Consider the following 144,179-nt stretch of genomic DNA (forward strand, 5'->3'; position numbering starts at 1 on the left):
AAAACCACCATTTTTCTGAGGTCTGGTCCTGATGTTTAGAACCTAGCATGGCCCTACCGCATGGTGCCCAATGAGGAGGAGCTGCTTGTTTGATCAAAACAATGGCATCTTCCATCTCCCCTCAAAACTAGGCAAACTTATAATTTACTCCAAGACAGTAGATACCATAAGAGATCTACAGTCTTCTAATTAATTTTTACATTAAACAGACTTGAATCTGCTTATTCCAACCACTCATTATTCTTTGTAACTATATTAAGAAGGCAGCTTTTTAAAAATGGAATTGCCTACTGACGTGATGCATTCATCTTGTAAAGAATGTGAAGGCATTTTGCCTTTCAATATATCTCCTCATTCTCGAAACTAGGATAGCCAAACACTGGTTAACAATAACTAAATCATTCACTTATGGAAATAACCAAGGTGATTATAAATATTCTTTTATTTGGGGGCCCTGTTTCTTTTTAGCAGCAAATAAATTGTTTTGTGATTGCTTTACATTACAGACTGTTGTGTTTCTGTGGGATTGAGGGGAGAAGGCACTCTGCAAAGAGTTATTAGTTGTATTCCCTAACCGAAGGCAACAGTGAGTTTCTTATTTACAAATAAGGAAATCTAGATGCAAATAACCATGAGTGAAACCAAAAGGCCTGAGGCCATTAACATAACAACAACAAAAATTCACAATGCTACAGAGAAAGACCCTAACAAAATAACTTTTTTAAAAAGTTGTCATTGTTTGGGATCACTGTTTCCAGGGGAAACACCAACAGTGTGGGGTTTTTTCCTGTGTGGAAGTATGATTCTAATTTGTATGACTGGGTAACCAAATAGTGGGCAGCCTTGACATTCTTCAGACTCAAAGTGACACAAATAAGAATAACTTACAACAATTTTCCAACTCTGAAGCTAGTCTCTCTTCCTGAGTCTTCTAAAGCTACTACTAACATTCTCTTGATAGGTTTAGGTTACCGAAGTACCAATTTGTATTACAACATGCAACAGTCTTTAAATGTGGTTTTCACAGATTCTTGTTAATAAAGCACTCTTTGGTGGAAGACAAGCAGCTTGGGTACTTAACAGAGTTAACATTACAACAGTATTACAAATATTAAAGTGAAGATGATTAAACCAAATAGTATCAAATCACAGAAAGTACCATTTCAGTAATGCTTGTTTTATCTTTATAAATTTTGACACAGGGTGAACAGCAAATAAATAAGTAAAAAACCTCCATCAGATCTTCAATTCTTCTGAAGGCCAGCAGCTAAAATGATTGCCATCACAGGGACATACGTGCACCACACAGACTAGTCAGCTCTCCTGATAACAGAGGGCTTTGATATTTACACCTGAGACTAATTTACAACAGCTTTTTGTGTTCAAGACATTTCTATAGGAGAGTTGGGCCCTCTTCAAGTCATTCACTTGCACCCAAGCTCATGTAGTTATTTAAATCCCAGTGGACATTTTCTTCATTGAATAAACTTGTTAGGTGGAAAGCAGCTAAGGCTTTTGCAAATTTTTTTTTTTCCCAAATAAATTGTGCTAAAGTCCTGTTGTAGTTTTCTGTTCCTAGAGTCTTCTTTCAGTTCTGGTCACAGGTTTTTACTTAACGCAAGACTGTTTTAGTCCTTGAAATGGAGGGACTACAGGGGAAAAAAAAAAGGATTTTACCATGAAGGCTTTTAAGTGTCCCATACGTAGTTATCAAAGACAAGGAAGGCAACATAATAAAAATATTGACATGCTAAAAAGTATACACTTGTATAATTCTTTAATGACAGATACTTTGGAAAGGACAGTACAATATCAACCATAAAGTAAAGACAAACAGGAGAGAAAAGGCAGAGCAGAAAAAGTTTCAGTTCTGCAAAAAATTAAAAAACAATAAACAACAATAAAAAAAGAAGGGAGGGCAAAAGCAGCCGAGCAATGAGAGTACCATAATGCCATTAAGGGCATTTGTTGCAAAGCATTCCTTTTCCTTCTTTCTCTCTGAGGAATCAGGCTGTGGGAAAAGTGGGAAAGAACGAAAAGATAAAGAAGTGTTACTTGATTATTTCCAAAGGCAGAATCTGGTTACAGAAAAAGCCGGGGCACTGCAAGCCATTTCCAGTTTAGCAGAGTGCAGCCGGCACCCCGCACCTGCTCCCGCCTTGCTCCACACCGCCGCACAGCTGCAAGGGGACAGCCGCCAACCCTTTTCTGTATGTGGGTCAACTGATCTATGTTGATCTTCACCCCACCTCCCTTCTTTCCTTCCCCAAGAGATCACTGTAACTTTCAACTAAACAGCGACTTTCAGAGGACGACTGAAGCAAAAGGAAAGAGAGAAACCAATTCCCGTCTGGAGGTGACCCTCACTTAGATGGTGATGAGGTTCTATCAGAGCAGCTCATCTGAATCAATCACTTAGTTTTCCGAGACCCCAAGAGAGTACTGAGTATAAAGGTCCAGGTCAGTTTGGGAAGCCAAGTGGGAAGATATCTGAAATTTCAAAGGAAGATTAATAATTTAAAAGAACAGAGGTAACCAGCAGGAAAGAATATTTAGATACAACATTCTGGGGCTCCCACAGTGATACAGTTTTTAAAGACAATGGCAGTAACAAAAAATTAAAGCCCAGAGGTGATGGAATAGACACCGAGATCTGAGACTCTAAGGACAAGAAGCATTGAAAGGCATGATGATGGCAAACTTCACAAACGAGACGACTTAAAAAGCCAAAGTCTGAAATGCAGCTACTCCCAACTGAAAGGCCTGTGAGGAGACTCATGGCTTCAGAGGCTGAGGAAAGAGTCTGAGTATTTACCTTCCTCCAAAATATAATTAGGCACAAAAAATAAGCAGAAAGTGATGGTTCCCAATGATGCAACTTAGAATAAAAAAGGCACTTGTACATGACAATTATCTTAGAAAACAAATGAAGTTATGATTTCTTTTAAAAAGGAAATGAACTAAAGACAGACCCAAAGAAACAACATATGCTTACAGAAACATGCACTCAATGGGTGAGCTGTGTAAAGACATGAACCAAACCGAATGACATCAAATGAGCTGGCTAAAGGTTCTCAATCAGAGGCTTGATGATGAAGTGTTTGAGATCCATTCTAAAAGAACTTTTCAGACAGTCCATACGAGAACACTGAAAAACAGGCCAATTCTATTTAGCTGGTTCTTCAGTGGATTTAGCTATTATTAAAAGAGAGATATTAAAATTGGTTTCTAGCTCTAACAGGAAGTGGGGGGTATAGAAGTCCATTAATTTACTTCTCTGGATTTAAGAAAGGGGATGAGGAAGGTGCCACACAGACTTCCCTTAGCACTCCATCTGCCGCCAGACACGCCAGTGTTTCCATGCCTGAACTGTCATGGTTGTGCCAGAGCAGAGCTTAACACTCATGATTTACGTTTAGATGTGGCCAGTGTTCAGTGGATACATGGGAGAATAATCACCTGCCATGAGACACACATGGTGGCAATTCTTCCCAACAACAAATATTTATGACATTCATAAGGATTTTTCAGTCTCCAAATGACTACTTTTTTAGCGTGTTTGTGCAGAAGTTCTTCAAAGAGGTACAGCCTCTCAATAAACTGTCAAAAGTCAAAAGAGCCAAATCAATAGAAAATGACTTTGGGTGAGGTGTTCATCCTGGAAGCCTCTAAGAGTAGAACAGAACACAGAAATGAAAGGTCAAGTTCTGTGGCACAATAGAGATGATAACACACAGACAACATCTCAACCTGCAAGAGAGAGGACCTCGCAAATGGGAGTAACAGCAGACGGTCAGCCCTGGTGCCTTGAAAGTGTTTATTAATGTACACGGAAATGGGGTACTATTTTATATGTGTATATATGTGTGTACTGCTGTTCCAAGAAAAGATTTCTATTCAATACTTTAAAATTAGTTAACCATCTTAGCTCATATTATTTTGTCCTGAATCAGTTATCCTCCAACCAAAAGCGAGTACTATCCTATAGGATAAAAGTACAGGCTACAGCTTGGGGGCCTGACACCCATTATTTCCTAGAAGCAAGAGTGGGACTGTACATAATGCATTTGCCTTTCTCTTCTGAGCTGCAAGCGGTCGCAGTTAAGGTGATGTCAAAACAGGCCAAAGCCAGGCAAGAGGCAAAGGAGATCTGGCATGGAGGGAGGGCGTGGTTAAAAGCACTATGAAACCCAGCTGACTCCTGTTGTTTTCCTTCTATGCCCCTCCAAATCTCTGAAAGTCCATTTCAGAATTTAAAAGAAGTCTTTGGTTTTCAGCACTATCCCAATTGCCTGAAAACTGCTTTGGGCCGTTTAAATACTCAAATTACTCAGTCTGAGCTCTACTTTAAAGTCCTCAAAGCAACAAGTCGAGGGACCTCAGGCAGATGCTCACTGCAATCAGGAACCACCTCTGCTGAAAAGCACAAGTTTAGATCACTAGACAAGACCTAGATGGAAAAATTGCCATCCGGCCACACCCTAAGAGGAGCGTGGTGAGGCCCGGCATGTACAGCCCCGGCTTCGGGACTCTAGTCATCTCATCTGAAACCTGGAGAGCACCATCCGGGAAAGCAGAAAGCAGAATTAAATGTGCAAAACACACCTGGCTGTGACGGAAGTCTGAAAAGAATATGTCCGTTCAAAATATGTCTAACTATCATCAGCAGCAGGCCTTTTACTTAAATTTTTAATAATTTACATAAAAGTGTCAAAGTTAAAAAAACTCCCATTTCCCCTCATTTATTGTAGAAAAGTTAGAAAAAAAGAAAATTATAAGAAAAAAAACTCCCCAACTGTTCTACCAACCAGAAGAACTGGTATTATAAGCATATTTTCCTTTTATCTTGGAGAAGAAAATAGCTACCCACTCCAGTATTCCTGTCTGGAGAATTCCATGGATAAAGGAACCTGGAGGGCTATAGTCTACGGGGTCCCAAAGAGTCGGACACAACTGAATGACTGACACACACACACACACACACACACACACACAAATATTTAGGTTTATAAATATGTATACACCTTTATACATATATAAAACACATTTTACATTTATAAAATTAAAGCAATATTTCGTAAGTTTTATGTGTAGCCCTTTTCACTTATTGCTCCATAAGCAGTTAACCCAGATCATTAACTTTTCTTTGAAAACATGACTCTCAGTTCATTTGGCAGAATTCATCAATCATTTCTTATTTCTTACTGTTATAAAAAAAATCCTGGTATTATGTTATAATGTACCTAAACTCTTGACTTTTTTGTCAGCATTTCTCTAATATTCTTCTCAATGGAATTAAAGAGTATTTGATACATTCCCTAATGAAAAGTTTTAAACCCTAAAATCATGAATCAATGCCCAATTCTCAAACACTTGTTTGGAGGCACTATCACATTCTTAGCTAAATAATGTAGTAAAAACTGTACAAAAGATTCCACAAAGAGAAACAGTGGCAGAACTGAACAATTCCTTAAAACAGCAAAACACACAGGGCTCTCAGATTGTTAGTAAGTCCCTTAGGACACAGGCTGCCGGGGGGCTGCACCAGAAACCACCTCAGCCCTGAAGGCCACGGCAGGCCCGAAGCCTCAAAGGTCTGAGAGCAGAGAAGTTAAAAAGTAGCAAGGAAAACTGTGGAGAACATTCCAAAGTCTGGGGCAGATGTGATCTCTGTAAGACAACACTTTCGTGCCTCATGGGTTGCCAGCTCTAGGCAAAGATACATAAACACAAAAAAGGTGCCTCCCTATCCATCCTGAGATGATGGGAAGTGGGCAATCTGCTCTCTCCTAAAAGGGAATCTGATTTTGGAATATGTTGAAATGTCTTGGATCATGATAAACATCCAAAGACAACGGTGAGTGATGGATTTGGTCACAGAACATGTCCATTTTCTTGTCAGAGTGTGTACTAATGAAGGAAGTGCAAGATGCTAGGCCAGAAAGGGAAAGAGCTACCCCTCTGGGGGTAGACTGTGACCAAGAGGACAGTTACTAGGTAAAGAAGGTTCCCAAACTCTCAAGAGTTCTCATTTCTCCACCACTTATGTGCAACTAATTCTCCAACAATTATGATGAGTCCGATATATAGACAGAAAGATTTCCTCTAAGTCCTAACAGAGAGCTTTGGAAGTTCTCAATTTAAGAACTCAGAAGGACACAACATTCTCAACTTTCCTGTATTATGACCCAGAGACCACATTTCCACTGTTAAGAATGACCTCTGAAAAACAAAACATAACCGTAAATTAAAATGGTCCAGATTTTCTCAGATGATGAACAAGTCAAACATTTTTGATTAATTTCCCATCACTGGGACTTTGCTTTCTCCTGTCTTCATTTCTATTTCCAGAAGATTAAACTGGAAAGCCAATATCTGAAACACTTCAGAAGAGTAGGGTTCTTTTCTCACCTTTTAAAACTGCTTTTTCTTGAAGCAGATCTGGTGGTTCTTTTAGTAATGCCTGCACTGCCAGAAATGTTAGGTTCAGATGTTTTACAGCTCTGAACACTGGACTGAAGAATTACTCTGAAAATAGTTGGAAAAAAAGAACATTATATTCACTGAAACAATTTGCAAATACTTGACAGAGGAGGGCATTTTTGCACTTTAGTGCAAATTACTTTCTTGAGAACTGATAGAATTTTCCATAAACAAATTTGTCAAAAAAAAAAAAAGAAAAATCTGAAACACACTCTTACATCAAGTTCTTTTGAAATAAAGTATCTCATTTCCCTATGAAGGTTTACACAAAGATAACCAGAAAACTTTGCTTTCAAAAATTAATCATCTGGCATGTCAAGCAATTTCCCAAAGAAATCAATCAGAAAGACAAATTTCTGTGCCCCAAAGTAAAATCAGATTCTCAGAATTCTAGTCATGAAACAAGAAATCATTTTAAAACCCTAATTCTAAAGACTATGAATATAAATATATACACAGTATTCACTCTTCAAAGATGGAAGAACAAGCAACAGTACTCAAGTCAACTTGAATCAAACTCAAGTCAAATTCATGTTTTTTATAACATTTCAAATTTTAAAAAGATGTTCAAAGCAAGTTTTTAAAATCTGGATTACAACTACCTACTAAGTCATCAACTACCATTAAAATGAAATTGTTTTAATTTTGTGAAACTTTATTTAATTAGACTCTAGACATCTCAAGGAACTGATACCTATGGGAGTAGACTGCTCAGGAGGCAAATCAGAAAGAACCCCTCAGATAAAGCCCACACAGAATACCTGCTCAGAAGTACAGGGTGTTTTAAATTTCCCCATTGAACTGTCATAGGGACAACAGCAGAAAACACCAAAAAAACTTACAAGCAATTGTTTTCTTCAAGAGATAATGACTAAAACACTGAACTTAATACATACACATTTATACATAGTCAACTTATAGTTATCTGTGAGAGAAAACACTATAAAAAGTTTTATCCTCATATATCCAAACATATAGGTGAGACAGTCAACAACAACTTCTGAGAACCCAGCTCCTGTGTAAGAAGAAACCTTTACAACTAACTAGCAGTCGGTCCTACCTCCTATGCCTGTGTTAACACCACATTAGTTAATAACCAAAGCCAGGTCCTTAAAATGTAGTAAATTCTTATAATTTTAGTATTACTCAAACCATAGAATAATTAGCATTTAGTAAAACGCTAACTTCTCATCATTGAAGAAACAATGGGGTTGCATTGCACTAGAGCAGAAGTCTGGAGGTCATTGGTTTTCAAGCCATTTGGGGGAGAGGAAGGGAGAGCTGAGGGTGGGGGACTGCTAGCCAGGCTGTTTCTCTTTAAATGAGAAGCATTTCTGAAAGCTTTATGAAGAAGCCTTCAATATCACTGAAGGAAACTGATCCTGGGTAAGTGAGTCAATGCTTGATTCAGGGTTTCTAATAGAGTTTTATCAGCCTATATGTTGCCTGTTACAGAAGATGTATATGCTGACATAGTTACATGATCAAAAAAGGCACCAACCGCTCCGGCATATAAATTTTATCATTGAAAACAAGGAGTTATTTTTAAATTCTTCCTCATTTTATAAAGTGAGAAGATATTTAGTTGTCTCTGCTAAGGCTGTGAATCTAGAATTTTTCATAGAGAAAAACAAAACAACAATTCCATTGCTATTACTGAAGCCCAGGCCCAGTGCTTCAGGCTGCCACTGTTGTCCTGAAGCCTCTCGTCCACTTAACAGGGCTCATGGTTTTTATCTCTATTTTTTATAAATGGAGAAAATGAGACTCTTGTTGGCTTTTCTGAAATACTATATCTACTTTTGAAATAATTTGAGGCTGCTGCTGCTGCTAAGTCGCTTCAGTCATGTCCGACTCTGTGCGACCCCATAGACGGCAGCCCACCAGGCTACCCCCTGTCCCTGGGATTCTCCAGGCAAGAGCACTGGAGTGGGTTGCCATTTCCTTCTCCAATGTATGAAAGTGAAAAGTGAAAGTGAAGTCAAGTATCAACTATTACACTGTAAAATCAGAAAAAAAAAACCAAGAGCCAATACACTACCTGCTGAGGAAATTTACCTACTGATTTCTTAAATTAACTATTATGCTTAAATATTATTCAAACAAGAAATTACTGCTAATTCGTATTTTAAGCTGATAGGAAACATCTTTTTAAAATTATTTACTTCTCTATAAAATTAGTGAGAACAATTCATGTGAAGTAATATTAGTAGCTGATAATTTATGTACAATTTTGAAAATAAGAGCATGACAGAAATTTGGAATGCATTAATCTCATCAATAAGATTCAGGTTATCAGTTATTTGCATTAAAAACAGACTAGTTATTTCATCTATAGGTTATATATCAATAAAGTGGGAAGAACACACAGCAACTAAACTTAGATATTACTTATATTACAAATAACACCATAAGGCGGGTTAAGCTAGCCAACAAGGGTGAAGTATTTACTCTGCCATGGGGATGCGGGAACTCAGTACCTCCAGCCTTGCACACCAAGCCAACCGCATAGCTTTGCAGGACAACATTCAGCACATGTCATTTCTCCTTTCCATCTTTTCCTCACAGAACCCTCAGTCCTACTTTCTATCTCTTGCCAATACTAGAATTCCTTTTCTTCTCTGCAATATCTTTTGAGGGCCAGGATTTTCAGATTTTGGATACAAAAATATCTTCAACTTGAGGCAACGCAAAAAAAAATGGAAAAGCCAGGTCTCCAATCAAGTCACAAAGTGCTCTGAAATAAATGTTCATTCCAAGAAGAGGCTCCATCATGCAACCATGCACTACACTGGCTGTCCACCAGTGATACTAAAAGAGCCTTCAAAATGACAGGCCTGAGGCCCTGCAACGTGCATTGGTCCCCTTCCCACTGTCTACGAGGTCCTTTGCAGCACGTGAAGTGCCATTATAGGCAAGCTCTCCAGGCATGCCAGGCAACAACCTATCAGGCAATGCTACATCATCAGCCAATAGAGGCGAACGTCGACAGCAGTGCCCTGGAGTAGTTACCTCTAAAGATAATTACAAGGATTATACCTGTTTACATCACTGTTACTGTTGAAACCTTTTGGTTTCCATTAATTGAAAATTAATCAGAGCAGGCAAATACTCTGATTTGGGTCTAGAAACACAGTGGCAAATATCAGTAATAAAAAAAAAACGTTATGTCCTGGCACAGAATACCAAAAAGAGCCTGATAGAGACTATTTTTAAACATACCTTGCAAAAAATAATATAAGCATGAAATGCCTAAATATTATCAGCAACGAGTCCACCTGTTCTAAAGGCCACTCAGAATAGTTTGAGAAGAATAAATCTATGCAGTGCATAATGTTCCCGAGTCAGAATGTGTGAAATCTAAGATCAATAAGAGAAGTAAAGAAACAAAACAAAACATTGTAAAGGGATAATTCTTATCAGAAATACTGCATATGTAATAATAAGCCTGGGCTTCCCAGGTGGTGCTAGTGGTAAAGAACCTGCCTGCCAATGCAGGAGATGTAAGAGAAGTGGGTTCAATCCCTGGGTTGGGAAAATCCCCTGGAGGAGGAAATGGCAAGCCCAAGTCCCACGGACAGAGGAACCTGGCAGGCTATAGTCCACAGGGTCACAAAGAGTCAGATACAACTGAAAAGACATAGCAAGCAAGCAAGCAAATAATAAGTCCATACCAATAAGATATTTTAAAAATATCATAAATAGGAACATGTTAAGCAGAGTTTCCTTAAATTTGAAAAGAAAAGCATCTGCTAGATTTTTTCATCTTTTCTAGCCATTTGAAGACATTCAATGAAAGCACAAACAACTGGAGCTGGTTGCAATGGAATTCTACTTTGGAGGAGATCCTAGAAGGCACTTTTGTATTCCTTTATAACTCCAAAGTCCAAGTCAGAACAGGACAAGAAATTCTTAAAATTTGAACTACAGAAAAAATTCGGAGAAAAAAGAATGCAGCCTGGATGTAAGAGGGTAGCAGGGAACCACAGTTTCACAAGATACATCCTCCTTTTCTGGGCTCTTGCTCTTAACTACATGATGTTCTCCAGTAAGCTTCTTGCCACATTCTTCTGCAGAAAAGGAGTCTCTCCACTGTTAAGGTATTCATTTAATGACAAAGAGTATCAGGAGAAAATTGACTATGCCTCGACTAGTCTAATAAAAACACTCTGATTACTTGTGGGAACGGAGGAAAGTGGGAGCACAAGGAACACAGTAATTGTCATATGGAAACACACAGACAAGAGACTCCAGTCTTCTCTGCTTTCCTACTTCCACTCAGCACCAAGTGCTGAAAACCATACTTAACTGTATGCCCTAAAGAGGAGGAAGTGAAACAAGGCAGAGGAGAAAATTTTGCTTACTTAAGGTACAAGACTGGGCCTGCTGAGAGAGCACTGTGTACAATGGCAGAATCAGAGGTGAAAAAGGATGCAATGCTCATGAGACCTCACGGCTACAAAATCACACCTTTCCTAACAGCAGAAAACCAGTGGGAAAACTCTTTTTGCTAGATTGGAAAGACTACATGAAAGATATCTACTCAAGAAAACCAGAGGAAAGCTGTACAGATGACTGACTGAAAGAAAAACCATCCGAATGATCCCAAACTAACTATATATTTTTGACAGAAAAAGAAACTACTTCATTGTCATCATAAATTGCTATTTCAAAAAAAATCTGTTAAGAGTAAGTGCATTTTAAAAACAAAGTGTGTTATTTTTAACGTCCCTTGTACGAAACTAACAGTGAAGACTTCCTTCCCTACCACCAACCCAGGAAGTGCAAAGATTCAGAATAAGAACCTTGGAAAAAAAGGCAAATCAAACAAAGCTAGAAGAGCTGATAGTGAGAAAAACATGCATCATGAGAAAAACACTGGACACCAGAGGTGAGCACTAGTAGAGAAATGGAATGGGACACTTACACAGCAGCTATCTGTCAAAGGTCCTGATGGCTACTGTGTTCTTAAACCATCGAGACAGAATAGCAGGATGGGGAGAATGTAGTCACAAACAATCCACCAGATGACAATACTACACAGTGCAGAGGTCAGCACAGCTAGGGAACATCTGGAAAGGGGCAAAGGGGAAAGAACAGATGTTCAAACTGAGAGGCCAATAAATAAATAAATAAAGCCACGTGTGAATTTCAGCTACCCTGCGCCGCAAAGGGGCAGGAAACAGGGATCAAACTTGGCTGTGTTAGGCTGGGGGAAAAAAGCTGTCTTCAGTTTTAAACAAATTTGCTATTTGGTAACAAAAGATTAGACCCAATCTCTAGTTGGATAACTACCCCATGTTAATTTAATTTGTATGATACAGAAATTAGAGTCACAGCTATGTGACTGAAATTCTTTAAAAAGCACAATAACCACACAGAAAACCAAATCACAAACAAAAATGAGGCAAAACCAACCAAAAAAAAAAAAAAAAAAAACCAAACCCCTGAACTGATAATTAATAACAATCTCATAGGAGGCACAATTAATTACAAGTGAACACAACACAGCATGTGTCTGCATTATAGATTTTCATTTGTTCCTCTAGTAAAGCTCATGGCAAGAGATTTATTTTCCAATAATGAAGCATATCTACTTACACTGTTAAGGGGGTTCTAAGGGATTATTCAAGGATAACTATATCTGTATCTTTACCTGCTCCCATAGGATGCACTTCCATGGATGAAGTTATAAAATCTACCGAATCAATTTTAGCAGAGACAATAACAGACTTGCCATTACGTTGGGTATCCCTCGAAGATCATCATGCTACATCACTGCCTGTCTTCATGGTAGTCAGGATCAGAGAAGTTCTCTGACAAAATCACTAGTTTCATAATTTCTAATACTTTAATTCTCCCCAAACATAGACTGTTTGTGAAACAGAAATCAATGACTGGATGTACGATATAACTTTCTTCTAAGAATCATCAGTACTCATCTATTTTTTCACTCACTTTCCCTCTTACAAGTATTTTCATTTGGCTAAGTACCAACATTTGAGCAAAATAACATGTCCACACTGACACATGGTAGAAACATTTCAGATTTTTAACCCAAGCTTCTGCTCAGATTTTTACTTCTAAAAGGGGACTTTTAACTTCTAAAACAACACAAAGACTTTGGAAGGAAAAGAAATCTCCAGTTGACCTTTTCTGGGGCCAAAGGAACTACAAAGAAGAGCAAAGAAGAGATTGTAACAGCCAAGAGGGTCGGAAAAAGCAGAGGGAATAAGGAAGAAGGATGGAAAATCTACTAATCTAAGATTAGTCATCTACTGTGACTAATCTTAAATTCTCCAGGGCTTTTACACATAATTAAGGGCTTAGAATTTCAGCATTTTGCTTTTTCCTTTAAAAGTCTGACTTAAAAGCTTATTAATTGTGTGCATGGGGAGAGGACAGTTTGGGACTATTCTATTGTTTTGGGGATTACAAATACAATTAAAGGGAATCAGCAGTGAAAGCTGAGGGCTGGGGTTCCATCACTGGTCAGGGAATTAAGATCCCACAAGCCATGAAGCATGGCTAAAAAAAAAAAAAAGATTTTTTAACATATGCCAAGAGTGCTTCACAAGGGGCCAGTAGTGCCTTTTACACCTTTTGGGATAAGGTGGGGTGTAACTAAGGAAATGGATAGCATAGAGGCTGGAATTTTCTTCATGGGTTGTTGCTAGTTACTATCGTTCAGCCATCCATCAAGTTCCGTCTCAGGGAACTGCACATACCAAGATAAATATCACAGCATCTCGTGTCGTCATCTGGTTTCCAACAATATTTCTAATTTTAGTCTACATTCATTGCTTTCTTTTATGTTACCACAAACCTTTGATCTATGGAAGAGACTTTCATAGTTTCATTTTTTTAGAAAGGAGCATCAAATGATTTGTACTCTATAAAACATATTCACAAGGTAGCAGACAGAGTTACTAAAGGAAATTTCCTTTAAGCGTTAGCAAACTCAAGAACCTTTGACTAAGCAGAATTCCCCATTCCCTGACTTGCAACTTGACTTCTCAACAGAAGGCAACAAGCTATTGAGAAATAAACTGATGCTGCAGATTTTTAAAAACAGAACAAAAAACATGGACATAACTAAAAGCAATCCCACAAAATCATCCATTTTACAGGGCTTGTGATTCCAAGTGTGGCCCCTGGACCAGCAGCATCTTTGACACCTAGGAGCTTGCCAGAAAAGAAATGCAGAATCAGATGGCATCCCAGACCCAGTGACCATTATCTGCATTTTAACAAGCTGCCCAGGAGACTCAAACGCACACTGAGGTTTGAACAGCACTGCCCTAGGGCGCTAGCTATTTCCTCCTGTATAAAACTGGCTTCAGAATGATTATTTGGAGGGACTATACTATTTTTAAATAAAAGGAACCATTAAATGAAGACTTGAAATTAAAAACAAAATGGCATTTGGAATTTTAAAAAATTATTTAAAATGCACCATTCTTACAGCATTCTAGTTGACTGCATGCACAACAGCAAAGAGAATGCTTAATTACTGCCTATAATCAATACTGATGCCTTTCACTCACATGGCACTTTATTATGGAAAACTCATTCCTTCCCTTTGGGTCTTTTAAGAATCTCCCAAGGCAGTGGCCCATGATGATACATCGTTTAGTGGAACTGAACTTTGGAATTTAAGATTATGAGAAGAAACTAGCGAAGGACCACTTTTAATTAAAGAGGCCTGTTCTTCAGACTTAGGGACACAGTGAAAGGAGGAGAGAGTGGGAAAAACCGAGAAGAGTACATTGAAACATATACATTACCCTGTGTAAAATAGATGGCTAATGGAAATTTGCTGTATAACACAGGGAGCTCAACCTGGTGCTCTGTGATGACCTAGAAGGGTAGGATGGAGGGGGCAGCTGGTGGGAGAAGAGGGAAGGGATATATGTATACTTATGGCTGATTCATGTTATATGGCAGAAACCAACACAACATTATAAAGCAATTATCCTCCAATTTGAAATAAATTTTCTTCCCCTCTAGCTCAGACAGTAAAGAATCTGCCTGCAATGCAGGAGACCTGGGTTCAATCCCTGGGTCAGGAAGATCCTCTGGAGAAGGGAATGGCAATCTACTCCAGAATTCTTGTCTGGAGAATCCTATGGACAGGGGAGCCTGGCGGGCTACAGTCCGTGGGGTCACAAAGAGTTGGACACGACTGAGCAACTAACACTACTCCTACTCCTATGTCATAGTTTCTTACCATTTTACAAGATGCTTATTGAATAATAAGATAACCTGTCTCCATCACCAGAAAGGCAGGGCGGGGGGTGCTGCAGAATTTGGTACCCACCCCACAATGAAAGGTACTAGAAGGAAGGAATCCAATGGCACAGTTGGGAGCATCTGCTAAAGAATATCTTGGGAAAAAAGTACAATGGCCAAGTTTTTCACTTTACCATCTTTCTAACAATCCTGGATGTTTCTAGAGATTGAATCTCAACTAACACTTACATGAGGAACTTTAAGAGGACACACACAGACAACCTAATAACTATAAAACTTGCGATCTCCACTTTAAATCTCCTTCTGTGACTTGAAAAGAATTCCTCCAACAAAAAGTTCATATAAAAATATAGTTTAATCAATTCATTGTTGACTTAAAATAACATGACATTAAGCCACCATGTCACCACTAATTAAATTCCACCATACCAAAACAAATTATGTGCAATATGGTAGTAAATTTAAATAAGTCTGCAATTTTAACAACTACAGACAAATCTGCAGTCATTCTATAGTTTACATCTGCTGTCACTCTCTTGAGGATGTAAAATGGTTATGAGAAATGAATACTGCATACCATATTAGTCAACAAAGAAATCAGCTATTGCAGCCGCCAGCCAAAGGTGAGCTGGTATGCTCTGAAGGAACTCAGAAAGGAGAAGAATACCTGGCATCTAGCAGCCGTCAGACTGCAGCCACTCCGCACGGCGAGCCTTGAGGAGACTGGGATATGAAAACACTGAATATTGGACCCAAACAGCTAAGGTGCTGATCAAAGGAGTGATTTCAGTGAGCCCAGACTCCTGCATCTTCCCACACATATTCCCATAAATTCCTTCACTTGAGATATCTAGCTTTCTTTTATTAATGGTGATCTTTCGACATTTAGACTATCTGCCCTTTGCTGCAAACTCCTATATATCACGGTGCCTCCCTCCACACCCCCATCACCTCTTCAGAGCAGTTCTCTCAGGGTTACTTGAAATGCTGCCTCCTAGGTTTCTAAGTCCTAAAAATTTTTAGTCGACACTTCCTATCCACAGAGAAATAGTTTTCTGTATTTTGCTTTTCTATCTATACAAGCTAGAAAGGTTACAACAGAAGCCAGAGATAAATAAAAGATACCTAAGTTTCTTAGGCAACACCCTTAGATTGTAAATAAAGTAGATACTCATTTCAAGGTGGCATAATGGTCATGCAACCATGGAGAAAATGTATAGAAAAAAATGCTCATGAACGAAGGACCTTATACACAAATTAAATAACAACAACCACACAAAGGAAATCAGACTCACGTGAGAGGAATAGCATTTGTTTTTGACTGTCTTCTGCTTTTCAGGGCCCGAAGTCTATCACCTTGTGTCACTCCATTGATTTCGTCGTCATCACTGTACTGTGTAAGTAGAGAAACACTGAGCTAATGACTTAAGCTGTACTTATTAATGCAGTGAAGCACAGCAGCTATATTTATCCATACAGATCACACACAGACACATACAAATATATTCATACTTTAACTTTCTGATGAACTCTAAAATATCTTGCTGCTGTCAAAATAAAGCTATAGGACACATTTCAGGACACCTTCACAAAGAACCCAATAGCACTCTTATTATAAAACATTTTGACAGTGAAGAGGCATAATGGGTTTTCAATATTGAAAACACTTTCTTTAAATTTTGCAATCTACTTACCACTACAAAACATATCTAGTATTGCTACCCCCTAAACTCTTGGTTCTTTAAGGTTCCCCATTTGCGAACAAGTGGTCTCCTAAATCAGCTATCATGAAATGGGAAAAAATAGGGAGAGGGGGTATCACTAGGTTGATATAAAGAGTTTACTTTACATACCTCTTTTTATCCCAGTGCCTTGTGAGTAAACAAAACATAAACTTTAGTTTTATGGACACATAACTTTAACTATTTTGACTAAAAAGTTCCTAGACAGGGCAATAAGTATAAAAAATATGTGACAATAATCCCTCAGAATGTGCTTTATTTATCTACAGTTTTCTCCACGCCCTAAAAACTTCTCAACAGCATTTAAAGCAATGACAACAGCATGACGGGGGTGGTTCGATTACCAGTTCAGGTTCTTGCTTGTCTTGGTTCTCGACCCCATTGATTGAAATGTCATCCACAGCCAAAAGGAGTTTTGAGACAGCTGCTCTGTGTTTTCCATTCTCCTGACCCCTCAACTTTTGACGAAAATAGTCACCTTCTATCCAGAGGCTTGCCTGTTTCCTACAGCATTTAAGTAACAATATCAAAATACAGCCTTCCAGAAAGAAACATAACAACTTTCTCCTACTGCTGTTACCAGGGACTAAGAAAAATTCTAATTCCCATCACCTTCCAGACCCATGAATTCCTGAGGAATTACTGATAGCGCAGTTCATAAAGAATTCGTCTGCATGCAGGAGACCCCAGTTCGATTCCTGGGTTGGGAAGATCCACTGGAAATGGGACAGGCTACCCACTCTAGAATTCATGGGCTTCCCTTGTGGCTCAGCTGGTAAAGAATCTGCCTGCAATGCGGAAGAGCTGAATTTGATCCCTGGGTTGGGAAGATCCCCTGGAAAATGGAAAGGCTACCCACTCCAGTATTCTGGCCTGGAGAATTCCATGGACTGTATAGTCCATGTGGTCACAAAGAGTCGGACACAGTTGAGTGACTTTCACTTTCACTTCCATCCACTTACATCATCAAAAATTGTTGCTGTGGTCCAATCACTGAGCCAGGCCTGCAGATTCTGACCCAAGCAATGGTCTCGGTTGCTGTCATCCTGTAATGCTTCATGATGTAGCAGGCTATCAAAGTGCCTGTTCGTCCAAGGCCAGCTTAGAAAAGAAACAAACCAATGAGACCTGGTCTCATCTGCTCCAAAATTTTGATGGGCAGGTAGAATTTTTTTTTAAAAGCTTCCCAGGGTTCTGCTCCCCTCAACAATGCTTCTTATGTTTTGATGTACAGTACAACCAACTAGAGAGCTTTAATTGGTATGTGATGCAGCCTAGAAACAGAGATTCCTAAAATCTCCCACGTGATTTTATGTTTAACCAAGACTGAAATCCACTTTCTAAGAGATAATTCTCAGTAACAGTGTTTTATACTCTGGGTTTTCAGTTAATAATACCATCATCTTTCTAAAAATATAAGCTTAAAATCTTGTACTTTCTCCCTCACCCAACATTTTTTTCTACTCTACTTTTATACATATTTGCACATGGACTTTCCCCCCCACTCTATTCCTGTTGCCCTTCTTTACCCTCATCTAGACTAGTATCATTACCTCCTGTGATGATTAAATCTAAGTGTCAATCTGGCAGGTGTAGTTGGATGAGATTGGTAGACTCTGAGTAAGCTGAGTGCCCTCCATACTGTGGGTAGGCCTCAGTCAATCAACTGAAAGTCTGAAAAGAACAAAAAATCCACCTCCCAAAGCAGAGACATTGCCAACAAAGGTCCATCTAGTCAAGGCTATGGTTTTTCCAGTAGTCATGTATGGATGTGAGAGTTGGACTATAAAAAAGGCTGAGTGCCAAAGAATTGATGCTTTTGAACTGTAGTGTTGGAGAAGACTCTTGAGAGTCCCCTGGCCTGCCAGGAGATCAAACCAGTCAATCTTAAAGGAAATCAACCCTTAGTATTCATTGGAAGGACTGATGCCGAAGCTGAGGCACAATACTTTGGCCACTTGATGTGAAGGGCTGATTCATTAGCAAAGACCCTGATGCTGGGAAAGATTGAAGGCAGGAGAAGAAGGGGGCAACACTGATTCAATGGACATGAGTTGGAGCAAGCTCCGGGAGATGGTGAAGGACAGGGAGGCCTGGCGTGCTGTAGTCCATGGGGTTGCAAAGAGTTGAACATGACTGAGCAACCGAACAACAAAGTTAGAGGGAATTTTCTACCAGACAGGCTTTGGACTTCAACTGCACCACTGGCTCTCCTGGGTCTCCAGTCTGTCAGTCCACACTGCAGCTTTTATACTCACCAGCCTATGTATTCCCATAAGCCAGTTCCTTATAATAAATCTCCTTCTCTATATGTACATATCCTACCAGTTCTATTTCTCTGGGAAACTAACACAGATTTTGGTACTGGAAAGTGGCATGCTACTCAAACACTATGCAAAAAATGTGGAAGTGACTTTGGCATTGGGACTATAAAGACCGGGAGAGTTTTAAGGCACATAACAGAAAAAACCTAGACTGCCTTGAAGAGACTACTGGTAGGAGGAATATGGACATTAATGGAGATTTCAGTGTAGACTCACGTGGAAACTGAAAGAAAAGCAACTCTTATTAGAAAGTGGCAAAATCCCCCCAGAAACCACCTGGCTGAATTGTGTTCTAGTGCTTTGTGGGAGACAGAACTTCTGAGGGATGCCCTTGGACATTTAACACAGAAGATTTAAATTCATAAGCAAAGTGCTGAAGGTCCAGCCTGGTTTCTCCTGACTGACATGAGGACAGAGAGATGAATTGAAGAAGTAATAGTTAAGCAAAAAGGAATGACAAACTAAACATTTAGAAAATTCTAGGCCTAGTCAATCTGAAAAAAGAGAGAAAGTATATTCTGGATACCAAGCGTAAGATTGAAAAATAAATTCCGTAACGATATTACCCATGGATTTAATCATGGGTAATTGAAAGCCATCTCAGCAGAAGCCAAAAACAATGACAGGATTACAGTAGAAGACACACTGACAGTTTGGACTAAAGAGGAGGATGAAAAAGGGCTAAATAGGGTGAAACAAAGGAAGGCTTTTTTTTTTAGGTTTCAGGGATTCCATAGGACTGGACAACGGATCTGGTTACAAATAAGGCCCATCCTTCAAGAGAAGGTTAGTATGACTCTAAGGGTGATGCAGAGGTCAGCCTGGCTGCCAATACAACCACAGGCCCAGAGGTCAAGGCTGTCTACTCCTAGGTTTTATAGGGCAGGGTCTCCTGTATAGTTTCAGCAAGCTAGGCTGCCCCTGCCCATAGCCACAGAGGCAGGGCTGCCACCTTGAGCCCAAGGGAGCTAAAGAGCCTAAAGATCCAATGGCATTTGCTTTGCTAGTCAAGGCTATGGTTTTTCCAGTGGTCATGTATGGATGTGAGAGTTGGACTATGAAGAAAGCTGAGTGCCGAAGAATCGATACTTTTGAACTGTGGTGTTGGAGAAGACTCTTGAGAGTCCCTTGGACTGCAAGGAGATCCAACCAGTCCATTCTGAAGGAGATCAGCTCTGGGATTTCTTTGGAGGGAATGATGCTAAAGCTCAAACTCCAGTACTTTGGCCACCTCATGCAAAGAGTTGACTCACTGGGAAAGATTCTAATGCTGGGAGGGATTGGGGGCAGGAGGAGAAGGGGATGACAAAGGATGAGATGGTTGGATGGCATCACTGACTCGATGGACATGAGTCTGAGTGAACTCCGGGAGTTGGTGATGGACAGGGAGGCCTGGCGTGCTGCAATTCATGGGGTCGCAAACAGTTGGACACGACTGAGCGACTGAACTGACTGAACTAATCGAACTTGCCTGGGGCCTGTCACTACTTTCTGATTTCTCTCGTTTGGAATAGGAATATCTATCCTATGCCCGTTACATTATTTTACTTTATAAGTACATAACTTGTCTGGTTTTAGAGGTTCACAGAGAGGAATTTGCCTCAGGATAAATCATACCTCAAGTGTCAACTATGATTCAGGAGATATTTAGATGAGACTTTACATGTGGAATTGATACTGTAATGGGTTAAGACTTTGGGGACTGTTGGGAAAGAGTGAATGCATTTTACCTCAAATGAATACTGGGTGCCCAGAGAACAGAAAGTTATGGACTAAACTGTGCCTCCCCAAATCCAGATGTTGAAATCCTTAACTCCCAATAAGACTGTTTCTGGAAAAAGGGCCTTTGCAGAGGAAATTAAAGTTAAATAAGGTCATGGAGTGAGAGGGGCACCTAATCCAACAAGACTTGTGTCCTGTCTTATAAGAGAGGAAGAGATACCAGGACTGACTATATAAAGAGGACAAAGAAAAGGCAGCTGGCTATAAGCCAGGAAGAAGGGCCTCACCAGAAATCAGCACTTTCATCTTCAACTTCTAGCCTCTAAACTGTGAGAAAGTGACTCTCATGCTCTACTGACTGACCTAGTTAGGCAACTCTCAAATTATAAGAAAACAACTTTTTTGCTGTTGACTATTCTGTTATAGTACTTAGAGTATACACTGCCCAATGAATCTTGCTTTTCCCTTGATAATCTAACCTTCATTCACACCATCATCACTTTTCTTCACCAAAGATCTTATCATATCAAATCCTCTTCAGATATTTAACTGGTCAGCAGTGAACTTCAGAGTTTCCCAACCTCAGCACTATTGACATTTGGAGTGACAGAATTCTTTATTGTGGTGGCTATCCTGTGCATTTCACCTGAAAATCACCTCAACTGCTTATTATAATTGGAAAAAAATGAAATAACCAAAGTTGGATTTAGTTTTATTTTTTAGATTCTGGCAAAATATGCCTAATATAAACTTTATCATGTGAACAGATTTTTGTTTATGAATCATTTTCCTGATTTCAATTACTTCTCTATGATTAGCTCACTGAGGTTTCTTTTGGGGTAGGTGATATGAAAATTTACTATCATGATTTCACCATCAAAACTTATGATCTTGGTCTTTCCTTTTACCCTTTTGTATAACACCAAAAGAGAGACATTGGCTACCTTGACAACCTTAAAGCAGATTCCAGGATTATCACCAACAGCATGACCTTTGCAACCAAATCCAGCAACCAGAACTTCATCATTTTCTTGGAAACATTCAAACGACAAAGGCTGTGAGTATTTTGTCTTTCTTGATTCGCTAAACCTGATACACTTCCTGATGGCAGAATTTGGCTGTCTGGCTTCAAACCCTACTTCTTCTGTCACAATTCCCTTTGCATGAGAAGTGCCTCCAAAAGGACTGGTCCTAATAGGCTTTCTTGGACTGTCTATCATGCCATTTGTGATGGCTATGGAGCTTCCCAGCAGTATGAAGACTGCAACACTTGTCCATCCCGCCAGCGCCACAGACCTAAGCGAAAGAGCTCATGGAGCATTTTTAAGACAGTCATTTTAAATTTTTTAATTCAAAGATCTATGTCTCTTTGGGGTCAGTTTCTGTTGAACATTGTAACCATTTTAAAATGCGGAGACAGCATCATTAACAAATTAACATTGCTGTGCAATCACTACTACTATGTCCCAAGTATACTTGAGACAAATTATATTCTATTGGTTGGTGGGCAAAGAGTTCTATATAAGTCTGTTAGATATAGATGGTTTGTTGAAAGAAACAAATATAGATGGTTTGTTGAATGAAATGGCAACCCACTCCAGTGTTCTTGCCTGGAGAATCCCTGGGATGGCGGAGCCTGGTGGGCTGCCATCTATGGCGGTTGCACAGGGTCAGACACGACTGAAGTGACTTAGCAGCAGCAGCAGCAGCAGCAGCCATTAATGCTTCAAATAATCTCCCTGCTTCTCTCTTGTCCCTTTGGGATTCCCAAAATCCATACACTGGCTTACTTCATGGTGTCTCAGAGTTCCCTTAGGCTTGGGTCCCATTTCAGTCTTTTTTTTTGTTCCTCAGACCTAGGGGCTTCCTTGGTGGCTCAGATGGTAAAGCATCCGCCTGCAATGCAGGAGACCCGGGTTTGATCCCTGGGTTGGGAATATTCCCTGGAGAAGGAAATGGCAACCCACTCCAGTATTCTTGCCTGGAGAATCCCATGGACAGAGGACCCTGATAGGCTACAGTCCATGGGGTTGCAAAGAGTCGGACACGACTGAGAGACTTCACTTTCACTTTCCTCAGACCTGATCATTTCAATTATTCTGTCTTTAAGTTTGCTGAATCTTCCTTCTGCCTGCTTATGTCTGCTTGTGAATCTCAGCAGTAAATTTTTCATTTCAGTTCCAGAATTTCCTTTTTCCTTTTAATGCTTAGTCTCTCCTGTTGATATTTTAATTTGATTCATGCATTGTTTTCTTGACTTTGTGCACATTTTCTTTTACCTCTTTGAGTACCTTTAAGACAGCTGTTTTAGGAGTTCTCTGGCAGTCCGCTGGTTAAGACTTCATGCTTCCACTGCAGGGGGCATAGGTTCAATCCCTGATCCGGGATACTCCCATGCCATGTGGCAACAACAAAAAAATACAGTTGTTTTAACACCTTTGTCTAATAAGTTCACCCTCTGGTCTTTCTTTGGGACAGTTTCCGTTGATTCATTTTTTTCCTTTGAATGAGCTATCCTTTCATGTTTCTTGGCAGTCCTTGAGATTTTTTGGTGAAAACTGAATTTTCAGTGAAAACTGAAAATTTGAATCTGATAATGTGGGAACTCCAGTAATTAGATTTCTTATATGCTCCAGGGTTTGCTGTTTAGTTTTTCTTTTCCCCAATGTTGGATTTTTCTTAACAAAAATATATTCCTTGTCTTCTTAGTTGAATAACCAAAAAAGAAAAGTTTAATAAATCCTGGTATATCCACATACTCATTCAATAAATACTTATTAAGTACCAGGCACTGTTCTAGTTACTGAAAATCTAGCAACTTGTTAGAAAACAAAGTCCAAAAGATACGTTCTTGGAGTTTGCTCTGCTCACTGACATATACCAGAACCTACCAAAGTAGGCACTGAATAGAAATTTATGAATAAATGCATGTGATAAGTCTTTGTAGGGTTACCTATGAATACAACTTAATTATTATACTTTCCATATGAAATTGGCGATTTAAAAGCATTCTTTGGGACTTCCCTGGTCGTCCAGTAGTTAAGAATCCACTTTCCAATGCAGGGTATGCGGGTTTGATCCCTGGTTGAAGAACTAAGATCCCACGTGTCACAGGGTAACGAAGTCCACAAGCCACAACTACTGGGCCTGTGAGCTCCATAGCCTGCACAACACAACTAGAGAACCCACACACAACTAGAGAACCCACACGCCACAACTAGAGAGAAGCCTGCACACTGCAACAAAGACCTAGAGCAGCCAAAATAAATAAATAAAGGCGTTCTTTATATGTACAGCTTTTTTATGCCAATACCTCAATAAAGTAGTTTTAAGAAAAAAAGCAAACCACAAAAGGAAAAAAAAGCACTCTTTAAAACAAAGCCATCTTCATGTGTCCTTGTATATAATCTAAATGAGTATGGTGTGTTTCTATACACACATATTCATGTCCACCACTCTTTAACCAACACTAGAAACATACCTTTACAGTGTACTGCAATGGCACCCTCTGCATTTTCACAAATATCCAGAAATTCTTTAACGATGGCATCAGTAGGGGTGCTGCCATCCGCAAAGAAAAGATCATAGTGATCGAAACCAGCATTTGTAAAGCGTTTGGCATCATACATCCTTTTATTCAGACGAATAACTGTAGTAACGTTGTGATTCTTAAAATATGGAATATAAGCCTCAGGAGAATGCTGATGGTAACCTACATGAAGAAATTCACCAGATGTTGTAAAATGCAGAAAGAAAACAATGGATAACAGTATCACTTGTAATTGAATGGAAACAGTATCTGGACTGGGGATTGAATACCAATTTGATTATAACTATGAAAAAAATAAAAAATTAAAATCCAGGCAGAATGATGAGATAAAATGTTCAAGAGTACACTTAATTAAGAGAGCAGAGCTTTGGCCTCTTTTAAAAGAAAATACCGGATGGATACTTTTAATAACAAAACTATACTAGTCTCATATTTTTGCATACCACTTTCAAGTCTGGTTCTTGAATGAGGTCCACAGAAGGCAAGAAATCGGTCTGGTATTATCCAATTTAAATCTCCATTTTCTGCTTTCTGCAAAGGGAAGATCAGAATTTATTTTTATATTTAATCTCCTCTCCATGTCCCTTTCAATAGTGAGTATCTTAAGGACTTCAAATCCATTTCCTTTAGCACAAAAGCTGTTTACAAATGACCATGAGACAGGAAACTAAAATTTATCCTGTTATGAATACTCCCAGGGAATAGTCAGCCCTCGATATCTGTGGGTTTTGCATCTGTGGATTTGGAAGGCTGACTATGAGACTTGAACCTCTGTGGATTCTGATACCAGCAGCGGGTCCTGGGACCAATCCCCCCTGGATACCAAGAGACAACTATAGTTAGTTAAACTTCTAGTCCTAATAACTTTCACTTAACAGCATTTTTTTTTCCCTACAATAATCAGCTTCTGGAAAATACAGCTGACTGCTGCTGTTATCCAGACTATGCCTAAATACTTTATTTCATCCAAGTTGCTGCTAATTAGTAAGAAAACCAAGTTTTCTATCATGAGGGATATGGAAACTTCCCTGTTTTCCTGAATTACTAATTGGCTTCCGATGTGAGCAATCGTGACTTCTTAAATAAGGAAGAAAAAAAAATGAATTTAAGGTCCTTGTTTCTCAATATTTACTTTTTATTTCTACAGAGGCACCTTTCCATCATTTTGCTGCCTACTTAATTAGAGAAATCAATGAAAATTTTTTACTAAAATTCCCCAGAAAACTTAAAATCACAAGAATACGGAGATCACATCTACACTGAAATTTAAAACACTTTACTTCCTGTTATTAAGTCTTTTGGATTGAATTACACAATTATTCTAAGACAAAGTTCAAATTTAATAACAATAGAGATGGCTACAAAAGGACTTAAGCAGAAAGTAGGAGACAGGTGATAGTGGGGAAGGAGAGAATATAAACACATCAGCTTTACAACTGGAGTATGTTTTCGTCTTCCTAAGAATAGGCAAGAAAAAAAATCAAGAGTTGTTTTAAGATCTATAGGTCAGGCAAGTAACCCTAAACGAATTTACCTGACTTAGTTATAAGTCAAGGGAACTGATGAGCCCATTTCATTTCAGGCTAAAAGATGTAAGTAAAAATGAGGACAAGCATTGCCAGATGTTCTGACTTTGAAGCAAAATCAGAGTCTTAAAATGAGAAATGTGTGATTAGATTTCATTGAATCACAGGTATCATATACTATAAGACGCATCCTGAATTCAGAAAAGTTAAAACAGGAAAAAAATGGGCATCATGGAATCAATGAAAACCACCAATCCAAAATTTCTAAATATAGAGACTAAGGGCTTCCCTCGTGGCTCAGCTGGTAAAGAATCAGCCTGCAATGCAGGAGACCTGGGTTCGATCCCTGGGTTGGGAAGATCCCCTGAAGAAGGGAATGGCTACCCACTCCAGTGGCCTGGAGAAGTCCATGGACTCACAGAGTCAGACATGACTGAGCGACTTTCACTTTCATAGAAACTAAACAAAGCTACCATTATGGTCTGTAGCTACTTAACAGTTCCCCGTTGTCTCAATGTAATTTCTAAGTAAATGACATTTGTTGGTGACCATACTACTCCACAGCAGTGCTGCAATTTCTGCATTGGTGAGAAGGAAGCTAATTAGCCCTTATAATTACTCCTTAGTAAAAAACAAGTAACACTGAGGGAACACTAACCGGTGTTTTTATTAGTTTTGCTTATCTAAAAAGAGAAAGTATATTTTATTTTAAATGTTTAATTCTGATAAAGTGAAAGTCACTCAATTTTCATAAGGGGAAGTATAAAAAATGGTGTTAATAATTCAACTATATTCAGTAATTAAGACGGTAAATGTATATTGTACTTTATAAACATATAGCTATTACAGAGAAGTAAAGGCAGAGCTGGCCTAATGAACCACACAATATGCTTTTACATCTTTGGTACATCACAATAACGATCAGCAGTACCTATTAAGCCAATTCATGAAGAAAATAGTTCAATTATACCTAGGGGTTTAAAATAATAGCTACTTTAGAAACTGTGAAAGAATAGTTATCTGAGGATTTAAGGTGCTGCTGAATAGAGTGTTGTCTGTGGATCACTCCATTATTAGTGAGATTGTCTGCTCAAGATAACTACAGCAGGATAGGAAAAAAAACAAAAAAACCAAGATTCCACAAGTAGTCTTGGCTGAAAAAGACATTTAGCATAACATCTTACTCATTATCTACTTGGAGGGTAGAATGGGAGAATCAAATTACTCTTTCTTAAAAAAAAATACACTACCTTAAAAAAACATAAAGGACATCTGTGGTTTTGCCTGTCTCTCTTCTCTCTGTGTACCACCCTTCTTTTTGGTCTGTATGATTTGATAGGGCTGACCCAATTTCAGCTCCTGGGATGACCAAAGTATTCTGCACCCACTCATCTGCTACCCTCACCAAAATCACAGCTTGGTTCAGGGGCAGAGACATGATGTAAGCCAAGCCAATGAGAGGAACTAGTGAGTCTTCCACTGGAGCTATGAACAACATTCTTTTCCAGTAAGCTAAGTAAATCAAAAGGGTAAATCAAGCTGTTGGCAGCCATCTTTATCCAAAGGACATTATAGTTAATTAACTTTTGGTCCTAATAACTTTCATTTAATAGCTTTTTGTGTGGAAGTGTCGGGGGGAGGTGGGCTACAATAGTCAGCCTTTGGAAAATGGAGCTGACTGCTGCTGCTATTCAAACTATACCTAAGTAATTCGGTTATTTTACCCAGGAAAAGTCTTATATAGTTGCTTCTTATAAATAAGAACTGGGGAGAACTGGCCTTGGAACAAAACTGGTTTCAGCTCAATTTCTGGTAAGTGTTTGAATACCTGAATCTGGTATGCATGAAGTTATCCTTGCTCCCGGACATTTTGTTTATGTAAACCAATAAATTTCCCCATTTTATTTAAGCCATTTGTGTTTACTTTTTGTAATCTGCATCCAAAAATGTCTTTACTTCATATAAACAAAAGGTTCTGACAAAAATACGTGTTTTACAGAGGTAATTAGATGTATACTGGCTATTCATTTCATCAGATCCTATGCTAAGGATTTCATAAACATTCTCTCATTTAATTCACTCTATAAAAGTCATCAATACTTACAAGAAATTTTTAACTAAAAATTAAAGAAAAATGCCTAGGAGCACACTCACTCACTCCAAAAGGATGTAACAAGTGCAAAATATCAATAAGAACTAGGACTGCAGAAACAGGAGTAAGAGAAAGATGACTTTAACTCTATACACATCTAACTTGTTCAATTAAAAAAAAATAAGAATATGACTTCTGGAAGTAAAACATATATAAAAAAGAGTTAAAAACAATATCCTTGAAAACTTACTTCATAGTATTCATATTCATCCAGGTTAAATGAGTTGAAATTAAAGAAGCCATACTGCATTGCCTAAAATCCAAAGGAAAGCTTTTAAGAATAAAGATGCAAATAAGGAAACAATTTTCAATACAAATTCTTAATAGTGAGTATCAGAAGGCACCCTTGAAAAGCATTGTATTTAGATTATGTTCCATGGAATAGCTTTCAAAGGAGGTGGACTATGTCTTTTAAATGCTTCTATCATCAGAAACATCAGTTACAACAATATATATTTTAATGAGATTTTCTTTTTCATTTTCCTTCATTAATCATCCTAACCATGCAAGGTCTAAATTATCAAGCCTTCAAAGTAATCAAGGCGATGGCATCCCACTTCAGTACTTTTGCCTGGAAAATCCCATGGACAGAGGAGCCTGGTGGGCTGCAGTCCATGGGGTCGCTAAGAGTCAGACACAACTGAGCAACTTCCCTTTCACTTTTCACTTCCATGCATTGGAGAAGGAAATGGTAGCCCACTCCAGTGTTCCTGCCTGGTGAGTCCTAGGGACGGGGGAGCCTGGTGGGCTGCAGTCTATGGACTCACACACAGTCGGACATGACTGAAGTGACTTAGCAACAACAGCAACACTAGTTCATTAGACGAACACCATTCAGGCTTCAAATATAATGCATAACCCAATGGTTGCTAAACAAATAACAACAATGGGAAGAAATCATGGGTTAGTTTATATCAAACAAATCTCACACTTTATACATATCTTCACTTTCCAATTCTTCTGAACAGTCTTGAATTAAAAGATTCGTATTTCCTATACTAAAGACAGCCCTGAGACAAACACTAAAATTCAATTTTTTTGAGGGAAAAAATTTTTTTCAATAAGGAAAAAATACATGAATTTTCCTTTCTGTAGCCTCACTCTGAGTTGCAGTAAGAAGAGTACACTAAGCAAAGAAAGCAAAGTAACTATTTTCTGGGACAAGGACAATCTGGTGGCTTCTGACAATCTTTCTCCCTGCTTACTAAGACCGACTGTATGTAAGTAAAAATTCTTGCTCAAAAAGTTATTCTTGGTTGAAAAGGGGTGATTTTGCAAAACCAGTCTGCAAAATATAAACTATTGAAATATAAATGAGAAATAAGGCTACAATACCAAACAACAACAAAAATATAGTTGTTTAAATCCTAATTCCAAGACCAAATCTAAGATGAATTTTCTTTTGAATATGAAACAATATCTATCATATTTGGACTAGAGTTGTTCCTAATACAATAAAAAGTTATCAGTCTGCAGGGGATTTCTAGTCTTTGAATCTCATAAGGAGATCTTATTAGAGTAGTATTTTTAAAAAGTAGCACTAAAATCAAGATATAATTATATTTATAAATATTTCAAACAATAATATTCAAAATCAGTCACAAATAAAAATCTTTAAATGGAAAAATCAGAAGCTGTTGTCTTCAAAAAAATTAAAATGCAATATGAAAAAAGCAATCTTTGATCTATAGTTACAGCTGATTAAACTTTGTATATAACATCTGATTAAAAAAAAAACACGAAGTCAATGTTATAGTAGATCATAGCCAAAGCCTTCATAAGTGTTTCTTCTTTTTTTTTCAAATATATAAGGTTGTGGGACTGGAGAGAAGGGAGTCCTAATATCCTAGGATCAAGGACAAGTATGCCTCCCTGCATTAGCAATTTCCTAGGGTCCAAATGGCAAGGTCTGTAACTGGGAGGGGTCATTTATACCTACTGTCTGTCCATCTCCTGATGGCATCCTCTGCCCATTAAGTGCCTAAATTGAGGCCTCATGGAACTATCTCAGAGTGTGCGGCAACCTCCATCAGCTCCTTATACCACAGTCGCTGGACTCAAATCCCCAAAATTAAGGTCCATCCTCACTGCCTTATTACAGGACAAAAGGTATACTAATTAACCTCTGAATCTGTATACTAACTAGGTCTCTCAGCTTAACCCATAAAATTTCTGTCAAAATTCTCAGAAAGCCACCATGTTTCATCATACAAGACAGTAAACTTGGGTTCCTTCTCCCTCTGAAAATACAAGTCACACAAAACTGTAAATGTTGTTGAAAGCCTATTTGATCCAAGGGCTACTGATTAACAATTCTAGTTTCCTGCACTGTCCTGATATTCAAAAACGACACTGGAGGGAGTCAGTGTTATAACCAGGGTCTGCTGTATCACCTGATTCCAGGAGACCCTGTTCATTTAGAATGTGATAGGAAGCTATCCCCTGAAGTCAAAGACAGCAAGCAGCCCTTGTCATAAAACACAGGAGTCATTTTTAAATAGCTTTGAGAAAGCAGTAATGACCTACTTAGTTTTTTATATAAAAGCTAGTAACAAATTAATGGGCTAGTCAAATACTTCTGTTGAACTGGAAATTGAATTCTTGAAGATACAAAAACAAAGTGTTTAACAGTGTGTTACAGAAATATCTGTTGTAAACAGAACTGGTGGCAATCAGACTCATAAAATACATAAATCAAAGAGAATTCAGAAACCAGTAATTTACTTTTTGTTTTTCTTTGACATCACAATGCATTCAAAACCAATTCTGAATTTAGAACCTAATTACATAACTGTTTCTTAATGTCCCCTCTGTTCAAGTGGCTTTTCACCCAACTCACACAGAGAAGCACTCAGATTCAGAATAATCTGTTTTCTAGTTGAGTGTCATTCTAATGTTGGTAGGGAAATGGGACACCTCTGACATCATATACATCTTAGAAGGTCTTTGGAGAAGGCCTGTCTTCCTTGCACTGTACTTAAATTCTCCAGCACAACACTAGGCTCATCCTATGAGGCACTTACCTTCTTTACTGCATAAAAACAGTCAAGAAGTGTAATGAAGAAATTGCAACTTCCATAGGCAGCGTCTCTGAAATTCCAAAAGTATTGAAGTACATAGCTCAGTTAACTTAATTTTCTGCTGAACACTTATCTCAAGACAAAGTTGACTAAAAATCAAACACATATTCAGTCTCAAAAGAAAAAAAAAAAGAATTCTTGCCTTTTGGTTTTTAATTAAAGGATAAGTCACTGTTACACATTTCATTGTACCTTCTACCTATTCCAGTAGATACTGTTTTATAGATGTGGATCAATAATGACCACATTCTAAATTTCAAATGATCTCTCTAGACTGTTCTTGGCTTTAATAGTTCAGCTTCAAAAGTTCCTTTTTGAGTTCAACTTCTCAATAGTATGTACTCCTCCTCTCAAAAAGAAAAGACATTTGAATTTGTTCTTCAAATACCATGTCAAATTGTTAGCAGGAAAGACTGCTTTTTGATTCTGTACATACATGTTGTGTGTGTGTGTATCTATACCCACGTAGCAAAAAATCTGGAGATCACGATAGTATTTGAAATAACAGGTGCAAGCTACACAGTATTTTGCTTCTCTCATTATGCTTTTATGACTTTTAACAATTTAACTGGATAATTATTTTCTGGTTCCAAGGACAAGAGTACCAATAAAACCACAGAAACTAATCAGTCAACTACTGTTACTAGAGTCACTCTACACTTGGGAAAAGTGCTTAAACGGTTAGGTAGATAGCCCCACTCAATACTATATCAATACCTATCAGTAATCTCACTACAAGATCAGTGACACAAGTCTCAGTATCAGTTAAGACTTTGTCCAGAAAAATAAGGTACTCCTCCATTCCCACCTGCTTCTCCCTTTTGTCTCCCCTGAGTCATTTCATTACAAAGTGAAAATTTTAAGAATTTTAAAAATTAATTATGATCATTCTAGGCATGCCAAACAATTATGCTTAATCAGAATGGTACTTATTTGGTCCTTATGTGGAACCAGGTTGCTACTGGAGCTATAATTAATTGCCTGCCTTGGTTGGGTTTTCACACAGTAATTTACTTACCTGAAAAATCAAACTGTACGTTTAAAATGTACAGACTTAGAGGATAAAGCGTCTGCCTGCAAAGCAGGAGACCTGGGTTCGATCCCTGGGTTGGGAAGATCCCCTGGAGAAGGAAATGGCAACCCACTCCAGTATTCTTGCCTGGAGAATTCTATGGACAGAGAAGCCTGGCGGGCTATAGTCCACAGGGTCGCAAAGAGTCGGACACGACTGAGCGACTTCACACACACACATACTAACATTAAAGAAAAGGGTATCCTTTTTAGCTAAGACAGCTTTAGACATTACTGTCTGAATTCATTAGAATTATTGCAGTATACATTAGCCTTCTTGAGGACTGGACACAAGGCCTCACAATATGCTATTTGTGTTCTATAAGCTTCTGATTTTAAAAGATGATCTTCCAGAAGCTAAAAGGTTTCAGTGTGACCAAGAAAATTATCTTCACCAATAGCTTACTGGTAACATGCAGGAAGGAGAAAAACAGAATGACCTGCAGCTTTAGTTCTCAGAGCGTGCTCCCTGGGCAAGCAGCAGCAACATCAACCTCAATTGTTAGAAATTTAATTCTCAATCTGTGAGTCAGAGTTCTAGGGGTGAGGCTGGGTCCTCCAGGAGTTTAAGAACCACTGATTTACATGATCACACATAATGTTCTGTACAAATAACTGTTTTATGGAATAAGGAATGTTTTTAAGATAGAGAAGCTAAGGTAGGAAAGTGAAGTTTAGTCTAAATCAAAATCAAAATTATCAGTAGAAAAACAATGAACTCTCAAATCACATCCCAATGTTTTTCGTCATTTTTTCTCAGTTAGCTATGATTGCTAAGTTACTGATAATTCTTTTCCAATCAAGTTAAAGGCATGTCGATTCAGTTTTTGTGACAATTTGAGCATTTATTCAACGCATAATTGTGAATAACCTCCTGTGGGCCAAGTCCTGCTGTAATTGAGCTTTGATCTGACCTTGGATAAAGTTCTGCCATTGCCATATTATGGGAATAGACAAGGCTCTTTCTTTATTCACTCATGTTTATTTCATTAACACTTCCAACTTTAAACACACCCACATCTCCTTCCTCCCACCCAAGCAATTAGACTTCTTCAAAATGGCATAATAGCAGCTATCAATCTGGATATAAGCCTTTGTGGGGTGAAAGCTTGTCATAGATAATTTAACAAACTTGGAAAAGCAGATGAGAATCAATAAAGGAATACTGCTTAGAAACAGCAAAACAATGTCAAATACTAGTTTAAAAAAATAACAATTTTCATAGCAGATTATACTCCTAATACCCAAAAACTGCAAATAATCGAAGTATCTGTCAAAAGGAAAATGGACAGATAAAATGTGGTATATTCATAGAATGGAAGGCTATAAAAGCAGTAAAAATAGGACAAACCACTAACACCTGCCACAACAAGGATAAACCTCACAGACAATATACATCTTAAAAACTAGATCCCAGTTCTCCAAAAATGTATACTCTATGATTTCCTTTACACAAAGTTCAAAAATAAGAAACACTTTTAGAAAGGGGATAAAAGGGAATCTTTATGGGGACTGACAACGTTCTGTATCTTGAAAGGATGGTACCTACATACACAAATGTAGAAGTTTACTGTGCTATACATATAAGAGTCATGGAATTTTTAATTGTGTCTAAGTTATACATGGATTTAAAAAGGAGAAAACATGAATGTTTAACAAATGTTAGCTAGGGCTCAGGCACCAAGTGTTTCATATGCAGGATGTTACTTAACCCTCATACTTCACTAGGATGATATTACTGTCATTCCCATTTATAGACTAAGAAACCAAGCCTTATATTTGTAAAGAACCACAGAGATATTAGTTGCAGAACTTAGAGTCAAACTCGTCTGTCTGAGGTCAATAGCCAAGCTATTAGCAGCTCTGCAATATTACCTCTCAAGAAAATAAAGAACAGAAACAAAAAAAAAAGTCAATTAAGAAGCAAGGAGTATTATAGGTAATACCAAAGAAGAGATGCACATACTCTTTATAACTATGATCAAAGGTTTTAAAAAAAATATTGAACTATATTTTATACTGTTTTTTTTATTTAGACAAGCAGAAAAATGTCTGATATCTAATATAATTAAGAGATTATATATATATATAATTTTTAAAATCTGTCAAAGGCTGATGCTTTTGTGAAAACAGCAGTACATACCAATGTTGGTATTACATACCAATGATTATGCAATAATTTTATTTTTGTAAATAAAACTGAATTATTAGAAAAATGAAAGGAAAAAACACATAAATACAAGTCTAAATTCTCCTATTATTAGATTCCATAGACACAGACATATTCTGTTAAATCATTAAAAAGTCTGTAAAATCCTACTCTCTATCCTCGTACTCATCACAAGCTGGTAACAAAAAGTTCACAGTCCACATCTGGAGAAACAATGCTTTAGATAAATCCAATGTATGATATCTATGAATGAAGAGATTAAAATTTCACAAACCTGAACTGATTTTGGTGAAGTCCTGTTTTTTAGAGAATTACTGATCTTTGTTCCTGGAACCAGAAGCAACTAACTACATTTCTTAATGCCAAACTTTAATAATTTTAAATACAGGTACAGCAGTAAACAGCATTTATTCTATTTTGACCCCTGTGTTTAAATTAATGTAAAACTTCCCTTACATCAATAATGTTTCATGGATCCTTACTTAAATTATGTGAAATGTGTAAGCTTATTCCTGTTTTAGGATCTTGTCATAAACTTTAAGAATGGCACAATAAAGGATTATTATTATAAAGAAAAGTTCTATACAACAAAATTATCACTGTATCAATGTATCTATGGTTCAGGAACCATAATCACTTCTTCTGAAGGAGGTACATGGTTGCTGTTATAAGTTGAGAAGAAATATGAGCACTCTTCAGTTTAGAAAATAACCTTCATCCCTTCCTACCCATCACAAAGAATACTCAAGATGACGTACAAGCTAAGAAGAAAGGCAGTGATACTGGGTCCAAAGCGATTCTTCTATTGGCTAAATCACTAACATACATATAGCCTTTAGAGCAATACACAACTGAACTCTGCAGACTATCCTAACAAAAATCTCTAATTCATGGAATAAATCCATGGATAGTCCTACAGAGTTATTTAAGGAGACAGATTCTGCCTAAGGTTCGGGACACTCACTCACAAACTTGTCCACAATTAAGTCAGGTTCATAATCTTACCCTTTAAAGGCGAAATTAGGCATTTGAGGTACATGCAGCAATCCTGAAAATATTAACTAATTTGCAGGTGGAAGAATGATGCAAAATTTGAAATTCTCAATACAGTACACAAAGAATAAAATTATTTCACACATTTATTATACATTAAGCACAAGTATTTAATTATAGAGCTAAATCAAGCATTTTGATAAACAAGTAGAAAAACTTTTGGAACTTCCTTTGATTTAAAGGGAAAAACACAGGTTTTTTTTTTTCTCTTTTTTCCTCAAAATATCTTCAACACAACCATCTGGTAACTTTGAGATAAGGATGAGGATATGTCATTAACTTACATAAAAACGTTACTTATCTCTTACCTTTATGACACAGGTGTTTTGTTTTTTTTAAGTAGCGGTACTATATTAGCAACCTCACCCTATTTCTGCTTGCTGTGTCCCAAGAAAAGGGGGTTCATTTCTGCCCCAGAAGTAACTTCTAATTATTGGGAAAACTTATTTCTTAACTCCTCAAGGCCAACACGTCTCAGAACTGGAAAATGGTAGTTTTGAAGACTATACCTCCAAGATTCTCATCTGATTACAAAGCACAAATTTTCAACAGTGGGAGTGGTTCTGATTTCTCATGTAGAAGCGATTTACCACCACCACCACAGACATCTGACAATGTCTGGAGACATTTTTGGTTTTCATAATTCACTTCCTGGGGTGAAGGCATTGCTGACATCTAGTGGTTTAACAGTGATGCTGTTAAACATCCTACAGTACATACAACAATCCCCCCGACCCCAACAAAACATCAGTAGCGTCACTGTTACTCAGCCTAGACCTATGCTGTTATTTGCACCCACCCCAAAATGATTATCAGGTTTTCCTTCTTCAGAAACAACCATACCACAGTATTTCTGGCAAGGGCCTGATTAAATGAATCTACCATAATGTTCTTATATTTACCTGAAAGGAATATAGGCCGCATCTCCAAACATTAATATTCTATATGCGTCTTCTGGAGTTTTCCCCAAATATATAACCTACATTTGAAGAGAGAAGAAAAAGGCAATTTACTTCTAAATAAAGATATGGTACTGTCACTGAGAACTAAGTTTTGTACAATTTTTAGCCAATCAGCTGAGCCTGGTTCTCTAGCTTTCCCAAGGATCCTACGAGTCACTCAGTATCCTCTCAGTGAATTTCTCTTTTGTTCAGATCTGCTGGCATAGCTGGTTTCTGTTGCTTGCGATAAGAGCCCTAACCAACAACTTTTTACAACCTTTTGTGGTGAGAAGTGTAGCATTAAAAAAAATTTTTTTTTTAATTTTTTGGCTGTGCTGGGTCTTCACTGCTGCGCTCGGGCTTTTTTCTAGTTCTGAAGACTGGGAGCTACTCTCTAGTTGCATTGTTGTGGGCTTCTTCTTGCGGTGACCTCTCGTTGTGGGGCACGGGCTCCAGGATGCGTAGGCTTCAGTATTTGCAGCATGTGGACTCAGTATTTGTGGCTCCCGGGCCCGAGCGCACAGGCTCAATAGTTGTGGCACACGGGTTTACTGGCTCCGCAGCATTTGGGATCTTCCTGGATCACGGGTTGAACCCATGTCTCCTGCATGGGCAAGTGGATTCTTCACCACTGAGCCATCAGGGAAGCCCAGAAGTAGCATTTTAAGAACAGATTTTATAAATCAAAATGTTAGACTAAGCACACGCTTTTACCCACCTCCCTTCTAAAATACTGAAACGATATTAAAGAAGTATGTGGGCGACGGCCCTAGAGGATGGACTGGGACTGCGAGGCGGATGAGAGGAACAAAGATGCTGATTAACTCCTTCCATTTAGATTTAACAACTTAGGATATTGTACAGGTTTCCTATGAAACTTCATTTGTTTACTATTGTCATTTGCTTCTTTTATCTTCAGAACTACGTCATGCTTCAGTTTTCAACTGGTAGAATACTTCAAGTAGATTTTTTAGCATTTGAGGGCCACAGTCGATGGACCTCTTTGCATTTCTAAAGTATCTGGTTTTCTGTCCTGACATTTATGGACCATATATATGATTTCAGGTCTGCAGTCCTTTTCTCTCAGTTTATAGCTGTTGCTCCATGCCTTTTCCAGTACTACAGAAGTATTTTACTAGCCTCATTCTCTCCTCCTCTTCCTCACCTGCTCCACTGGTATCCCTTTAAATAAGACACACCACAGCCCCAGGTAAACTTGCCTAGGACTTCTGACCCTCAATCTATCCAGAGGCACGTCTTTTTCCAACTCAGAATCTTCCAGCAGGGCATTTTCCACCCATATATAGAGACAAGGGGTGAGAGAGGCCACAAGAATCAGATGTGGCATACATTTTATCACCCAAATTCAACTCAATTTTAAAGCTTACTCTGGGATAAAATACACTTTGAATTTTGACTGGTAAAAATAAATCACAAAAGGATCTAACTACAAATTTTTTAAATCTTCATTACTTAGATTTATATAAATGAGCTGTTTCTTCTACCAAATTGTGAACGTTCTGAAGTGAGAATCCAAGTCTTACGTTACACTGTAACTCCCCATGCATAAATCATGTATGGACTCTGATTTGATGCTTAATTTGCTGAACTTAAATTCACTCATAATAGTTAGGAAACTTTAAAATAATTGATAAAACACATTGGTATAAATATAAAAACATCACTGGATTAAGAATAATTATAAAAATAAAAAATCCAGCAAGAATCTCTGAAACTTAGAGAAGGATGTATCTTAAAACTAGTCAGGTTCCAGATGGCATTTTATCAATTTTGTTTTAAGACTCATAAATGGAAATGTCTATCCTGTTTCTAAAAATGATTTTACCCCATTTACTCTAAAAATAATACAGAACTATGATCAACTACACAGAATCTTCTAACACGTATTTATCTATAGCAGCATGTAAACCCGCAAAGAACAATCAATCCCAAAAACAAAGGAATGCTTTCTTATCAAGTTTCAGACAAATCTTCAAGAACAGCAATACTGACTCATAGAAGGTTGCAAACTACCATGAATTAATCAAAATCATCTATAATCGCATTCAACATTTTATATTTATCTAATATATTACTTTAAGAAAAAAAGTCTTTTAAATCTTTTTTGGGGGGTCAGTGAGGGTAAGAACAAGATTTGATTCACTTATGTATTTGCATATATATACATTTCTAATACAACCTTCTCTCAAATTATATAAAATTTTCCTTAAGCACTGGTTAAAGATAATTCCTCCAACTCAAAACAGTAGTTCCTTGGTTTCTTTGGTTACTAAAATTGCAATGGTATTATTTCCTTCTAACTTTCAAAACAAAAACAGCCTCTAATACATTAAATAATTGTGAGTACAAATTCAGTTCAAGGAACCCAAAAACAATGTAACATTTTTTCCTATGGAAATAAAAAACGTAAATTGCTAGTGATGAAATTTTTAAACACAGACTTTAGGTACAACGAGATCAGCTGAAGGAAATTTACAGATTCAGAGTAAGTTTAAATGCTATCATCTGAATGTTTGTGTCCTATCTAAAATTCATGTTTAAAACCTAACTCCCCAAAAGTGATAGTAGTATTAGATGTGGCCTTTGAGATGGTCGAGTGAAGCCCTCAAGATTATAAAAGGGACTTCAGAGAGACCCCTAGGCCTTTCCACTATGTAAGAGCACTCATTGGACTATGCTGTCAGCCCTATCTTGGACTCTCAGCCTCCAAAACTGTAAGAAAGAAACTTCTGTTATTTATAAGCCTCCCCAGTCTCTGGTATTTTGTTATAGCAGCTCCAGAGGACTAAACATGTAACAATCAAAGAAATGTTTTCTAACAATCTATAATTCTTAATTCTATACCCACTTCCCTAGTCAAAAGCCCTTCCCAAATAAAATTATCATTAATTTGTTCTTGAGAAGAATCCTTAAAATGGCTCCTATATTAACCTAAATTCTCAAATTAGTAAACTCTAAATCAATCCAATTTTACGATGCATCACTGTATTCCCAGCAGTTTGGAAGCTATACGCTTATCAAATTCTTTCGGTGTATTTTCATGAAAAGCTATATACATAGAATGGTCACCCTAACTGCATGTTGCTATCCCAAAATAGAAAATATCAATATATTAAACAACTGTAATAGCTAACTTCCAAGACAGCCCCAACAATATTCACCTCCTGATATTTTCACCCTTAATGAACAGGTCACCACTCTGTAAACAGTGGCCGGCTTCCCTGGGGGCTCAGATGGATTTAACGCTAGAAGGTGACTTCTGAGGCTAGATCATAAAAATGGGGCTTTTACCGTGCTTTCTTTAGGACTCCTCATTCGAAGCAAATCAAGCTGTTATTTGTGAGGGCAGCCCACACGGCAAGGATCTGAGGACCTTCGGCAATAACCAGTGCTAGTTGCTGGGCATGTAAACCGGGTCATCTAAGCAGTGGGTCCTGTCTAACTCCAGTCATGCCTTCAGATGACTACAGCCCAGCTGAATCCAGAAGCAGACACACCCAGGTTAGCCACTTTCAAATACATTCCCCGCAGGAACCGTTAGAGAGAAGATCCCGTTGCTGTAAGCCACTAAGTGTTGGCACAGTCTGTACAGGACCAAGAGATAATACAGTAAGTAATGCAAAAAACTATTACCAACTGATCATTTCAGTTTGTTGAAAGTGGCTAAAATTTTTTTTTAATGTGGCAAGTACAGAAATGTACTGGTAAGGAAGCCCCATGGCTTAGGAAACGTAAGTAATGAAAACCTGTTCTCTCTCTCCAGGGTAAGCAATGTCTCTGAAGGAGCAAAAGGCAATCTCACCGGAGAAATAAAATGCTGGGGTAGAAAATACTTAGGAAGTCAGTAGTGCTTTTCATGATACATGAAAAGCATCGTTTTGTATACTGTGGGGGTTTTTTGGTTTATTTTTTGCTGAACAATACTGTAGCCATTTCTACGACTTTCACTGCCCCCATTTAAAAAATTACCATCTACCTAAACCAGCCTCTCTGAAAACTTCTGATTTTGGATTGCTGATCTATGTTTCAATACTGGGAGAGGCTCAAGTAGCAATGGGTAAATTAGTGGACTGAAAGAAAAAGATCATTTATAGTTTTAATTCTGACAGTTCAGGTCTCAAATAATAAAGCACAGTTGTTTAGACAGGTACTTCCCATTTCTATTTTCCTACAGAACATTTTTAAGTTTAGAGAAGCCTTATATATATACTTAGAGAAGCCTTTGGCAGAGTTTAAAAAACCCAAGTCATCTGAGTTAATCATAACAAAGGGTATTTAAATTCCAACAACAAATGTGGCAGCCCAATAAACCAGTAAACTATTTTCAACTATTTCTCACGGAGAAATGTCACAACGTTTCTTGTATTTAATTATTTCCACATCAGCCAGATGACACAGTCATTCCAATGCCAAGAACTTGATGATCTTTTTTTAAAAAAAATCACTATCCGGATTAACATACAATTTTCATAAATCAATGCAAACTGGAAACAGGTTTAAAGATTCAACTGCTGACTGAAAAAGTTGAACAAGGAAAAGATTATCTGCAACAAGCAATTTATGTGATTTTAAAAAGTAAATAACTGTCACAGTTCCTGCTAGTTAACAAATACTAGTTAAAAAAAGAAAATCCCAAATCACTCTAAAAAGAAAAAAATGGGATGGCCTTACATTTCAATAGTTTTAACCTCTCAAATTACTTTTATTTGTATGTACAGTAGGTTGGTATAATGATGTTCAATTTAAATAAAAGGAAACTGGAACTTTGGCGTAGCAAACACATCTCTACCATGGCCAGACAACTAACAAATATGCAGGAATTTGCCTTGGCTATAAGGGTAAATGGATATATTCTATGTGAGTAGCAGGTACTTTTTTTAAGACAAAGCAAAAATCCCAAATTTTTAAAATAAAAACACCTAAATTTTAAACATCAGCAAAAACAAACTACACATTATAAATACTCTGTGGGTTACCTAAAGCTGGCAAGCTATTACTTTTTAACCCCTGGTGTTAACTGCTCACCCTGGATCATACTCTTAATCCTTATTTTTAGATAAGAAACTGTGTAAAACAAGTACTAAAACAAGAATGGGGTCCAAAATTGTACAGAAGCCTCACAGATTTGCAAACACCATAAATGCTAGCCCCTAGCAAGTCTCACAGAGGGCAGAAATATCAGTTAGGCTCAGCAAGGTGGAAAGGGAAGTAAAGCTGTGATGAGCGATGGTGACGACAGCCAGCTTCCTCCACCACAGGGCCACGCTGGCCCCCTTCTGTGGCTCTGGTGCACCTCACACCCCCTCTGCCTGGCTGCTGTTTGCCCTGCCTTTCACAGATACCCAGGAAGAGTGCTTGCCCAGAGATAGGTGTTTACGAACACTTCGGCAGACCCACCTGGTTCTGTCTTCCAGTCTCTGTTACCCTGTCTAGACTGCTGTTTGTTGAGCTGAATTCACACACACTGCTTCCAGAGACTTTCCCCTCAGCTCGCCTTATTTTAAATTCTCGTTTAATCCCTTCACCTTGCAGCCACCTTAACCCAGCATTGAGTTTCTGAGTCCAAAATAATTAAATCATTAAGAAAAAATGGATGACAGGTTCAAAAGATCATCATTAAATAACAAATTAAGCCCCTGAGCTCTTATTACAACTGTTGAAGCAATCTCAAATTCAATGAAATTTAGAATTCCTCTCACAGATGGCTGAATTAATATATTCCTAGAATTTCATCAGTATCACAATTTTTGGTATAAATGTTTACAAGTAAACCATTCTGAAGGCTTAAAAATTGCTTAAAACAAAAATATAATAATAGACAGTGACATTTTGAACAGGGAATCTGTATGTTATCATAATTAGCTCTACAAAGTAATCTATTAAACATTACAAGAGGGCAATCTTGCAAATTATGTACCAACAGTTTGCTTGTGTCATTTATTTTATACTCAGGATGCTTTAACCACAGAAAATGTTAGAAACAACGGTTCATTTCCCAGGCAAGTTCTCAAAAGTACACTGAGCCTATGGAAGAGCTAAGTAGTGTATATGTGCATGAAAATATAAATGTTGAGACAGTAAGATATAACCAAAGCTGATGACCCATAAAATACAATGGTATCATTTTTGTTTTTTAATATAAAAAGCAGATTTAAGGTGTAATAATGGTAGGCAGAACCAAAAAAAGACAGAAAATTACATTTAGTACATGCTTAATTTGTGCCAGATGGTCTATCAGACTGAAATTAAAAGCTAGCTCAATTTGAACCTAAATCCTTCAACTTCTGAAATGAAATCCCTAAACCCTTTACAATGGCCTCTTCCAAACAGCTGTTTGCAACTGGAAATTAACGTTTATTCCTTCCAGTGTAATAATATACCACTATTATTATAAAGTATACATGTAAGAAACTAAATAGAAAAGGTGACATTTCTAAAATGAATCATTATATATTGTAATTATGTTAAAAACTGTGTTCACTAAAATATTAATAAATTTTAATGTGATTGATACACTTCAATTTTTTAAAATCTTGATTTAAAAGCCTAGGTGCAAGTTCAGCTATTTCAATTCTTGATATTAATGGCTATGGTAACTGAAAAAGATAGTCTTTAAAATTTGTTTCCCCACTCTTTGTATTTCTTGTGAACTGGAAGTTGTATCAATAGAAGGCTTGTGCATTAGTATATGTTGTATCACATCAGAAAAGAGACTGCCTAAATTACCACTACTGGTGCAAAAAATGGCCACTGGATTAGGTGCTAACCATCAAATCCCTAAAGGGCCTCTTGATGTAGGTGAAAGAGGAGAATGAAAAAGCTGGCTTAAAATTCAACATTCAAAAAAGTAAGATCATGGCATCCAAAATGGGGGAAAAAATGGAAACAGTGACAAACTGTTTTCCTGGGTTCCAAAATCACTGCAGATGCTGACTGCAGCCATGATATTAAAAGACACTTGCTCCTTGGAAGAAAAGCTATGACAAACAGCGTATTAAAAAGCAGAGAATCACTTTGCCGACAAATGTCCGTATAGTCAAACCTATGGTTTTTTTCAGTAGTCACATACAGACAGATGTGACAGTTGGACCATAAGAAGGCCAAGCACTAAAGAATTGATGTTTTCGAACTGCTGTGCTGGAGAAGACTCTTGAGAGTCCCTTGGACAGCAAGGAGATCAAGCCAGTCAATCCTAAAGGAAACCAACCCTGAATATTCAATGGAGGACTCGTATTGAAGCTGAAGCTCCAAACCTTTGGCCACCTGATGCGAAGAGCTGACTCACTGGAAAAGACTCTGATGCTGGGAAAGATTGAGGGCAGGAGGAGAAGGGGAGACAGAGGGTGAGTTAGATGGCATCACCAACTCAACAGACATGAGTCTGAGCAGACTCCGAGTTGGTGAAGAACAGGGAAGCCTGGAGTGCCGTAGTCCATGGATGGGGTGACAGAGTTGGACACAATTTAGTGACTGAACAACAACAATCAACTCCCTTTAATTTATCATTATATATCATTTACCATGATGTGTAAATGCAAGTGCAGGATTGATTACACTAGTTTTTTAATCCTGTTCAGCAATGATGTACATTTGGTTAGTAAATTTCCAATTTCCTAAATGCCAATCAACAGATGCTAGAATAGTGCTACACATTTTTCAAATATTTAGCAAATGAGTTAAAAATCTATTGAAATATTGTTAAAGCTGGTTTTAAAATTTTGTTTTGTGGCTATTAGTGTAATACTTTACTTCAAAAACTGGTTATTAAAGGGATCTGGCTATTCACTCTGCCTTCTTGGTAAGAAAATTGGTTTCAGGGTAACCAAAGAGTCCCAACTGAATGAGGGAAAGCTTAATTCCCATAAATGTAAGCCAGCTAATAAGTGAAAGAAGAATGAATAATTAGAAAAATGTTATACTGATACCCTAGTAAAATGATTGATTCAATCAAGCATATTTGATTGTTGATAGGGAAGACGCATGGTTGATAGGGAACTGAATATACAAACAGTTCCAAAATCAACCCACACAGAATGTTTAAATCATAAGGACAAAACAATATATTGAAGAGATTTGATGGTTAGCATTTAATCCAGTGGCCACAGCATCACTAATGGTAATGTAGGTATTCTATGTTTCTGATTGATATAACATATACTACTAATGCAAACCTACTGATACAACTTTCAGTTCACAAGAAATACAAATAATAGAGAAATAAGTTTAAAAAATACCACAAATAAAAGAAAAAGAACAACAACAACAACAACAACGAAAACCCCAAGAAGAAACCAGAGAAATTCAAAAGGTGGAACTTTCTACAAGAAACTAGGTCTGGTTTCTTAAAAAAAAAAAATCAATGTTAGCTAAAAAGGACCATGTGTGACAGAGATTTAAGTATACAACAACCATATGCAATATATGGTTCTGAATTAGATATTGGTGTAGACATTGTGGATTAATTGAGAAATACAAATATAATCTGGGTGTACAGATGATGCAACATGTACTGAAATGAAAGAACAGATCACTGACTAAAAAAAGTCACGTGATAAAATTATACTGGTGAACACACACTGCTTTTATAAAGATACAAGTATCTTTTAAAAGAAATTTTTCTAAGTTTCTCAAGGGGCCGAACATGGGATTTGTACACATTTTTTATAACAAAATGACAAAGTTTCAAACTTTTATTTTCGAAATGCTCTCACAAAAGTGAATTTGTTTTGAAAAGCATTTACTTTTCCACTTAGAATTTCATCCTTACTTGAAATGACAGGTTAAAGTACCACCACCCCAAAATCGGGCTAGGAAACAGCCACTGACTTATCACAACAGGGCAGCAAACTTATCATTTTGTAAAATGCTATGATTATTAAATTATCCTTTTCTCAAAAAAACAAAACAAAACAAAAAAACACACAAAACTCAGCTATCTTTTATGTCCCTCAACTCTTTTATCGTGACTGATACAGAAAGATTTTTAGTTTTACCGTAATTTGTTATCCAAGACTCTAATATTTCAGATAACTGGCAAATCCATTTACCAGGCCACATAAACTTAGAAACACAGTGAAAAGTCAAGCCGCTCTTCTTATTTCTTACACCACACATGGTGCCCGACCATCTGACAAAAAGACTAAATATAAGTACAGACATGTCAATCCTATTTTAAGTATTTGAGTATTTTAAGTATTTGTAAAGCCTAACTGCTTCTGTTGTTACGGTAAAAAAAATAAACAGAATTACTAACTTTATCCTTTCACTCTCTCCACACCCTCTATTAGGTCCTTTTGCATAGGATGAAAGGAGAATGGTTCCTTTCAGAGGCCCAGAGTTTAATAAAAAGACAGTCAGTCCTTTTAAACAGAATCAGTCCATTTGGAATACTTCTTCCTGACTATACTTCCTCCAGACTTTTTGCTTTTGTGTTAATATTACTACACCACCCTCTAAGTCAGTCATTAAAAAGCCTTATTATCTCCAAAATTCCTCAAACAACTTCAGAAAAGGTCATCAGACCTGAAGGTCAATTTTTAAGGAATTCTCACTCATCCCTATAAATCTTTAATCGGAGAACTCCATAGTCTTCAATCAGATCAAACCTATACCACTTACTTACTTATTTACTTGGGGTATCCACACTTATGTCTTGACACTGCCTTGCTACTATTAATAAATCTCCTTTTCTTAGAAGTTTTTCTCCTGTTTCCCCACCTAGCATCATTATAGCCCCAATCTCCTCCTTGAGCCAGCCAGTCATGGCTACAAAGCCATTTGCTACAGCCAAGAGCCATAAACCTCCTGCCAAGCTGGCTTCTGAACAGAGGAATGAACTCAAGTGTAATTGTTTACCTGGCATTTTCCCAACCAGTTAAATCAGTGCTAACCTGGGAGTGTAAAACCCTGGATGGATTTCTAAATCTAAAACATATTAGCTGTAGAAAAATAAACTTCTACATGCCAAAATACAACCATAAACAAAGTCAAAAGGCTAACACCAAACTGGGAACCAGTATGCCAACACATTGTCAATCAATAGGCCAATGGGTATTGATCCATAGCTAGTTTTTTCACTAGCTAAAAAAAAAAAAAAGCAGCAAATAATCTAAAAAGATTTCTTATTTATACAATTATGAAGTGTTTTATTTCCAAGACAACCCTTGGTTCCTACCATACCCACAGCTACCCTCTAAGGGATGAAGTTACCATATCTGGCTACTCAAGATCCCACCATTTTAGAGATCATCTCATCTGACCAGAGAGAGACGACTGGCTGACCCCGAAGTAGCCCTGGAGAGTGCTGTGTGTTCTGCTCAGGAGAACATTCTCTTAAATGAAACAACTTCAGCCATTCCAGATTTTTTTCCTGGGCAAGAAAGACTTTTACTGTTACACCAAAAGCCATTTCTTCAGGGTTCCCTTTAATACTTATGAACACCAAGAATTCAGGCTGTGTCCTTTTTCCTGGAAAGTTATCACAGTTTAATCTGTGGTGTTCCTCTCCCCAGTGATTAGCCAAGTAATGGGACCAAATACCCCACTTAAAACAGCTACCTTCTTCATTCTCTTTCTCTTGGGATCCTGCATAGCCCCCTACCAGCACTGACCCCTCAGGAGTTTTGCTGCTAAGTACAATAAACATCAGGAAAGATGACAAAAGCCAAAAAGTATAAGTCCTTATCTGGGTAAGCTTAAAAAAAAAAAAATTTTAAGAAACATAATCTACAACCTGTGTTTCATACATTCAGAGATGATAATAAAACTTAGTTATCTCAGAATCGCTTCTCTGATTACTTTTGTGAACATAAACAAACACAAACCCCAAAAAGGCCTTAGTCATTGTTGTTAACGATATACCATAAACATAGAAAAGAAAACTATCCAACTATTTTGAGGTGCAATTTCAACAAGTACCGTGAACTTTTTGGTCTAATCCCTGTAAATTCCAAATTTTCAAACTACACGTCAGAAAAATAGTTTTAAGTGAAAGCATTACAGAAGCATCCTGGGGGAAGAAACAACTTACCTCAAGAACTCCAGCACCAACCCTTTTTTTAATCTAGAATAAGTACTTGATATTTTTCCCCATTTAGTAGAGCAGCTAGGTTCCACACCGCCAAAAACATGAAGAACACCACTCCAGAAGGACCTCTTGGCTTATTTAGGAAAATCTGTCACTTAGGTACTCCTAGAGATGAATGAAAGCACTAAACAAAACCTGACTCTAAATAACCAAATACTTTCCATGATATTTACAAATAAATGAAACTCAGAAGTTATGAAATACTGGCTATTCCAAAATAGTCTTCCAAGGACCTAAACAGCCCACCCACTCAATGCTGTGTATAATCTACACAGTATGTTACCCATTCTCCTAGAATATTGACATGCCATGTCCTTCTGCTATATGCTTTGAGATGTTCAGAATCATACCTCAGTGGGGGAAATACTGCCTGTGCTCAGATTATAAAGAACTCTAACCACATGTGATACACTTTTTATGTATCTTGGTTTTGTTTTTATAAACCAATCGAAATCCTGACTCTATTTTCATAACTTTACTACATGTATCATGACTTAATAGAAACATAGCTTTGGGTCATTATTTTCTAAACTTAAGTGCCATAACACTTAAAAAGGTATTCACAGTAGTTGATCTTTTTTTTAAAATAGACTTTTTTAAAGGCAGTTTCAGGTTCAGAACAGCAAAACTGAGTAGAAGTTATAGATATCTCCCATATACCCCTTACCCTCTCCATAGACTTTCCCACTTGGTCAATTTTTATAAAGCCAAAGATGTTCTTTCTGGCAAGAAATCAAGATGTCTTAGAAAAAAGTAATATCAAAACGCCAACTACAAGTACCACTGTTGTACATGATTTCACTAATATATTAGAAAAGTAGTTAAATACTTACCATATAACATCCAACAAGGAAAGCAGCATTTGCTTGTTTTCTCTGATCAGGGCCAGTAAAATGTATAATTTTCTTCCTCATCATTGTAATGGACTGCATAAAGATAAACAGTTGCTAGTATTTCCTTTCTAATTTCAAGTTTTCAAAAACTTTATTTTGTGATTAAGATAAATTCGGGATCTCACAATGTTGAAACATTCAGAAAGACTTTTTAAATTGATACTCAAAAATACCATGTACATTCCCATAAAAGACATACTCTTGGAATAGAACAAATATACAATTAAAGAGTGGGGGAGGAAACACCTGAAACTAATATATCATAAATTAACCACACTTCAATCTTTTTAAAAGGAGGAGATACAAACAGATATACTTTGTAAGTATAGACTATCTCTGAAAGAACACATAAAAGCTGGAAAAGGCAGTGAAAGAGATAGTTTTTCCTTTCCCTATTGTCTGATTTTGTTGAAAAATCTATTCCTGAAAACTTTAAATTAAAAGAAAAGGGTACAAAAATAGGTAAAATAATTCATTCTGTTAGAAATCAGGATAGTGAATGGGGTAGGGAGGAGTGGAGTGAGGAGGGTGGTACAGAGATAACCAGGAGAGGGTAAACGGGCTGTTCCTGGGGTGTTGCTAGGATGCTCTGTTCTTGATTAAGTTAAAAATAAAAAGGATATAGAAAGTAAAATCAAAGGAACAACATGATTTGTTAATACTTCCTTACATGTACTGTACTAACTTGAGTTGAAATGTTTCAATTAAGAGTAAGAAATAGGACATATTCAGCTGAATAAGCACAGTATTCCTTCACTTCTGTGAGCCAGTGTTTGAGTATTTCAATGAATGTGTACATGATGAATTTTCCTTTAGTTGTTTACACAGAGTAAGAGATCCAAGTTGATTTAAAAAAACAATAACCCAACCAGCCCTCAAGCAATCTAAGCATAAGACACTCTTACTATAAATTCTCAACACATTTTTATCACTATTAATTGAACAGGAATCAAAGTTTCAATCAGGTTAGATGGTCAATACTCTACAAGTTGTTCTAGTAAATATTAATGATTTTTTAATTTTGAAAAAAGGATGAATATAATCTTCACTGACCCAAAGTATAAAAGTCCTTAGATGGCCAAGTATTTCTGATGTGTAATTTTAAGTCTGATGTTCAAGGGAGAAAACATCTGCCTTACTCACTAATTAATTTTCATGTAATATAATTTTTAGTTGACAATGAGTTTTATTTCTGTGTAGTAGTCTAATAAATAATCAACTGAATAAACTTGTTTTTAAAGAGTACCCAACCCTAAATCCAGTATTTCTACTTGAGAATTTACAGTGACTCTTGGAATTGATAGCAGTATATAAACTTCTTATTTTATAAAACTAATAATTAAAAGTTTTTAAAAAAATAGATGAATAAGGTCTAAGTTCAAACCAACAGTAACATGCTCTTATAATTTAGTGATAGAATCTTAAATATATGCTGTTTGCTCCTGTTTCCCTACTCCTTAATCATATGTGTAAAGGGTCAAGTAAAGAGTCACAAGTAGTAAAATATCATGAGAGATTCAAGGTATTAATAACTGATTTCAAGGTATAATAACAGATGACCTGATTTCTCTTAGTCCCCTAACATTCCCTATCACAGTGAAGGGAGAAAGAACCAAGACCAAAGGAAGGAAAGCTTCTCTTGTTAAGTTTCAGTTCTATTAGCTCAGCCACTAAGAGATTCACTTTATTAACAGCTTCCACTTTGGCTTTTCAAGTACCTAAACATCACCAATCCAAATCAGAATCAAATGACCCAAACTTAAACCATTCCATCAAAACTCTAGAAAAACAAATAGATACACTATGACTTCATAAAACAATAAACCACATGTATGTCCCAAACACCACTGTAGTGAAAAACATGGCATTGCCTTTTTAAAAATAGATTCCCCCTCCTCCCCACAAGATCAGGCTAATAATGATTACTTAAATGAAACCTCAGTAAAAAGTACTTTACCTTTAATTTCTTATTTATCTTGCAGCAGTATCTGTAAACCATTGCTAGATTGAGTGGCCCAAAATCTGCGTAGAAGCTGCAAAAATGAAACACAAAAATGTGTATGCATGTTCCAGATGCTCTGAATATAACTGCCTTTTTGTAGCTACGAGACCAAAACAAAGCAAGAAAGTACACACCAAATTATTATAGGTCATATAACGTAAACGTTATTGACTAATAGAAGAAATACTCTGGTAAAAGATGACTATTAAAAAACACGAAAAGGGCTACAACACCTTTAAATTTAACCTCAAATAATACATAAAAATACTTTCTGAATAAAAAAGGCTATTTTTCCACACATTTTTCCACTGGCAAAATCATCTAACTTAGTATACTAGTTTATATCTCATTATACTGTAAACTATTATAATTTCAAATGTAAATTGTTAAACTTAGGAGAATTCTTTCACTTTTTGATTTTTCCCCTCCTAAGGATGTTTTATTACCAAGGATTAAAATCATCATGCTGCAACTAACAATCAACAGATTTGCAATGTTCCAGTTTTATAAACATACCTTCAGATTTTTCAAAATAAACAAAAGTTACTAACAATCTTTTAAAAAGCAATACTTACTTTTCATATTCAAGTTCATTATCTATGCTGAAATAATGTACATTTGATGAACTCTTTGGTCTGCTGAAGAGAATGGCAAAACAAAGGCGATCTGAAACGGAAAAATTGTAATGTTCCTTCCTTCACATTATTAACAACGTTTCATATATCATGATGCAACTCTTTTCAGATGAAGTAAAAAAATTTCTTTTCCATGCATGTTTTACCTATGGTAAGGGTATCAGTGGGTAACTTCAAAATGTTCTATTTTGGTGGGTAATAATAAATAAGCAATTTTTAAAAAGGAGAAGTTGCTTTCAAATATTAGTTTCAAGAGCTGTAAGCGACTTTTCACATAGTGATACAACTCAATTTTTGGATGAATCTCTCATTGCAAAACATTAGCTCTTCTAGATTTAAAAATTTCAGCAAGGCAGCAGGCATTTCATGGCTAGACCACCAGCCTTGATGATTCTCCCTATGTTTTGCTATATTTTCAAGACATCCTAAAAAGTTATTTCAATAAGAAGCTATGTTTTCAGCAGAAAGACAACGCTCTCAAAATTGCTTCAAAATTAATCTTTACGGCTCCAGAACACAAAACAAATCCTGGTTATCCAGTGTTCTTGGGGGTCACTTTTTTTTTGATCCGGAACCACTACATCTGCAGTGATTTTTACAATCAGACAAATTACCATTATAACAGAGGCAATGAAAGTTTTCTGTATGATAAGTAAGAGATGAACCTGCATTGCATAAATGAAGTTAGGAGCTGCTATGAGGTTTAGCAAGAATGTTAACAGAGTAATGCTAGGAGGCTCCACCCTTCCTTTCCCACCCCACCCCAAAAAGAGTTGCCCCAAAATCCTTGGGGAAGCAGTATGCCGCAATAACTAGTAGTAGTAATACTAATAGTAGTGCTAGCAGACTACTTACATTCAAATTATGACAAAATCAAGCACAACCCTTAAAATAGTAAGAAACAACAGACGCCAGCTGGCATCCCTTTCCCAAACAGTAATTTAAGCAATTTTTGTCTACAATTCAGTGCACCCAATTGCTATATTTTTCTTGTGAATGCGTCAACTAAAACTTCTAGCAACCACAAACACTCAAACAGATGACGGAGCTTACTCCTTTCAACCACAAATGACCCTTGATCCCCATGCACAGCGACCAGGGATTTTGCTCCGAGGCGGAGAGCCTACGAGCCATGGTGTAAGGACACAAGGGTCCCAAGTGCACACGTCAATGCGGATTCACCCCCAAAGCAGGACCACGTCTGAGCACTAGGAGTCCCGGGAGGCCACCCACGCCCATGAGACAGCCTCGGCCCTGATTCCAAAGTTTAAAGGCGCGTCTTGAGCAGCAATGGGGGCTCCTCGACCCCTGGGCACTGCCCGATGCCCTCTAAATAGGGGGTGTCCCAGAGGCGCACCCTCCGCACTCACCTCTGATCACCTCGGCCACCAAAGGGGTCCCTGCACCCTCCCGGCTCATGACTCCACAGCATCTGGAAGGCGGGGCAGAGGGAAGTACTGGGCGGCCGGGGAGAGGAGGGCCGCGACCACACCCCCGAAGTTTAAAAAGCAAAAAAGTTTAAAGGGCCGCGCCCAAACACTCGGCACAGCGACGCCCCTCGGCCGGCCACCCCACCAAAAGCTCAGGAGAACCAACCCCGGAAGTTCAAAACTTCACAAACGCCCCAGACGGGGTGGTGAGGGACGGGTGCGGAAACCAGCCCCAGCCGCCCGGGCTGAGTTTCGCCCCGCCTCGGGGCCACTCGGCGGCCGGTCATCTGCAGAGCAGGCCCCTCCAGCGCCGCAAGTCTCTACTCAAAGTCCGGAGGTGCAGCAGAAGGTCACAGAGGCAAACGCGGGCCTGGTTAAGAAAGCGGCTCCCAAACCGATTAAAAGGATTTCTCGGAAGAGAAGGGCTTGGCAGTGGATCTGACCCCCAACCTTGTGCTCAGCCGTCCTCGCCGCCGCCACCAGGGGACGCTACAGCCAGGCCGCACGGAGACGTCGGAGCCTCGACAAACCCCGCGGGCTTGGAGCGCCCTCCGCCCTGGGGTGGAGACTCGCTGAGTGTCTCCCCTGAGTGCCGGTGTCTCCTTTTACAGGGGCCTTTTAAAGGTACGCCTAAAGCAGAGGTCATTCATTCCTTTAAAGGCCTTAGATTTCTCCTCAGAAAAGTGTTTGGATGGTTGAAAAACAGGAATTCTGACGCGATGCTAAACGACAATTTAAGAATTTTCTAAACCTGTGTTAGTCTCCAGTGAAAACAAAAGTAAGTTGCAGTATGAATACGGTCCTAATTTTGTTGTATATAATATGGCAGTGGGATTATGGGGGATTTTTACTTCCTTCTGTATTCTAGGATTCCTACAGAAAAGAGTTATTTTAATAATCCGTGAAAAATGTTTGCAATGACTCTCCCTTAAGACGAACCAGCAATACAGTAACTTCTCTTTCCCAAGAATTACACTCTTACTTGTCATCTCAATAGAATATACACGTTATATATCACAAAATATACATTTTTGCCTCAAAAGTAAACCTGCATTATCTCCTAACCTTATTCTAAACTTCCAGACAGACCAGATGTTTTTAAGTGTAAAAAACAAAACACTGAATTATTTTTTAATGAAGAATATCTTTCTAAATGAAAATATCTATAAGCTATGAGAATATCTTAAACTGGTAAACATTTAAAAAATAGTCTTCATGGCAATAAATACAAATTCACGACATAAACTAGAAAAATATTTTCAAGAACACACCCAACTTCAATTTTATCTTAGGGAGAAATAATAAAAATAAAATTTAAACTATATGGTGCTACTTTTCCTTCAGACTGGCAAAAATGGAAGGAGTTTGATAAGCACTGTGTTGGTGAGGTGGGGAAACAGGCACTCTCATAGTCTGTGGGTAAGAATGCAAACTGTGACAACCTCCATGAAGGGCAACAAAAGGCAATTTGGCAGAAATTTCCAAGGATGAAAATTGAACACTGGCAAGATTGCCAAGATGGACATCTTTACAGGTGTTTACAGGCTGAATGATTTATAGGTACATATTTAAAACACATGTATATGATTATATATGAAATCTTGCATATCTCTGGAAGGAAACACACAAAAAACCTGGTGTTTGTCTTTATAGGGGGAAACTATCTGTAATTAGAGAAGTTATGGTAAGAAAGATTTATTCATTTTTGTAACTTTTGAATTTTGTAGCACATATTACCTATTCAAAATTATAAAGCTTTTGAAAAGTAAAGTTGCCGGCTAAAAGTGTTCTTCCAAAGCTGACTTCATTAAGACACAAAGTATTCAGTAAACACAGGATAAGACAATCTAGAAAATGTCCTTTGCACACTTCTAAACAACAGAACTGGTTAGTGCTACCATCTCTTGAAATCCAGTTTCTTTTAACAAACCCAAATAAAACTGGAAGGAGCTACACAGAAATGGGGAGAGATTTTCCCCTCCAAGTCCAAACCTGAAATTCAGTTCCCAAAGGAAATATTTTATATATTACAGGGTGAGGAAGAATCACTGATTTTCTCATGTCCAATTACCTGTGCACAAGATATTCTCAAATTGTTATCCTAGAGTCATATTGTGATAAACTGCAATAGAGGCCAGAGTGCTGGGATGAGAGCTATTTATTAGAAAACTGGAGCTGGAAAATAGGTCTCTTTAAAACATTTTGATTAAAAGTTCATGATTAAACTTACTATCCTATTGTAAACCCATGTGTCCTCCCTTTAATGTGTTTGCAGTCAAAAACAAAACTGAAGTACTGAAGTGGTAAACTTTCTCGCCCTACACTCTGTCACACAGTTACCACTCCTGCTTCTTTGACAGAAAAGATACAGTAGAAGTATGTTAAATCTCATGGTTTTTAAATATTGACAAGAACATTCAAAATCCATCCTTGTGCCAAATTTGTCTACAGTTCTGATATAGCTTATGGGTCTCTAGTTTACTACCTCTTCCTTTAATAAGTATTTGTTACATTAACAACATTTTCCTACATAACAACTAGCTATTGGGATGAAAAGTGTTAGTTGCTCAGTCATGTCTGACTCTTTGCGACCCCTTGGACTGTAGCCCACCAGGCTCCTCAGTCCATGGAATTCTCCAGGCAAGAATACTGGACTGGGTAGCCATGCCCTCATTCAGGAGATCCTCCCAATCCAGGGATCAAACCCAGGTCTCCTGCATTGCAGGCAGATTCTTTACTGTCTGAGCTACCAGAGAAGCCCAGTTAATCATAAAATAGAGAGAGTTATATTCTAAACCAATTGAGAAATGTATGTAGTAGTCTGGTGGCAATGATAACACAGTATCTACTTTTTAGTAGAAATGATGAAAAGAACTCTAAACACAATAAGCCTCCCACTCATTCTGTTTTCCTCCTGGAACCAGACTGACTTCACAAGTCCTGGCAGAGGAACTGGAGAAGTGCAAGTCTTCCCTATGGGGTAGTGAAGTCTGCCCTCAGTGAGCTCACTGTCAGACAAGCAGAAGGGAAAATTCACATCTCCTGGGAATAAGAAAGAACAGGCCAAAGAACAGGCTCCACCTGAACAGTGACTGTCCTTCAGAGAGGGCTACTAGCCATCATTCTCATCTATCGTTAGTCCCTTGTTTCCTTGAGATGAGGAGTAACCAAGAGGAGCACAGGAAGAAATGTTCATAAAACAATGGCAACTAACAATTATTGAGAGTTTAGTGCCAGGTATTACATTAATAAGCTCATTAATATAAAGCAAATGCTACTACTACTATCAGTATTTTTCAGGAAAGGAAACCTAACCTAAAGAAGCAAAATAATGAACCTGAGCAAAGTCACAAACTTCTAAAGTAGCAGAATCAGGATCTTAACACAGGCTTTTTGCCTGAAGCCTGAAAGTTTTAAACTCCTGCCTCAGAGACGTGCCTTAAATATAAAGCAAGAGTAACTAAAACAGTAAGGTTTTAGCACAGCAACATAGAAACGTGAAAACCTAGTATATGAGAAAAATCAGTCACAAAGAAGGCCTTACTCAGTGATGGACAAATGTCTATAAGTATGAAAAGAAAACAAGGTACCTACCAATCTGACATATTATATAAAACAAGATCAAATGAAGTAAATTTTTAAAAGCTGTCAGATAACTACAAAAATTATACCAACTAATTTTATAATTTAAATGGGACTTTTAAGCATGACACAAAACTCAAGGTATAAAGAAAAAAAAAACCCAGAAACTTGCAGAAAATATAATCATCACAATGATAAAATCTGTAAAACAATATAAAAACCCAATAGAAAATAAAATTCTATAAAGGCTACAAACAAGAAAAGAAATACAAATAGCCAATAGCATATTAAATTTAATCTTACCAGTGGCTCAACATTAAAAAGTCCAACATCATGAACAGATTAGGGAAGAAACTCACAGAAGAAGTAATTAAAATCAACTCATTCCCAATTAACACTTTATACAATGGGACTAAAAGAGAATATTTTTAAACTGATCAAGGTTATCTTCCAGATACCTTGGGGAAATACCACAGTTCATGCCTTAATGTCTATCTCCCTAAAATGAAAACCAATATGAAAATTTCTACTGCCATGACTTCTGTTTAATAATGTAATCACTGGAAGTGCTCACTGATGCCAAGATAAAAAGAAATGAGGGAAGACTTAGAAACAAAACTGTACTTATTTATACAGGACTGTCTGCCTAGAAGATACAAAAGAATCTGTAGACAAACTATTAGAATAAATAAATAAACATTTGTAAACTTTCTGGATTTACATGATTAGGAGTTTTTAGAAAAAGTTTTTCTGTGTACTACTTGTAATAACTAATAAAAAATATAAGTGCATAGTCATTTATGATTATAGGAAAGATAAAAGCAGGTTTTTATTGGGAAGATTCACTGTCACAAAGATGGTAATTTCATTCAAACTAAATGCATTCTTATAAAAATCTCAAAGAACTTTTCACAAAATTTAACAAGCTGACCCTAAAATTAATCTACAAGACCATAGCGCCAAGAAGAACTGAGACCAATTTGAAAACAAACATAAAGGGGCCTTTGCCCTACCAAATATTAAAACTTGCAATAATTTAGGCATGTAGAATTGACACATATACTAGATCTCTATCTATTATATATAAGAGCTCAGTGAAAGTGAAAGGGAAGTCGCTCAGTCGTGTCCAACTCTCAGCGACCCCATGGACTGCAGCCTACCAGGCTCCTCCATCCATAGGATTTTCCAGGCAAGAGTACTGGAGTGGGGTGCCATTGCCTTCTCCAGAGCTCAGTAACAGACCCCATATACATAGAAACTTCACTTATGACACAGGTAGCATTGAAGATCAATAGTAACAGTGTGTGTACACTCAGTCACTGAGTCATGTCTGACTCTTTGTGACCCCATGGACTGTGTGGCCTGTCTCCTCTGTCCATGGAATTTTCCAGGCAAGAATACTAGAGTGGGTTGCCATTTCCTACTCCAGCGGATCTTCCCAACCCAGGGATCAAACCCAAGTATCTTGCATTGGCAGGCAGATTCTTTAGCACTGCACCACCTGAGAAGCCACGGTAAAAGTAAGAATGCTCAACACATGCTGTAGTGACAATTGGTTGTACATACTGTTAGAGTCACGAATCAAGGTAAACTGAATGTGGTCATACAGGAGATGGCAAGAGTGAACACTGAGATTTTAGGAATCAGTGAACTAAAATGGATGACGATGGGCAAATTTAATTCAGGTGACCATTATATGCATTACTCTGGGCAATAATCCCTTAGAAGAAATGGAGTAGCCCTCATAGTCAATAAAAAAAAGTCCAAAATGCAGTACTTGTTTGCAGTCTCAAAAATGACAGAATGATCTCATTTCATTTCCAATGCAAACCATTCAACATCACAGTAATCTGAGTTTATGCCCCAACCACTAATGCTGAAGAAACTGAAGCTGAACAACTCTATGAAGACCTAGGAGACCTCATAGAACTAACACTAAGAAAAGATGTCCTTTTCATCATAGGGGACTGGAATGCAAAACTAGGAAGTCAAGAGATACCTGGAATAATAGGCAAGTTTCATCTTGGAGTACAGAATGAAGCAGGGCAAATTCTAACAAAGTTTTGCCAAGAGAACACACTGGTCATAGCAAACACTCTCTTCCAATAACACCAGCAAAGACTCTACTTATGGACATCACCAGATAGTCAGTACCAAAATCAGATAGATTACAGTCTTTGCAGCTGAAGACGGAGAAGCTTTATACAGTTAGCAAAAACAATACCTGGAGCTGACTGTGCCTCAGATCATCAGCAAAATTCAGGCTCAAATTGAAGAAAGGAAAACCACTAGGCCATTTAGGCATGACCTAAATAAAATCCCTTAAGATTATACAGTGGAGGTGATGGAACAGATTCAAGGGATTAGATCTGGTAGACAGAGTGCCTGAAGAACTATGGATGGAGGCTTGTAACACTGTACAGGGGGTAGTGAACAAAACTATCCCCAAGAAAAAGAAATGCCAAAAGGCAAAGTGGTTGTCTGAGGAGGGCTTACAAATAGCTGAGAAAAGAAGAGAAGCAAAAGGCAAAGGAGAAAGGGCAAGATATTCTCAACTGAATGCAGAGTTCCAGAGAATAGCAAGGAGAGATAAGAAAGCCTTCTTAAAGTGAACAATACAAAGAAATAGAGGGAAAGACTAGAGATCTCCTCAAGGAAACTGGAGATACCAACGGAACAGTTCATGCAAAGATAGGCACAATAAAGGACAAAAATGGCAAGCTCCTCATAGAAGCAGAAGAGATTATGAAAAGGTGGCAAGAATACACAGAACTCTACAAAAAAGGTCTTAATGACCCAGATAACCACAATGGTGTGGTCACTCACCTAAAGCAAGATATCCTGTAGTGTGAAGTCAAGTGGGCCTTAGGAAGCATTACTATGAACAAAGCTATTGAAGGTGATGGAATTCTAGCTGAGATATTTCAAATCCTAAAAGATGATGCTGTTAAAGTGTTGCACGCATTATGCCAGCAAATTTGGAAAACTCAGCAGTGGCCAAACATAAAGGGGGACTGGAAAAGGTCAGTTTTCACTCCAATCCCAAAGAAAAGCAATACCAAAGAATGTTCAAATTACCATACAATTGCACTCATGCCATCAAGATTATGCTCAAAATCCTGCAAGCTAGGCTTCAGCAGTACGTGAACCAAGAACATCCATATGTACAAGCTGCATTTAGAAAAGGCAGAGGAACCAGAGATCAAACAGGCAACATCCACTGGATCACTGAAAAAGCAAGAGAGTTCCAAAGAAACATCTGCTTTATTGACTATGCTAAAGCCTTTGACTATGTGAATCACAACAAACTGTGGAATATTCTTAATGAGATGGGAATACCAGACCACCTTACCTGCCTCCTGAGAAACCTGTATGCAGGACAAGAAGCAACAGTTAGAACTGGACATGGAACAATGGACTGGTTCCAAATTGGGAAAGGAGTACGTCAAGGCTGTATATTGTCACCCTGCTTATTTAACTTCTATGCAGAGAATATCATGCAAAATGCCAGGCTGGATGAATCAAAAGCTGGAATCAAAATTACTGGAAGAAATATCAACAACCTCAGATATGCAGATACCACTTTAATGACAGAAAGAGAAGAGGAACTAAAAAGCCTCTTGAAAGTGAAAGAAGAGAGTGGAAAAAACTGGCTTAAAACTCAACATTCAAAACACTAATGTCATGGCATCCAGTCCTAACACTTCTTGGAAAAGATGAGGAAAATGTGGAAACAGTGTCAGATTTCATTTTCTTGGGCTCCAAAATCAATGCAGAAGATGTCTACAGCCATGAAATTAAAAGATCCTTGCTCCTTGGAATAGCTATGACAAACCTAAACAAAGTATTAAAAACCAAAGACATCACTTTGCTGACAAAGGTCTGTATTGTCAAAGCTATGGTTTTTCCAGTAGTCATGTATGGATGTGATAGTTGGACCATAATGAAGGCTGATGGCTGAAGAACTGATGGTTTTGAATTGTGGTACTGGAGAAAACTCTTTGAGAGTCCCTTGGACTGCAAGGAGATTGAATCAGTCAATCTAAAGGAATTCAGCCCTGAATATTCATTGGAAGGACTGGTGCTGAAGCTCCAAAACTTTGGCCACCTGATTCGAAGACCTGACTCATTGGAAAAGACCCTGATGCTGAGAAAGACTGAGGGGAGGAGGAGAAGTGGGCAACAGAGGATGAGATGGTTGGATGGCATCACCAACTCGATGGACATGAGTTTGAGCCAACTCTGAGAGATACTGAAGGACAGGGAAGCCAGGTGTGCTGCAGTTCATTGGGTCACAAAGTGTTGGACACGACTGAGCGACTTAACAACAACAACAAAATGCAGAGTACATCATGCTGGATGAATCACAAGCTGGAATCAGGATGGTAGGAGAAATATCAATAACCTTACATATGCAGATGATACCATCCTAAGGCCAGAAAGTGAAGAGGAACTAAAGAGCCTCTTGATGAAAGTGAAAGAGGAGAGTGAAAAAGCTGGCTTAAAACTCAACATTCAGAAAATGAAGATCATGGCCTCTGGTCCCATCACATCATGGCAAACAGACGGGGAAAAAAATGGAACTATGACAAGTTTTATTTTCTTGGGCTTCAAAATCACTGCAGACTGTGACTGCAGCCACAAAATTAAAAGATGCTTGTTCCTTGGAAGAAAAGCTATGACAAACCTAGACAGCATATTAAAAAGCAGGGATACTACTTTACTGACAAAGGTCCACAGTCAAAATTATGATTTTTTTCCAGTAGTCATGTACAGATGTGAGAGTTGAATCATAAAGAAAGCTGAGTATCAAAGAACTTGAGAAGACTTTTGAGAGTCCCTTGGACTGCAAGAAGATCAAACCAGTCAATCCTAAAGGATCAACCCTGAAAATTCACTGGAAGGACTAATGCTGAAGCCAAAGTTCCAATACTTTGGCTACCTGATGAGAAGAGCTGACTCATTGGAAAAGACCCTGATCTTGGGAAAGATTGAGGGCAGGAGAAGAAGGGGCCAACAGAGGATGAGATGGTTGGATGGCATTATTGATTCAATGGACATGAGTTTGAGCAAACTCCAGGATATAGTGAAGGACAGGGTAGCCTGGCGTGCTGCAGTCCATGGGCTTGCAAGAGACTGACTGGACTAGGGACTGAACCACAAGAGTAACATTGTCTAGGGTGGAAGGAGGGAGGAAATTCTATCTTTATCACACCACAGGCCACCACACACCAAAGAAGAAGAAGAAGAAGAAGAAAAAAAAAAGCCTGGCTAGGGACTTCCCTGGTGGTCCAGTGGCTAAGACTCTGTGCTCCCAATGCAGAGGGCTCAGGTTAGATCCGTGGTCTGGGAACTATATTCCACATGCCACAAGTAAGAGTTCTCATACCACAACTATGATCCAGAGCAGCCAAAGAAATACTAAGTAAAAATTTTTTGTAAAAGCCTAACTATAAGAAGAAAAGTTTTATAAGTCCTAGAAGAAAATATAGAAAAGTAACTCAAACAGTGGGGTAGAGATGGATTTAAAAAAATAAAAACAAAAAAAAAGTCTATAAAGCAAAAGATTGAGAAATTTGATTACATGAAGATTTAATGCTTCTGCTTTTAAGACCCCAAAAACAAAATTTAAAAAGGTAACTCACAGTCCAAGAAGACAGGTACAGTGCACAAAAGCAACAAAAGATTAGTATTCAGAATTTACAAAGAACTATAAATCAAAGACAAAAAGCTAACACTCCCAACAAACAAATGGGCAGAGGCTGGGACTAAGAAATTCACAAAAGAAGAAACCTCATTATCCTACCTTGCTCCTCTTTTTCTTACCTACCTACAGTGAGTATGCTTTTGGTCTGCTCTATGCCTTATAAGTTGACTTTATTAGTCAGAATAATGTAAGGCAACAAACAACTCTTAAATCTTTATGATTTACTTTACAAAAGAGGCTATTTCTTGCTGGTGCTGCATGTCCAGCCCAGATGCTGCAGTGGAGGAGGCTCTATTCTGCACAGTAACCCAAGGATTCAAGATGATGGAGGCTCCACCAATTTGCAGATGTATCATCTGGAATTTATCCCTGGGGCTGCCCAATATGCCAGTGACTGTGTAAGTAATTCCACTAGCTTACAGATATAAATGTACATAGGTATAAACCAAGCTCCATAATGTTATCAGTAATAAAGTTTACATTTAATTTTTTTTCTGTTTAACTCCTTATGTTCCTCAGTCAACTCCTCCAGAACAAAATGGGGAAGAGTAATCTTGTCTAAAGACGCTCCAGACATCCTCCCCCAATAATATGTAAGTCTCCATATTCACCTGTATTTCTAAAATATTTTATAAATAAATTTTTAAAAAGGGAGCCAACAGAAGAATTATAAAGTTTTCATACCTTTCAAATCACTGGAGCAAGTGAAAGAATAAAACTAAGAAAACATGATCAAGGCATCAAACACCAAGAAGAAACATTGCAATCAGAAAACAAAATAATTCCAAACATATCAGTAAGAATACAACATGCAAAATATTTAAATTCACCTATTAAAATTTTTTCAAATTGAATTTAAAAAATTCAACATAGAGACTTCCCTGGTGGTCCAGGGGTTAAGAATCCACCTTGCAACGCAGGGGACAAAGGTTGGATCCCTGTTTGCAGAACTAAGACCCTACATGCCACACAGCAAGTAAAAGCACTCGGCAACACAACTACTGGGCCTGTACCACAACTAGAGAACCTATGTGCTGCAACGAAAGATCCCGCATGACAGAGTGAAGATCTTGCATGCCACAACAATACCTGACTCAGCTAAATACATAAACAAATACAAATTCAGCCTATATATTAACAGAGACAATTAAAACAAAACCATACAGAAAGTGTTTTAAGGATAGAAAATGATACATTACACAGTTGCTAGGAAAAAGAGCAGGCAGAGCAATATCAACAACAGATGACAAAGAATTTACAGCAAAAAGCAATAAAGACAAAGATGCTTCACGATTACATAATCTACCAAGAGATTACAACAATCACACATCTTAAACATTTTAAATCTATAACACAAAACTAGTGAAAACAGTAATAATTAGTAAGGTCATGATAATAGGCTAACACCTCCAAAACATAAAATAAGGAATTAGAAGCTTGATCTAGTAAATAAAGAGAATCACTTTCAACAGGGAGCACAAAATTTTCAAAAAATAGGGTATTCACTGAAGTCATCACTTACTAGGTTACAAGGAAATCACAACAAATTCAGGAAAGCAAAGATCATACTTACAGATCATACAATTACTGCAGTTCAAGAAAATTTGAAGTTTATTGATGAAAATATAATAAAACAAGCAAAAATCTATCAACTTGAAAATATTTAAAACCTGTTTCTAAATAACTTGCAACAAAGGGAAATTAAAAGACAATTCAACACAAATTATGTAACAATCTCAATAAGAATTCATATTAAAATCTGTGGTATTTGCTTAAATAAAAATGTGAAGAAAATCATGTGCCTAAAAAAAGTCTCCCTCTGTTAAAACATTCACACATACACACACATCTACCTGGATTAAAAAGCTGAACATAATAGTTCTGGTTCCCAGTATCCCAGGCCATGGTAGGCTTGTCTTTACTCCTTTGAGATTAAATGAGCAGAGGTGAAATACATCACTTCTGGGTCAGTTCACTTAATTGATGGTACAAAAACCTCTATAGACCTCTCCTCTGACCAGCAGCTATCAAGATAATCCCAGAATACAACCATTTTAGAAAACTGGTATTTATAAGGAGTGAACATCACACATCTTCTGACTTGGGGCGGGGGGGGCAAAATTCCACTTCTAAGGATATATATAGCAAAAATGTATACACATGTTCACCAAGAAAGGGACAAACGGTGGTTCATAGAATCATTATTTGTAACAGCCAAAAACTGAACACAAACTAAACGTCCAGAAACCGTGGACTGAAACACTGTGGTGCTTTCTTACAATGGAATATTATATAACAAAAAGAATGAATGAATGAATGTGACCATGCACAATATCATGGATGATTCTCACAAATATACTGGTCAGTGAAAAAGGCCAAACAAGAGTACGTAAAGTACGATTACATTCATATAGATTTCAAAGCCAGACAAATCTTTGGCAATTAAAAATTACAGTGGTGTTTATCCTTGGAAGGGGAGTGATTAAGAAAGAGCTCAAAGGGGTAGATTCTGGGGTATGATGTTCTCTTTCTCAATCTATGTGCCGGTTATTTGTCCATGATGTACAAACCTGTCTATCAAGTTGTTCACTTTGTACAAATTTCTGTGTATGAATTACTACACATATTATAAATATGCATGCATGCATGCTAAGTCATTTCTAAGTTGGGTCTGACTCTTTGCAACCCTATGGACCACAGCCTGCCAGGCTCCTCTGTCCACAGGATTCTCAAGCAAGAATACTGGATTGCGTTGCCTTGCCCTACTCCATTATAGATATGTGTATATATTATAAGTGAAGTGAAGTCGCTCAGTCATGTCCGACTTTTAGCGACACCATGGACTGCAGCCCACCAGGCTCCTCCATCCATGGGATTTTCCAGGCAAGAGTACTGGAGTGGGGTGCCATCGCCTTCTCCGATGTATATATTATAAGGTGGCTCAAATGGTAAAGAATCTGCCTGCAATGCAGGAGACCAGGGTTCAATCTCTGGGTCAGGAAGATCCCCTGGAAAAAGGAATGGCTACCTACTCCAGTATTCTTACCTGGAGAATTCCATGAATAGAAGAGCCTGGTGGGCTACAGTCCATGGGGTCAGAAGAGTTGGACACAACTGAGTGACTAACACTTTCACTTTCATAAAATAAATTAAGACTTCATTATGATATTCTTCCCTAGTGGCTCAGACGGTAAAGTGTCTGCCTACAATGCAGGAGACTGGGTTCAATCCCTGGGTCAGAAAGATCCTCTGGAAAAGGAAATCGCAACCCACTCCAGTACTCTTGCCTGGAGAATCCTGTGGACAGAGGAGCCTGGTGGGCTATAGTCCCGGGGGATTGCAAAAAGCTTGACAAGAATAAGAGACTTCGCTTTCACTCTCATGTTATACTCAATAAAAAGCTGTATGTGTAGTAGCTGTGCTCTACCAGCCTGGGTCATAAAGTAAGAAGATTTATAACAGCTCTTACTAACCAATGACAGATATGCATCATGAACAAAAAATAAACCTTTACTCCTTCCATGACACTAAGATGTTGGGGTTGTCATCATAACATAACCTAGCCTTATCCTAAGTGACATATATCTTTAAGCCTTAAATGAAGACACAAAATGCAAAAGCTATAAGAAAAATGATTTGATAAATTTATAAAAGAAACCACTGAAACATTTTTAGAAGGGGGTGGGAGGAGAGTGGGATACAGGATTCAACCTGAAAAAACTCCTAACAGCCAAAGCTGAAAAATCTGAGCAATGAAGTACATAATACTGGATTATAACCTAAAGTATAAAATACATATACATGAATACAAGCTGATATAAAAGTTAATGAATAAAATGAAAGAGAGACAAATCTTCCTTACATAAGTATTCCAAATAATATACGTAGATACTTCCTTCTAAGAGTTAGAGCTTAACTCCCCCCATTTTTTTTGAGTATGGGTTGGACTTAGTGACTGGCTTCCAAAAAATATAGCATGGAAAGGGAAAATTAGCAACTTCACAGAGAAACCTGTCAACACTACTTTAACCAAGTGTTCATAATTCACCAATGATATCATGTGGATCTCATGTCCTCCTGCTATGATGTAACGAGAAGGGCACTTTTCCTCTACAGTATTGTATTCCAAAAATCCAGTCTAGTCATTAGAAAATACTGAGAGAGTCAATTCCTAGGTAAGCTGATAAGAAGTCCAGGGTCCCTGAGGAGGAGAAAGGGGTCTGGAGCCCTCAAGAAGAAGAAAGATGTCTGGGGCTCTCAAGGAGAAAAAGACAAACTTTTTTTCTACATTTCTTTGTTTTAGTCATTGTAACAATGTCTCTTGCTCCAGGACATGTTTCTCCTTAACAAGAATGTTTTCTGACTAATCTTGCTGTATTAAGATATATATATTGTGGGAGTGGGTCTGGTAAGACCTTTCTATTGTCAGTTCTAATCTTGTTAATTTAATATGTATCTTATGGGAGCAGGTCTGGTAAAAGTATACAAGGCCTTGATAAGACTAGTGAATGGGGGCACTCTCAGTACCCCTTCTGATGTCTAGTCAGAAGCTTTCTCTGTCCCTTTTTCACTTTAATAAAACTCTGCTACACAAAAGCTCTTGAGTGATCAAGCCTGGTCGCTGGTCCTGAAGCTAAATCTTCTTCTTTGGAGACCATGAATCTGACATCATTCCCCATAAGCTATCTTTATCACACAAAATTTGAGGGGCATTCTATAAAATACCTGCCCAGTACTCATCAAAACTGTCAATGTCATGTAAAAAAAACTGAGAAACTGCCATGGAGCTTAGGGGTGGCTAAGGAGATGACAACTAAATGCAATGTGGCATCCTAGATTAAATCCTAGAATAGAAAAAGGGCATTAATGGGAAAATTAGGGAAATGTGAATAAAGCCTAGACTATATGTAATCAGTTCAGTTCAGTTCAGTTCAGTCACTCAGTCATGTCCGACTCTTTGCGACCCCATGAATCACAGCACGCCAGGCCTCCCTGTCCATCACCAACTCCCGGAGTTCACTCAGACTCACGTCCATTGAGTCGGTGATGCCATCCAGCCATCTCATCCTCTGTCGTCCCCTTCTCCCCCTGCCCCCAATCCCTCCCAGCATCAAAGTCTTTTCCAATGAGTCAACTCTTCGCATGAGGTGGCCAAAGTACCCGAGTTTCAGCTTTAGCATCATTCCTTCCAAAGAAATCCCAGGGCTGATCTCCTTCAGAATGGACTGGTTGGATCTCCTTGTAGTCCAAGAGACTCTCAAGAGTCTTCTCCAACACCACAGTTCAAAAGCATCAATTCTTCGGTGCTCAGCTTTCTTCACAGTCCAACTCTCACATCCATACATGGCTACTGGAAAAACCATAGCCTTGACTAGATGGACCTTCGTTGGCAAAGTAATGTCTCTGCTTTTGAATATGCTATCTAGGTTTGTCATAACTTTTCTCCCAAGGAGTAAGCGTCTTTTAATTTCATGGCTGCAGTCACCATCTGCAGTGATTTTGGAGCCCCCCCAAATAAAGTCTGAGACTGTTTCCACTGTTTCCCCATCTATTTCCCATGAAGTGATGGGACCAGAGGCCATGATCTTTGTTCTCTGAATGTTGAGCTTTAAGCCAACTTCTTCACTCTCCTCTTTCACTTTCATCAAGAGGCTTTTTAGTTCCTCTTCACTTTCTGCCATAAGGGTGGTGTTATTTGCATATCTGAGGTTATTGATATTTCTCCCAGCAATCTTGATTCCAGCTTGTGTTTCTTCCAGCCCAGCATTTCTCATGATGTACTCTGCACATAAGACAAATAAGCAGGGTGACAATATACAGCCTTGACGAACTCCTTTTCCTATTTGGAACCAGTCTGTTGTTCCATGCCCAGTTCTAACTGTTGCTTCCTGACCTGCATACAGATTTCTCAAGAGGCAGGTCAGGTGGTCTGGTATTCCCATCTCTTTTAGAATTTTCCACAGTTTATTGTGATCCACAGAGTCAAAGGCTTTGGCATAGTCAATAAAGCATAAATAGATGTTTTTCTGGAACTCTCTTGCTTTTTTGATGATCCAGCGGATGTTGGCCATTTGATCTCTGGTTCCTCTGCCTTTTCTAAAACCAGCTTGAACATCTGGAAGTTCATGGTTCACGTATTGCTGAAGCCTGGCTTGGAGAATTTTGAATTTAGATATGTAATAGTATATCAATAACATATCAACCAGTATTGGTTTCTTAATGCCCCACAGTAATACAGCATGATGTTATGGACTAAATTGTGTTCCCTGCCTCAAATTCATGTGTTGAGGTCCTAGTCCTCAATATGCCTGTCTTTAGAGACAGGGCTTTTTAAGAGGGGTTAGTCACTCAATCCTGTCTGATTCTTTGCAACCCCATGGAGTGGAGCCCAGTGGGCTCCTCTGTCCATGGCATTCTCTAGGCAAGAATACTGGAGTGGGTTGCCATTCCCTTCTCCAGGGAATCGTCCCAACCTTGGGATCAAACCCAGGTCACTGGCACTGCATTCAGATTCTTTACCATCTGAGCCACCAGGAAAGCCCTTTTAAAGAGGTGAAAGTGAAAGTGAAGTCGCTCAGGCGTGTCCGACTCTTTGTGACCCATGGACTGTAGCCCACCAGGCTCCTCCGTCCATGGGATTCTCCAGGCAAGAATACTGGAGTGGGTTGCCATTTCCTTCTCCAGGGGATCTTCCCAACCCAGGGATTGAACCCAGGTCTCCTGCATTGCAGGCAGACTAACCTCTGAGCCACCAGGGAAGACTTTAAGTGGTAATTAAGGTTAAACGAGATTGTAAGGGTGGGGCCCTAATTCAATAGGACTGCCCTTATAAGAAGAGGAAAAGCCACCAGGAATGTACAGCACAGAGATAAGGCCACCTGAGGTCATAGCAAGAAGGCACCAGAAATGAATCTTGCTGGCACCTTGCTCTTGGAATTCCAACCTCTAGATCTGTGAGAAAATAATTTTCTGTTGTTTAAGCCAATGAATGCATATTTCTTATTATGGCAACCTGAGCAAATTAATTCCAATGATAATATTTAAGGAAACTAAAACTGGGTGAAGAGTATACAGGAACACCCTGTACTGTCTTTGCAATGTTTCTATAGATCTAAACGTTATTTGACCTAGAAGGAAATCGACACATTCTTAGTTAGGTACAATCTTCCAAGACTGAACCAGAAAGAAATAGAAAATACGAACAGATCAATCACAAGTGCTGAAATTGAAACTGGTTAAAAAACTTATAACAAACAAAAGTCCAGGACCAGAAGGCTCCACAAGCAAATTTTATCAAACATTTAGAGAAGAGTTAACACCTATCCTTCTGAAACTTTTCAAAATTGCTGAAGAAGGAACACTCCAAAACTCATTTTAGGAGGCCTGAAACCATTACCCTGAGACCAAAACAAGTCAAAGACACCACACAAAAAAGAGAAAATTACAGCCCAATATCACTGCTGTACACAAGTGCAAAAATTCTCAACAAAACACTAACAAACCAGATCAAACAACAGAATAAACGGTTTATATACCATGATCCAATGGGATTTATCCCAGGGATGCAAGGATTTTTCAATATCCTCAAATCAGTCAGTGCAATACACCATGTTAACAACTTGAAGTATAAAAACCGTATGATCATCTCAAGAGATACAGAAAAAGCTTCTACTAAAAATTCAACACCCTAATTTATGATAAAAACTCTCCATAAAGTGAGCATAGAGGGACCTAACTCAATGATAATAAGGCCATATACAACAAACCCACAGCTAACATCATACTCAATGGTGAAAATCTGAATGCATTTCCTGTAAGAGCAGGAACAAGACAAGGATGTCCACTCTTGCCACATTATTCAACATAGTTCTAGAACTACCAGCCATGGCCATCAGAGGGGGGAAAAAAATACATTAAGTCTGCTACATACAAACTTTTAAAGTTGTGAGCTTTCAAAGATGCAAATGTATTCACATGTCAAATCATGTAAGTTTGTTCACGTCTGGCATGCACTGTCACTGGCATGCATTCTCTACAAGTGGATGTGCTTTTGTGTACTTTATACTGCACAGTACTGTATACAGCACAGCAGTACAGTATCTTTACTTCAAGCCCAGGATATCTGGGAGTAAGCATAAAAGCAGCTTGTAATTGGTACTGTAAGAAGTGCCAAGCAATAATGATGGAAACAAAAGTGAAAATAATTGAGAGAGTGGAGCAAGGTGAAGAGATGGCAGACATTGCTTGTTCTTGTAACACGGAACTCCTTGCTGTACAACACAAGGAGCTTACTGATGGTGGAACTGGAGACCCAGAGAAAGGATGGAGAGACAAGAGGAAGAAGTAGTAACTGAAGAACCAAAGAGATTCATGATGCAAGGGGATTTTCTCTATTTGAGGAGGTACTGTCAGTTTTTGAGGCTCAGGACATAAACATAGAATGGTACATGAAAGACGCAGCAGCCATTCAAAATACAATCCAGTGCGACCGTGTCATCTGTGATGAGAAAAGACAGACATCATTGGATTCGTTTTTTTCAAGAGGGTAGACAGAATTGAATCCAGCAAGGAACCAGAACCTGTGCCACTAATGCCAAGTGTGAGTGAAACTGCATCTCCTGTTGCTGCTGATTCTTCAGTTCTGCATCTCCCACTCTCCATCCCCCCTCCACTCAGTAATTCTTCTTGCCTGTTCACTCAATGCCAGCCCCTGTATGCTAACTGTTGTACTGTACTACTGTGCTTTTCAAGGTTCTTTACTTTGAGAATAAAAATGTTTTCTTTATTTTTTGTTTTTTATATATTATTTGTGTGAAAAGTATTATAAACCTATTACAATACAGTACTATATAGCCAGTTGTATTAGTTGGGTATGTAGGCTAACTTCGTTGGGCTTACCAACAAACTGGATTTATTAACATGCTGTTGTAGTTCATATGTAGGGAATTTACTGTAAAAGAATTCAAACTGGAAAAGAAGTAAAACTGCCACTATTTGCAGATGACACGATACTATACAAATTAATTTAAAAAATCCTGAAAAGATGCTACCAGAAAGCTACTAGACTTCATCAATGAACTGGATAAGGTTAAAGGATATAAAATTAATACATAATCTCTTGAATTTCTAAATGCTAACAATGAAAGATCAGAAAGAAATATTAAGGAAACAATCCCTTTTGCCATCCTATCAAAGAGACTAAAATACTTAAGAATAAACCTACCTAAGGAGGCAAAAATGTGTACTCTGAAAAATTATAAGACCGTGATGAAAGAAACAGAAGACTACACAAACAGATGGAAAGATATACCCTGCTCTTGGATTGGAGGAATCACTGTTGTCCAAATGACTATAATACTCAAGGCAATCTACATATTCAATGCAATGTCTATCAAATTACCAAGAGTATTTTTCACAGAACTGGAAAAAAATTTTTTAAAACTTATATGAAAACACAAAAACCCTAATAACCAAAGCAATCCTAAGAAAGAAAAACGGAACTAGAGGAATCAGGCTCCCTGACTTTTAACTATACTATAAAGCTACAGTCATCAAAACAGTATGATACCAGCACCAAAATAAAAATGTAGATCACTGGAACAGGATAGAAAGCCCAGAGATAAACCCATGCACTTACAGTCAACTAATCTATGACAAATGAGGCAAGAACATACAATGGAGAAAAGACCATCTCTTCCAATAAGTGGTGTGGGAAGATGGGAGCGCTACATGTAAAAGAAAGAAATTAGAATATTCTCTAACACCATATACAAAAATGAACTCAAAATGGATTAAAAATGTAAATGTTAAGGCTGAAAACTAAAAAAAAAAAAAAGGCTGAAAACTTTTGAGGGAAAATTACAAAGAAGACTCCGACATAAATTGTAGCAAGTATCTTTTTGAATCCGCCTCTTAGAGTAATGAAAATAAAGACAAACAAACAGGACCTAATCAAACTTAAAAGCTCTTGCCTAACAAAGGAAACCAAAGCAAACAGACAATCCAGAAAATTTAGGAAAATATCTGCAGACAAAGCAACTTCAAGGGATTAATCTCCAAAGTATACAAACAGCAAATGCAGCTCAATATAAAAACAAACAAACTAATAGAAAAATGGGCAGAAACTCTAAACAGACATTTTTCCAAAGACAACATACAGCTGACCAAGAGACACATGAAAGGATGCTCAAAATCACGAATTAGTAAAGAAATGCACATCAAAACCACAATGAAGTATCACCTCACACTGGTCACATGGCCATCATTAAAAAGTCTACAAACAGTAAATGCTGGAGAGGGTGTGGAGAAAGGAAACCCTCCTATAGTGTTGGTGGGAATGTTAATTGGTACAACCACTATGGAGAATAATATAGAGGTTCCTTAAAAAACTAAGTATAGAACTACCATATGATCCAGCAATTCCACTCCTAGTCATATACCCTGAGAAACCCATAACTTGAAAAGATGCATGCACCCCAGGGTTCACTGCAGCACTATTTACAATAGCCAAGACATGGAAGCAACCTAAATGTCCATCAACAGAAAAAAGGGATAAAGAAGATGTTGCCCATATATATTATGTTGATACAAAAATAACTGTGGTTTCAGATGGTGAATTTAAAATCATTACAACTAAGCTCAAACATATCTTTATTAATCAAAACAGGAATCATTACAATTAACCCATTTTTGCCAATGAGAAATAAGTTGGTTTATTCCTATAGCAGTGGTGGATTCATGTTGATGTATGGCAAAACCAATATAATATTGTAAAGTAATTAACCTCCAATTAAAATAAATAAATTTATATTAAAAAAAAAACTGGAAATAGAACTGCCGTATGACCCAGCAATCCCACTGCTGGGCATACACACTGAGAAAACCAGAACTGAAAGAGATGCGTGTACCCCAGTGTTCATCGCAGCACTGTTTATAATAGCCAGGACATGGAAGCAACCTAGATGTCCATCAACAGATGAATGGATAACAAAGCTGTGGTACATATACACAAAGGAGTATTACTCAGCCATTAAAAAGAATACATTTGAGTCAGTTCTAATGAGGTGAATGAAACTGGAGCCGATTATACAGAGTGAAGTAAGCCAGAAAGAAAAACACCAATACAGTATACTAGAATCCCAGGGATGGGGGAGCCTGGTAGGCTTCCGTCTATGGGGTCGCACAGAGTCGGACACAACTGAAGTGACTTAGCAGTAGCAGTAGCAGTAGCAGTAGCAGTAGCAGTAGCAGTAGCAAGGCATATATATGGAATTTAGAAAGATGGTAACGACAACCCTGTATGTGAGACAGCAAAAGAGACACAGATGTATAGAACAGTCTTTTGGACTCTGTGGGAGAGGGAGAGGGTGGGATGATTTGGGAGAAAGGCATTGAAACATGTATAATATCATATATGAAACGAATCGCCAGTCCAGGTTCGATGCATGATACTGGATGCTTGGGGCTGATGCACTGGGACGACCCAGAGGGATGGTACGGGGAGGGAGGAGGGAGCGGGGTTCAGGATGGGGAACACATGTATACCTGTGGCAGACTCATGTTGATGTATGGCAAAACAATACAATATTGTAAAGTAATTAACCTCCAATTAAAATAAATCAATTTATATTTTAAAAAAATCTGTTCTTTGGGATTCAACTTGGAAATCATTTTGGAAATGCTCTTGGAAAGCATTTTCTGCCTCCTGCTGGTTGTGGAACCATTTTCCCTGCAAAAAGTTGTTGAGATGCTTGAAGAAGTGGTAATTGGTTGACGAGAGGGCAAGTGAATGTTGCGGATGAGACAAAACTTTGTAGCCCAATTTGGTCAACTTGTAAAGCATTGGTTGTACAACATGCAGTCAGGTGTTGTTGTGGAAAAGAACTGGGCCTTTTCTGTTGACGAATATCAGCTGCAGGTGTTACAGTTTTTGGTGCACCTCATCAATTTGTTGAGCATACTTCTCAGATGCAATGGTTTCTCCAGGATTCAGAAAGCTGTCATGGATGAGACACCATCAAACAGTGCCCAAGACCTTTTTTAGTGCAAGTTTGGCTTTGAAAAGAGCTTTGGAGCTTCTTCTTGGTCCATCCACTGAGTTGGTCATCACCAGTTGTTGTATAAAATCCACTTTTTGTCGCACGTCACAATCGAGAAATGGTTCATTGTTGTGGATAAGAAGAAAAGACAACACTTCAAAACGAGAATTTTTTTGATTTCTAGTCAGCTTCTGAGGCACCCACTTATTAAGCTTTTTCAACTTTCCAATTTGCTACAAATGCCCAAAGACCATAGAATCGCCAATGTTGAGTTCTTTGGAAACTTCTCGTGTAGTTTTAAGAGGATCAGCTTGATGATGGATCTCAATTGGTCACTGTCAACTTTCAATGGCTGGCCACTGTACTCCTCATCTTTATTTATTTTGATTTGTACTTTATTTTACTTTACAATACTGTATTGATTTTGCCATACATCAACATGAATCTGCCATGCGTGTACACGTGTTCCTCATCCTGAACACCCCTCCCACCTCCCTCCCCATACCATCCCTCTGGGTTATCCCAGTGCACCAGCCCCAAGCATCCAGTATCATGCATCGAACCTGGACTGGCAATTAGTTTCTTAGGTGATACCATACATGTTTCAATGCCTTTCTCCCAAATCATCCCACCCTCTCCCTCTCCCACAGAGTCCAAAAGACTGTTCTATACATCTGTGTCTCTTTTGCTGTCTCGCATACAGGGTTATTGTTACCATCTTTCTACATTCCATATATATGCCTTAGTATACTGTATTGGTGTTTTTCTTTCTGGCTTACTTCACTCTGTATAATCAGCTCCAGTTTCATCCACCTCGTTAGAACTGATTCAAATTTATTCTTTTTAATGGCTGAGTAATACTCCATTGTGTATATGTACCACAGCTTTCTTATCCATTCATCTGCTGATGGACATCTAGGTTGCTTCCATGTCCTGGCTATTATAAACAGTGCTGCAATGAACATTGTGTACTCCTCTTCTTTAAAACTCTCATCTCCTTGGCAAAACTTCTGGAACCATTGCTGCACTGTGTTCATTAGCAGTTCCTGGGCCAAATGTTCCGAGTTGTCTATCTCCATTCCTTTACAACCCATTTTGAAGTCAAAGAAGAAAATCGCTTGAATATGCTTTTTGTCTAACATCAATTTCATAGTCTAAAATAAACAGCATGTACTAAGTCATTAACAAAAAAACACGAAGCAAGAAATGCACATTAAAATGATATAACATAACCACATTTATTTAAGAATGTATTCAATATCAAATGGCAAATTTCAACACAAAAACTGCAATTACATTTGCACCAACCTAACACATAGACTAATTACAACCTAATTATATTTACCTAATACAACCTAGGAGACAGGGATCAAGACCATCCCCATGGAAAAGAAATGCAAAAAAGCAAAATGGCTGTCTGAGGAGGCCTTACAAATAGCTGTGAAAAGAAGAGAAGCAAAACGCAAAGGAGAATAGGACAGATACAAGCATCTGCATGCAGAGTTCCAAAGAATAGCAAGGAGAGATAAGAAAGCCTTCTTCAGCAATCAGTGCAAAGAAATAGAGGAAAAGAACAGAATGGGAAAGACTAGAGATCTCTTCAAGAAAATTACAGACACCAAGGGAACATTTCATGCAAAGATGGGCTCAATAAAGGACAGAAATGGTATGGACCTAACAGAAGCAGAAGATATTAAGAAAAGGTGGCAAGAACACACAGAACTGTACAAAAAAGATCTTCACAACCCGGATAATCACGATGGTGTGATCACTCATCTAGAGCCAGACATCCTGGAATGTGAAGTCCAGTGGGCCTTAGAAAGTATCACTATGAACAAAGCTAGTGGAGGTGATGGAAATCCAGTTGAGCTATTTCAAATCCTGAAAGATGATGCTGTGAAAGTGCTGCACTCAATATGCCAGCAAACTTGGAAAACTCAGCAGTGGCCACAGGACTGGAAAAGGTCAGTTTTCATTCCAATCCCAAAGAAAGGCAATGCCAAAGAATGCTCAAACTACTGCACAATTGCACTCATCTCACATGCTAGTAAAGCAATGCTCAAAATTCTCCAAGCCAGGCTTCAGCAATACGTGAACCGTGAATGTCCAGATGTTCAAGCTGGTTTTAGAAAAGGCAGAGGAACCAGAGATCAAATTGCCAATATCTGCTGGATCATGGAAAAAGCAAGAGAGTTCCAGAAAAACACCTATTTCTGCTTTGTTGACTATGCCAAAGCCTTTGACTGTGTGGATCACAATAAACTGTGGAAAATTCTGAGAGATGGGAATACCAGACCACCTGACCTGCCTCTTGAGAAATCTGTATGCAGGTCAGGAAGCAACAGTTAGAACTGGACATGGAACAACAGACTGGTTCCAAATAGGAAAAGGAGTCTGTCAAGGCTGTATATTGTCACCCTGCTTATTTAACTTGTATGCAGAATACATCATGAGAAACGCTGGACTGGAAGAAACACAAGCTGGAATCAAGATTGCCGGGAGAAATATCAATAACCTCAGATATGCAGATGACACCACCCTTATGGCAGAAAGTGAAAAGGAGCTAAAAAGCCTCTTGATGAAAGTGAAAGAGGAGAGTGAAAAAGTTGGCTTAAAGCTCAGCACTCAGAAAACTAAGATCATGGCATCTGGTCCCATCACTTCATGGGAAATAGATGGGGAAACAGTGGAAACAGTGTCAGACTATATTTTTGGGCTCCAAAATCACTGCAGATGGTGACTGCAGCCATGAAATTCAAAGATGCTTACTCCTTGGAAGAAAAGTTATGACCAACCTAGATAGCATACTCAAAAGCAGAGACATTACTTTGCCGACTAAGGTCCATCTAGTCAAGGCTATGGTTTTTCCAGTGGTCATGTATGGATGTGAGAGTTGGACTGTGAAGAAGGCTGAGCACCGAAGAATTGATGCTTTTGAACTGTGGTGTTGGAGAAGACTCTTGAGAGTCCCTTGACTGCAAGGAGATCCAACCAGTCCATTCTAAAAGAGATCAGTCCTGGGTGTTCTTTGGAAGGACTGATGCTGAGGCTGAAGCTCCAATACTTTGACCACTTCATGCGAAGAGTTGACTCATTGGAAAAGACTCTAATGCTGGGAGGTATTGGGGGTAAGAGGAGAAGGGATGAGATGGCTGGATGGCATCACTGACTTGATGGACGTGAGTTTGAATGAACTCTGGGAGTTGGTCATGGACAGGGAGGCCTGGCATGCTGCAATTCATGGGGTCGCAAAGAGACTGAACTGAACTGACTCTTAAATGGAAAGATGAGTTAATAACCCCAGGCAATTACCTTTCGCCATGCTTCCTTATCTTGGTCTATCCTTCATCCCTGGACAAGAGAGAGTTAACTTAGACAGGTTGACAAGGTGTCCAAGAAGGAGAAGGTAAACATTCTTTCTTTTTCACATTCTTTTGCCTTACTTAGATTAGTAGGCCTCACAGGCAGCAGTTTCTCTTGTTCAAGGACATGTCTTTTTTTGAGCTTTGGGTGAGTGCTATGGAAGAAGGCCTGGGTAAAACTTCCACAGCCTTGAGCTCTGGATTAACCTGTTCCTTCTAGCTAATCTTGTGCTGATGTCATCCCAGGATGCATGTTATGGGAAAGGGTCTAGGCGAAATTCTCACAGCCTTGAGGCATTTTGTATCTATTCCAGATAAAAAGACTAGAGATCTCTTCAAGAAAATTAGAGATACCAAGGGAACATTTCATGCAAAGATGGGCACAATAAAGGACAGAAAACAGTATGGACCTAACAGAGGCAGAAGATATTAAGAAGAGGTTGCAAGAATACACAGAAGAACTATACAAAAAAGATCTTACTGACCCAGATAACCATAACGGTGTGATTACTAACCTAGAGCCAGACATCCTGGAATGGGAAGTCAAGACTGTCTTAAGAAGCATCACTATGAACAAAGCTAGTGGAGGTGATGGAATTCCAGTTAAAAAGTGAAAGTCGCTCACTCATGTTCAATTCTTTGTGACCCCATGGACTATACAATCTATGGAATTTTCCAGGCCAGAATACTGGAGTGGGTAGCCCTTCCCTTCTCCAGGCAATCTTCTCAACCCAGGGATCGAACCCAGGTCTCCTGAATTGCAGGCGGATTCTTTACCAGCTGAGCCACAAAGGAAGCCCAAGAATACTGGAGGATGTAGCCTATCCCTTTTCTCCAGGGAGATGTTCTAGATTCACGGAACTCGGGGTCTCCTGCATTGCAGGTGGATTCTTTACCAACTGAGATATCAGGGAATTCCAGTTGAGTTATTTCAAATCCTAAAAGAAGATGCTGTGAAAGTGCTGCACTCAATATGCCAAAACATTTGGAAAATTCAGCAGTGGCTACAGGACTGGAAAAGGTCAGTTTTCATTCCAATCCCAAAGAAAGGCAATGCCAAAGACTGTTCAAACTACTGCGCAATTACACTCATCTCACACGCTAGCAAAGTAATGCTTTAAATTCTCCAAGTCAGGCTTCAACAGTACATGAACTGAGAACTTCCAGATGTTCAAGCTGGATTTAGAAAAGGCAAAAGAACCAGAGATCAAATTGCCAACATTGCTTAGATCATAGAAAAAGCAAGAGAGTTCCAGAAAAACACCTATTTCTGCTTTATTGACTATGCCAAAGCCTTTGACTGTGTGGATCACAACAAACTGTGGAAAATTCTTCAACAGATGGAAATACCAGACCACCTTACCTGCCTCCTGAGAAACCTGTATGCAGGTCAAGAAGCAACAGTTAGAACTGGACATGGAACAACAGACTGGTTCCAAATCGGGAAAGGAGTACTCCAAGGCTGTTTATGATCACCTTGCTTATTTAACTTATATAGAGAGTACAACATGAGAAATGCTGGGCTAGATGAAGCACATGCTGGAATCAAAATTACCGGGAGAAATATCAATAACCTCAGATATGCAGATCACACCACCCTATGGCAGAAAGTGAAGAGGAACTAAAGAGCCTCTTGAAGAAAGTGAAAGAGAATGAAAAAGTTGGCTTAAAACTCAACATTCAGAAAACTAAGATCATGGCATCTGGTCCCATCACTTCATGACAAATAGATGGGGAAACAGTGGAAACATTGACACTTTATTTTCTTGGGCTCCAAAATCACTGCAGATGGTGATTGCAGCCATGAAATTAAAAGACGCTTGCTCCTTGGAAGAAAAACTATGACCAACCTAGATAGTATATTAAAAAGCAGAGACATTATTTTACCAACAAAGGTCCATCTAGTCAAAGCTATGGTTTTTCCAGTAGTCATGTATGGATGTGAAAGTTGGACCATAAAGAAGGCTGAGCACCAGAGAATTGATGCTTTTGAACTGCAGTATTTAGAAGATTCTTGAGAGTCCATTGGACTGCAAGGAGATCAAATCAGTCAATCCTAAAGGAAATCAGTCCTGAATATTCATTGGAAGGATTGACTCTGAAGCTCCAATACTTTGGCCACCTGATGTGAAGACCTGACTCGTTGGAAAAGACCCTGATGCTGGGAAAGACTGAAGGCAAGAGGAGAAGGGGAGGACAGAGGATGAGATGGTTGGATGGCATCACCGACTTGATGGACATTTGTTTGAGCAAGGTCCATTAGATGGTGATGGACAGGGAAGCCTGGGGTGCTGCAGTCCTTGGAGTCAAAAGGGTCAGACATGGCTGAGTGACTGAACTGAACTGAGCAGATAGTTGAGAAGTATTATAAGGCCCCACTTGAGGTGGGTACTCTCCTTCTGATGTCTATGTCAGAAGTTTTTTCTGCCACTTTCACTTTAAATAAAATCTACACAAAGCTCTGAGTGACTGAGACTGTCTTTGGTCCCTGAGTTAAATCTTCTCCTTCGGAGACCACGAATCTGGCGGCACTGTTCACTGTAAGCTTGGGGGTCATCCAGGATCTTCAAGACAGGTAAGAATACTCAGAGTTGGGACTCTTGCTCTTCTACTGTAGAGTCTCTACTAACTCAAAAGCATACGGACCAAACTTCCTTTCTCGCTCACCTTTTCCTGGTCTCTTTGACCATTTCGTAACTGCCTGGGGAACTGAAACTACTAACCTAATCTGTTGAATCACAGACTTTCAAGGGACTTGCAACCCATTCTGTTACTGTGTACTATTACTTAGACCTCAAATTTGGATTGACAGTCGCAAAACACCTATTCTTGCTAGAAGCCAAAATTTACACCTGCGTTTTCTTTTCATGCACTGCAGACAGGAGCACATTTGGGAGCTGGGAAGAGCTCTGACTCCAGGAACACCTCTCAGGCTAGAGGTTGCTCTCTCAGCTGCCTGCCTCCGGGCCCATAACCTGAAAGTGAGTTCTTGTCACACCTGTTCCTCCAGTTTATATGAATGGAGGCACCGCTGGTGGCTATGAGACTTCTGAGGACACAGATCGGGAATCCTAGGATCTGGTCAGATTGGAAGTGCAGTGGGCTTTTCTTCCTTTGGTAATGCTGGCTGTTAGCAGACCAGAGGAGGCACTCTGGCGGCTTTTGTCTCAACTCCTTAAACATTCTTTCTGTAGAATCTGTGGAAATGAACTGGAAAGATTGGCCCTAATAGCTCAAGGACAAAAATCACTTTTTACTTGCTGGCCAGCCCTTCACCACCGCTTTTGCTATCACATACCACTCCGGGTGGCATCAGAGGAGGAGCAGAAATCAGGCAAAGGTTTTAATGGCAAGGAACCGTACATCAGTCTGGGATGCCATTAGGTCTACCCCTGGTGCATCTCCACCATGCCTCGGTGGTAGAACAGGGAGGGATGACAGTGAGACACCCATGTCAGTAAGAGACAGGTTAACTTTGGCCAGGGAAGGAAGCTTAGGGGGAAGACCAGTCTCCATCCCCATCTACAGCAAGGAGGGACGCCGCCAGTAAAAAAAAAGCTATGGCACTGGGCACCACTTTTTTCTCTCTTACAGATGGGAGCTAATATTTCCAGAACCATCCCCTTTGAACTGTACCTTGGAAAACCTGGGATAAGTTTGATCCCCAGAGCCTAAAAAGTCCCTTATATACAGGCTTTCTCTGCTTGAAGAGAAGACCTCACCTGCCTGGAGAGACAAGCCCTACTGGGAGAACATCTTATTAGACAGTCTGCCTCTGTCATCAGAGGCAATTTGAACACTCTTTGGTTTAAATTTGGTTAAAATTTAAAAGTCACAGTCATTTAAACTCTGACTACAAAAAGGAGAGAAGACATTTTTGACACTGAATGACCACGAAATTCTTCAGACTTGGGAGAAAACGCTTTAAATGAAATCTTTTTGAAATTGCAAAACTAGTTGTTTTTTTTTTGCACATGCAATTAAAAAAAAGCTGGCTTATTAAAACACTTTTTTTGGAGCTCCAACCCTGCCTGAGAAATAGAAACATGCCTGGGAAAAAAACCTGAAGTTAACTCTTATCATGTTCTTGAGATACACAGCCCACTCTGTCTGGGACTCCAGCCATGAGCAAACTGGTAGAACTTAAAGCCAAAGGGGAAAAAAAGGACAAAGAGATATTTTAAATTTCAAGTGGAAAACTGTGAGATCTCTGTCTGTCCAGATTTATTTGTGTCTCAGTGTGTCTCCGTACTTGGACAACACTGCTGAAGGCTAATTGGTCAATGAGCTCTATTTAATTGGCTTAAAGAAAAGTGCTTATATATCAAACAATTCTAAATTCAAGAAAATTAAACTAAAATGAATTGCAGGCTTGCGTGAACTGGGAAATACTCATTATTGAATTGATACCTGGTATTAATGTTTATTGATACTTTTACAAGTGGCATAGCTTGGGGTGATTTACGTTTGAAAGTGAAAGTTGCTCAGTTGTGTCTGACTCTTTGTGACCCCATGGACTATACAGTTCATGGAATTCCCCAGGCCAGAATACTGGAGTGGGTAGCCTTTCCCTTCTCTAAGGGCTCTTCCGAACCCAGGACTCTCACAATGCAGGTGGATTTTTTACCAGCTGAGCCACAAGGGAAGCCCCAATCTACAAAATGTTATATAAAGTATCATTCATGGTTGCTGAAGAAAAGCAGGATGTATATTTTCAATAAAAAGGTATAAGAAATGGAATTACATTCTACTAAGGAAAAAGAAAGTAAGTCTAAACTTACAGGTGGCTGTTCTCTAAATGCGCAAATGAGTGTAAAAAGATTTGTGACAAGTAAAAGAGTTTTGTGCATGATACAAGTTTCGTAAGACATCAAACTGCCTTTGAAATCTTTTATTGGTACTTTGACTAAGTGAATAGCTATTGTTTCACAGTGAATATAAGTTGGCACCGAAATGAAATTTGGTTTTCTCTCCCTGTTAAAAGAACAAAGTTTTCTTGGAATGTGGATTTTGATGGCAGACTGTGGCGCACATAGACAAAGCTCATTCTTCTTTTACAAAAATTAACCTCTCATCAGGGAATTTAAAATGGATAAACAATGCTTGTAAACCAAACAGTCAGAGCTATGGGAGTTCCAAGACAGAAACTTGGCTTTTCCTGGCTCCCTGACAAAGTTCACTTTTATTTGATAAGATAAAGACTTTTCTGGCTTCAGGGTTAATATCTCACAATGGAGAAAAAAAAATTGGTTAAAATGTATGTTCTACAATCTCCAGTGATTGGGGCACCCACTTTGCTGGACAGGCATTACAGACATTGGCAAAGAACTTCACGAGCTTCTTGGAGACTATCATTTTCACTGGCATCCCCAGTTGTTGGGCAGGGATGGCAGAACAAAGGGATCAGTTGCATGAGACTGCTAAATATGATTACAATTTTCATGACTTTTTGTCTGACATATTACTGGCTTCTAACCTTTGTTTTCAGATATAAAGAAGCTCTTCTCCTCAAGTTACTGATGCCTGAAAACAATTTAGTGATTTATACTTGTGGGTAAAATTAAAACCATTTTTCTTTTCTCTTTACCTTATCCCTCCAGAAATTGGAGATTTGGGTTCTGTACAGCCTCATCAAGGTAAAAAAGACTGTCTCTCGACATATACAGAAATCTCAAAGTATACTGGAGAGCTATAAAAGAAAAACCCACCCAACTGATGTCAGGCCTGTGGCATCTATTATGTTTCACTGAATATTAAGTTGCAGTTTTGCTAATTAAGGTCTGTATTTACTAAGACTCACTTCTGAGATAGTTCCTTGTGGTTATGTTACATTGCTAAGAGGTTTAATTAAGTTATTAAAAAGGACACTCTGAGTTTGTTTCTAAAGTTTATCTCAGTAATCAGTCTTTAAATAAAGATCAGATGTTTCAGGGTCTACAACCAGGAGATTACCAGCAGGCTATAATCATTTAACAAGCTAAGTCAGATGACCTGGAGATGTCACTGGGCTATACCTAATGGAAGTTCTTAAGTTCTTTCTTATGATTTTACTATTACTGCTAACTATATTGTTTTCTATATTGCCTGTTTCAAGAAGTGTTGTCCCTTACATAACCAAGTGTGCGACTGAGCCACTGATATAATGAGGGTACACAGTTCCTTATAAAATCCATAATTAAAATGGTGTGACTCTGTATATGAGAAGAAGCAACAAAAGGGAATATTTTCCTGGACCAAGAGACTAGTGAGACAGGTGTGGTCGACAGCCTTGCTGCACACAGGGCCTACCTAGTCCAGTAACAGCACCCTGAGTGGCCTATCAGTGAAATCTTTGACAGACCTGGGAATGAGCCTTCAGAGCACCATGGGACAAGTGAAAGTGAAGTTGCTCAGTCGTGTCCGACTCTTTGCGACCCCGTGGACTGTAGCCTACCAGGCTCCTCCGTCCATGGGATTCTCCAGGCAAGAGTACTGAAGTGGGTTGCCATTTCCTTCTCCAGGGGATCTTCCTAACCCAGGGATTGAACCCAGGTCTCCCGCATCGTGGGCAGACGCTTTAACCTCTGAGCCACCAAGGAAGCCCATGGGACAAGATGGTCACGAAATGCCCCAAATCATGGTCAAACTCATGGCCATAAAGGGGCCCTGCATGGCACTTGCTGTCTGCCTCTACAAAGATTAACTCATGGACACTATAGCTGCTGACCTTCAACATCCCTGAAAGGAGTTCAGGGCAAAAATCAGAAATTAGACACTCATCCTGTGCTCTGAAAAAATGGACAAAACAGGCCTTCGGATAGTTAGATATTTTCAGGTAAAGATTTTCTTGAGCACAAATTCTTGCATCTTCCCTAGAAAAACGCTAAAATTGTTAATGGTGACAGCTACCTTGGCTTATATATAACTAACACAATAAGAGGTTAAAGCCTACTTGGACAAACTTAGACAAGCGGCTACCTGGCTATAAGTCTCCCTAAAACAACTGTCTACATAGGGGTTCAGCCTCATTCTTCTAAAAAGCAATGGTAAGACTTATTTTGTCTATTAACGTTTAGGTTGTCACTCTTTCAACTACTTCTAACTGGGTTTGTTAAACCCATATTCAAGACGTATATGAACACGCCAAATGGCTCTATTCTAATAAACAGGCCAGCCAAAGTGTTGATTCTGTCTAGACCAGGACCAAAGTTACTACCAAATGTAACCTGATTCTTACTCTTGCTTGGATCACTGATTACAATAATTCTTTTACTGATTTTTGGTCTCTGCCTTTTAAACTACTTGTCTAGTTTGTTCTTTCTAAAGGATACAATGACTTCAAAGACAAAGTAATTGAGATACAAAGATTCTGGTCACCCTTCAAAATGGACTCCCTATATGTTCCACCCAGGTCACAGATACAATCGTGGTTTACAAGTTCTCCTTGATAGAAAAATATCTTGACTGTAATAATTGTAATCATCTTATTCTTGCTGTTTGCTCCTTCTATCTGTAATTGTATAACAAATTCTGTATCTAAGAGGCTTGAGGTTTTTTAAGTTACAAATGATTGTTCATGCTCCTACAACTTCTGCCTCCTCTAGCTATGACTTGGGGCCCTTGGATCAGAAACCCCGAATAAAAGGGTAAGGAGAGTATACTGCTTCAACAACTTAAGGTGGGTGCCCCTCACCCACAGGAAGCAGTTACTGACAGATTTCTCTGCCCCTTTCCCCTGAGCAACAATATTCTCCTAAAAGAAAAAGGGGGAAAAGAAAGAGTTAACTTCAGTTCTGTTCCGTTCAGTTGCTCAGTCGTGTCTGACTCTTTGCAACCCCATGGACCACAGCACGCCAGGCTTTCCTGTCCATCACCAACTCCCAGAGTTTCTTCAAACTCATGTCTATCATGTTGGAGATGCCAGCCAGCCATCTCATGCTCTGTCGTCTCCTTCTCCTCCTGCCTTCAGTCTTTCCCAGCATCAGGGTCTTTTCAAATGAGTCAGGTCTTCACATCAGGTAGCCAAAGTACTGGAGCTTCAGTTTCAGCACCACTCCTTTAGGATGGACTGGCTGGATCTCCTTGCAGTCCAAGGGACTCTTAAGAGTTTTCTCCAACACCACAGTTCAAAAGCATCAATTCTTCGGCGCTCAGTCTTCCTTATGGTCCAACTCTCACGTCCATACATGACCACTGGAAAAACCATAGCTTTGACTAGACGTATCTTTGTTGGCAAAGTTATGTCTCTGCTTCTTAATATGCTGCCTAAGTTGGTCATAGCTTTTCTTCCAAGTGGCAAATGTCTTTTAAATTTCATGGCTGCAGTCACCATCTGCAGTGATTTTGGAGCCCCCTAAAATAAAGTCTGTCACTGTTTCCATTGTTTCCCCATCTATTTGCCATTAACTGATGGGACCAGATGCCATGATCTTAATTTTCTGAACGCTGAGTTTTAAGCCAACTTTTTCACTCTCCCTTTTCACTTTCATCAAGAGGTTCTTTAGTTCTTCTTCACTTTCTGCCATAAGAGTGGTGTTATCTGCATATCTGAGGTTACTGATATTTCTCCCGGCAATCTTCATTCCAGCTTGTGCTTCATCCAGCCCAGCGTTTCTCATGATGTACTCTGCATATAAGTCAAATAAGCAGGGTGACAATATACAGCCTTCATGTACTCCTTTCCCAATTTGGAATCAGTCTGTTGTTCCATGTCCAGTTCTAACTGTTGCTTCCTGACCTGCATACAGATTTCTCAAGAGGCAGGGCAGGTGGTCTGGTATTCTCATCTCTTTCAGAATTGCCCACAGTCTGTTGTGATCCATACAGTCAAAGGCTTTGACATAGTCAATAAAGCATAAGTAGATATTTTTCTGGAACTCTCTTGCTTTTTTGATGATCCAAGGGATGTTGACAATTTGATCTCTGGTTCCTCTGCCAGAGTTAACTTAGGTAGGTTGATAAGGAGTTCAAGCCTAAGGCCCCTTTAAGGAGGAGGTAAACATTCTTTCTTTTTCACATTCTTTTGCCTTAGAATAGTAAGCCTCTTAGGCAGCAGTATCTCTTGTTCAAGGACATGTCATTTTATTGAGCTTTGGATGAATGCTATGGGAAAAGGCCTGGGTAAAACTTCCACAGCCTTGAGCTCTAGGTTAACCTGTTTCTTCTAGCTAATCTCATGCTGATGTCATCCCAGGATGCATGTTTCGGGAAAGGTTTTGGGTGAAATTCTCACAGCCTTGAAGTATTTTTTTTATCTATTCTCAGCTGCCAGTTGAGAGGTATATAAGGCCTGCATTCCAGGCAGACGCTTTAACCTCTCAGCCACCAGGGAAGCCCTGAACTAGTGAGGTGGGTACTCTCCTGCCCCCTTCTGATGTCTATGTCAGAAGCTTTTTCTGTCACTTTCACTTTAAATAAAACCTACACAAAGCTCTGAGTGACTGAGACTGTCTTTGGTCCCGGAGTTAAACCTTCTCCATCAGAGACCACAAATCCAGTAAGCTACCAGATTCAATGGTGCTTGACTCTCAATACACTGAGTACTCACTGTAAGAGTAATAACTGAGGCATGGCAATGGTAAGAAGGCTGAGTCAGCTCTTGGGCCATTCTCTTTAAAAACAAGAGGCCCTGAAACTTAAATCACTGGGGAAAATAATCTCTCTAGCCCCTTTGTTTCACATGCCCTCTGGTTATATGATGAAAAAACAAAAATAAGAATTTCAGACCCTAGGTTCCTTTGTCACTAAATATTATGTAATTCTCAGTTAACTACTTTTATTTAAGATTTTTAATGTATTTACTAACTAAATTTATTAGGAGGTAGAGTACATTAACCAGATGAATTCTTCTCTTCTTGTTTTAGATAATGAAAACTGAGTTGTTAGTTTACTTTCAAATGGCATGCAATTTTACTTTCAAAAGGTTGAAATGCACATGATTTAAGCTGGTTTAAGCCACCCCATGAGGCCAATCTGTTGATCTAGATGCAGTTGCTCTAATTAGAAATTCACACTCCATAGATGGACAGCTATCACTAAAGACGGAAACTCGTATTCAGGGGTGATACTGCAGAGTTTCTGTTGTTCATACATCTGGAGAACTTATAATTAAAACATCAAATGCCGAAAATGTTTTTTCACTGGTGAAACTAATAGCTTGTTAATCAGAACAATGGTTGCTAGAAGTGGGTTCTCACTGGTAAAATTAATGGCTGTTCATGTATGTAGATTGCCTAAAATATCTTAAACACAGATTACAAGAATCTAATGATACTCTTATTCAGGGATAGTGTATGAGACTCAAGTCTAGACGCCTAAACTGTTCTCTGTCCAGCTACTGATTGTGAGATATGATTAACTGGTGCCTAACAGAATCCTGTAACGAGAATATTATCGTTGTCTGCTTCAAGTGAACATTTCATAAAAGGAGTGATCTGAATACCTAAAAACACAGCAACCAAGCTTATAAGACAGGGTACATCATGTTTTATGCCTGTTTGCTAAGTAAGAATATTTAATGACTTTGCTGTATGGAAGAATATTTTTATCTGAGATTAGTTCTCATTATAACTCGGTAGCAACTTGGTACCCATCCACCTCAAGTTTTTCTGCGGTTACTATTATCTATCAAAAAGTCCTAAGAGTTGTGAATGACCAAACTGTGTCAGGTCAGTGTCCATCAGTATGATACAAAGAGTTGAGATCTGGCATCATGAACACATCCTAAAACACTTGGATCATAGGGAAATCAGACACGTGAGCTAGAAAGAGAGTCACATAGAAGTAAAGGAGTCAACTTCAGCAGACAGATGTTTTTCTAGGATTCAAAGCCAAGAAGTTTGATAAGATAAATTCTAATTGATCTACCCTTTTAAAGTGTTTCAAAGGGGGCAAGGAGAGATAAATAAATGGTAGGTCTCATTACAAATTTCATGGCAATGGATGAAAATCAAAAATTACTTTAATGAATATTTTTAATATATAATTGCCTTAATCAGGAGCAAATTCTTAATCACAATATTCATTCCTTGTCTCCAGTGGTATTTCAAGGCCCTTCTAACAATATTTAGGACATACCAAACCCCACTCCAGCACTCTTGCCTGGAAAATCCCATGGACAGAGGAACCTGGTGGGCCGCAGTCCATGGAATCGCTAAGAGTCGGACACGACTGAGCGGCTTCACTTTCATTTTTCACTTTCATGCACTGGAGAAGGAAATGGCAACCCACTCCAGTGTTCTTGCCTGGAGAATCTCAGGGACGGGGGAGCCTGGTGGGCTGCCGTCTATGGGGTCACCAAGAGTCGGACACGACTGAAGTGACTTAGCAGCAGCAGCAGCAGCAGTCCTATCAATAAGTAATTTTCTCTCTAAAGAAACTCCTCAAGGAGATTTTTTATAAATTAACATGCCAATTTTGCTGCAGTCTTTAAGAAAATGGTGTAGAGAGGACTAAAGGTACATATTAAATTTTTAAAAATAGAAACCAAGACAAAAGGTTTAAAAACACTTTTGAAAGAAGTTACTGGAGCAGCCTATGAGTGCTGCCAAGTGTTAGTCGATCAATCCTGTCCGACTCTTTGCAACCCCAAGGACTGTAGCCCTCAAGGCTTCCCTGTCTATGGAATTCTCCAGGCAAGAACAATGGAGTGGGTCGCCATTTCCTTCTCCAGGGGATCTTCCCAACCCAGAGATTGAACCAGGTCTCCTGCATTGCAGGCAGATTATTTACCATCTGAGCCACCAGGAAAGGGATAGCCTATAATCTTATGAAAAAAGGCATTCAGGGTAATGCAAATTAAAACAACAATGAAATACCACTTCATACACACTAGAATGGCTAAAGTTAGAATGACAGTACCAATTTTTAAAGATGTGGAACAATTCAAACTTAAATATTAAATGGTGTTACATTTGTTGTGTTTCAGTCCCTAAGTCGTGTCTGACTCTTTGTGACTCATGGATTGCAGCACATGTGGCTTCCCTGTCCTTCACTATCTACCAGAATTTGTTCAAACTCATGTCCACTGAGTCAGTGATGCCATATAATCATCTCATCCTGTGTCACCCTCTTCTCCTCTTGCCCTCAATTTTTTCTCAGCATCAGGGTCCCTTTCAATGAGTCAACTCTTCATGTCAGGTGGCCAAAGTATTGGAGCTTCAGCTTCAGCATCAGTTCTTCCACTGAATATGCACGGTTGATTTCCTTTGGACTGATTGGTTTGGTCTCCTTGCCATCCAAGGGACTCTCAAGAGTTTTCTCCAGCACCACAATTTGAAAGTGTCAGTTCTTCGAGGCTCAGCCTTCTTTATGGTCCAACTTTCACATCCTCACGTGACTACTGGAAAAACCATAGCTTTGACTATATGGATCTTTATTGGTAAAGTGATAGCTTTGTTTTTTAACATGCTAAGTTTGTCATAGCTTTCCTTTCAAGGAGCAAGTGTCTTTTAATTTCATGGCTGCAGTCACCAGCTGCAATGATTTTGAAGCCAAAGAAAAGAAAATCTGTCATTGCTTCGACTTTTTCCCCTTCTATTCGCCATGAAGTGATGGGACTGGATGCCATGATCTTAGTTTTTTGAATGCTGAGTTTTAAGCCAGCTTTTTCACTCTCTTCTTTCACCCTCATCAAGAGGCCCATTAGTTACTCTTCACTTTCTGCCATTAGGGCGATATCATCTGCACATCTGAGGTTGTTGATATTTTTCCCAGCAAACTTGATTCCAGCCTGTGAATGCTCCAGCCCAGCATTTTGCATGATGCACTCAGCATACGTTAAATTAACAGGGTGACAATATACAGGCGTGTCGTACTCCTTACCCAATTTTGAACCAGTCAGTTGATGTATGTAAGGTTCTAACTGTTGCTTCTTTACCTGCATACATTTTCCTCAGGAAACAGGTAAGGTGGTCTGGTATTTCCATCTCTTTAACAATTTTCCACAGTATGTTGTGATCCACAGTCAAATGCTTTAGGGTAGTCAATAAAACAGAAGTAGATGTTTTTCTGAAATTCCCTTGCTTTCTCTAAGGTCCAACGAATGTTGGCAATTTGATCTCTGGTTCTTTTGCCTTTTTTAAACCCAGTTTGTACATCTGGAAGTTTTCAGTTCACATAACTGCTGAAGCCTAGCTTGAAGGATTTTGAGCATAACCTTAATAGCATGTGAAATGAGCACAACTGTTCGGTAGTCTGAACATTCTTTGGCATTATTCTTCTTTGGGATTGGAATGAAAACTGACCTTTTCCAGTCCTGTGGCTACTGCCTAGTTTTCCAGTTTTGCTGACATATCGAGTGCAGCATTTTAACAGCATCACCTTTTAGGATTTGAAATAGCTCCGCTGGAATTCCATCACCTCCACTAGTTTTGTTCATTGTAATGCTTCCTAAGGCCCACTTGACTTCACATTCCAGGATGCCTGGCTCTAGGTGAGTGACCACACCATCATGGTTATCTGGGTAATTAAGACCTTTTTTGTATAGTTCTTCCATGTATTTTTGCCATCTCTTTTTAATCTCTTCTTAATCTCTTCTGCTTCTGTTAGGTTCTTAGCATTTCTGTCCTTTATTGTGCCCATCCTTGCATGAAATGTTCCCTTGAAATCTCCAATTTTCTTTAGGTCTCTAGTCTTTCCCCTTCTACTGTTTTCCTCTACTTCTTTGTATTATTCATTGAAGACAGCCTTTTTATCTCTCCTAGCTATTCTCTGGAACTCTGCATTCAGTTGGGCTTATCTTTCCCTTTCTCCCTTGCTTTTCACTTCTTTTCTTTCCTCAGCTATTGTAAAGCGTTTTCAGACAACCACTATGCCTTCTTGCTTTTCTTTTTCTTTGGGATGGTTTTGGTCACAGCCTCCTGTACAATGTTATGAACCTTTGTCCATAGTTCTTCAGGCACTCTATCTACCAGATCTAATCCCTTGAATCTATTCGTCACTTTCACTGTATAATTCATAGGGGATTTGATTTAGGTCATACCTAAATGGTCCCTACTTTCTTTGAAGTTACATACACTTTCCCTATTACCCTGTCATCCTATTCCTAAGAATATATCCAACAAAAAGTAAAACATGTATCTACAAAAAGACTTTTACACAAATATATGTAGCAGTTTTATAATAACCAAAAGCTGGACACAACATGAACGTGAATCAACAGGAGAATGGATAAACTGATTGTGGTACATTCATACAATGGAAAATTACGCAGCAAAAACAAACAAATGAAGTCTTGATACACAAAATAAAATGGATGCATCTTTAAGGCGCTTATGCAAAGCAAAGAACAGACACAAGGGGTCATGCTGTATGATTACAGATATATAAAATTCAAGAACAGTTAATAGTAGTCTATCCTGATAGAAATCAGAACAGTGATTACTTGGGATAAAAGGGAGTTGAGTGGAAAGGAGCCCAGAAGGAACAGTGGTTCACAGGAGCATAAACTTATAAAACTTCAAACTGTATACATAAATCTGTGCATTTTACTAAAAACGAACTAAACTTTGCTTTTTAAAAGCAGAAGAGACAGGGGTTGAGGTAGCCAAAAAGAATCTTGACTGGAACAGATCCATGAAAACACTACAGAATAAATTATTTTGTATAGAATATAATTAAGAACTATGTTGATCTATTAAGTATATACTACAGACCATGCATGAATAGTAAATTATACTGCAACTTAAAGAAACCAAAACTAAAAACATATCAGAAGAAATAGTATAGCTATTCTTGCAAGGAGTTTTGAAATATTAAATATTTTTATCCTTCCTCAGTTTATAAAAAGAAAAAGGCTACAAAGTGTTCCTAAAATCTTTATGAAGGAAAATTCACAGAACTAAAGCCTATCTTGTAATAGAAAGATTATCTGCCATTTCTTATAGTCTATCAGCCAGATTATTTAAAAAGTACTCTGGATTGAGAATAAGGAGAAAAATGACTCAATATCACGTCATAAGCCTCTAATTAAGACTTGCTTTAAGTAAAATAAACATAGCAGGATATTCTGGAGTTCTTATATCTCTGGTCTAAAAACTAATAATCCAACTCACTCACACTACCAAGAACATCAAAGCCCAATGAAACTTTCTGCAGTGATGGAAATGTTCAATATCTGCTAACATGTGGTTACTGGTCACTATGATAAACACCATAGAATTAAATCCATTGGTTTCTAATCTATACCTTCTGACAAGTGGATAGTAAGAGACAAAGGACTCCACTGTCAGCAACACAAAAGCAAGGGAGCTATGACTTTGCTCCTGCTTTTAGGGCCTTTGGCCCCAAGGCTCACAGCACAACTCTGATTTTCTCAGCTGCTTGAAAAGAATGAGAGCACCTGTGGTCAGAAACACACCCTACCTAGCACAGTGCCTAGGACACAACAGGTACTCAGAAAATGCCTGTTTAAAAAACAAATGTAACAAATGGAAGGACAAACAAGGTTCAAAGAAAAGGAAATTCTCATTTATGAGTACATCCTAATCTAGGCACTACACAGATTATCTCACTTTTCACCACAGTCTTATGATACAGGTATTATCACTCTCATTTTACAGACTGAAGGCAGTGTCAAGGAAGAATAAGTAACTTACCCAAGGTTACTTGTGACAACAAGGTAAAACAAAACTTTCAACAAATGTATCCCAAATCATTGCATACATAACAATAATTGCCCTAAAAATGTGGCCTCAAGTAAGCCTATGGAAAAATAATTAAATGGTTCAAGTAAGTGACTTCCAAAAACTGCTTACTTTATATATCTGTCAAGATTAGTATTTTAGCTTTTTTTCCCGAAAAGAGGGGCAAAAAAACACCAAAAAAGTCATCATATAAAGAAGATGATTTACTTGCAGTTTTCCAGGCTCAAGTCCTTTCAAAAGTTTGCTTCCTTGGGGAGCTATGACACCACAGAAGAAACACCCTGAGGGATCCAGGAGGAGAGCTGGAAGCTGCAAACCTTTGCGGAAACTTAAGAAAGAAAGTGCAAGGAGAACCAACCAGTCCATCCTAAACGACACCAGTCCTGGGTGTTCATTGGAAGGACTGATGCTGAGGCTGAAACTCCAGTACTTTGGCCCCCTCATGCGAAGAGTTCACTCATTGGAAAAGACCCTAATGCTGGGAAAGATTGAGGGCAGGAGGAGAAGGGGACGACAGAGGATGAGATGGCTGGATGGCATCACCGACTGGATGCACATGAGTTTGGGTGAACTCCGGGAGTCGGTGATGGACAGGGCGGCCTGGCGTGCTGCGGTTCATGGGGTCGCAAAGAGTCGGACACGACTGAGCGACTGAACTAAACTGAACTGAACTGAAGAAAGAAAGTGGGATATTCACTGAAAGCCTTCTATTAACCCAGCCACACAGCATTATCCAGCAAAGGAGCACACTACTTTTAATCACAGATTTTCTCAGTAGCAACATTTAGCTCTTTGAGGCAGTAACCCCAAAGACTTTAAGAGAAATTTGTTTATGCTTTGATTTGAGAAGGAAAAAACTCTTTCTAGGTTTGATATAATTTCAAGTTAGCCTTCTTTACGTTTTTTTTTAAGTTTTAGGAGAATTCATGAAAAATCCAGGAATTTCCATGTTCATGCTGAATTATATTTAATCTATTTTATCGATAAAGTGATATTTACCTAATAACTATGAAGCAGCTTTATACTTTACAGTATTATTTAGTTATCATTGAAAAACTATCTGAAAACAAGAGTGAAATCTTCCTGTTGAAAACAATCATAAAGTCCTAAGTATTCTGATCAAATTTACAACTAGTAAGTATATTTTATTGTCTTTGTTTAAATTGAGTGGATATGTGCAAGCATTCTCTTTACGTTTAATCATACATCTTAAATTTTCCTAAACAATTCTAATTTTAAACATTCTGTTCCATTCTTAAAAGCAGCCCTTATAATTGTTAGATGCACTTACTTGCTTAAGATACAGGTAAAACATTCTCTGAAATCTGTATTCTTGGTATCAAAGAGCCTAATAAATTCCAGGAAGAAATACCACACAAATAACTATGCTCAGATTAGTATGAAATAGAAACAGATGCGAAACTGAGTTTTCAACAATGATAAATTCTTTTTGTGCTCTTTTGGTCACAGCATAAAACAGTATAAATTTACCATCTTAACCACTTTTAAGTGTACAGTAGTGTTAACTATATATGCCTTGGGCAGTAGATCTGTAGAACTTTTCATCTTGAAAAATTGAAACTCTATACCCATTGAACAGCAACTTCCCCCAACAATGGCAATTACCATTTAGTTTCTATTTCCAAACAATAGGTTACTTTAGATTCCACATAACTGGAATCATACATTATTCGTCTTTTGTGACTGGCTTGTTTCACTTAGCATAATTTCTTCAAGGTTCATCCATATTATAGCATATAACAGGGTTGCTCTTTTTAAGACTGAATACAGATATGTATTCACACATACATATATGTTGTATACATCAACAGACATATATGTTGCTCTACATATTTATGACATTTTCTTTATATATTCATCTATCAATGGACAATTCCACCTCTTGGCTTTGTGAAAAATGCTGCAGTGAACATGTGTGTGCAACTATCTCTTCAAGAGCCTGTTTTTAATTCTTTTGGATAAATACCCAGAAGTGGGACTGCTGAATCATACAGAAGTTCTATTTTTAATTCTTTAAGAAACCCCTGTACCCTTTTCCATAGCAGCTGCACCATTTTCCGTTTCCATCAAAGGTTCCAGTTTTTCCACATCCTTGCCAACACTTGTTACTTTGAGCATGTGTTGGAGTTGTTTTGGTTTTGGTTAGTGGCCATCCCAACATGTATGAGACACCTTATTGTGGTTTTGATTTGTATTTCCCTAGTAATAGTGCTCAGCATTTTTCTCATATGCTGTGTGACATCTTTAAAAAATTATTATTAGCAGCAGCAGATGTATATATACCTATCTGCCCCCAGTTTTTGGCACAGAGTTCCTAAAACCTTGTGATTTCCTAAGTGATAAGAACACTAGGAGTGTGTTTTATTCTAATATTTGGTCTTTGACCCACGTTCCTGAGACCAGGATACCAAATCCCTTAGAATTTCCAGGGTATCAAGAGAGTCTCTAGTTCTAAAGATGTGACCCTGGTGGGCTCCAGGATGGGGTATGGTCTCCAGAAAGATCAAGCTATATTAGAAACTGAGAGGTTTCAGCCCTGACCCAAATTCGATATAAGAGAGAGGGGCTGAAAATAAAGTTGATATCACACCTAAGTCAGGAAGCCTAGATAAAAATCCTAATAGTATGAGTTTTGAGAGTTTCTAGGTTCATAAACACAGAGAGGTGCTGGGAGAGTGGTGGGCCCTGAGCGGGTGAGAAAGCTCTGTGCCCCTTCGGCATCTCTTCCATCTGTATATTTAATTATATCCTATGTTATATCCTTTTTTATAATAAACTGGCAAACAGTAAGTAAACTGATTTCCTAAGTTCTATAATTGAATTAATCAAACCTGAGCCAGGATTGTGAGAACCTCTGATTAATAGCTGACTGGTCAAAGCAGAGGTAACAACATGGATTTTTGATTGGCAGGGGGTGCGTAGTCTTGTGGGACTGAGTACTTAAACTGTGAGCTCTGACACTAGCAACAGATAGATACCGTCAGAATTAAATTGTAGAGCACCCAGCTGGTGTCACAGAATTGCTTGGCGTGGGGAAAGCCAGAAATGTCAGAAGTGAAGTGTTCAGTGTGGGAATAAAGGAGATTGCACAGGAGGAAAGACTCTGAAATCTTTTCCCAGGACAATCTGTTGGCTGTTTGTATATCTTCTTTGAAACGTCTATTCAACTTTTGCCCATTTTTTAATTGGATTGTTTATTTTCTGTTGAGTTGTAGGAGTATTTATATATTCTGGATATTTAACACCTAATATTAACTCATTTACCAGATACATGGTTTGCAAATATTTTTCCCATTCCATAGGTTGTCTTTCACTGTATTGATTCTGTCCTTTAACAAGCAGAAGTTTGACATAGTCCTATTTGCCTGTTTTTGCTTTTGTTGCCTGCTTTGGCGCATATCCAAGAAATCACTGCCAACTTCAGTCCCTTATGTTTTCTCATAGGAGTTTTACAGTTTTTGGTCTTACCGAAATTCTGAGCTCATTTTTGTATATGATGTAAGGTAAGAGTCCAGCTTTATTCTTCTGCATGTGAATACCCAGTTTTCCCATCACCACTGTTGAAGAGACTATCCTTTCCCTATTGTGCAACCTTGGCACCTTTGTTTAAAAGTATTTGACCATATACATGATGGTTTATTCTGGGGCTCTACTCTGTTCCATTAGTCTATATCTGTCTTTATGCCAATATAATACTGGTTTGTTGTTTTTTGTTTTTTATTTTTATTTTTTACTGTTTAAAATACCTTTATTTAGATATATTTTATGCACAATAAACTGCACATATTTAAAATCAACTTTGATATCCATATACACAATGAATCAAGATAGATATTTTCATTACCACCTAAAGTTTCCTCTTGTGCCTCTGTAATCCATCCCCCCTTCCACATCCACCCCTAGGCAACCACTTATTTATATTCTGTCTCTTAAAACAATTTGAGAAATTTTAGAATTTTACATAAATGGAATCTTAATGCTTCTTTTTATCAGTGTTGTTTCACTTCACCTAGTGACTTCAAGGTCCATACGGTTTGCTGTACTTATCAACAGTTCTTTCCTTTATATTGCTTAATAGTATTATTCCATTGTATGAATATATAACAACTTGATAATCCATTTGCCTGTTAATGGATACTTACTGGTTTTTAATTTTTACCTATTACAAAGAAAGCTGCCTTGAACATTCATGTAGAAGTCTTTGTGTGGACAGATGTTATCTTTTCTCTTTGGTAAACACCTAACAGTGGGATCACTGGGACATGTATGTTTAGGTTTTTAAGCAACTGACCAGCTGGTTTCCATCATGGCTGCATCATTTCACACTCCTCAGGACAGGATATGAGAGTTCTAAATGCTCCGCATCCTCCTCAACACTTGGTACAGTGAGTTTTTAAAATATTTGCCTTTTTTATTGCTGAGTACCATATTATTTTGATTACTATAGCTTTGCAATATGTTTTGAAATCAAAAGTGTGAAGCCTAAGCTTTGTCTTTCTATATGAATTTTAGGATGTTTTTTCAATTTCTACAAATATGCCATTGGCACTTTGATAGGGATTGCTTTTGGCAGTATGGACATTTTAATAATATTAAGTCTTCCAATTCACAGACAGGGAAAGTCCTTCTATTTATTTGTGTCTTTGTTTTAATTTCTTACAGCCATGTACAACTCTAAGTTTTTAAAAGGCCATTCTGCTTCAGAAGCAAATTCCTAACTCACCTATCAAATAAAGAAATCTATTCATTGAATACAATCACTATTAGCCATACTAACTTACTCTACATAGTTCAAAAACAGGTAGCTAAACAAGGGTATTAATAGTCTTATTTACAAGAGCTAAATTAAGATAAAATACCAACAAGATCAGAATGATAAATCTCTAAACTTTAATAATTAAAAACAAAGCCGTGAGGTAATCATCTACATTGTAAATGTTTTATTAATGTAGTTATAGTAACTCTTCAGTCTTTATTCTAACATCTAAACATTGACTAGCCATTTCTACCTTCTAAACCCTTTGGTAGGAACTGTGAAGCCTAAGTAAGATTAAAATATTCTTTATAAAGAGTTCAGCTAATTGCTCAGAAAACTATTAATACGTGAAATAAACAGAAGAGAAAAAAATACCATTTATAAAAGTAATAACAAAGATTAAAGTACCTAAGAAAAAAAGGGTTAAAACTTGTTAAAAGTGTAAGACATTGTACAGTATGAAATTTTAACACATTAATGAGTTACTAAAGACTTGAGCAAACAATAAGCTATACCACGTTTGTGGACAGGAGAGCCATCATCCTAAAGATTTTTTTTTTTTGGTCCAAGTTAATTCATATAAGTAACCAGCAAGATTTTTTGTTTGTTTATGGAATAGGCAAGTTGATCCTAAAATTCATACGGAAAGATATGCAAGAACAAATAGGAACAGCTGGAGAAAAAGTTGTTTTTTTAAAAAATGAGTTCTAAGATGGAGTTAGCACTATCAGATATTACTCCATTACTAATACAGACTATTCCTAGTACCCAGTAGACATATATACAACAGAACAAAAGTTCTGAAATGGACCCAGCCACGTACAGGAACTCAACACATGACAAAGATGATAAATCAAATTGGATGTTGAATAAATAAACAGTATTAGGTAGCCACCTGAAAAAGTAAATAGAAGCAATTCCATGACCTCAGAGCAGAATAAATTTCAAATGGAGAAAATATTTAAATGAAATGAAAACAGAAAATATATAAGAAAACAGGATTTCCACTGCTAGCCAAGATAGAATAACAGAGACCTGATTTACTACTCCTCCTTTAAAAAATTTTTAATCAGACAAAATACATTAAATAATGGTTTTCAGGACTCTGGATTTCAGGCAATAGAAGGCAGCAATCCCCAAGACACAGCAAATTAAAAAAAAAATCAGCCGTACAATTACCCCCAGTTTATGGCTACTGTACAGAGAGGATAAACCAAGACAGAACCCAACAGACACGGAGCTGTGATGAAACTGAATCCAAGGAACCAAGGAGCAAAAGTTCACAGTACAGAGTACCAAAGAGAAGGAAGCTGCAAAGAGGGAACCCTGGGCGTGTGTGCCCAGCCACGTCTGGCTCTTTGCGACCCCATGGACTGTAGCCCACCAGGCTCCTCTGTTCATGGAATTTTCCAAGCAGGAATACTGGAGCAGGTTGCCATTTCCTATTCCAGGGATCTTCCTAACCCAGGGATCAAACCCAAGCTTTACTACTGAGCTACCTGGGAAGTCTGAGGGAATCTCAGAGATCTGTAAAAACTCTCCAACATTTGAGAGTACAGAACACACATGCTAGGAAACTGCTGAAGTCCACCTGAAAGGATTACAGCCAACAGTGTCTGGCATTCACACAAGCTGTGAGAGTACTTGTTTTCCCAGGTCATTTTGTGAAAATTCCTAAGTTGCAGAGGCCACTGGGTAAGACTCAGGAAGCTCTTTGCCCCAATAATGAACAATTCGTTCTCAACTGAGCACTGTTCCAGCCCCACTTAATAAATCATAAAAGCAAGAACTGAAAGTATGAAATTAGTAACTTTACTGCATTCCTGGACAAAACTTAGTAAGATTTATAAAAATACAAAAATATCCAGCAGCCACTAAAGCAAAATTTAGCATCCAATCAAAGACTGCCAGGCATGCAAGGAACCAGAAAAATAGGACCCACTATGAAGGGACTAATCAATCAATCAAAATTGACCTAGAACTGAGGGACAAGTTAGAATTAGCAGAAAAAAAATTAAAAGTTATCATAACAGCGTTTATATGTTCAGTAAGTAGATGAAAATATATGTCCACCTAAGCTTATACACACACACACATGTTTAATGTGATCTAGTTATACAATGGCATATTTTTCAGCCATAAAAAGAAATGAAGTATGGTACATGCTACAAGATGGATGAACCTCACAAACATCATGCTAAGTAAAAGAAACTAGTCATATCACTAATAGCATAATCCTGTTTCTATGAAATACCCAAAATCTACAATGACAGAAAGTAGATTAGCGGTTACCCAGGGCTGGAATAAGCAGGTGAAAGGAATAGGAAGTCATTGCTATTAGGTACAAGGTTTCTTTGTTGAATAACAAAAATGTTCTAAAATTAGATTATGAGAATAGTCATACAACTCTGTAAATATACTAATTATCCTCCCAAATAATATTTTAAAAATATTTAGTATTTAAATACTACATAAAATGTATTACAAAAAATAAACCACTGAAACGTACACTTTAAATGACTGGATTATATGGTACGTGAATTATATCTCAAAAGGCTTTTATTTTTTAAATAGAGTAAAAAAAAAGTAGACACAGAGGCTACAAAAAAAGGTCTAAATTGAGCTTTTCTAAAAATGAAAACTATAATCTATGAGATAAAAATTACATTGGATTTGATTAATGGCTGATAAAAAAATAGGAAAATAATAGTAAATTTTAAGGTATAGCAGTAAACCTATTCAAATAAAAGTGAGAGGGGAAAAAAAAAAACCCAAAAAACCTGAACCATCAGTGAGCTCTTAGTCAGCTTAAAATGGCCTAATATATATATTTTAAAAGGCCTAATATATAAGTAATTGTATATTAAGGAAGGGGAGCAGGCAGAAAAAAATATTTAAAGAAATAATAGTTGAAAGTTTCCTGAATTGATAAACTCTTTAAACCCACAGATACAAGAAATTCAAAGAGTCTTAAGCACAAAGTGAAGAAAAATATGCCATAATCAAATTCTCAAAACCAATGATAAAGAGAAAATCTTAAAAGCAGCCAGAGGAAAAAGCATGCATTACATCAGAGAAACAAAGATAAGGATATCAGATTTCTTGTAGGAACCAATGTAACTGATAAGACAACAGAACAAGGTCTTTAAAAGTGCAGAAAGAAAAAAGAAAAAGGCCAGCCTTGAATCCCATACTAAGCAAAAACCTTTCAAAAGTAAAGGCATTTTTAAACACTCAAAAGATAAAAGAGATCTGAACTATAAGAAATGTTTAAAAAAAAAAAAAAACCTTCAGGCAGAAGGAAAATGATACCTTTTGGAATTCTGGCTCTACACAAAGGAATGAAGAGCACTAGCAGTGGTAACCACACGGTAAATACAGAAGACTCTTCTCAATCGCTCTTTAAAAGCTGATTGCTTTAACAAAAGTGAAAACAATGTAACATAATATACATGTAAGTAAAATACTTAAGAACAACAGCATACAGGCCAGGGTGGGAGAATTAAACACCTAACAATTCGTTACTCACTTTGTTGAGATAAAGTTATGACTTAAAATCCAGATGCTGTAAGAGGAATGATTAGCCGGTTCACTTACAGATTTTGCGAGGCAAGACACATCACAACCACAACTCTAAGATAATCAAAAGGCAAATGATAAAGAGAAAACACATTTTTAAGTCACCACAGATAATAATTTCCTAATAATATACATGGGGTTCCTGGAACCAATCCCCAATGGATACTGAGGGACAACAGTATTTACCTATCCATAATATCAAGTCCTAACCAATACCGCTTAGAACTCCATGCTTTCCCTGCCAAGGGTCCAGATTCAATCCGTGGTCAGAGAACTGAGATCCCACAAGATGTGCAGTGGGGCCAAAAATAATACAAAAAAAACCCAAATAAACCAAGTTTTAAAAACTATGAAAAGGTACTTTACGAAGGGACAAAGGGGATGAAGAGGGGTTATTCTAAATAGAGCTTATATTTACAACCTAGAAACCATGATAGGAATCCATGGCTTACAACCTGTAAATATTTCTACCAATTTTATGAAAATTAACGTACATTTTCCTCGGTAGAGGAGCCACAAAGAAATACATAATTATATATCCATATACTGAAATAATATACGTCCTCTAAGACATATTTGAAAGCAAAAGTAAAAGTCACTCAGCCTTGACTGACTCTTGCAACCCCATGGGCTATACAGTCCACGGAATTCTCCAGGCCAGAATACTGGAGTGGGTAGCCTTTCCCTTCTCCAGGGGATCTTCCCAACCCAGGAATTGAACAGGGATCTCCTGCATTGCAGGTGGATTCTTTACCAACTGAGCTATCAGGGAAGACATATTTAGACATGTACTTATTTTTAGGACAATGAAAGATTCCGCTGTAACATGTGTGGAAAAAAGTAATGATAAAATTATTTCATGTTTATCTTATTCATATGAAAATATATCTCTTTACAGAGATACAAATATACACTGAACAATCTAATAGGCTAACTGTGGTAGTCATTAATGTTGTTCACCTAAAAGGTACATTCCTGTCTCTCTGTGGTTGGGTGGGACCACGTGATAATTCTAGCCAATGAACTATAATGAAAATGCGTATTTAATTGTTGATCAAGACACTCCACAGCATTCTTTTCCCCTCTGGCACAGAGACCAACTGTATTAGAGACTGTTCTGCTTATAAGCCTCGGTTCCCAAACAATTACAATAAGCAGAAGCCCTTGCCAATCCACCGTGGCTGTGAAACAGAAACAAGAATTAAATCTTTCTTTTAAACTAGGGGCTTCGGTCGTGGCTCAGCTGGTAAAGACTCTGCCTACAATGCAGGAGACCTGGGTTCAATTCCAGGATTAGGAAGATCCTCTGGAGAAGGGAACGGCTACCCACTCCAGTATTCTGGCCTGGAGAATTCAATGGTCACAAAGAGCCCAACACGACTGAGCGACTTTCACTGTCACTTTAAACAGCTGAGACTGAGAAGCAGCTTATTATTACAGTATAACCAAGCCTAAACTAACTGATAGAGACCACTCATGCTAGTAAAATCACTGATCTTTTTCTTTTCTTTATGTGATGTCTTTTTAAAAACGAGCACCTGTATCTTAAGAGACTTTATTTGGAGGTGAAGGACAGACACAGGTTTTAGTATGGGCCTTAGCATGAAGCAGATACTGACTCAACTCAGAGGCTTTTATCATCACATCTTAATTTAGAGCAGCTTGAAAGCATGATCAACTAGGATCTTCCAGCTTGCTTTGTTCCAATTCTGTGCTCACTGAGCAACCTAAGAGCAGTAAAGAAAAAAAAAGAGGCAAGGTACAGATCAGTGGGACTAATGAACCATAATTTGCATGCGAGGACACAAACATACATACATCTACACACACAAACATACATATATTTGTAAATACATAGAAAATCTCTGGTAAGTTGTAGAGGAGGTCAGCTTTGTCAACTGATCCTGAAGAGGGGAAATAAGCCACTAGGTGACAGATGAGAGTGGGAATCTTACTCTCTGCTGTTTATACTTTTGTAGCTTTTAAACTTGAACCATGTGCATATATTATCTAAAAAATAAAAAAAGGAAAAACAGGCAACTCTAGGTGAAGAGTATACTGAGTGCTGTTTAGTGGGTCATATTTCAAAACCAGAAAGCCTAACAAAGGGACTTGTATGGACCAATGATAAACATGTCAGGAACCCAGGATCAGGAATGCACCTCAAGTACAAGGAACATGATTACATAGGGCAGGAAAGATCCACAGCACTAGTTTTTCTAATAGGTTCTAAAAGCTGCCCACTGATATTCAGGAAAATGATGAAAAACTATCTCTAATGTCTCCAAAGTTAAGGCTTTTAATAATGAATCTTGATCTTCTGTGAAAGCTTCAGCATTGTTAAATTCCAACTCTTAACAAGATTCCCATCCCCCACCCCACCCGCAACCCCCCCTCAACAGACTGAATTACTGTTTCCAAAGAAAATGAAAATGAGCTATGCAAAGCTTTATTTATATGTGAAAAGCATCCTAAAGTAGGAAAAGAACTCTTACTTACAATACATAAGGTAAACTGTAATTTCCCCTACTTTGTATCTGTGTAACACTTTGTACACACATTATACAGTGATTTTAAACTCTTGAGCAATCATTAATAAATCAATCGTTTTATTTATCTTGAACCATTCACAAGAGTACCTAACACTCGCTACCTGGCTTTACTAGAAATAAATGACATACGGTAGCTGACTCCATAGGCACAAACTCCATTTAGCTGAGGATGAGGAGTTCCTGGAAATAGCACTTGCACAGAGTTCGCAGTGTCCAAGGAGATCAGATCTGGCATTCTACACTGACAATGGCTCAGCTCCTTCCAGTCACTTCACATTCACTGAAGTCAGGACTGTCTCTGGTCCTAATTTTTCTAGATGCTAACCACACAACTGTGAGTTAAACCTCCAAGGTACAGTGCTCTTTATTAAGCTTTTCATTAAATCAAAGAACTTCCAACTATCCTTAACTACACACAAATCTTTACACCTTGTTTCCTTAAACAATTCCTTGCAAAGGCCTCTTTAAGCTCACATCTTACAGCTTAGTACTTTCCTATTGGGTCTTTCCGGAGAGGCAATGGCACCCCACTCCAGTACTCTTGCCTGGAAAATCCCATGGACGGAGAAGCCTGATAGGCTGCAGTCCATGGGGTCGCTAAGTCCATGGGGGCATGATTGAGTGACTTCACTTTCACTTCACTTTCATGCATTGGAGAAGGAAATGACAACCCACTCCACTGTTCTTGCCTGGAGAATCCCAGGGATGGGGGAGCCTGGTGGGCTGCTGTCTATGGGGTCGCACAAAGTTGGACACGACTGAAGCGACTTAGCAGCAGCAGCAGCAGCATTGGGTCTTTCTAACAAACGCACTGTGCCTTTTCTCAACATTTGCAATCAAAATTGCCCCACCAGGACAAAGCACAGGGACAATAACACATTCAACTCAGATAATGGTTGAGGGCTACGTAGCTAAGAATACACTGGTAGCACTAAGAGCACGCAGAAAAAATTTAACTATACCATAACCAACTGCAGGGGTCACCCGCCTATTCTCCCCTTCTCAGCACAGAATCTAATGATACCAACATTGTTTCAGGACCTTCTCCCACCTGCAGGGCCCATGTGGGCTGCTTTCACAGCACTTCAAAATTATCACTCACCCTCTGAGCTGCTGCTGCTGCTAAGTCGCTTCAGTCGTGTTCGGCTCTGTGTGACCCCGTGCGACCCCACAGACGGCAGCCTACCAGGCTCTACTAATGTACAAATATCTCAGCTCCCTCCACCCTCACTTATTCTATAGTGGCTCCCAGATTTCCTGTGGACTCAAACTTCAGTTGCTGCTGCTGCTGCTGCTGCTGCTGCTGCTAAGTCGCTTCAGTCATGTCCAACTCTGTGCAACCCCGTAGACGGCAGCCCATGAGGCTCCCCCGTCCCTGGGATTCTCCAGGCAAGAACACTGGAGTGGGTTGCCATTTCCTTCTCCAATGCAGGAAAGTGAAAAGTGTAAGTCGCTCAGTCGTGTCCAACTCTTAGCGACCCCATGACTGCGGTCCACCAGGCTCCTCCGTCCATGGGATTTTTCAGGCAAGAGTGCTGGAGTGGGGTGCCATTGCCTTCTCCAAAACTTCAGCTACCACAATAGAAACTTGCTTGACAAGCACCTCCTGACCCTCTCACTTACCTATTCACTCTACTTTGACAACTGCCTGGGACCATCTCCTAAAGAAAGTACTTGCCTTGGAATCCTTAACTCAGTCTGTTTGCAGGGTACAGGTACAAGAAACAAGACACTGACCGCAGTTTTATGTATGCCTATTTATAACTAGTAGAATGTTTTGATGACAACAACAAAGCAGTACTACATATGGCTAAGTTAAATGGGTTGTGTAAAAGGTACACCAAAAACTGGCATTATTTAAAAGTTGCTTTTGAGGCAAAAGGGCTTCCGTGATAGCTCAGTTGGTAAAGAATCCACCTGCAGTTCGATTCCTGGGTCAGAAAGATCCACTGGAGAAGGGATAGGGCTACCTACTCCAGTATTCTTGGACTTCCCTTGTGGCTCAGCGGGTAAAGAATCCACCTGCAATGAGGGAGACCTGGGTTCGACCCCTGGGTTGAGAAGATGCCTTGGAGAAGGGAAAGGCTACCCACTCTAGTATTCTGGCCTGGAGAATTTCATGGACTGTAGAGTCCATGGGGTTGCAAAGAGTCAGACATGACTGAGTGACTTTCACTTTCACTTTGTGGCATAAAACAACAAAATTTATTAATCCTATTCATAAATCTTAACATTAGAATAATACTTGTTTTTTGAAATCATTTTAAAATACAATCCTTAATCCAAAGCATGGATTTTTTTAAAATACAAGTTTATCGCTTAGCCTTTGGAATATTTAACATTTTTATTTTAGAAATTCCCAAAAGCATTTAAAAAAAAATCCTTTAGCACTGCGCCTGGAAATGGTTTTTTTTTTTAATCTATTAATTTAGCCTCTAAAAATGTATTTGTTCAAAATAATCTGAGTAGGTCCTATTAAATAATACTTTAAGGTTTATCTCCCTTTTCCTGCCCTCTTGAGTAAGACAGATTTCATTAAATAAAGTATTTTTCCATTTTGGAGCAAAATTGTTATTTCATTCAAGTTAACTGCAGTGTCTTGACATTTGCTACTATTGGCAAATAAGAGCAGGACACAAGGGGGAGGGAGGAAGAGGATATTTCCCTCACGCTGGAACAGAAACTATCTCCAGTCCCAACAATCATCCTATATACACACAAACGTCACCACAGTAGTCGCAATGGTACTCTTAGGAGGAAGGAGAAAGCAGACTTCTGTGTGATACTATGATCAAGAACAGTTCCTGTGGGTTCAGCATGGGAATGTTAGAGAATCTTTTATAACACAGCTCACACCTCTTTTCCAAGTATCCTAATATTTCAGAGGCATCTGTCTTTTGAGTGTCCATGACATTCACAGATAAGTCCTCCATGCAATACAGGTGATACAGAGAGATACTCATATATAGATATAGATATCACCCAGTTCTGTGTACTGAAGTCACTTCCCAGAGATCCGGGGTCAAGTATGAAATCTCTATCACAGCTCTTGCAGGACCCATTGCAAGGAAGAAACTATAAAATGCACTCAAACATATCCTAAGTGGATTTTTACTTCAAGCCTTTTTAGTCACAATAGTTTAAAATTAGACTTTGCGTTAGATTTCCAGTTCAAGATGGCAGAATAGAAAGATGTGTGCTTATCTCCTGCTGCGAGAGCACCAAATTTGCAATTAGCTGTTGAACAACCATTGACAGGAGGGCACTGGAACTCACCAAAAAAAGATACCCCACATCCAAAGACAAATTAGAAGCTGCAACAAGACAGTTAGGAGGGGCACAATCATGATAAAATCAAATCCCATATCTGCTGGGTGGGTAACCCACAAACTAGAGAACAATAATATCAAAGAAGTTCTCTCACTGCTGTGAACATTCTAAGCCCCACATCAGGCTTCTCAGCCTGGGGACAACAAAGGGAAGGGAGATCCCCAGGGAATCTGACTTTGAAGGCCAGCAGGATTTGATTACAGGACTTCCACAGGACTGGGGGAAACAGAGATTCCACTCTTGGAAGGCACAAACAAAATCTTACATGCACCAAGACCCAGGGGAGTGGAGCAGTGACCCCACAGGAGACTGAACCAGACATACCTGCTAGTGCTGGAGGGTCTCCTGTGAAGGCATCACTCAGCAGTGGCTCACCGTGGGCACAGGCTCACTGGCAGCAGCAGTCCTGGAAGGGGCCCCTTGGCATAAGTCCTCTTGGAGGTCCCCACTAACCCTACCATAGAGCCCTACCCCAGGCCAAACAACTAACAGAGAGGGAGCACAACCCCACCCATCAGCAGACAACTGGATTAAAGTTTTACCAGAGCAAGACCTAGTTTTTCTATCTGCCAGTCCCTCCCATCAGGGAGCTGATACAACCCTCTTAGCCTCCTCCATCAGAGGGCAGACAGAAGAAGCAAGAAGAACCACAATCCCACAGCTAGAACAAAAACCACATTACAGAAACTTAAGCAGGATGAAAAAGCAAAAAGTTATGTCTCAGATAAAGGGACACAATAAAACCCCAGAAAAACAAGTAAATGTAGTGGAGATAGGCAACCTTCCAGAAAAAGAACTTAGAATAATGATAGTGAAGATGATTCAGGACCTTGGGAAAACAACGGAGAAGGTGCAAGACCTAGAACTAAAGAACAAACAAACAGATGAATAATACACTAGAAGAAATCAACAACGGAATAATTGAGGCAGAAGCACTGATAAATGACCTGGAGGACAGAATGGTCGAAATCACTGCTGCAGAACGGAATACAGAAAAAAGAATGAAAAAAATGAAGACAGCCTAAGAGACATCTGAGACAACATTAAATACACCAACATTCACATTACAGGGGCCTAAGAAGGAGAAGAGAAAGAAAAAGGACCTGAGAAAATATTGAAGAGACAGCAGCTGAAAACTTTCCAAACATGGGACAGGAAATAATCAAGTCCAGGAAGCACAGAGAGTTCCAGGCAGGATAAACCCAAGGAGGAACACCCCAAGACATACACTGACAAATCAAACTGACAAAAATTAAAGGCAGATAAAATATTAAAAACAACAAGGGAAAAATGACAAATAACATACAAGGGAACTCCCATAAGGTTATCAACTGATACCTCAACAGAAACTCTACAAACTAGAAGGGAATGGCATGATATATTTAAAGGGATGAAAGAGAAGAACTTACAGCCAAGAATTTTCTACTCAGCAAGACTCTTGTTCAGATCTGATGGAGAAATCAAAAGCTTTACAGACAAGCAAAAGGTAACTAAATTCAGCACCGCAAACCCAGCTTTACAACAAATACTAAAGGAACTTCTCTATGCAGGAAATACAAGGCAAGGAAAAGACCTACACAAAATAGGTCCAAAACAATTTTAAAAAATGGTAGTGGGATTATACATATTGATAATTACCTTAAATGTACATGAATTAAATGCAGGAACCAAAAGACATAGACTGGCTGGGCAGATGAAAATATCATGTATGCACTTCCACTTACCACATCATTCTACTTAATCCCCCAAACTGTATGTGACTATTTTATACTGCTAGGTTAATCATGTTTCCATTATGGCTTGCAATTATAATGATCTTATTATAATAAGATCATTATTGCAACTATAATGATTTTATTTTTTGTGAAGCTATTGATTGTGAAAACTGATAAATGTCTTCTACTATTGTGATTTTTGCTTAATGAAATAACTATCATGATTGGTCAATAGAAAAATAATAGAATTCTGTATCACAAAAGCTATCATTTAATAGAAAAACCTGTAATTACTTTTTAAAATCCAGATGCAAATCAGACTTATTTTGGAACTTTTGGAAAAATACAAATGCCCCGGTACTGTTTTTCTTCAAAGCTCCAGATGTGTTTCTAAGAAGCAGCCGTGTTTAAAAACACCCAGACTATATGATGATCTTTTATCTAGTTAGTTTCATTCTTTTCTACTTCATATTCAGTGCTCCCATTTCATTTAATTTATGTTTTCCAATTTGTTGGTTTCTTTTTTTAATGTTCTTTATGTACATAAATATATAAAATATGTATATATATTTTTTAATGTATGAATTTTTGCTAGCTAAAAAGTTTATTACATTTTGATTCCACTTATTTGACTCAGTGTAAATAGAATGCTATATTTAAAATTTATATTCACTCAAAATTTTTATATATTTCCATGTATTTGGGCATCTAGTATTGCTACTAAAAGTGTAGAAAGTTTTCTGTCTTAGTGATTTAAAAAAAAAATTGAATGACCCTTGAAACTTCTAATCCAGTTCTGAGAATATAAATAAACATTATGCTGTAAAAAAAAAACAACAGAAAATTAATATGTAATACAGCATTATTAACTAAAGTACAGATTTTGCTCAAATCTCACAAAATTTTATGCCAGTGTACATTATTTGTTTTCATACATTACTCAAGACTCCACATTGTATTTAATTACATTGATCAGCTTCAGCTGCATGCAACAAATTCTGGTAAATTCTCTTTTCATTTTTATTCTATTTTCCAATTTTCCAATTTTTCCTTGTTATGGCTTCTTAGATATATCCCTCATTTTAAAAGCAGACATTTAATTTCCAAATACATAGGAGTTTTAAAAATATCTTTGATATTAACTTTTCATTTTTGATACTAATTTCTCATTCAAATGCTCTCTTCTCTGCAATCACTTTCTGTGTTTCTGCAGTCTTCTAACTTTATCGAGACTTTCAATGGCTAAGCCATAGATCTCTTCTGGTAAATGTCACACTGCACTTGAAAATATGTGGGTCATTTTCAAGTATCTTTCGATACTGATCTCTAAGATAATTCCACAGTAATAAGAAAACACTCTCTGTATAATTTCAATACCTTTAGAGGATGAAATTTCTGCACCTGGTTTTATGTCTTTGGATATGTTCCAGTGTCTCTAAGCTTACAGTCTATGGGAACTTGAATTTGCATCCTACTATTGTGTGAAAATTGTATAAATCTTAATTATGTTGAATTAGTTCATAATGCTTTTCAGGTCTACTATATTCTACTTCTTTGTACATTCATTCTATTCATTTCTCAGAGTTTGATATTGAAACTCCAATTAAAAATCTTAATTTATCTACTAAAACAAACAATTATAATGTACAGAACTATATGTAACTTTGTTCTGTATTTTCCAAGTTGTCTGTAATAAATGTGTTATCTTATTTTCACAATTTAAAAAATAAAAAAGAAAGATAAGAAAAATAACAACAGAGGAAAAAAAACAGTAGTTTCAAATTAGAATATAATAGTGGGGTTAAAATCCCAACCTCAGTTGTGTTTGCTAGCTAAATTCTAAGCTTTTTTGAGTTTATTGTCAAAAAGGAAATAAATGCATGTTAAGATGTTTGTTTCACTTGATGCTTCCAAAAAGCTAATGACAATAGTACAATATAAAATTCTAAGAGCAGTTGAGAACAGCTCTCAAAATGTAAAATCATAATGTTAATTCTGTTACACATTCGAGTCAAAGCAATTCTTCCCCAGCACCTATAAAAGAACGTGAAAATCAGAAGGCTTTTCAGTTTAAGTCACACACACCAAATCTAGTTCTTAAAATATTTAACCATCTTCATCTTTAGTGCCTCTAATTTAAGAAGCAATATTCAACTTAAAAGGTGCTCTGTAATTACCTCCTTTACCAATAAATAAGATATTCTTAAAAATAAAACAAAGTATCTCATTTTAAATTATGTCCTATGTGATACTTTGACATTCAAATTAGAGATACAGAATTAACTGGAATCTAGACCTTTCACTTTAGCTGTTTTAGTAGATATAGTTTTCGGTATATTGTTAACCACATGCATATATTCATATTATATATATATATATATATAAAATGACTATTTATATACCAAAATGAAGCTTCTTCTCGTTTCTTTTAAAGGTTAAAAACATGCACGAGAAAGACACCATAAGACAGATCATTTTCACCACATATTGAAAAAAATAATTCACTTTGTGTAGGAATTATCAAGTGACATTTCCATCACAAGTTTCTATAAAACTAACGCTGTTTAAATCTAAAGAGCAAAATTACTTAATGATGACTTATTCCTTCCTTGCCTGTCTTCATTGAGGTAATGACTTAAGAGTATATTCCTTTCTCAATCTTTCAGTGATAACAAGCATGTTGTTACTAAATCTTCACATCCCCTCCTCCCTTCCTCAGTAATACTTGGCCCAGTGCCTTGTTCAAAGAGGTTGCTCAATAAATATTTGTTAAATAAATTCCACAGCACAACTTATACGAATACAAATGAGGATAAATGAGCAAAATGCAGAGAATGATTCAGCTGAGACGGTCCTAAATTAAAGGACTTTGCAGAATTCATAATCTGTAATGATATTATAGCATTATGGATTGGCTATAAAAAGATCAATATCATAAATTGCATAGCAGTGCCAAGGAAGTAATTTTACTTTCAAATTAGAACTTGAAGGAACAACAAATATCATCAGCATCAGGAACAAGATGTTTTTCTTTTGTGCAAAGTACATTGTCAACCAAATTTTACTGGTATAAAAGTAAACTATATGAGAAATGAAATAAATATGCTATATTATGCAATTAGAACAAATTTACCCTGCCTAACTTGTTCAGCTTTTCAGACTGAAAGACAATTGGACCAAATTTTTGAACTGACTGGTGAATAAAGAACTCTAACAGAACTGCTCCTCTAGAATATGAATGATACTAAGAAAGGAGCTGAATAAAAGATGAAGAGAATAAAGTCAGAAAATGTTTAACTGAAAATAATATATGGGCCATTCAGATTTGTTCTTTTGGTAAATAACTGTAGTTGAAAATCAAAAAGAATCAGAATATTTTTTAAAAATAGGATATAAAAGAACTCCCCTGTTCCCAAAGTTCAAGTTGGCATTTCATGAGATTTCCCTCTTATCAAACACTGTAAGATATATGCCTGGCCACTAAGCAAAGAAATGCCAAGAAATAACTAACCTGCCGGGGTGGGGGGCGGTGGTGTGTGGTGCGGAGTGGGGATCAAGAACAGCTGTTACAATAACTCATTCTAAGTATCCTTTCAGCAAATGCCTACAAAAGTGAGACTCATTTTAAATAAAAATTTAGTATTACCAAAAACATCTACCATCTAAAACACAGCACTCATAATTAACCCAACAAAATATCACAGCAACTACTTCCAGCATTATCTGTAACAGAAACCAACAGAACTTTTCATATAAAGACAGATTTCAACTTAAGTTGTAAACATATGAAAGATACTTTACAGTTAAAAAAAAAAAAAAACTAAAACTGCTACCTAAGACTAAAATTAAAACAAGCAAACAGGAAGGGACGGAACCAAGAGTCACAACTAACAGGTTAAATCTACAGTTTTAAAATCATCAAAGAACTGCAAAGTATAGTCAATGATCTGAATACCTTTGTTGGAGCAGTATCCATGAAAAGCTATAGAAAAAAAGAGAGAGAGAGAGAGAGAAGGGCTTAAAACTTTCAAATAAACTTGAGAATCCAGATGAGATGTACACATTCCAGTTAAATAACCTTGTATATCAGAAGTTAAAATCAACTTCACTTTGGAAATTGTTTTCTAAGTTAATCCCTGGCTAATATGTTAGTCAGCACTTCGAGAAATTAAATAAATTAGACTAAACAACCTTGGAGGCTAAAAATAAAAAAATGTAAAGAAACAGTATTTGAAAATTGGTTATCTCCTGCTGCACCACTCTTTTTGTCTTCAATACAATCTCTCCACTTTTCACCCTCAGCAACCCCTGCACCTACTTACCTCACTCATAAATGTGTCTGACCTAAGTGAAGACCAGCTTTGACATAGAGATAAACCAATCTACCCAAGTTTTCCTTTCTATTTAAAGACAATTATAAAAGTAATTTTAATGTGAAGGCCTTAAAGGACTTACTAAGACCAAAAATATTCTGTAGCTAGCATGGGAAGAAAAACAAAATACTGGCTACTAAAATTGTGTTTTCCCAGTGCAGCAAAAAAAAAAAAAAAAAGTAGATTTAAAGCTATCATTTCTTATCTCATTTATATTATTTTCTGACTCCCACCCCTTCCAAATAAATTAGGTTTCTGTGCCACACATTAAACATTAGAGAGGCCTCCTGAAAGGTAATTTGTTTTACCCAAAACAAACACCCTGTCTGCCAAGAACACCACCAGTATCAACGCTTTTGGATCTGTGAAATACTCTTTAAAATGAAGGTACTAGAGCACAGTCAAGATTTAAGTTAGCCACTCTGAAAAATCTGTACTTCATCAGTAAATAATTAACTTTAAATAACCTTCTACCTGACGCTCTCCCATGGGATCTCTGCATTTTCTATGAAGAACTCCCCCACCCCCAGCTCCACCCCCGTAAGCTTAGTTGCGATTTAATAGTAAGCAATATATGAACTCTTTAGTATAATACAAATACATAACAATAGCCTCAGAAGAGTTTTGTTTTATTCTTCCTCTTACAAGAAATCTTTGAAGAGAAACCGTTAACGTTTTTCCCAAGGCAGAGAAGATTATCAACTCGGCGCCAAGCCTCCTCCGCGGCTCTGACAAATACTGAGCCAGCCTCATCTGGAGCGTTTCTGCCCTGAAGATCACATTCAGAAGCAGGGCGAGGAACACACTGCATTTTCACTGTTCTGAGTCACCGAACCTTTTGTGCAAGCACACATGTGAGGGAAATGTTTGATTCTGAGCCTGAAACCCTCCCAACCATGACTGACTGTCTCAGCATGCCCGCTGTACCCCCTGCCTTGCCCACTGCTGGCATACTTGATATATCAGAGACCATTTTAGGAGTCCTGGTTGTCATGGAGGCACCAGGCCAGGCACTTAACATGCGTCCCTTTCATTTCATTCTCCCAACAACTTTGCAGACTTTTTAAACAGAGGAGAGAATTCAGGCTCCGAAAGGTTATTAACAATCTAGCTGTGTTCAGTCCTTGAGTGGAGAGACACCAGCTTTCCCTGGTGTCCCGGAGCCTAACTACTAGAATTAGCTCTTTAAAAACTCAACCATCAGTTTTTCTTCCCCAGAGATTTCAACCATACTATGGTTCCCCTACAGGCTAGTTCTCCTTCAAACCCTCCAAGTTTTATTTTTTCAAATAAGGCAGAAAACATTACCTCCATGAGAGCAGGGACTATCTCCAGCAGTAACTTATTTTAAGCACTTAAGGCAGGGGTGGGGGGGGGGGGGTGCAGGTAGGGATGGGGGAAGCCTGCCAGAGTAGGTATTCATTACAGGTTGAAGGAATGAAATATCTGGAAGATTAGGGCTATAATGACGGCCAACTTGCAAAGTATTAGGTTGGTGAAAAAGTAACTGTGGTTTCAGACCAAAAATTTCAAATCACTATAAATAGGCTCAAACACATCTTTGTTAAACAAAATAGGAACCGTGACAATCAATACGGTTTTGCCAACGAGAAATAAGTTGGTTCATTCCTGTAGCGTAAAAAATTTGTGCTTCAGGATTTGACGAACTCTTGGAAAGCATTTTCTGCCTCCTGCTGGTTGTGGAAGCATTTTTCCTGCAAAAAGTTGTCAGGATGCTTGAAGATGTGGTAGTTGATTGGCAAGAGGTGGAGAAGGGCAGATGAGGCAAAACTTCATAGCCCAATTTGTTCAACTTTGGAAGCGCCGGTTGTACAGTTTGTGGTCAGGTGCTGTCGTGGAGAATTGGACCCTTTCTGGTGACCAATGTCGGCGGCAGGTGTTGCAGTTTTTAGCCAGCGCATCTCAACAATTTGCTGAGCACACTTCTCAGATGTAATGGTTTCAGACAGCTACAGTGGATCAGACCGGCAGCAGACCGCCAAACAGTGTCCATGACCTTTTTCAGTGCAATTCTGGCTTTGGGAAGTGCTTTGGAGCTTCTTCTCAGTCCAGCTACTAAGCTGGTTGTTGCCAGTTGTCTATGAAATCCACTTTTTGTCACACGTCAAGCCAATCAAGAAATGGTTTACTGTTGTTGCATAGAATAGGAGCAGACAACACTTCAAAATGACAATTTTTTTAAATTTCCAGTCAGCTCCTGAGGCACCCACTTATCGAGCTTTATCACCTTTCCAATTTGCTTCAAATGCCCAAAGACCATAGAATGGCTTGAGTTTTTCAGCAACTTCTCTTGTAGCTGTAAGAGGATCAGTTTCAATGATCTTCTCAATAGGTCATTGTCAGCTTCCAATGGCCGGCCACCATGCTTCTCATCTTCAAGGCTTTGTCTCCTTGACAAAACTTCTTGAACCACCCCTGCACTGTACGTTCATCAGCAGTTCCTGGGCCAAATGCGCTGTTCATGTTGTGAGTTGTTTCCACTGCTTTATGATCCATTTTGAACTCAAATAAGAAAATCACTTAAATTTGCTTTTTGATTTCCATAGTATAAAATAAACAGCAAGTAATAAATCATTAGCAAAAAAAAAAGCAAGAAATACACATTAAAATATGTATAACATAACCACATTTTAAGAGTATATTCCAATATCAAGCAGGAAAGTTCAACAATGTAAAATCACAATTACTTTCATACCAACCTAATAGCATGAGCTTGGAAGGACCTGAATTGTGTACTTAGCTTGCTTACTTTTCCAAGTTTACTAGATAATTATTCATCTCTCTAAATTCAACTTTATAAATACTATTTATGTTGCATCATCTAAAAAGTAGCAGAGGAATAACTAGATGTTCAATAAATCATTTACATATAACTGTGAAGCAGCTTTATCTGTCAGAAATAAAAAGCAGGTAATCAAGACTTTCCCAAAAAGAAGTTGCATCAATTTTGCTAAAATTACATCTCGAATTCCTCAGAGGGAAAAATGGACAACTGTGAAATTTCTAGATAATCTCTTAAAAATCTTCCAGAAAACACCAGTCCAGTCAATTCAGAGTTCCCCGAGACTATGTCAGAAATATCCAAGAAATGTCACTGGTATGCACCAGTGCCTTCCTTCCATCCTAAAAACCCACAAAATGGTTTCCTTCTAGCTCTCTCCAACCCTAATGAAATCTGGGGAAATCCATTCTCATTCTAAGGCACAGAGCAGTTAATCTGTGTCGACTGTCAGCTCCTAGCATTAATACCATCTCTGTAACCCAGTTACTCTACTTTCCCTTCATCTTTATGCCCAAACACTCTATGTGGCAGCAACACTGAAACTGTGTTAAGTGTCCGCCTTTTTATTGTTGCCTGAGAATTAGACTCAAAGCAGATGACTAACATGATACCATCAGAAATAAAGATGCTGAAGAAATTAGCAAGTACACAAATCAAGGAAATAAATTCACACTATGCACAGAGTAAGTATACACATGTCATGAATAAAAAGAAAAATGAACATTACAGGCTTTGATGAGTTTCAGTTACTAAAACTCAGTAACCTAGTACATGAAACTCTTGAAGAAAAATTATTTCCTCTTTAATCAGTGCCCCAGGTTAACAGCATTCCTTTTCTATTAAGAAAACTATGCTTCTATCACTGCAAACAATGAATATGCATGATTATTTTACACAATAAGCATTCAATAAATTCTTGAACTAATGAATAAATTTTCCCTGTCTAATGATATCTAGCATGATTTTTAAAATCCCAAAAAGAAGGGGGGAGGATCAGTGCTGTATCTGTTCAATTTTATTTGATGAGTATCCAATACACCATGAATTAATGCTTTTAAATAACAACCCTGACCTCAATTAGAGCTTCTCCAATAAAATTATTAACTGTTACAATATACTCTGTAAACGGTAGAATATAATGGCAGACACTGAAAAAGAGTTTTTCTTCAATTTAAGACAAACCACCAAGAAAATCTTTTAAGGCAGTAATTACTGTCAATTTTCTCTACTAGTCTGGAAAAAATTTTTAAAGTAAAATAAACTGAAGATGTGTACCAACTATTAAATCCTATAAATTATCAAACACAGAGATTATGCAGTAATGTATAGTTTTTAAATTTTGTTTCTATATTAATAAAGAGGAAAGGAAATGTGCTATGTCATTTATGGAGGGTCCTATTTAAGGGACAAGAATATATAGCAATCAAAAAGATTCAGATTTCTGGCCTCAAGGAGGTTCACAGGAAAATAAAAAACCTGACTGTGGGGAATTTCCTGGTGGTCCAAGAAATCCAAGTAGGGGAACTAAGATCCCACAAGCCTTGTGGCCAAAAAAAAAGAGAAAAAAATAGAGCCTGACTGTATCCAACACTTTTTCCCTGGGTATTTCTCTCATCCAGATACCTAGCTCCAAATTCAACTAAAAGCCCTTCTCACTTCCCTTCTTCCTCCTGCTTCCTAACTGATAACTCATTAGGACCTTATCTTTACTCAGTTTCTCTTTAGCATTAATGTATATAGTTTCTTTCACATGATTCACTGATACTGCAGCAGGAAAACAGGTAAAATTCATGCTACTGCACATGGCAAGAAATGAGTGAATGGCTAATGAGAGGTTGATGGGGTCTGCTTAGGAATAAAACCTGGGTCAATCTGCTCCTTCTAAGAGTAGTGCCCAGTTTATCACGGAGGTGGGCCAGACAAATAGTGACCACATTAACAAAGGACAGAGGAGCAAAAACAGGAATTAAACATTCCATGTTAAATGTACACACGTGAAATACCCTGGGATCTATGGGAATTCAACTTACAGATAAAATAGATTGTAACAGAAATGTCAAGGGACCAAAGTTTTTAAAAAATTAAAAGGTAATATATTGAAAGGCAGAGTGGGGAAAATAATGTATATTAACATTTACAAACCAACCCCACTGGGAAAGAATCTTCACAATCCTATAACAAGTATTGGTGAATATGTGGAATAATTGCTAATTGCTAATGAGAATGCTTGTGGTACAGCTGCTTTGGAAAAAAAGTCTGGCAGTTCATGGAGTTACCATGTGATCCAGAAATTCTACTCCTAGGTATATATCCGAAGGAACTCAAAACAAATGTCCACACAGAAACTTGTATGTGAATGTTCGTAGCAGCATTATTCATAATTGCCCTAAAAGTTCACTCACAAATGGATAAAACTGTATAAATTTGGCCTGGCCACTTCACATGTATAGACACAGTCACACATGTAGGTAGATAAGCACACTGATGCTATCTGTGTGCAGCAAGGACTGGAAAACCTCCAAATAACCATGTATTTATTAGCATTAAATAAATGACAATTAAGCCATACAATGCAGCAATTTGTTGTTTAGCCGCCGAGTCATGTCCATCTCTTCTACGATCCCGTGAACTGTAGCCCACCAGGCTCCTCTGTCCATGGGATTTCCCAAGCAAGAATACTGGAGTGGATTGCCATTTCCTTCTCCAGGAGATCTTTCCAACCCAAGGGTCAAACTAAAATCTCCTCCTGCATTAGCAGGCGGATTCTTTACTACTGAGCCACCAGGGAAGCCCTACAATGCAAAAATACGCAACCATTAAAAAGACCACTCTTGTGGGAAGGAGAGGGGAGCACACACAAAAAAAGAGAACCACTCTTGCTGGTATGGCACAATTTGCAGAAACTTAAAATATGAGTAGAAAACTGAAGGGAAAGAAGATGTTACGAGAAAGGGAGACTAACTATATTCATACATCTGTTTTGACTTTAAAAACGTGCATACACTATTTTCAGAAAACTGAGGGAAAAACAAATTGAGAAGGATGGTACCAGGTTGCCATTTGCTGAGGATGAGGTCTCAAGCCTTCCCTACAAACCCAATAAAAACAAATCCCCACTTTGCATCCTAAGTTACTTCACTTATCACATCCAAACAAACTGATTTAGTATCATTTTTCCCAGGAAGACAAGACTGTCACTAAGGGATACATGGAGGAATTCTAGGGGAAGTTAATTTCCTTAAGCCCTTGGGTTAATCTTGTTGAGATTAGACCCTTCCGTTATCTGGGCTTGTCATCTAAATAAGAGTATTGTGATTATATATGGTGCACCCATTCTTGCCTCAATATTCTGCTTGGTGATATCTTCTGACATTAATTCACTGATCACTACCTCAGGAGAGCAAGCCACACTGCATTTTTTTCTCCATAAAGAAGGAAAATTTACGCCAATGACTTGGCTGACAGAAACTTCCTTTAAAACATAGACATTTAAAGGTATATATGTATACATTTAAATCCACATATCCTACTTTATGGTATTATACTTCATATCTATTTTGGTCTAAGCAGTAATTAAAGCCAAATGAGGCAGTTCTACACGTACTAATACAGAACAATCTTTTTGCTAAGAAAACAACGTGCAAAACAATGTACTGTATGCTGCGGTGCTTGGGTACGGTAGCGAATGTATACATGTAAACATGCCAGTCTATTTCTAGAAGGATTCACAAAGGACTAGCAGTGTAAGCTGCCTCCAGGTTTCGACATCCGGTTGCTGAGACCAGCTTTTCTCTATATATAATACTCCTGTTTACCTTTGGAATTAAGAATTCTGTACCAAGTAAGTGTTACTTGTCCTAAAATCAAATGCTACTCAAAAAGGTCCTTAGAAGAGGTATATATAACAAGACACAAGGACTGTGTGTGTCCTTCACCCGGGCCATCTCCTCGGCAGTGCACACCAGTGGGACCTGGGCACAGCCTAAGCAAGAGGGCTTCACCTCCTACAGCGCCAGGCGCTAAGGTGGAGCTGGGCAGGTGCCAGTGAAGACACGGACTTACCGCAACCCCTTCCTCCTCCTCCCTCCTCCTCCAGTCCCCAGGGGCCTCTCATTCAATGTAGAAACCTTCCGCTCTACACTCTACTTTCTGTGAAATGGACCTTAGTTTCCAACTGCCCATCAATCTAAAAACATTACTAATAAACTTCTGTGTTTGAACATTTTCTAAATTAATGTTCTGACCACTCCAGCTCACCTGGTTTATCAAAGGCTATGAGCGGGAAACAGTTTACATCAATAAGAACCCTACACACCGAGGTGTACACACTCCACGCCACAGAAAGTGGACTGAAAATTCTCTCAAATGTAGATTAAGCTGGGGTGTTTACAAAGCGTTTCCACATAGATCATCACATTACACGCCTTCCACAAGCTTCAGGGTCAATCCTGGCAAACCCTACGGCTCCCAAATTGGATTTATAAAGTCTTCAAGAATTGTAGAAGAGGCACTAATAATAAAGCAGCTATCAAACGGCTGCTTTTCTACTTGCAATTTCTCAGAAGTGACAACTCTGGGCATTCATCACACTGAACGGTTCAAGTGCCATCAACGTGACATTCCTTCCAGAAGCAAAACAGGGGAATTATCCCGAGGTCTGGGGTGTGCTAGTGCGCGCGCTGGGGTGAGCACGAGTGCAATGAGAACCAGGGCGAGGATCTGGCTTCTGCGCCCGGCCAAGGAACGCCGCCCCAGACGGGATTTCCCACAGAGCAGCGGAGGTTTGGCAAACGCCAAATAAACGCTGCAGCTCCGGTGCCGGCGCGTTCAGCGCGCTCGGGGAATCCTTTGGAGTGATTCGGAGGTTCAGATTCCTTAAGGGCCAACCGAGCTTGCAACCCAGGAGGCGGTATCAACTCGAATTTAGGAAAATCCCGAGGCGCCGAACAGACGCCAGCAATTTAGAAAGGTGACCCTCGGGCCATCCTGCTGGGGTAGGAGGATGCAAAACAGATAAAGTTACAGCTCTCAACAAACGCAGATGGAAACTCGGGGTAGGGGGGCGCTCCCAGAGCCAGGCTCCTGAAGGGGGTGTGGCCGACTAGTGCTTTTAGGGGGTGGCGTGGAGGCGTGTCAGTAGGGCCTTGGGAGACGCCTCTGCTGCCCTAGGTGGGTGGGCTACGACCCCCCCCCCGCCCCGAGCCGGGCGCCGCGTGTCCCAGGCGCCCCGCCATGCTCTCGCTTGCCGGCTCACCGGTGATATCCAGGTACAGATCGTCCTGCTGGTCCAGGTGGTGCAGTTCCTGCGACGTGGAGCTGCGGCTCTTCTTCACTCCCGGAGAGGACGACGAGCACCGCCGCGAGCAGGGGGGCGCGGCGGCCCAGTTCGGCCGCCGCTCGCTCTTCCGCTTCATGGAGGCGGCCGCGGCCCGTCAGGGGACCACGACCATGGCCTCGCGCGCCCACTAGCCCGCCGAAGCCCCCGCCAACCCCGCGCGCGGGCGCTCGGGGCGGCGGGCGCGGAGCGGCGCTGCGGCGACGGCAGGCGCTGGCGGAGCCAGGCGGGATGTGGCCGCGCGAGAGCCGGAGGAGGGGCCTGGCCCACCGCGCCTGCCCCGCTCCCTCCTGCGGCCGCCGCGGGACCCGCGCAGCAGCCCTCGCTACAGCGCCTCCTGCCGCTGCCGGCGCCCCCCAGCCCGCCCCCAGGTGCCCGCAGCCCGCTGGCGCGGCCGAGGCGAAGGTGCTGCCGCCAGCGGCTGGAGCTGCTCGGGATAACCGCGCGCGCCCACCGCGGCCACTGACGCTGCAGCAGAGGCGCCAGAGCACAGCGGGCCGCGGCTCCTGGGGACCCCAGGAGGGCTGTTCCGTGGAGCTTCATTCACAAAAAAGGGCCCACAAACCTCCTCGGGGCCCGCAGACTGAGGCCTTTCATTGGTCAGCGGGGCGTGACGTCACGTAGACGGGGCTTTTCTACCGGCAGGTAGTTGGTGACGCCATAAAGAAAAGTCTGAGTGGTTCCGCCAATCAAAGATAAAAGTGTGCTCGTGACCCTTGGCAACCTCCCCTACTTTTCTGCTGCTTCTGTGTTACCGGAGTGCCCAGACCCCAGTTCCTAACTTCCTTTAGAGAGTCACCGAAGCTTTACACAGCCGAACAACTTAACTCCAGTTCTTTGGCATATGTATCATTTTAAGTATTTCTTCGTTTTCCCTGCAGTTTTGCCGAGTGAAAGGGGCTCTCGCCATGGCTACTGGCTTGGAAGAGTATGAACTTCTTAAACTGTCTGCTGTTATTATAGACAATGTAGAGTTGATTTCAGAACTTAGTAACTGTTAAATCAGCTACGCTCTTTTTGTTTATTTCATTCTGACCTATGCCCACAATTCAAATAGACCAGGCAAAGGGTCTATAAAGAGGCCAAAAAATCTACCGTGGAAACAACGATTTGCCATAATGGTTTGCACCTCGAAGTCCTTCATCTCGGAATCCTGCATCCAAATTGACTCAGTAGTTATGCATGCCAGGTGCTAAGTTTTGTTACTGTTTTTTTAACCTAAGGTATCAACAGGTCCTTAGGTAAAATACTATGTTGAATGTTGAAGTAAAAGAAGTATTGAAGTATTGAAGCAAGTGACGAATTTAATCCTTTACCTTTTATCAGGCAAACTGTAAAATTATATTCCTTTTTTTTTTTTTTTTTCTACTGGGTTAAAATAATGCCTGGTCTTTCTAGAACTTAACCCAAACTGTCATTTTGGAAGGCCTTTAAATTTCCATGATGGCATGGAAAAGACTGACAAGACTGGAGGGCAGTATTTAGATTTCATATCCCCAAATTCTACATTTTGAAACGTATTCCTAATTTCTCACCAGTATTTTAGCGTTTTACACTGCAATTGCTGCTAGCCTCTAGAAGAAAAAAGATGACTTTGAGTCAGTTCCCCAGGAAGCCTCTCAGAAATGCAAATTTCCATGAAGTATCTCCCAGAGGGGCATTGACTTCTACTGTTAAGGCCTTTCCCTAAAGCACTACTAATTAAGGAGAAATGGGGTTTGGGAAAAGCTGTGTCTGTGTGACTGTGGCTTTTGAACAGCCTGGAACTAGAGGTCTGCCACTTAGACCTGAAACTTAGTAATCATGTTCATTCTCCCCTTTTCCCATAAGGAAATCAGTCAGGGAAGGTCTTAAATTTAAAATGGTCTACATGTTGTCTGTAAGGGCAGCAAAGAAGCAAGAGAGTTGGGAGGCGGTGAAGTACAGTGCAAACAGAGCCTATGCAAACAGAAACCTACCCATCCCACTTCCTTTGTTTTGACTGAGAAGAGAAGGCCTTTCGCACTGAACTGAGGCTCAGTGATAGAAAGGCTGCCGTTTTTCAGACTACCTGTCATTTTACAAGAGTAGGTCTTGGTTTTTGTTTTATTGTCTTAATGCCAAGCAGACCCCTGTGGGACTCCTGGGCATGGAGGCCTTTTTGTCCTCCATTTCTTATAGGCAAGACTCGAGCCTCCATGACTTTCTCTCAGTTCCAAATGGCAGAACAGTTGCTAAAGAAAAGAGGACCAGCAAGGAAACCAGCTGAAGCAAGATTAAACAACCAGAGAGGCTTATCACTTCATGGCAAATCGATGGGGAAACAGTGGAAACAGTGACAGACTTTATTTTAGGTGGCTCCAAAATCACTGCAGATGGTGACTGGAGCCATGAAATTAAAAAGACGCTTACTCCTTGGAAGAAAAATTATGACCAACCTAGACAGCATATTAAAAAGCAGAGACATTACTTTGCCAACAAAGGTCCGTCTAGTCAAGGCTATGGTTTTTCCAGTAGTCGTGTATCGATGTGGGAGTTGGACTATAAAGAAAGCTGAGCACCGAAGAATTGATGCTTTTGAGCTGTGGTGTTGGGAGAAGACTCTTGAGAGTCCCTTGGACTGCAAGGGGATCCAACCAATCCATCCTAAAGGAAATCAGTCCTGAATATCCATTGGAAGGATTGATGCTGAAGCTGAAACTCTAATACTTTGGCCACCTGATGCAAAGAACTGACTCATTGGAAAAGACCCTTGTTCTGGGAAATATTGAAGGCAGGAGAAGGGGATGACAGAGGATGAGATGGTTGGATGGCATCACTGACTCGATGGACATGAGTTTGAGTAAACTCTGGGAGTTGTTGATGGACAGGGAGGCCTGGAGTGCTGCAGTCCATGGGGGTCACAAAGAGTCGCACACGACTGAGTGACTGAACTGAACTGAGGCTTATCAAGATTAGGAAGCTGGACCACCTAAGACCCTGCACACATGGTAATCTTGTCAGCAGCCACACCCTCTTGAAACTTTTCAGAAGAAAGAATACAAGACTGTTACTGCCTTGGTCTTTATCGAATCCTCCTTCTGACTATATAACCTTTCTCTGCTCACCAGGGAGCGGGGCACAGTCCTTGCGCTAGCCTGCTGTGTTCCCCCTTTGCCTGGCAAAGTAATAAAGCCATTCTTTCTTTCTCCTCCGTAACTCTGTCTCCGTGTTTCCGTTTGGCACTGGTGCTCAGAGAGCCAAGATTTTGGCAACAGTATTGAGGTATAATTGACATAAAACATTATATTAGTTTCAGTTGTACACATAGTGAGTTGAGCAAAATATCACAGTAAATCTGGTTAACATTGAGTAGGTCTTGTTTTGAATAGAGGATACATGGGAGTTGTCCAGTTGGCTCCTTAGATTAAAGAAATTCAAGTACTCTCTGACATTCTGTTTATTGGAGAGTGACTTATCTAAATGTCAGGCTAAGATTAAGATGTCAAGAAGTTCACTTATATCAATTTGTTTTCTCTCACCTTCAAATGCAATGTTCAGGCTAGAAACTCTAATAAAATACATATGATTTCAGTAAAAGAAAAAGTTAAAAATATCAATAACTATACTGTTAAGCATTTTCACATTTTACAAACATTAAAATTACATGGTTTTGTTAAGTATAACATCATTAAGAGAAGTTATATGATGACACTTTGAAATTATGTAGAAATATCTTCCATTTTGGGGAATAGGTAGTCCATATATCAAGCATAGGCTTCCCTGATAGCTCAGCTGGTAAAGAATCCGCCTACAATGCTGGAGACCCCAGTTCAATTCCTGGGTCAGGAAGATTCTCTGGAGAAAGGATAGGCTACCCACTCCAGTATTCTTGGGCTTGCCTGGTGGCTCAATTCGTAAAGAAGCTGCCTGTAACGCGGGAGACCTGGGTTTGATCCCTGGGTTGGGAAGATCACCTGGACGGGGAGGGCATGGGAACCCACTCCACTATTCTTGCCTGGAGAATGCCTATGGACAGAGGAGCCTGACGGGCTGCAGTCCATAGGGTCACAAAGAGTTCGACACAACTGAATAACTAAGCACACCATAGCACGTGAAGTATACACATCAAAGTTTATATTTTGTTTTTAGGTTGTGTTTAGACAGTTGCAGAAAAGTGCTATTACTCTTTCATACTTGTTTTGAGTATAACACATCTCTTCAACAAATTAACTCTTTCCACTGTTCAATAAGCTGAACTCTGGGCTCTTGAGAATTTGGCCACAGGAAATAAAGTTTAGCTTGCTTTTTTGGTTGGCTAGTTTGTTTTTCAGATTGACCATTGATCATAGAATTTTAGAGCCTGAACGCACCTTAGACAATATTTGGTGCAAGGCTATTCTTTCACAGTGAGGACCTAGGGACCCACATAAGTGGCAGTGGCAGCGCTTGGGGCCAGAATCCAGACATTTTCCAGGGTTCCGATTGTCTTTCCTTGAACTGGCAGAGCTTAGAGAACAAGCGCAAGTGCTTCTGGTTGTGATCTCAACATCATGGGTAGCACAGTGTAAAGTTAAAAAGGGAAGGGAGGGGCTCTCTAAAATAGTCCTTACTACTAGGTGAACTGACACTGAAAGGAAAACAAATATGGAACATTTTCTTATATATTTTAGGTGACTCATTACCCTAAAATTAATAAAAACTAGTGGGTATGTATGTAATGCTAAAGTTTCAAATGATAATATAAATTTCAGAATCAGTGAATTACAGCTTTAACTATATGAAGATAATTTGTTTAAGATCAAATTGTCATAAAGACTTCGAGGGTTTAGAGAGGGTTTAGATAGTTTTGAATGTATTTTTCCTAAATACATTAGGAAATCTTCACTAGCTCAAATCTTCACTAGTTCAAATCTTCACTAGCATATTTAAGGAGAACTGGTTTTATTTCATTGCTTCTTCTGGTAATCTCAGTGTTAATCTGAAATCCTTCATATTCCTGACCCTGAGACTGAAATTCTCTTAGAATTGCAAGAAAGAAGAAAATGATACGTAATTATATATATTTGTGTGTATATATATATATATATATAGTTGTTTTTTTTAGCTACCACCACAATGTGGACACAGTACTAAGGGCTTCACACAAATGCCCTATTTGATGCTTTGGTTCTTGCTTTCTAGATGAGCACTTCCTCATTTGGACAGGTCAAGGCAGTTACCTCACCCACATTCTGCAATGAGTTTGGTTTGAAAACCCATGTCTCTTTCTTGGGGCCAGCACAATTCATCACAGGTTGAGAACAGAGTCTGAAGAAATCTTTCCTTGTAGGTGGGTTTCTGAAATTGAATAACCTCTGTGTGTGCTGAGTTGCTCAGTTGTGTCCAACTCTGCAACCCCATGGACTGTAGCCTGTCAGGCTTTTCTTTCCATGAGGATTCTCCAGGCAAGAATACTGGCGTGGGTTGCCATTGCCTTCTCCAGGGCATCTTCCCAACCCAGGGATCAAACCCAGGTCTCCCGCATTGCAGGGGGATTCTTTACCATCTGAGCCACCAGGGAAGCACTATAGTTATGTAAATGTAAATTTTGATTGATGTTTTGGACCTCAGATCAGACACTAGTGTTACAGATTTTAAAAACAATAATCTTGAAGGTAACTTGGGCATTTTGGTTATGTTCATTTCTTCCCACCAAATAATAATAATAATAGTAATAATAGTGGAATAATGGAATGTTGGAGTGAAGGTGGGATAGAGAATGAAGAGAATTCTGGTTGAGTCATATGATCAAGTATGACTTGATCACCCCAAAGCCAAAGAGGCTTGTGCTTAAGGAACTGAGTGAGAAATGCCAAACTCTTTCACATTACCTTTACCTTGTAAAACATGCTTAAATGCCTTTCACGTACTCTCAGATATTCAATATGTCAATAGAGTAGAATTTAGTAATTTGAAAAAAAAAGGAAAATTATTAAAGATCAGTACATTCATGAGCTCCCTGGCTAAACGCTTCTACCAAAGGTGAATGAAAGTACATGCTCATTATTAGCTTTTTAAATCTAGGTTTTATTTTATGATAGTGGCTTTTTACTTCCAAGAATTTTTAGTAAGGGATTATTCTTTTTCTCTTGTTTTATTGCACATGACCTGAACTTCCCAGGTGGCTCAGTAGGTAAAGAATACGCCTGCAGTGTTGAGACAAAGGAGACGCAGGTTCCATCCCTGGGTCAGAAAGATCCCCTGGAGGAGAGCATGGCAACTCACTCCAGTATTCTTGCCTGGAGAATTCCATGGACTAAGGAGCCTGGCAGGCTACAGTCCATGGGCTTTCAAAAGAGTTGGACAGGACCAAATCAAATGAGCATGCATGACATATGACCAAATAATACATGAACACATGATTGTAATTTTTTTATTTAAATGCAAAACAGAAATATATATGTGTGTTTGTATGTGTAGATTGTTGTTGTTCTGTCGCTAAGTTGTTTCTGACTCTTGCAGCACCAGAGACGGCAGCATGCTAGGCTTCCCTGTCCTTCACTATCTCCCAGAGTTTGCTCAAATTCATGTCCATTGAGTTGGTGATACTATGTAACCATCTCATCCTCTGTCATCCCCTTCTCCTTTTGCCTTCAATCTTTCCCAGCATCAGGGTCTTTTCCAATGAGTTGGCTCTTTGCATCAGGTGGCCAAAGTTTTGGAGCTTCAGCTTCAGCATCAGTCCTTCCAATGAGTATTCAGGGTTGATTTCCTTTAGGATGGATTGGTTTGATCTCCTTGCAGTCCAAGGGACTCTCAATATTCTGAACCAAACCCTATGAACTATCCTATAGATACTGAAATCCCCACCAGGTGGAAGGAAGAATTTAACTGCATGATGCCCAGACTAGAACCATGACATACATTGCTACAATTCTAAGAACTGACCTCAAGGAAAGGGGAACAAACCAACCCTGAAATCAAAGATGAACTGTACCTAAGATAGTCAAGATGATATGATCAGAGCACCAATGACCAATTCTGAGCTGAGTGTCAGAGCTGACTGTGCTGTTTCTTCATGTAGCCCCCTTCCTCTGTTTATAAAAACTCTTGCCCCTCGATTGTCAGAGATTGGGGTGAGTTGGCCTTTGGACAGGTGGGTGCTTCCCCTACTCCCCCAATTCTGTTGCCAGAATCTGATGTAAAGGAAACTTTCAGTAGATGTGATTTAAATCTAAATATATAGACTGTTAAGGTGGTTATCTATGAGGACAGGATTGTTACTGAAACTGGGGTCCAGCTGCTTGCTGCTCAGAAGCCAAGAAAGAGGCCAGGGTGGTGAAAAAGGCAGAGGAACCAGAGATCAAATTGCCGACATCCACTGGATCATCGAAAAAGCAAGAGAATTCCAGAAAAAAAATCTACTTTTGGTTTATTGACTATGCCAAAGCCTTTGACTGTGTGGATCACAACAAACTGGAAAATTCTTAAAGAAATGGGAATACCAGACCACCTTACCTACCTCCTGAGAAACCTGTATGCAGGTCAAGAAGCAACAGTTAGAGCCAAACATGGAACAGCAGACTGGTTCAAAATTGGGAAAGGAGTGTGTCAAGGCCGTGTTTTGTCACTCTGTTTGATTACCTTATATCTAGAGTACATAATGCGAAATACTGGGCTGGATAAATCACAAGCTGGAATCAAGATTGCCAGGAGAAATATCAATAACTTCAGATATGCAAATGACACCACCCTTATGGCAGAAAGCAAAGAAGAACAAAAGAGTGTATTGATGAAGGTGAAAGAGGAGAGAGAAAAAGCCAGCTTGAAACTCAGCATTCAAAAACCGAAGATCATGGCACCCAGTCCGGTCACTTCATGGCCTATCGATGGGGAAACAATGAAAACAGTGACAGATTATATTTTCCTGGGCTCTAGAATCAATGCGGATGGTGACTGCAGCCATGAAATTAAAACCCACTTGCTCCTTGGAAGTAAAGCTATGACAAACTTAGTGTATTAAAAAGCAGAGACATCACATTGCCTATAAAAGTCTGTCTAGTCAAAGCTATGATTTTTCCAGTAGTCATGTATGGATGTAAAAGTTGGACAATAAAGAAGGCTGAGTGCCAAAGGATTGATGCTTTTGAACTGTGGAGTTGGAGAAGACTCTTGAGAGTCCCTTGGACTGCAAGGAGATCCAACCAGTCAATCCTAAAGGAAATCGACCCTGACTATTCATTAGAAGGACTGATGCTGAAGCAGAAACTCCAATACCTTGGCCACCTGATGTGAAGACCTGACTCACTGGAAAAGACCCTGATGCTGGGAAAGATTGAAGGCAGAGGGAGAAGGGGATCACAGAGGTTGGATGGCATCACCGACTTGATGGACACGAGTTTGAGCAAGCTCCAGAAGTTGGTGAAGGACATGGAAGCCTGGCGTGCTGCAGTCCATGGGGTTGCAGACATGACTGAGTGACTGAACAACACTGCCAACATACTCTCCAGCAAGAAATGACGTGTTTAGGACAGCTGGAGACATTTATATATGGACTGGGCAGTATGTGATATTAAGGAAGTACTGTTATATGTTTGGGATATGATAATAATATGGCTACATAGGATAATGATCTTATTCTGGTGGTACAGACTGAACTGTATCTCCCCAAAATTCGTATTTTGAACAATGTGATGGTATTAGGAGGTGAGGCCTTTGGGAGGTTATTAGATTTAGATGAAGTCAAGAGGGTATGGCCTGCATGTTGTGATTAGCACTCTTATAAGAAGAGGGAAAGAGTGAGGACACATGTAGAAGATAGTTGTCAACAAACCAGCAAGAGAGTCATCACCAGCAATTGACTCCAGCAGCACCTTTGACCTCCAGGAGGTAGCAGTGAGCTGTGGCTTGAAGCAAGATCTTAGTTCCCTGCCCAAGAATTGAACCCGAGTTCAGTTCAATTCGACTTCCCTGGTGGCTCAGATAGTAAATTGTCTGTCTACAATGTGGGAGACCTGGGTTCAATCCCTGGGTTGGGAAGTTCCTTGGAGAAGGAAATGGCAATCCACTCCAGTACTCTTGCCTAGAAAATCCCATGGACAGAGGAGCCTGGTGTCCATGGGGTCGCAAAGAGTCGGACATGACTGAGCGACTTCACTTTCACTTTCAGTTCAGTTCAGTCACTCAGTTGTGTCCAACTCTGCCACCTCATGGACTACAGCACGCTAGGCTTTCCTACCCATCACCAACTCCTGGAGCTTGCTCAAATTCATGTCCATCAAGTCGGTGATGGCATCCCACCTCTGTCGTTCCCTTCTCCTCCTGCCTTCAATCTTTCCCAGCATCAGGCTCTTTTCCAATGAGTCAGTTCTTTGCATCAGGTGAATCCCATCCAATGAGTCAGTTCTTTGCATCAGAACCTTAGTAGCCTGGGTGAAAACCAGGAATCCTAGCCCCTAGCCCACCAGGGGCTAGAGGCTGGAAGATAAGTTGTCCTCACTCTTGCCCTCATTGAAAACTGAATTTATCAAGGAGGCAAAAACTGTACAAACAGGTACAAAGTTTATTACGAGAGACAGAGCACAATAAGTAGGGAGCACACAGAGAAACTCTTCCTTTAAGACAGAGGGAGTGGAGATAGACACCCCGAGAAGAAAGTTTGTGGGAGTCCTCCCTAATGAGGAGGAGTACACCAGAGAGGTGATCCAAGTGACTTATACAGGGCAGTTCTTCCTGATCTTTGTTTACCTTTGGTCAATTATCTCTTTTCCATATCTGACCTGTCCTAGGGTTCTCCCCAACATGCATGTGCATTTTTTGCCAACATGGATTCCAGTATAGAAGCCTTGGGGAGGTTGATGCCACCTGTTATGGGGAGGCATCCTCCCCATTTTTGAAAACTCCCCGAAGGAGTTTTTCTGCATATATGTAGTCAGGGAGCTCTCCTTGTCCTCAAGACTGAGAAATATGTGGTCTCTTTATCTTTTGTCCATGCAGGATTCAGCTCCTCCTTGCTCCTGCCATTATCTTTGCCTTGAGTATCTGTCCACAAGGGACAGATTCCAGATGCTCAGCCTCGGGTCTATCTATCTCCTGCTTCACCTGATCTTGGACTTCTCATGTTCTGAAATAATAGAAATAATCGTCTGTTGTATAAACCACTCAGACTATGATATTTTTGTTATAGTAGCCCAAGCCAGCTAATATATCCAGTAAGATACATACTAAAGAACTTATGGATAAAGTGTCAGAGTGTAACCATTTAAATGGTTCTGTAAGTGTGTACCTTATATCACCTTCTATCTGCCTGTCCTTCTATCTATGCAGCAACTATGGCAAAGTAATAAAAATTGTCAAATCCAGGTAATGGTTGCTTGTTTTTTCATTGTCTTTCTACTTTTTTCTGTGTTTGAAATTTTTATCATCAAAGTCAATTTTTCTTTATATTCCTACATATTTTTTAATTCTTACTTTGATTTTTCTTGGGGTCACATTCAATGGCTAAACTAATTTGAGGAAAATATATATTCACAGCATTGAATTTCTTTAATTAATGGTAAAGGTATAACTTTCAATTTATTTATGTCTTTTTATGCCCTTCAGTAAGTAAACCATCATAAATTTACTAGGAGGCATTGCATGATTTTACTGCAATTGTGAAAGGGCCTTTTTTACTCTTACATAGTTTCTGCTTGGTCTTTGCTGATGGATAGGGAAGCTTATTGACTTTATGTGTTGTTCTTGTGGGCTTCCCAGCTGGCGCTAATGGTAAAGAACCCACCTATCAATGCAGAAGACATAAGAGATGAGGTTTTGATTCCTGGATTGGGAAGATTCCCTGGAGGAGAGCATGACAACCCATTTCAGTATGCTTCCCTGGAGAATCCCATGGACAGAGGAGCCTGGCAAGCTACAGTCCATAGGGTCACAAAGAGTTGGACACAACTGAAGTGACTTAGCACACAGCACATTGTTCTTTTATCCTATGATTGGTACTAAAAGGTATAGCCTCTATTTATAGTAAGAAATGCAAACTTTTTTCTCATTAAATATATACATCTCAGGCTTCTTTTGTTCACCAGGGAGATAGCATTTTAAATTATTTTCCAGACTAATTTCAGTTCCTTCTCCTGGCTTCTCACAAGGCCCAGAGGTCTACTGGTGCAAAAGAAATTACAACTATTACAATCTGACCAAAAAGGAAAACCAACTACATCTGGGAGGCTCTTGTTTATACTAAAGCCAAACAACTATTTTAGCCCCATCTTTGGGCAATTCAGTCTCTCATCATCTCATTTTTGTAATTGTAAAGGAGGCTTTGTGAGAATTTATTAATCTTATGTTGAGAGTAAACTCTGGGGGTATGGTCGGTAAAATTGTGATTTCAACTACAGAAATTTCCTGCTGTATTTATTTCCAATGGGCTTAAAAAAAAAATCAAGGCATAATTCAGTTCAGGTCAGTCTCTCAGTCATGTCCGACTCTTTGTGACCCCATGAATCGCAGCACGCCAGGCCTCCATGTCCATCACCAACTCCCAGAGTCCACCCAAACCCATGTCCATCAAGTCAGTGATGCCATCCAACCATCTCATCCTCTGTTGTCCCCTTCTCCTCCTGCCCCCAATCCTTCCCAACATTAGGGTCTTTTCCAATGAGTCAACTCTTCGCATGAGGTGGCCAAAGTATTGGAGTTTCAGCTTCAACATCAACATACAATAAAAGCAAAGATTTTAGGTATTAGTTCAGTGAGTTTTAAAACAATATACACCTGTGTAATTGGGGCAGGAGGTAGTACCCCTGACCCCACCCTTATCCAGTGTAGATACTCCAGGAGGAAAATAGCCAGAACAACTGAGGGAGGAGGCTGAGCCTTGCCCAGGTAGAAGATATAACACCACGGATTTCTCATTCTCGAAATCAGGAGACCTCCTCAACCGCATGTGCAGAAAGGCTGTGCTGTGCTGTGCTTAGTCGCCCAGTCGGGTCCGACTTTGCAACCCCATGGACTGCAGCTACTTGGAGGTCAAAGGAGACTGATGTCAAGAGATGCTCTGCCCATATGCCTCTTAGGTAGAATTCATCTTGGCTAAGAGATGTGTATGCACACATGGGAGGATCCCGAGATATACCAAATATGGACTCTGAACCAGGCAAGTCAAAATGATTGGCCAAAGGAAACCCAGAAGAAACACCCCATAAAGGTAATTCAAACTAGCATGAGGGTGCCACTCTCTCTGAGCCCACCTGTGTCTATCCACTACATGTATCTCTTTTTCCTCCTAATAAATCCTTTACTTGTTTTACTACTTTCCATCTTTGTGGGAATACTTTTTCTGCAAAGCCAACAAGCCAGGGGCCTTGCCATTGACCACTGGTCTAGTGGCTAGGATTTGGTGCTCTCACTGCCATGACCTGACCTCAGTCTCTGGCCGGGAACAGAGCCCCCTTCAAGCCACTGCAGGCTGAAGCCACCTGAGGTCATAACAATCACCCAAAACAAGATACAGAATCATGGGCCCTTTAAAAATACCATTCATGCAAAGATGAGCATTGTTCCCTGTGTCAGGCCTTTATCTTGACCATCCCCTTGCCATTCCAATTCATCCCCCACTCTTCCATTGTCCCTTCTTGCTGCTCTCCATCGTCTCTAACACCTGTTGGTACCATGCCTCAGTTTCCGAAACTTTCCTCCTGTTCGCTCACCCTGACTGAGCTGGATGGTCTCTGCTTCCTGGAGTTTTGGTCCTTTTCTTCATTGTAGGACTTGGCTGTTCTCTGCTGGACTCTGCAAAATCTGCTGCAGACCCAAGTTGTCCCTGCCTTTGGCCCCAGCTGCTGGGCCAAGACCACCAGGCTTCCTCCCACTGAGGCTTGGTGGTGGTAGGACAGAGCTAGTGCAGATAGTAATCAGGAGAGATAATCAGGTAATCTGAAGTAGCTAATAGCTTCTTTCAGTTCAGTTCAATTCAGTTCAGTTGCTCAGTCGTGTCCAACTCTTTGCGACCCCATGAATCCCAGCACACCAGGCCTCCCTGTCCATCATCAACTCCCGGAGTTCACTCAGATTCACATCCACCGAGTCAGTGATGCCATCCAGCCATCTCATCCTCTGTCGGCCCCTTTTCTTTCTGCCCCAATCCCTCCCAGCATCAGAGTCTTTTCCAATGAGTCAACTCTTCGCATGAGGTGGCCAAAGTACTGGAGTTTCAATTTAGCATCATTCCTTCCAAAGAACACCCAGGGTTGATCTCCTTCAGAATGGACTGGTTGGATCTCCTTGAAATCCAAGTGACTCTCAAGAGTCTTCTCCAACACCACAGTTCAAAAGCATCAATTCTTCGGTGCTCAGCCTTCTTCACAGTCCGACTCTCACATCCATACATGACCACAGGAAAAACCATAGCCTTGACTAGACGGACCTTAGTCAGCAAAGTAATGTCTCTGCTTTTGAATATACTATCTGGGTTGCTCATAACTTTTCTTCCAAGGAGTAAGCGTCTTTTAATTTCATGGCTGCAATCACCATCTGCAGTGATTTTGGAGCCCCCCAAAATAAAGTCTGACACTGTTTCTACTGTTTCCCCATCTATTTCCCATGAAGTGATGGGACCAGATGCCATGATCTTAGTTTTCTGAATGTTGAGCTTTAAGCCAACTTTTTCACTCTCCACTTTCACTTTCATCAAGAGGCTCTTTAGTTCTTCTTCACTTTCTGCCATAAGGGTGGTGTCATCTGCATATCTGAGGTTATTGATATTTCTCCCGGCAATCTTGATTCCAGCTTGTGTTTCTTCCAGTCCAGCGTTTCTCATGATATACTCTGCATATAAGTTACATAAGCAGGGTGACAATATGCAGCCTTGATGTACTCCTTTTCCTATTTGGAACAAGTCTGTTGTTCCATGTCCAGTTCTAACTGTTGCTTCCTGACCTGCATACAGGTTTCTCAAGAGGCAGGTCAGGTGGTCTGGTATTCCCATCTCTCAGAATTTTCCACAGTTTATTGTGATCCACACAGTCAAAGGCTTTGGCATAGTCAATAAAGAAGAAATAGATGTTTTTCTGGAACTCTCTTGCTTTTTCCATGATCCAGCAGATGTTGGCAATTTGATCTCTGGTTCCTCTGCCTTTTCTAAAACCAGCTTGAACAGCTGGAAGTTCACGGTTCATGTATTGCTGAAGCGTGGCTTGGAGAATTTTGAGCATTACTTTAGTAGCATGTGTGATGAGGGCAATTGTGCTGTAGTTTGAGCATTCTTTGGCATTGACTTTCTTTGGGATTGGAATGAAAACTGACCTTTTCCAGTCCTGTGGCCACTGCTGAGTTTTCCAAGTTTGCTGGCATGTTGAGTGCAGCACTTTCACAGCATCATCTTTCAGGATTTGAAACAGCTCAACTGGAATTCCATCACCTCCACTAGCTTTGTTCGTACTGATGCTTTCTAAGGTCCACTTGACTTCACATTCCAGGATGTCTGGCTCTAGATGAGTGATCACACCATCGTGATTATCTGGGTCGTGAAGATCTTTTTTGGACAGTTCTTCTGTGTATTCTTGCCACCTCTTCTTAATATCTTCTGCTTGTGTTAGGTCCATACCATTTCTGTCCTTTATCGAGCCCATCTTTGCATGAAATATTCCCTTGGTATCTCTAGTTTTCTTGAAGAGATCTCTAGTCTTTCCCATTCTGTTCTTTTCCTCTATTTCTTTGCATTGATCTCTGAGGAAGGCTTTCTTATCTCTCCTTGCTATTCTTTGGAACTCTGCATTCAAATGTGAATATCTTTCCTTTTCTCCTTGGCTTTTGGCTTCCCTTCTTTTCACAGCTATTTGTAAGGTCTCCCCAGACAGCCATTTTGCTTTTTTGTATTTCTTTTCCATGGTGATGGTCTTGATCCCTGTCTCCTGTACAATGTCACGAACCTCAGTCCATAGTTGATCAGGCACTCTATCTATCAGATCTAGGCCCTTAAATCTATTTGTCACTTCCACTGTATAATCATAAGAGATTTGATTTAGGTCATACCTGAATGGTCTATCGGTTTTCCCTACTTTCTTCAATTTAAGTCTGAATTTGGTAATAAGGAGTTCATGATCTGAGCCTGGTCTTCTTTTTGTTGACTGTATAGAGCTTCTCCATCTTTGGATGCAAAGAATATAATCAATCTGATTTCAGTGTTGACCATCTGGTGATGTCCATGTGTAGAGACTTCTCTTGTGTTGTTGGAAGAGGATGTTTTCTATGACCAGTGCATTTTCTTGGCAAAATTCTATTAGTCTTTGCCCTGCTTCATTCCGCATTCCGAGGCCAAATTTGCCTGTTACTCCAGGTGTTTCTTGACTTCCTACTTTTGCATTCCAGTCCCCTATAATGAAAAGGACATCTTTTTTGGGTGTTTGTTCTAGAAGGTCTTGTAGGTCTTCATAGAACCGTTCAACTTCAGCTTCTTCAGCATTACTGGTTGGGGCATAGACTTGGATTACTGTGATATTGAATGGTTTGCCTTGAAAATGAACAGAGATCATTCTGTCATTTTTGAGATTGCATCCAAGTACTGCATTTCAGACTCTTTTGTTGACCATGATTGCTACTCCATTTCTTCTGAGGGATTCCTGCCCGCAGTAGTAAATATAATGGTCATCTGAATTAAATTCACCCATTCCAGTCTGTTTGAGTTCGCTGATTCCTAGAATGTCGACGTTCACTCTTGCCATCTCTTGTTTGACCACTTCCAATTTGCCCTGATTCATGGACCTGACATTCCAGGTTCCTATGCAATATTGCTCTTTACAGCATCAGACCTTGCTTCTATCACCAGTCACATCCACAGCTGGGTATTGTTTTTGCTTTGGCTCCATCCCTTCATTCTTTCTGGAGTTATTTCTCCACTGATCTCCAGTATCATATTGGGCACCTACTGACCTGGGGAGTTCCTCTTTCAGTATCCTATCATTTTGCCTTTTCATACTGTTCATGGGGTTCTCAAGGCAAGAATACTGAATGGTTTGCCATTCACTTCTCCAGTGGACCACATTCTGTCAGACCGCTCCACCATGACCCGCCCATCTTGGGTTACCCCACGGGCATGGCTTTGTTTCATTGAGTTAGACAAGGCTGTGGTTCTAGTGTGATTAGATTGACTAGTTTTCTGTGAGTATGGTTTCAGTGTGTCTGCCCTCTGATGCCCTCTTGCAACACTTACCATCTTACTTGGGTTTCTCTTACCTTGGGCGTGGGGTATCTCTTCACAGCTTCCTTCACCTTACAACAAATATTTTTCTTTCCAATTGTTGCAGGATAAGAAAGGCATCCTTGTCTGACTCTGCCCTTATCCACACAGTTAGAAGTAAATTAATGGCATCAATTTCAAGTCACTTCTTCAGTTGTAGGAGGATAACAGCAAATTATTCTTTATCTCGTATTGTTGCTAGGAGGAAATTCCCTACAAAGATTTTTTCAGCTTTCAAAGAAAACTAGCTACCAATTCCAATACACTGGATTTTCTGTCTTTTTGTTACAAAATTTCCCATCTATGAGGAAATCCTAGCTCAATCTTGGTTCTCCACTTGCACGTACTATTTCCTAGAGGAGTAGGAAAGGCAGGAAAGAGTAAAATGCACAGATCTATAGTTTTAATCTTTACATGGTGGAAGTTTTCACTACTTATGATTTTTTTTCTTCTTCAATGACACCAGAGCACAAATAAATGGGTAGATTAAGTTGGAATCTCCATTAATTTCCTTTCCATTTAAAGATATTCAAGTGAGTAGTGAATCATTTTATTCAAAGGTAGGGGCTATGCCAAAGACAAAAACAGAAGCCTGAAATGATCCATAATACAGGCAGTTTCTAGGAATTGTTTGTTAAGGTGTATTTTCATTTAACAATATTTATTGAAAAAAAAGCAATTATGTTTTCACATTTAATATATTAATTCTTTCAGTTTATGTATTACTAAAAATTATTTTAAACTAACACTTCTGACTGAAATGTAACTGCCCAAATAACACTCAAATGTATTTATAGATTCCAAGTGATGAGTTTGGCAATCAGACATGTCCTAGACTATGTTATACCCTGTTCCTCTAGTAAACTTTTCCAATGGCAAATCTAATCATAATTTACTATCAGTTAAAATATTCTAACAGCTCCTAGCCCAATGTAGGGAAAGGCTTCCTGAGTTTATTTTCTAAACCGTCCTATACATTTCCATGATAGTCATCTTTAATTTTTGTCTTTTTTCTTCAAGTTTTATTAAGATATAATTGACATACAGCACAGTATAAGTTTAAGGTGTACAGTATAAGGATTTGGGTTTTAAAAATTTTTTTGTTTGTTTTGAAAGTTTTAAACTTACGGAAAAGTTAGTTTAGGGAAAATAATACCTGAACTATCTGAGAATAAGTTACAGACATCATGACTGTTTCTCCCAAGAACAGGGACATTTTCTTACACAACCATAATATCAAATATTATAAAAAATTTAGTCCTTCTTCAAACTTCACCAATTGTCCTAATACTGTCTTTTATAGCATTTTCCCCCCGACCCAGGAAGAAATCCTTTTCCTAAAGATTAGCTTCATGATGCACATTTTTGCAGGAGTTCTCTGCTGTGATGGTACATCCTTGATACATCAGATTAGGAAATCCAGAATGTTGGTTTCCCCCACCCCATTCCGTGAATGCTCAGTTGTTCAGTCATCTCCAGCTCTTTCCCACTCCATGGCCTGTAGCCTGCCAGGGTCCTCTGTCCATGGGATTTCCCAGCAAGAATACTGGAGTGGGTTGCCACTTCCTTCTCCAGGGGATCTTACCCAAGGATCAATCCCGCGTCTCCTCTATCTTCTGCACTGGCAGGTGGATTCTTTGCCACTGCACCACCAGGGAAAGTTAAGTCGCTCAGTCTTGTCCGACTCTTTGCGACCCCATGGACTGTAGCCCGCCAGCCTCCTCCGTCCATGGGATTCTCCAGGCAAAAATACTGGAGTGGGTTGCCATTTCCTTAGGCCTCCGCCATTCCAGGTAATCCATGAAAACTTTCATTCATTAAGCAGTTAGTTGTCTGTCAGATTTTCCACTGTAAAGATGCAATTTTTCTGTTTGTATCTAATAAACAATTTGTGAAGAGATACTTTATAAACTTCCACCCAGTGACTTAGTACACAGTGAAGACTCCAAATGAGTTGCTACTATACTGTACTATACTATACAGTGCAGACTGGTGATTTTCTAATTGTCTTCTACATTCATAAATTGACATTCTAGACCTTTCTCCAAATTACAGAAATTTCTCCAAATTCTAGACGTTGCTCCAAAGAAGACATACAGATGGCCAACTGGCACATGAAAAGATACTCATCATTGCTAATTATTAGAGAAATGCAAATCAAAGCTACAGTGAGGTTACCACCCCACACCAGTCAGAATGGCCATCATTAAAAAGTCTACAAATAATATGGGATTTCCCTAGTGGTCCAGTGGTTAAGACTCCCTGCTTCCACTACAGGGAAGACAGGTTTCATCCCTAACCAGGGAACTAAGACCTCACATGCCACATAGTGTGGCCAAAAGAATTTTTTAATGTCTACAAATAATGAATGTTGGAGAGGGTGTGGAGAAAAGGGAACCCTCCTACACTTTTGGTGGGAATGTAAATTAGTGCATCCATTTTATGGAACTCAGTGTGGAGGTTCCTCAAAAAACTACAACTTGAATTGTCATGTGATTCGGCAATCCTATGGGCATATACCCAGGCAAAACTATAATTTGAAAAGATACACATAGCCTAATGTTTCTTTTGTTTGTTTGGGGTTTTCCTGGCCATACTGTGGCATACAGGATCCTATTTCCCCAACCAGGGATCACACTTGTGCCCCTTGCAGTGGAGGTGCCGTCTTAACCACTGGACCATCAGGGAAGTCCCACACCCCAATGTTTATTGCAGCATTATTTACAATAGCCAAGATATGGAAACCACCAAAATGTCCATCAACAGATGAATGGATAAAGAAGATATGGTATACATATACAATGGAATGCTACTCAGCCACAAGAAAGAATGAAATAATGTCATTTGTAGCAACCTGGATAGAAATTATCATACTAAGTGAAGTAAGACAGAAAGAAAAAGACAAACACTGTATGATATCACTTATATGTGGAATCTAAAATATAACACAAATGAACATATCTATGAAACAGAAAGACAGATACAGAAAACAGACTTGTGGTTTCCAAGTGGGGGTGGGGAGGAGGGAAGGATGGGAGCTGGGATTAGCAGATGCAAACTAGTATATATAGAATGGTTAAATGACAACAAATATACCACAGGGAACTATACTCAGTATCCTGTAATAAAGCAGAATGGAAAAGAATATGAAAAAGAATATATATATATGTATATATATGTTTACAACTGAGTACAGCAGAAATTAACATTGTAAATCAACTATACTTCAATAAATTTTTAAAAAAAATCAGCATTCTATAGAAAAACAGAGTTTTCTTTTCTCTCCCTTTTATGGGTCTATTAACATATGTATGTATGCATATAGATGGATCATGGACTATCACTTGTTTTCTACAATGGGTTAACCCAGGAATTACACCAGGGTCTTCTGCATTGCGCTTCTTTTGTGGGGAAAAGTTGGCTTAAAACTCAACATTCAGAAAACTAAGATCATGGCATCTGGTCCCATCACTTCATGACAAATAGATGGGGAAACAGTGACAGACTTTATTTTTTGGGGTTCCAAAATCACTACAGATGGTGACTGCAGACATGAAATTAAAAGATACTTGCTCCTTGGAAGAAAAGTTATGACCAACCTAGACAGTATATTAAAAAGCAGAGACATTACTTTGTCAACAAAGGTCCGTCTAGTCAAGGCTATGGTTTTTCCAATAGTCATGTATGGATGTGAGAGTTGGACTATAAAGAAAGCTGAGTGCCGAAGAAATGATACTTTTGAACTGTGGTGTTGGAGAAGATGTTTGAGAGTCCCTTGGACTGCAAGGAGATCCAACCAGTCCATCCTAAAGGAAATCAGTCCTGAATATTCACTGGAAGGACTGATGCTGAAGCTGAAACTCCAATACTTTGGCCACCTGATGAGAAGAGCTGACTCATTGGAAAAGACCCTGATGCTGGGAAAGATTGAAGGCAGGAGGAGAAGGGGCCAACAGAGGATGAGATCATTGGATGGCATCACCGACTTGATGGACACGAGTTTGAGCAAGCTCCAGGAGTTGGCTATGGACAGGGAAGCCTGGTGTGCTGCAGTCCATAGGGTCGCAAACAGTCAGACACAACTGGGCAACTGAACTGAACTGTGTAACAATACATAGTTTCAAAGTTTTTTCCTTCGACGAGAACTTTCAAGATTCAAATTTCAAAAACTGTATTCAAATATGCAATGTTGTTGTTGCTCAGTCACCCGGTCATGTCCAACTCTTTTCAACCCCATGGACTGCAGTACCCCAGGCCTCCCTGTCCCTCACAGACTCCCGAAGTTGGCCCAAGTTCATGTCCGTTGCATTGGTGATGCCATCCAATCATCTCATCCTCTGATATCTTTTTCTCCTTCTGCCTTCAATCTTTCCCAGCATCAGGGACTTCTCCAGTGAGTGGGCTATTCACATCAGGTGACCAAAATACTGGAGCTTCAGCTTCAGCATCAGTCTTCCCAATGAGCATCTAGGGTTGATTTCCTTTAAGACTGACCAGTTTGATCTCGTTGCTGTCCAAGGGACTCTCAGGAGTCTTCTCTAGCACCACAGTTTGAGGGCATCAATTCTGTGGGCGCTCTGCCTTCTTTACGGTCCAACTCTCACAACCTTACATGACCACTGGGAAGACCATACCCTTGGCTATACGGACCTTTGTCAGCAGAGTGATATCTTTGCTTCTCAACACACTGTCACAGGTTTGTCATAGCTTTCCTACCAAGAAGCAATTGTCTTCTGATTTCATGGCTGCAGTCACCATCCATAGTGATTGTAGAGCCCAAGAAGAGAAAATCTGTCACTGCTTCCATCTTTTCACTTTCTATTTGCCATGAAGTAATGGGACCATATACCATGATCTTAGTTTTTTTTCATATTTAGTTTTAAGCCGGCTCTTTCACTCTCCTCCTTTACCTTCATCAAAAGGCTCTTTAGTTCCTCTTTGCTTTCTGCCATTGCAGTGATATCATCTGCCTATCTGAGGTTATCGATGTTTCTCCTGCCTATCTTGATTCCATCTTGTAACTCATCCAGTCCAGGCTTTCTCATGATGTGCTCAGCATAAAAGTTAAATAACCAGGTGACAACAGACAACCCTGTCTCCTTTCTCAATCCTGAACCAATCAGTCCTTCCATATAGAGTTCTAACTGTTGTTTCTTGACCCACATACAGGTTTCTCAGGAGACAGGTAAGATGGTATGGTATTCCTATCTTTTTAAGAGCTTTGACTGTGGAAGGCTTTAGTATAGTCGATGAAACAGAGGTAGATGCTTTTCTGGAATTCCCTTGCTTTTGCTACGATCCAGCGAACGTTGGCAATTTGATCTCTTGTTCCTCTGCCTTTTCTAAACCCAGCTTGGACATCTAGAAGCTCTTGGTTTGTGTAATGCTGAAGCCTAGCATGCAAGATTTTAAGCATGACCTTACTAGCATGGGAAATGAGTGCAATTGTTCAATGGTTTGAAAACTCTTTAGTATTGCCCTTCTTGGGAATTGGGATGAGGATTGACCTTTTCCAGTTCTGTAGCCACTGCTGGGTCTTCCAGATTTGTGGACACATTAAGCGCAACACTTTAATAGCATCATCTTTTAGGGTTTTGAATAGCTCTACTGGAATTCCATTATATCCACTAGCTTTATTGGCAGCAGGGTTTCCTCAGGTCCACTTGACTGCACACTCCAGAGTGTCTGGCTCTCGATGACTGATCACACCATCGTGCTTACCTGGTTTATTAGGATCTTTTTTGCATAGTTCTTCTGTGTGTTCATTCCATCTCTTTTTGATTTCTTCTGCTTCTACTAGATCTCTACTGTTTCTGTCCTTTACTGTGCCCATTTTGGGGCAAAATGTTCCCTTGATATTTTCAGTTTTCCTGAAGAGATCTCTAGTCTTTTCCCTTCTGTTTTTTTCCTCTGTTTTTATGCATTGTTCATTGGAGCGGCCTTCTTCTTATCTCTCCTTGCTAATCTTTGGAACTCTGTGTTTAGCTGGGTGTACCTTTTACTTTCTCCTTTGTTTTTCACTTCTCTTCTTTCTTAGCTATTTGTAAAGCCTCCTCAGATAAGCACTTTGCCGCCTTCCGTTTCTTTTTCTTTGGGATGGTTTTGTTCACTGCCTCCTTACAATATTATGGACCTCCATCCATAGTTCTTCAGGCACTCTGTTCACTAGATCGCTTGAATCTATTCGTCACCTCCACTGCATACACATAGGAGATTTGATTCAAATCATGCCTGGCTGACCTAGTGGTTTCCCCCACTTTCTCTAGTTTAAGTCTGAATTTTGCCACGAGAAGCTGATGATCTGAGCCACACTCAGCTTCAAGTCTTGTTTTTGCTGACTGTATATAGCTTCTCCATCTGTGGCTACAAAGAATGTAATCAATTTGATTTTGGTATGGATCATTTGGTGATGTCCATGTGTAGAGTTGTCTCTTGTGTTGTTGAAAAGGGTGTCTGCTATGACCAGTGCATTCTTTTGGCAGAATTCTGTTAGCCTTTGCCCTGCTTCATTTTGTACTCCAAGGCCAAACTTGCTTGTTTCTCCAGGTATCTCTTGACTTCCTACTTTTGCATTCCCATCCCCTATCATGAAGATGACACCTGGTTTTTGGTATTAGTTCTAGGAGGTCTTCATAGAACTGATAAGCTTCAGCTTCTTCAGCATTGGTGGTAGAGGCAACTGTGATATTGAATGGTTTGTCTTTGAAATGAACTGAGATCATTCCCTCATTTTTGAAATTGCAACCAAGTACTGCACTTCAGACTCTTGTATGGGATTCTTGCCTACAGTAGTAGATATGATGGTCATCTGGATTAAATCCACCTATTCCTGCCCATTTTAGTTCACTGTTTCCTAAGATGTCAATGTTTATTCTTACCACCTCCAATTTACTCCTGCTTGACCATGTCCAATATGCAGTACAGTTACTACTAACTATAGTCACCACACTGCACATTACACCCCCATGATTATTTATAACTGGGAATTTGTACTTTTTGAATTCCTTCATTCATTTTGCTGGATCTTATGGTAGTTCTATTTTTAATTTTTTGAGGAATCAGTATAGTGTTGTTCACAGTGGCTATACCAATTTACCT

General features: G+C 39.0%; 1 protein-coding gene across 1 annotated transcript; it reads right to left on the reverse strand.

The window, feature by feature from the left end:
* Positions 1–1,612: 1,612 nt before the first annotated feature.
* Positions 1,613–120,989, reverse strand: CDC14B (cell division cycle 14B). The gene is made up of 14 exons (XM_052645055.1): positions 120,830–120,989; positions 50,645–50,735; positions 50,025–50,100; positions 48,008–48,100; positions 36,029–36,105; positions 30,776–30,842; positions 27,943–28,005; positions 24,518–24,605; positions 24,006–24,236; positions 17,441–17,579; positions 16,823–16,982; positions 16,032–16,129; positions 6,412–6,528; positions 1,613–1,649 (listed from the first exon to the last, which is right to left on the reverse strand). Exons 1-14 carry the CDS (start codon positions 120,987–120,989, stop codon positions 1,613–1,615), a joined length of 1,497 nt encoding a protein of 498 aa, XP_052501015.1.
* Between the last annotated feature and the right edge of the window lie 23,190 nt (positions 120,990–144,179).

Source organism: Budorcas taxicolor, chromosome 8 (assembly GCF_023091745.1).
Source record: "Budorcas taxicolor isolate Tak-1 chromosome 8, Takin1.1, whole genome shotgun sequence".
Classification (NCBI taxonomy): Eukaryota; Metazoa; Chordata; class Mammalia; order Artiodactyla; family Bovidae; genus Budorcas; species Budorcas taxicolor.

What these genes read in the sequence shown, in the direction of transcription:
- CDC14B (XM_052645055.1), bottom strand. Translation starts at nt 120,989, where the DNA reads ATGAAGCGGAAGAGCGAGCGGCGGCCGAACTGGGCCGCCGCGCCCCCC. An exon ending in AATGAACTTGAATATGAAAA is followed by an intron (nt 50,101 to 50,644) that starts GTAAGTATTGCT and finishes TCATTTTTGCAG; the next exon opens with CTTCTACGCAGATTTTGGGC. An exon ending in GTTTTTATGCAGTAAAGAAG is followed by an intron (nt 28,006 to 30,775) that starts GTAAGTGCCTCA and finishes TTTGGATTTTAG; the next exon opens with GCAATGCAGTATGGCTTCTT.